The following is a 107,867-nucleotide window of genomic DNA, read 5'->3' as shown; positions in this document are numbered from 1 at the left end:
TTTCAACCTCAGCCCTCTCTTTAAAAATAGCCTATATTTCAAGGGGGAAAAATGAGGTGATTTCAATACTAATCCGTGCTTGTCCTTGCTGGTCTGCTTTGGAAATACTGAGCCTGAGCCCCCCAACCGCTGGGCGTGCTCCCAGGTCGCTGCTCGTTTGCTCCCGCCTGCGTACAAGAGGAAGAATGCCCCTTGAATGCAGATGGATTCATTAGGTCTGAGTAACACCCTTCTCTTCCATCATGCTGACACAAACACATACACACTGTAACTGCTCTGGCTTTGCAAAAGGGAACAGTGAGTTCTGCAGCTCTGGACACACTCCACACACACGCATATACGTACACACACTGTTGTCTCCAGTGTAAACAACACCATGCGGTTTCACTAAGGAAGATTAACTCAAATGCTGCCGGATCGTGTTCGGCCATTTTAGCCTAAACACAGGGACCATCCACATGTGTTTAGCATTTCGCTGGATCTCTTGAATGTAAGCAGAAGACAGAGACTGTCTCTTTGATGAGGTTTTTTCATGTTTAATGGAGGGGCTTACATTGACAGCCTTTCTTTGTGTCAGCAGTCTGAAGTCAGAATGCTTTCCTGGCTTAAGACAAAACAAAACTGTGCCCTCATACTGTTGTAATTGCAGTCCAAAAACCCAGCTTTTCCCCCTTCGAAACCTCAAAGTCTGGAATGAGCGCTGAACAATGGGGCTGCTACAAATGTCAGCAAACAAAGTAAGCATATCGTAGCACCGACAGACATCTTTCTTCTTGTTGGTTGTGTCACCGTTATAGTTTGGTTGTTTTCTGGTCAGATCAGAGCGTGAAGGAAGCCTAACACTGAGGGAAATGTCAAACTGGCCCTCCTACCAGGCTGATTTGGGAGCTGTTTGTGTGTGTAGTGTGACAACCAGTCACAGGCTGCTGATCCACAAAGCCTCACCCCGTCCCTGCTATGTTTGCTCTGTTCCTCACACACAAGCACATACCACCACACTCACCCACCCTCCCCTCTTTTTTCACACACATGAACACCCGTCCTACACATCTTGTACATACATACAAGCCATCCATCCCCTGTCACGCACGCACGCACTCACACACATGCACCCACACACGCTTGCCTGCCTTGCCCGCCTGCTCTGACTCGGCTGGCTGCACTGCTGTCTCTCTGTAGTGACAGATGAGTGTGTGAGAAGCATTTCCTCCAGGCTCGCGGCTCACTTTCCAGACGGCTGCAAAACGATACAAGGAGCCACACACTAATGGGGTTGGAGAGCTGCAGCGTAGCCCTGTGTGTGTATATGTGCGTGCTTGTAGATGTAACACCCCACTCATTATGCTGCTCTGATGGGTCACTGTACAGCCTCTTTATAAGAAGACCCTTATGGCGACATGTCTTATTATATCAACTGCTGAGATGGATGTTAATACCAGGCTGCACTGTGCATGCTGCGTGCTCTCTAGCCTGTAGAGCGATGAGACGTGGTTGGTATTCGAAGTGCGTCTCATTACATGGGCTAATTCTATTTAACCTGGTGAAGTCTTCTAGATGGTACGGTCAGAATGCCCCAGGGAGACCACTATGTACCTCTGCTTTATTACCCACCTGAGGAGGCTTGCTCTCCCACACATGCACACTTCACTGTTTGCTATGTGTAATTTACTGGGCAGCCTGTGGGCCAGGCCTTCATCTGCAGGAAGGCGCGAATAGAGCCTTGGCGCCAGTAATTGGACTTTAGAACTGATTGGGGAACTTGATTGACCCCCGGTAATGGATTTGAGTGAATAATTATTTGTAGTTATGGTTGGAAGATGATATCAGGGAGAGAGAGACCAATCCCACCAGTGTGACTCACCCCTGCCGCCAGAGCAGAGCGCTGCCAGCACTCAATTAATGAAATCCAGCTGCTCAGACTCCCCACGTGTAGTGGCTGATCAAAAAAACACACAGGGGTCTGGTCAGAAAAGGGGTTATCTTCATCCAACCTTTCCCTTTCGCACAACTGGCAGCCTGTGGCCCATCACAATAGTGATTATAAAATCTTCTCCACTCCAGGTACAAGACATTAAGGCTGATAATGTCTCCATTATTTTTTAACTGCCTGTGGCAGTGCTCAGCACAGCCCACAGCAGCCATGTTAATGAGACCTCTCAAGATGGCAGGCAGCGCCTCCTCAGGACACAAAATGCAATCACTCTTAATCCAGCACTTTAATTGCTGGCCAAGCCTGCCTAAGTGAATTCAGCTGTTCCATCTCTGCAGGCAAGTGACTGCACCTCGAGAATGCTCCAAAATCATACTCGCAAAGATAAACTGGGCTTCAAAACAAATGGGAAGTGATGCGAGGTCTGTCTTGTTAACATTGAGGCTTATTTTTCTGGTTTGAGGGTGTAAGACAGAGACTGAGAGCTCAGAAAGCACAAGTCAGATTGTCTCTTCTCTTCCCTCACTGCCTTGACGCATAATTTTTAGCTCACTTCAGAGGCTCGAGGAGGTAATATGTTGGGAGAACCGCAGCAACCTTCCTTACGTTTCCTCTCTTTTATCTCCCTCTCTTTGCTCCTTGATTGATCCACTTGCTCCCACATCGTTATTCTCACCGCTCTCCTCACTACAGTAAATTTCGCTTTCGTTCTCCCTTCTCCCTCTCACTCTCCTGCCTTCATCTTTCTGCCAGTCCTCCTGTCATAAGTCCCTGTCCCCCTCCTCTCTCCCTCTGTGTGACCCCTCATTGCCCTCTTGCCAGTCTCTATTATTTCTGGCTGCCCAGTGGCCTGGTCAGGCTGGTGCTCGAGGGCTCCAGGCAGCCCGTGTTATGACAGGTAACACTGGGCCGCACACTCTCTCTGGTAACATGCAGAGGTCAGCCTGTCATACCTGTCCACAGCTCCACTGTGCACACACACACGCACATGTGCTCACACACACACACAAATGCCACGATTCACTGTGTATGGATAACTGCCAGACAGCCCTGGCCGTAACCTTAGATTCAGCAAAAGTGAGCGATGAGGCGCAGTGGAGTAGAAATACACCTTTCCCCATTCTGTTCCTTTGTGCTTGCAAAACAATGTCTTTTTTTCTAAAGGTCTTTACATGATGTGTTGCTTTTACAGCCTTGGAAACCAGTAGGAATGCTGTAGTTGTTCCTGTTTAGCACAGAGGAGGAGAATTTAACTGGATAGTGGCTGTTAACTACCGCTAGACTCCTCTCTCTCATGGCATGGCATGGCCTGCTCCTCGTGTTAATGACCACTCACAGTTGCTGCCCTGTGGGGGCTGCAGCACAGAGTCAGCCAACATCAGACCCTCATAGCACCAGAAAATATGTTCTGCACGTTATTTGTCTTCTGCGTTCATTGTTTTTGGTTTGTATGAAGAGACGGCAAGTTACAATTTGTTTCATTATAACAATTTTTGATGGAATGGGATTGCTTCAGCGGAGGATCCCTGAATGCATTTCCTACTCATGATGTCTCATTCCTGTCCAGCTGCCCTCTATCAACTAGTGAATAGCCAAGTTTTGTAAGGTTCAGGCCAGTAATGAGAACAGTCATCCTCTACCCGGCCGAACAAGCTCTATCCACCCTGGACAAGATGGTAGCGCCCCGGTAGTCGATCAGCGGTTGTTGTTACCGTGGCATGTTCCTGGCTCCCCGTCTGATCCAGGGCAGCGCCCCACACTACCAGGCCTGTGAGGGCCAAGGGGCCGGCATGGGTTTGTCACGCCAGGTTGACATTTCAGGGAGCTTTGCCAGGACACCACAGCACATTTCGTCCTCCTGGACAAGTGGTGTGGGAGCGAACGTGTCAACTCGGGCAGATGGGCAGACATCAGTGCCAACCGCACTGGACCATACCGGACCGCTGGCCTGGCAACTGTTGGCCAGCCAGCCAGACATAGTACTTCCTGGCACATAGTGGAGGGGCAGGTGTCTCCCTCTAGCAGTGAGCTGTGGGATCATGTGTGCCTGCATACAGTTTATAACCATATAAGTTATTGCAGCACAAAATAAGTTTGCAGAACAAAATTTTACTGACTTTCATAGTGTAGAAGTTTAGGGCTGCCAGCACTAAAATAACATCAATAAAACAAACAAGACAGTGCAAAGAAAGCATGGGAAGGTAAAAAACAAACCCAAACTGAAACCAGACCACTTTACCTTTATTTTCAAGCAAGCTGAGTTTGATATTATGGAAGTCTAGGGCTGCCAATACTACAATGAAACATTGCGGCGGCAAAATATCTCTACACACCTGAATTGTGACAGGTGAGTCAGAAGGCAGCACAACTCTTACAATTTACATACATAATACATATGTGTACATATGTATAAATAAAGCACTACAACAATATGCATTTAACAACCCCAGACTGTTCTTTTTTCCTTTGCTTACTGTTGATTTGGTCCACATGGCCTTCATCAGCCATAGTTCCTTATATATAATAGATCCTGGGTAAATTATCCAAACAGAGGACCACAAAAATGTATGTGCTGTTTTGTCTATGTCTGTACAACACCACACTGTCAAAAGGGACAAAAGCAAAAGTGGCAACATTCATCATAAATCAGAATCTTACAATTTCAACATAAATAAATACTGTAGAGCACTACAACAACATCAATACAACCACCCTAGTCTTAAATAAATAAACCAGCAGTAAGCAAGACAATGTGCTGGACATTTTCACTTTTATTCAAGCAACTCAACTCAAACAAGCTAAAATTTACTTATACAAGACAGACATGGCAACCGTGGCCAGAAACCAGAGCAGCTGAATGATGTTCTGTTGGCAGACTTTACAAAATGGGTCTGAGAGAATCCTGACATTAAAGAAATTACCCTGAAAATAGCTATTTCCATTTCATTTTAATTAGAAACGAGCAAAAATCAGGACATGATTAAAGTTCAGGTTTTAAAGTCAAGTTTGTAACTTCATTTTGAAGTTTAGCCTGCACGTTTTCTGCAGATTTTAAAAGGAAAAGTCCAGTTCACATTTAATTTCATTATAATTTTGACAGTGTTAAGCTTTGGAGTAAACTGAAATCTTCTGGAGTTTTCATTTGAATTTTCACTTTGACAGAAATTGTGCATTAAATAATAAAGAAAATGTATTTTATTTTGTCACACATCATGCACACACATGGAACTTTAACTTAGATTAGATTATTACATTTTAATATTGGTCGCTCTGGACTTCCGTAATAGTGTGTGTCTTATGTTTTACTATATGTCCACTGTAATCATCCGTAAGGCTAATGTATGACTGGGAGGAATATATCTGTCAGTTCAGGTTAAGGTTAAGCTTTTGTCAGATCAAGTATGGTCCAGGAAGATTTGTGAGTATACGTACATATATGTTTGGATGTGTGCATACATCTGATACAATTTCATTATCTGTGTTAGCATACACCTGTGCCTCTGTAGGAGTAAGCCTGTGTTTTGCTGCAAATCTCAGGCCTGCTTGGAGGGAGAGCCATTAATCTTAGCTAAATCAAATAAATCAAGTGCACTTAAGAAAAGAGCTGTCAGTGTAATTGTTGTGATAGCCATTCCCCAGCTACTCCAGGGGGAGCTCTATTGAAAATTGTGCCAGGGAATGCACACACACCGCCATCCAAAAAATGCAAGGGCTCTGAGAAAAGATAAAGCAGAGGCTGCCCTGTGAATGAAGACATCAGAAGCTACTCAGTAACTTGATGAACACTGCTGAGAGTGATGAGATTGAAGTTTGCAGCCATGTTCCTGCCGCAGAGTCCATCATAGTGGGATGCTCGGACAAGGCCGCTGCAGTGTAGTAGGCCTGTCTTTGTGTTTCATCTTCCCCAATGTTAAATGTGACCAAAATGCCCCTAACGCTCTGCTCTGCTGTTTGGCACTGCTGTTAAACGATTTTGCTCAAGAGTAAGCCACTGCGGTGATAAAACAACAAACCTAATCTTCAGCTCCATCCTGTGCATCTGCACAGAAAGAGCACAATTTGGTATTTACATTTAAAAGAATGCTAAACCCTTTCAAGGAAACCATATTGGTGGTTGTGGGGATGAGACAGGGGAGATAACAGGGATGGAAAGAGCAGCATGTGAAAAGGCTGCCCTGCCCTCGGCTTCCCTCTCAACCAGTGAGGGTTAAATGACTATCTGGGCACCTTGGCAACCATTTCTGTGCTTCTTCTTCTTCTTCCTCTAATTTGGTTGCAAACTGGCTGATCAGGCTGCATTTGTCAGTCTAACATGCATTTGCTTTTCTGTCAAAAATAACCAATCTACTATTAAGGAGTCTTGATATATGTTTGTACATGTTTGACCTCACTGGAACAATTAGTTTTTGTTTCAGGCTTTAGATTTTTTTCCACCAATCCTTTTATTGTTTACTTTATTACAAATATCCTCTTTCTATTTCTTCTACATGTTTCTCAAGGTTCCAGCAGATGGTGCCAAACCGTGTGTGTGTGTGTGTGTGTGTGTGTGTGTGTGTGTGTGTGTGTCTTTGTGTCTTTGTGCGAGAGCGTTCTTAAGAGATGAAGAGAGCCACTGTCACTCACCTTCACATCAGGTATCACAATAACCAGTGGAGAGGAGCAGGACAAAAGGGCTTTAGATAAAAGACTATACTGTATTTATTCAAGGTTTCAGGAGAATACATTGTAATCACACGGCACAGCAGTCGTTTATGCAGATGAAGGGTCAGGGTAGCAGGAGACATGTTTATTCCTATTTTTAATAAAGTTAAAAATATTTAACTGCAACTTCAATAATTTTGAAAGAAAATAGTCTGCACAAAACATATTTTGTTGAGGACACATAAATTCCTGCCTTCATCCCAAACAAATCATCGCCACGCTGAAGAGCAACAAAGTATAAGTAACATAAAAGGTTAGAAAATGTGAAAAAAAGATGAAAAGACATGGATGGATGCGATTTCTGTTAATTTGTTTGACCCACTCTCTTCTCAAATGAGAATGGATGGAGGGATTCCTGATGTCCTGATTGGAAGATGGATGAGTGTGCAGCTATGGCTTTAATTGATTGAAGACAGGAATTCAGTTAGGCATAATTGAATCATGGAAATCATTAAAAGCTCAAGTGCAAGAGATAATTAGGAGAGCTAACCAGGTTGTAATCAACCCTCAGTACAAATCATCTTTAGGATACAGACTAAAAGGAGCTTGTTATCCTGCAATATTTAAGGTTTCATGACAGCCAGTGTAAAACATCAAACCGTTCTTTTCACATAAAGGCACATTTAAGCGCTTTGAAGCTGCTTTTTTGGGTGACTCGGATCGTATTTATTAGTAAATGGCTGCTCTGTTTTAATATTTCCGTTTACTTTTGGCTAATTGGTCTCCAGGCCAGTTTTCCCTGCTACAGATTCCCAGGGTCAACCAGGGGTCAGCGTTATACTTCATTAATCTATCCAGGGAAATGAGGAGCGTGATTAGTTTGGTCTTGACCTTGGGCTATTCTGTTAAGCTCTCTCTAACTAAATCTCCCCACTTCAGATCTCAGCAGACTTGAATCATTGAAATCATTGCATCTCACAGGCAAAAACCGTAAAACCAAACAAACAAGTGAATATGTAGATATTTCAAAATCTTGTTGTATTTCAGTCAGAGAGATTTTACCTGTAGGCAATATCTTTACGTTCAGTGTCACAGGAGAATGTGAATGAAGTGCAGCACCAACTGTTACCCATAGAAACCAAGTAACCTATGGCTGGTGTCTGCCATAGAATGCCATGGTAACAGCAGAGCCTAACAACAGGGGAGTTGGCTGGCTTGTGTCCTATCTATTTCAAAGACACGATCATACTTAAGTAGAGCTGCTCTCCCTCTGCCCATTACCACCCTCCTCCTCCCCTTCCTCTCTTCTATAATGTGTTTGTCATCCAGTTGGAGTGGCCAAGCAGTAGCTTTATATTTGAGACATCACCCAGCAGGGGGGTATGATTTGCCCCCCCCTACTGATTCAGACTGCCCTAAGTCTAGATATGCCAGGCCCAGGGGCTTGTGGGTAATCCCCCCCCCCAAAAAAAACCCCGCAGTGCTTCCTGAATCAGATTGCTGCTGACCCCCGCCGAGTGATGTCTCACCCCAGAGAATGGGGAACGGGCGCAGCGGGGGGTCGGGCAGGCAGTGATGCTATGCCCCTGGGCTGGGCACCAAACATGCATGTAAATACATGTCCCACCATGCGTGTCCAACCCAACTTAAGAGTGGCGAGTGAGTGACACACCACACGAGCCTGCAGATAATCTCTCTCTCCTGTTCTCCCAGGTGTACCTCAGGTGTGGATTGTCTTTTTTTACACAGATTTGAACCTGACATCTTTGTTTTTAGCTTGCAATTTGCATAAAACTGCATGTAGTTCCAGCAGCCTGTGCAGACTTGTACAACTTCTACACACTATTAAGGACTGAATAAACATGAAATTTCATATTCACCAATTCATTTCGGTGCCTAATTTTTTCAAACATGAATAGATTTACAAATCACAAGCAGCCTCAGTGGAGCCTTATTCTGCACAGTTTTAGCCCTGGCTTCAACCCATGCCAAATCGATTCCAGAGGTCATTTTCTTCCTTCATTTTCTCTTTCCCGTGTGCCAGTGGTCCTGCTCTGCAGCCCGTACTGAAGGACGTGTATGGCAGGACTTTCTGTTTATTTTCTCTGTTGGAGCAAAAGAAAAAAAAGAGATCTGTCTCCACTTAGCAAAGCCTCAGCTCCTACACAGGGTAAAAACCTCGATGGTGGATGAGGGGCGGTGAGGAGGGGGAGTCTTGGAAGTATTGATGCTGAGTGAAGAATGCATGGAGTTTACTGTAAAAGAAGGAGAAATGAAAGGGTAGAATGGAATGAGGAGGTAAACAGGAGAGGATAAAGCATTGAGTGAGGGGCAAACGGAGAGATTCTGTGTGATAGAAAGATGTATATGGAGTTTTAAAGGGGGGAGGTAGATGTAGTGAGCAAAATAGAGAGAAAAAGAGAGACAGAGAGAGGCCAGGCAGCTGGGAGCTCCCACAGACACGCACTTCTGTCTAAGCAGCTTTCCTCTCAGGGCAGGGTCACGGCGGGTCACGGCGGGATTACACTTTTGGCAAACAAGAGGGAGCTCCTCTCTCACAAAGCCGTGCACGACTCCCCCATGACTCTCAGCAGCTGTAATAAAGCCAAGGCAGCCTGAACCTTCAAACAAAAAGCTAACACGCTATCGATCGACAGCGGCCAACTTTCGCGAGGTGATGTCGAAAGGTCGACATTGTGCAGACAGCTCGGGCCGGGGTGAAGGGCTATTATTGGGATGAGGGAAAACTCCAGCGTTTAGTCTCATCACAGAAATTCCTCACTTAGTTGACAATTTCACCAAACTGTCAGCGCAGGAATGGAGTTATTGTTATTCGCTAAATGAAGAAGAACAGCCCCCGTGTACAGTGTGATATTCCAATCACAAAATCCAAATGAGGTTTACTATCCTTTCAATCAATAGCCATCCCCTGCAGTGCCTGCATGTCTCCACTTCCTAATCAACACTTCCACTCATAGGGAGGTCAGATGAGCAGGCGCACAGTGCCCCGAGCACTGCTTTGAACTTAATTAAGCAGCTTTAAACACAGACGAAAAGATTCATTATTACACAGGCAAGATGAGCAGCTAGATGAGAACATGGCCCTTCAACAGAAGAGATTAGGCTTTGGATGGCTGTTGAACCCACATGGGTCAACATTGAGGGCGTGGTGATGGGGATCCCGCAAGGACTGCCAAATCCTTTAGATTTGATAAAGGTTCCTCTAAAGCTCTTTCTTTTTTTACAGCTAAAACCTCACTTTAACTTATATAAAACCCTGTGGAGGAGCCAATATGCACATAGAGATGTAAACAGTGATATTATCAGTTAAAGCAATGCAGAATCTGCAACGAATGAAAGAGAGTTAAAGATGGAGGTGTTCATGTGCCTGGAAGGCTGCAGTGTGCCACCAGGGTGCTGTGAGGCAGGGCCTGTTAAAGGAGAGCTCCAGACCAAGGTGTTCTATAGCTTGGGGGCTAACGGTGATAAATGAGTCCCTTAATGTCGGCAAACACTTTATCTCTGCTTCATCTGTTTTCATTAGGCAGGGCCAACCTTTGGCTGGGCGAGAACGTGCTGTAACTTTCATTACTACAACACAGAAAGGAGAGGGAGAGAGACCTCCCATCGGTCTAATAAAAACACCAGCTAGACACCATGACAGATCCTATTCCTTATTATTATGATGGCACGCCACTGTTATAAATTACACAATGCGATGTCCCTCAAAGATGATCCGTGCGTTTCCTTAACTCATATCCCTGTCTCTCCACTGAATGATATCTGCTCTTTTCTGCTGCTCTTATTGGTGTGAAACATGCTTTTGATCTCTTCTCAGCTTTTATTTCTCTGTCTTTACTTGCTATTCTTGCTGAGAGGAATATTGAATGGGCACCAAAGCTTTTGCAGAATTTGAGTTTATTTTATGTTTGCACTCCTTGTAAAATGGTTTGAATGTGAGCCAAATGCTGACAACTGTAAATATGAGGATCCCAGTTAGGGCTGGGCAATATTTAATACCATTGTTTGACTTTCAGTAGAAAGTCAGTTTCAGTATTATTATTTGATCATTTTTAGTAATTATTTCACACTGTTGTCCAAATTAATTTCAAGAAAATTGTAGAATACACTAAATTTGTTATTGAAGTTTTTATTTTACATAATTAAGTTACAGATTTTGTTTGCAACAGATTTAATGCAACGGTTCATTGCAGTGAACATCAATTATTATTATATAATATTTTGGTATGTGATTTAGCAAACATTTGCCATAATTAATATAGTCAATTTCTATCAATCAATGTCAACCATATCCAAACCCTAATCCTAGTTAAGGTTTTGCACTATTGTGTGAAATGCCCTATGAGACTACTTCCAAATCAGAGTAGGCCTATGTCAACAACACCATGCAATTAAACATTCTTTATGCTGTGCAAAAGAAGACATTTTTTAAAACAAGTTTGAATATGTGAGGAAATTATGTCCCCACTAAAAATTAGTTTAGTCCAAGTGATGTTGCATCATTTTATTTTTAAATTTCTTTGTTTAGTGATAAACACTGTTTTAGGAGTTTTTATTTTTAATATATATGGACTGTGTTCTGTTTATTGGACTTTAAAGACTTGAATAAAGCTTTTCAAATATTCTGCGGAGAACAACTGTGGTTGTTATATGTATTAATAGGCCTACCATATATTTTTAACCACTGGCACCAGTGCATCCATGCTAGCAGCTGCGACACCAGTAAGATACTATAGCTACCTGCTCACAGTCAGCCGAATTGTCTGTGTATCTCATTTTTCAACTCAACATGCACATAAACTTTACAGTATAGATAAACAGAAATCAGTCTAATTTTTTGAGGTTTCAGTGGGTTGTGGGTGTTAATTAAGGAATCTGAGACCCCTGTATCGTGCGCACTGTATCAGATCTGTTATATGTAGTACAAATACTTAAAATGATACATAAATCAAATTGTTGCTCTGTGTTTATGTATTATATACTGTATATGAGACAATGAGCATTTTGTTCACTAAGGTATTCACTGAAGAAACAGCAAGCTTGGAAGATGAAGAAAACAGTTATATGTTAACAAAAAAAAGTGCAAAAGTGATACTGTTTGAGGTGGTGAATAAATGTGATATGCACCATCAAAAGAATGAACAGAGAAAAGACAAACAACTGATGTAAGCTTTACTTTCAAATCCTGTTACATTTAGATCTGGCAAGTTGAACATAAAATAATGCCAAATAAAGAAAAACAAATACAAAACCAAAAAAGTACAAATGATCTATTTACCAGTTATCGTCACAACCCTGTACAGCCTTAACAATGGAGTAATAAAAAAAAGCTTTGTACAGCACATACCAATCTTTACCGAGTGCCAAAATATAAGATAGTTGAGCCTTTTCTAATCATAAAATACAGCCAAACGTAAAGCTAACTGATTGTAGACAGTGCAGTGTGACGCTAACTAAATGCAACCAAGGGAGTTAGTTTTAAACACAATTAAGTGCTAAAGAACTAGAGAGAGGGCAATGTTATGCATACTCTGAAGTGCTGAAAAGGTAGTCAAGCTTTACAAAAAGGTCACTGTGCTGCATACAATTGGGCAAAAATAAAATAAGTGCTTAAGAATACTGGTTTTCAAAAGGAGCCCTGTTGCCTTTTTAAACATTACACTCAAACTAGGGGGGACATGAAGTGCAGCCATTCATGATTACGCTGTAATAAAAGGCAGACATTTTAAAAAGGAGTCGAGTGGACAAACTTTTTTTAATCTCTCTTTTTTCTTTTGGACCCTGACAATTAGTTTGACTCATTCTCAGAAGTCTCAGGTGGGTTCCTTCCACCAAGTGGCACTAGAGTATAAAAGATAACATAGATAGAACAAGGAGAGAGTGTGTGTGTGTGTGTGTGTGTGTGTGTTTATGTGTTGGAGGGATGCTCCTTTCACTCCAGAGACAGCATGCCAGACATGGACAGGGCAAAAAGGAACAAACAGCAGTGTAAAGGGGGACAATCGAAGCATCGCTCCAGAGCAGGATGTGACGGATTCAATCCTAACATCACATCCTGCTGCGAGTTACATTTTGGTCTTGACAATTCATGTTCACTGTCCAATCAACGTTTTTCTGACATGATTTAAGTATAAAAATAAAAAGCAAAGTAACAATGATTCATTATAAGAAAATGCATGAGCGAAATAGTCAAAACGAAAACATAAGCAAAATGAAAAACAATCCCTTTACGAATAAGGGATTTTGGCTACAAACACAAGCGTTAACAATAATGGGTAAAGCTCTTCAAAATAAAATGCTTGTACTATGCTGCCCTATCTTGCAAACATACTTCTTTTTGAGCATTTTACAGATAAATACATATTTTCTTAATCAAAAAGTGCAGCACTGTGCAAAATTGGCTCATCACAATTTAGCCTGGGACCTTGAGTTCCCAGGGAGAGCTTGACCTCTACTGTCTAATTCATGCAATTTGTATTCATTTACTTTCTCTGATTTCACAGAGGCAGACCCTTTTGCACTGCTAGAAATACCTACATGTGAAACTAAGGGGTGTTGATTGAGTCATTTCCAGCAACTACTGTCCACTTCACATTATTATAACTTGGTGGATCTGAGTTTGCAATTAAAAAAAGGGAAAATGAAAGGTTTAAGTGCTTTTGGCTTGAAGTGTAACTACATTAAGTGCAATTAAAACTCAAAAGGTTGACGGGGGCAAAAAGCAGTACCACGTCTGCCGACCTAACGGAAGCCAGTGCCATTGAACACAATGCTGTACAAGTGAATGGCTTTGCTTCATCATTGCACCTACGGGAACTTTTTCTCACAATGGGTTCTCTATGAATGTTAGTAGAAAATGTTTTATTATGATGTAAAAGGCTCAGTAAAAAAAGTAAAAATTAAAAAATTAAAGACAAACCAAAAGAAAAAGACACAGAAGGCCACCAAACACACTAACTTTCCCGTCTTTTCCAGCACAGAAGACGTCCCTGTTCACACTTCTGTATCGCTTCATTTTCATGTACATAAACAAAAATACATTCATTCAAGTCATTTTGGAACAGTTTTTTTCTTTTTTGTACACAAAAATTACAAAAAGCTCCAAAAAGCACCATTGAATCGGCCTGTGGTAACCCTGACTGTGGGTAGCTCGCTAACCCAGAGCTGGTCACCTCCACAAAACAGTTATCTCATATATCTCATCTAAGTATAGGTGCGTGATACATAGTTCTGCACACGAAGCTGCACTGATATCCACCTGGTCTCAGAAATAATGAATGAATGTTTCCACTTTGCCATGAGTCTCATTATTTCACTGCTTATTCACCTGTGAGTGCAAATTCATTGACGACAACATCTTACATTTATTTTTTAAATCAAGTTATTAAAGTATCAAGTAATAAATGTATAATGTTTCTTGTCATGATAAGTCAGATTGAATATTTTCCTTATTTACATTATCACAGCTTATCTTCTGTTTTGTGAGCTTACAAAAAAACTATTAAAATTAGCTAGTAACCCATTTAAATGACATTTACTCTGAGACAGGTGGTTATCAAGCAGCAGCTATGCATAATATGGTTTCACCATTATACAAAAAACCAACAGAAATCAAAAAGATGGGAAGGGCAAGGGCTACAAAACTATGTACAAGACTGATAAATAAGTAAGTGCGTGGTTTGAGGCGTTGCTTTGGAAACGTGCCTTTTTCAATGAAAAGCATTCCGTTTCATTGGTTCTGTCCACGTTGCACTGCTAACACTCGAATTTAGCTTCCTAATGACGTCAAAGCTAGTTGAAACACAGAAACAGGCATGCTATTTCGATGCATAATAGCAATAGACAAAAATGCACTAAAATTTAGCACTTGCAAGTTTTGTTTCGTCTTTTTCAACTTTTTATCTCGTCAAATGACTAAAGAAAAAAAATCTATAAAACTGAGATACGTTAGTTTCCTCAGATAATGCAACTGGGTCCAGGTCATTCAGACATTTAAAAACAGAAAAAAAGGTAATAGAGAGTAGTAGTTGAAGTAGTAATAATTCAATTGATAGAACTGATAAGAAAAGCAGCTTTTTGATATAAATGCATTTTTAGCATGTACAGCCTTTTTCTCTTATAAATGTTTTTTTTTTCTTTTCTTCAATATTTTTGTCTGGTCCAGCTTATTCTGCTGGTCTGATTGGAAAAGACATTGCTCCCACTGCAGTGGTCAAGTGTCATTCACACCACCGTCCGAGGAGTGAGGGAAAGAGCGAGGGCGAGTAAGAGGAGAGGAGGTGGGCGAGGTCAAACAGTCTTGGCCCTCTCCATCAGTCCCAGGTAGGCCAGGAAGGAGTGTTTGTGAGAGGTGGGTGAAGGGAGAGAGCGGGAGGGGGGCGCTGAATTGGAGGAGAAGAGGAGAGAAGATGTGGATGGCCGCCATCTGGAGTGGAGGTGCGAGTGGAATGTGAAGCGGCTGTTGTGGGTGAACAGGGTGGTGAGGGGGATCAGGTGCGCCCGGTCGCAGTTCCTGTACTGCTCAAACATGTGGCGGGAGGAGGGGAAGAAGAGCGAGGCGCCACCGCTGCTCGGGCCGCTGGGGTTTCTGGTGGTATTGCTGCCGTTAGTGCTGACCAAGCAGTGCAGAGGGCCAGTGGCGTCCGGCTGGTGGGACCTGCCCAGTGTGAGTGACAGGGCGACAGACTGGAGCGCCTGGGATGCTGTCAGACTCATGAGAGGGCTGTTACTCCCACTCCCTCCACTGCTCCCTCCTCCTCTGCTGAACAGGAAATTCTCCTGGCTCTTCCGCAAGGACGAGCCCCCGGGGGATGTTCCCTGGAGTGGCAGCTCCTCCTCTCCTGCCTCCTCATCTTCCTCCTCTTCTTCTCCTCCGAAGCCTCCGCCCAGTCCCCCCGCTCCTCCACTCTGGTGTTTCTTGAGGTGGCGGCTAAAGACAAAGGGGTGTGTGGTGGTGAAAGGGCACTCTTGGCAGCCGAAGGTCTGGCGCGGCGCATGCTTCAGCTTCTTGTGCAGGTTGAGGTTGTCCTTGCGCTTGCAGCTATAAGTGCAGCGGTCGCAGTGGAAGGGCCGCTCGCCCGTGTGCACACGCACATGCTCGATCAGCTTATTGGCCGTCTTGGACAAGTAGCCACACTGCTCACACTTGTAGTGGTTCCCCAGGCGGTGCCCGCGCATGTGGGCCTCCAATGAAGCCTGGTCGGTCCACAGTCCCTGGCAGATGCGGCAGCGGTACTCCATCTTACAGTGCGTCTTAAGGTGGCACTCCATGGCCGCTGGACGATTGGTGGAGTAGATGCAGAAAGGGCACCTGGATAATGCAACAAAAGGGTAAAAGTAGGGTGGGAGGGAGGGAGGACACAACACACAAAAGCAAAAGACAGTTGAAGGGGAAGTGTACATTGAAAACCACAAACACCTTGAAATTTAATAAAACAAAATGATGAAGAGGAGAAGGACAGGTAAAGGAAAAGTATGTAATCATGTACAGTTCTATGTGCTCATGGTGGTATGTGTGGCAGTTTAATGGTGGGAGAATTGAGGTGATCAGGTATATGTGTGTGTGTGTGGAGGAGGGGGTGGGGGTGACAGGCTGGAGAAAAGATTGGAGCAGTAGGACATGAAGGGAAATGAAGGAATGGAGTGGCACTTACATTTAAATAGCACCTTTCATCTGCTCTGGGCCCCAAAGCGCTTCACAAACCCTGCAGAACAGAATCACCTCAGAAAAACCTCGAAATGGTCAAGGCCCTCGCTCCCTTTCTACATACTCCTACATATATAGAAACACTTCACATTGCTCAAGTGTATACACGTGTACACACTGGTCTAGAAAAAAAATCTTATTTGGACCTCGGGGGTCAGAAAATGTAGGCAATAGGAGTTTATCTAAAACTTATTTGCCCTTAAGGTCCATTAACTCATTCGACACCTGTTTGGCTAAATCCTGCCTGCTTTTGATAAATATAAATGTGGTTTACATAAATTAAGAGACTGTGTAAACCTTAAAGAACTGAAAATATAACCCACATGTGCAGATATAAACAGTACAGCAAATAAGTTGAGTTAAAGCAGATTTTCTGATAAATTTAACTGTAAAAACTATCAAAAGAGCTCAGTTCTTCCATCTCTCTCTCCCTTGAATAGAAAGAATCTAAAATATATACAACCTGTTTCTTTACTTTTTGAAAGCTAGCATAATGAATCAATCTGGCTTCAAAAACATTAACACCAGACAGAAGAAACATTTAAAACTGTTAAATACTCCTTCACATGTATCCTAACTCCACTGATGGCTGCACAGAAAAAAAGATGTAGAATACAGATCTTCGTTTATGACAAGATGAGGTGATAATTAAAATGATACTAAATGCTTTTACACATGCAAACTGGAGTTATGAGAACAACTCAAAAACAAAAAATGGCTTGTGTTACTTGAAATGAATCTACAAAATGTTTAATTTACTGCACTTTTTCGTAAATATTTGGACAAATATGGTCATGTGTTGAAGCTTTTTTTTATCCCATATGCTGCCAACTGCCACAATAGAACTGAATTTGTACATTATTATGATTAGCCTAGTCTCAAACATCATCAGTGTGTGGTGTGGATGTTGAGATCAACAGATGGGCTTTATGTTAGCTTGACAGGCCTGAAATGGGACATAAATGTGTCACAGTACAACAAAGGCTCCTGTGGGACTGGAGTATGAAGATGGAGAGGGAAGCATGTGAGGAGACTAGAGCTACATAAACAGTCAAAATTAGAAAAACAGGGCTGCCTTATCAAAGATAAGATAACTATGTCCAATATGCATGTGCATGAGTGCTTGTTCATATATTTGTATATGTGTGAGTTAGGTTTGTATTTTAAAGCTTTTCATTAGGTTCATTCTGTCCACAAAATGCACACTGTGTATCAGATGTGTGAGCGTGTGTGCTTGAAAGTATGCATTAGTTTTTTTATATATACATTTGGATTGACTTGTGTCAGTGTCCAGTCTATGATGTTACAGATGTAAGTGATTTGACATTTATGGGGTGTGTTCACTTGCTTCTAAATGATTATTTAGAATGATGATTATCTAGGGGTGTGCCAACAAATTTTATATAATACACAGTACAGTATACCGAGTGGCAGTATAAAAAGTAGCTTTCTGGAATGCAGGTTTCAGATATTTTTCTTTGGCATGGCTGTTAGCTGTGGGCAGTGGAACAACAGACCCTGAGGCGAAGCCCATTTCCATCTCCTTTCCACTCTCCCTTCTGTTCATAGCAGCCACTGCAGACCCAGAGACCACTGTCTAATAAGTTAAACTTGCCAAGAGAGGCTGTCGAGCAAAACTACAGCTTGTATCATTTCATTTGCTGGCTGCAGATAATGAACATTAAACTGAGGTTAACTGATGAAGGACACATGGCTGGAATAATCTTCAAATAGACCACAAATCTGTGTTTCTGTCTTAGTAATGAAAGTTTACAGGTGTCATCTGTATGGCAATTAGCTCTTATTAAAAAGAACCATGATAATATCAGCCAGCTTTATGTAGTTGAATTATGCATCTTTCTATATCTATATATCTTTCTATATAAGTTATTTTACACGCATCATTTTATGTCTGTAAAATAAGTTAAATGGCGCATGTAAAATAATAACTGAGATGCTTTTATCGAAATTTTAAATATGCCGTAACTTGCACACCCCTAGCACCTATGAATGTGAATATACTGTGTGTTTTTGTGTGTAGTGAATTGAAAGGGTGAGGGAGGGGAAGGACGGGCGGAGTTAGGAACCTCTGTCTGTACTTGCTTTCCTTACTTGAGCCCTCCGGAGGGGACGGTGTGGCACTTCTTGTGCTCCAGCAGCTGCTCGGGCGTCTTGAGGAACTTGTGGCAGACGTCGCACTCAAACATTCGCGTGATGAGGTGGATCTGGAGGTGCCGTTCATACATGCTACGCGTCTTGCACACAAAATTGCAAAAGACACACTCGAAGCCTGTAGAGAAAGAAAGAGGAGAGGGTGAGTTAAGACTGAGTCTGTTTTAATGATTTTAAATGTAATTATTTTGTTGCAGAGTCTGGTTGTGCTCTTCAGACCCAGCATGACTGAAATCTGAGTGACCCTATAAACAGAAACAAAGGGAGTTCAGATTCTTGGAAAAGTCAGGTTTAACCATGCCCACTCACATAAATATATAGTATATAAGCAAGATTCCCAGCAGTTAAAGGAGTACTCCAGTAATTTTATTTAGTATTGCACTTCCATAAAGTTAGGGGACTCACAAGAGAGATTTTTGAAAAAGAGTGGTCAAAATTGATGCAGTGGGGGCTATCCCAACTTTGAGGTCGAGCTCCAAAAACAATGGATCCTACACTTCCAATAGTGCAACCTGATGGCATATTTTGTTAGACCCTCCCTACCTGGTAAATGCCCACATCTTTTTATGAAAACTTTGTTATAAATTTGTACATCTAGATAACCCTTAGACTTTCGAAAGCTCCTCCAGCGCCTCAGAAGACATTATACATCTGTTTTCACAGGCGCTGGGGCCATATGTGAACGCACAATTCTCTGCCAAACAGTTTTGGTCATTATTCACATTAAAGATTTCTGCCTCTAACTGAGTTGAAGTGGGCAGGGACAGTTGGAAAAAGGTGATGTTGCATACTTGTGTGCAACATTTGGTGGGTTATTTGGCCACTGTCAATCAAATCTGATCAAACCACACCCACACAGTCCTGGTGAAGCTGATTAGCTTAGTTTTTGAATGTTTTCATTCACTTTTCATTAATAATGCCAGATGTTTTTTAAAATGTTATTGTTGTTCAGTCATGAAAATATACTGTTGTAGAGAAATACTTTGAAGTATTTAAAGACAAGTTTTCAGGGGCTTTAAAATGATGAAGCGTATCTGGTTGCAATAGTTCCTACAATTCCTTACCTTTGTCTGACTTGTCCTCAGTTCCTGATCCCGAGTGGCTTCCAGAGCTGGACTGGCTGCCTGCGGAGGAGGGCGGGGCGAGCAGGCCCCTGAGTTCTTCGTTACCATGGGTGAGGTCTCCGCCCTCTGAGCTGTTGAGTGAATCGCTGAGGGCCGAGAGGGACGAGGACGTGCTCTTGGTCTCGCTGAGGGGACTCCTTGAGTTCAGACCTAGACACAAGAGGACAGTGGGCAGAAAGTAAGAAATCTTTATCATTATGATCGAAAGCAATGTTGGGGAAAAATTGGACCAGCTCCAACTAAAGAAAACCCTGGGGCAAAGATATTAACTGAAAACCTGCAGAAATTGTGCGGCATGCTTCGTGTTTGAAATCAGTTTCAAGAAGTCCATTGTTATGTACATACACACAAACAGAATACAAGCAGGCAGCCTTGATAGTTCTGTGCCCTGACTGAGGCCCTGCTGCCAGTCAAATCAAGATGCAGTGTGCTTTTATTGATCCCCTTCTCTAAGTCTGCAATTCACTGGGAAGAGAAAGGGAATTAGAAGGGGAGCGGGCGAAAGGGAGGGAGGGAGGGGTAAAGAGTGTGGGTCATGGCCGAAGGAGCTAAGATGGCGGGAGCATCTCAGGGCACAGCTCAACAAAGGGCATTCACTCAGGAGGGAGCGAAAGGAGGGAGAAAGGGCTGCACGGATCCTGAAATGGTTGACCTATCTTTTTAATACAGGCGCACACATGAGACAGTCTAAAACATTCAGGAATGAAGTACACAAGGAATTATACAGCAATGGAAGATGTGATTAATTGCATTAAATCAAATCTAAATATACCAGGGTCGTTCACAGCACAGTCTTAGCAGCAGTTTGAATACAGTATTGAATCAGCTTGAGGAAGCATTTATCTCCTCTGCTGCAGTATTTAACATACACTTGCTCTCTCTTACAATATCCAAAAGGCTAATGCCACAGAATGTAAGCAAAAAAAAAAAAACATAAAAAATTAAAAAATGCTGTTCTGAGCCAGTGGGCCTCAACCTTGAAAGACACCTTAACTGAAAAATATTCTATTTTCTCTTTTACCGAATAGCTTCATCTGCGATTGCCCAGCAACATTCATGATACAGGAACAGAAATAAAGAAGCAAAGTCTGCCTATCAGCCAAAGTATCCAGCATAGATATCAAAGAATACTGTCACATAATTCACCACCTTCCTCCCCCCTACAGAGAAGGGCACCCAACCAATCCTTTCCCTGTGTAGAGTCCAGTCTTCACAGGGGGTCAGCTTGAACTATGACACCTGCTGAGCTCAGCCATCTCCTGCCTGGGCGTGTCCACACAGTTGACCAGATAACAAGACTGTCAGGAATCACTAAGTGGGGCTCTACCTACCTTATCCTCTGAAGTATAGAAACTTAAACAAACAGGGCTGGAAACTGACAAATTATTAAAATCTCCACATACAGAAGGTAGAATATGTGAGGTGACTATAAGCAACACTTCTGTACATTTGTGTGTTTGGCAGTGGTGTCCATCTTGTGTGAGACTGAGATAAATGCCAGGCCAGGCTGAGAGACTTAAAAGATGGTCACAGTGGCATCGTAAACCCAGCTCGTCTCCAAAGGACCCAAGGCCTATTGATTTTTTCCCCTCAGGCACGATAAGGGCCAACCTTCTCAGATAAACAAGGCCACTGTGGCCTCCGAAAGACCCCTCAGCTGTCTGGGCTGGACAATCCCACCCACCCACACATACACAAGAAACACACGCACACATTGAGGAACAGTAGAAGAGCAAAACGTCAGCAATAAACTGGACAAACCTGTTTTAGACAAAAACACTCATATCGACCACCAGGGTTTCACACCAGCAGCTTTAAAAGTCCAAAGAAGGTCGACTGGAGGTGGCTTGTTTGTGAAACCTAATTCTACTGCTTGTCTTTCCCTTTGCCCTCTGAACTGATACAGAACTATGTGTTTATGAAGTGCAAATTACTATTACATTAGGATGTTTTGACTTGAAACGGTACGTATTTAGACAGTGATGCATGTTTGTTGTGTTGGTTCTGTGCTCAAGCACACTGGATCTGAGATGAAAGTAGAGCTGAAACCATTCATCAATTATTCGATTTTATATATATATAAACCAGCAATTTACATGTGTCAGTTTGGTCATTTTTCATTTTTATAGACCAAACGGTTAATTGTACAAATTGATAATGATAATAATTAGCTGCAGTCCTACATGAAACATTGACTGTAAGGGTACAACTGTTTGAGCTTTAATTTGAGGGTGTTTACATACACATACAGATACAGACTAAGTGAATAGTATAGGAATTGTAACCTTATCGTTGTATAAAAAGGCTGCAGTTCTTAAAACCCTTAAAGCTGAAAGTCAGCTCTTTAACCTCAGCCATTGTTTAAATTTAAACCCCATGTTTTGGAGTACAGAGCCAAAACAATAGAAAATGTGTCACTGTCCAAGTACCGCACTGTATTTCTATTCTGAGCTGTGAACAAGAGCCACAATGTGTAAGCTACCACCCACTCTAACATGTGAGAGTAATTTTGAAAATAACTCCATAAATCATTTTTCTAGGAGTTGAATCATGTACTTTGCTACTATCCAGTACATGTTTGAGACCTGGCATGAACAGCAGAAACAACATTACTCTAGAGTTGAAACGATTAGTCGATTTAATTGTGGAAAATAGTAATAGTTATCACTACTAATAGTAATAGTAATAAATTGTATGTTTGTATGACTGTTAATTGGGGAAAAAAAAGAAATTTGAAGGTGTCACTCATGGGTTTTTTCACTTTTTTCTGACATTTTAGAGACAAAACAACTGATTAACTGAAAAAATAATATACATATAATGTTAGTTCCAACTCTACATTACACCAACACATACTAGAGAGGCTATCCTATTAATGCTGTCACTCAGAATCAGTGAACCGCCATGCCTCATCAGGGACTCTGTACCTGCATGTCCAGTACTAATGTGGTTTTTCATGTCGTTCTCCTCCATGCAGACGTAGTCACAGACGCTGCAGCAGAGCGAGAACATCCACTGCTCCTTGTCCACATGGAGTGACATGTGGCTTACAAACTGGGCGTTCAGCTCCGTCTGGAAATCACACACATGGCAGCTGGACAGAAAACAGAGAGGAAAAGGAAGGAAGATGGCGAGAATGGGGGGGGGGGGCAGTCAGCTTTAGTGTTATATTATGTCCGCATAAATTGGTAAGTGGTACAGCGTGGATAAATAAGATAGTGTGATAAAGATTATTGAAAATTAAATATTTCCACACTGCAGACATGGTGCTATTTAACTATTTTCATATCATTAGCAACATAAAAGTATTGAAGCAATAGTATGACATTTTGGGAAATACACTCATTCGCTTTCTTGCTGAGAATTAGATGAAAAGACTGAGAACACTCCTGTATGTATGGTAAATATGCTACAAGTAGGAGACAGTTAGCTTAGCTTAGCATTAAGACTGTAAGTAGGGGGAAACAGCTAGGCTGGCTCTGTTCCAAGTTCAAATATTCATATACCAACACCTCTATGGCTGCAGCTATCGATTATTTCAGTAATTGAGTTTGCTACTGATTATTCCATCGATTAATCGAGTAATTTGATAAGAAATACTTTTGCTTTATTAAAGAGCAATAGTAAATATACAAAAAGAGAAAATAAGACATGAACAACTAATTGGTTTCCTTTTTAGAAAAATCAACATTTTTATTGCTTAAAAGGTCCAGTGTGTAACATGTACGAGGAGCTATTGGTAGAAATTGAATATAATATTTTCATAGTGTATAATCATCTGAAAATAAGAAATCGTTGTGTTTTCATTACCTTAGAATAAGCTGTTTTTATCTAGATAGGGAGCGGGTCTCCCTTCCACAGAGGTCGCCATGTTGCACCGCCATGTTTCTAAAGTAGCCCAGGACAAACCAAACTCTGCTATTGTGGTAGGCTAGTTTGGTTTTACAATAGACACACTGTACAGAGTTTTCTTTTAGTTTCAGCTTGAAATGATCCAAAACTTTGCACATTTTCTTTTGTTTTCTCTGGCTTGTCTCTTTTCTTTGCCCCTTACTGTTTTCTCTCTCTTCCTCCATTTTGCAATCTGGGCCATAAAATCACACACAGTGTAAGCACATTGTGCGATAGTAATAATCATCCATGCAAAACACAGTTCACTCTATATAGTTATATGGATTAAATGATTGGATTAAAAAAATCATCAATGCAAGTGATTTTTAGAAACCATGTTAAGTTAAGTTTCTTGAGGAATCATCTCAGTCCTAAACATGTCTAAAACTCACTGAGGAGTCTTGTCACTGTGAGGTTGCCACGCAACCTCCAGAAAGTCACTACACTGAACAACAAATAGTTCAGCACATAACCGCCCTGTAAAACCACAAAGAAACATTTTTACACTTTGGTTTTTGCACAGATTAAACAAACAAATTTTCACATGTTAATTAATGAGCTTCAGTGATGCTGGTAGGTGGATTTTTTTTTTTTTTTTTTACCTTTGAACAGAGCCAGGCTAGCTGTTTCCTCCTGCTCTCTTGGATGTAGCTTCATACTGTATTTAACTAACAGGTATGAGTGTGGTATTGATTTTTTTCTAACTCTCGTTAAAGGGAATAAGCATAAATTCCAGACAAATGACTCACAAAAATAGAAAAAATTGAAAAACAAATGAATGAAATAGAGCAGTTGGGGGAGTAACGAAATCAAGAAATATATCACGATATACTGGGCATCAAGCAGCAGATACAGATCAATCAAAAAAATGCCTTTTTCCAACCTCTGATATTGGCTTGAGACATCCTGAAAAGATTTGGGGGTTGTGTTTTGGTCTGTTATCACTACCTGTAGTAGTAGGGGCAGTTCTTGCGCTCAGCAGAGTCAGCTGTAACAGCGCTGACGATCTGCTCAGTGTCTGTGTTGACCAGCTTGACAGAGTGGATGGTCAGGTGCTGATTGAGGTTAGCCCTGCACTTGGCTGCGTAAGGACACAGGTGACACTTGTACTTCCTCTCTTCTGCAACAAAATACACACACAAGACCTCGGGTTACTGTAAATATTACCTCAAATGATATTTCATTAAGTTGCGCTCAGCCTCTAAGCCTTTAAAGCAAGCTTAAACCTAATTACTTAATGCCTAACCCTGCCTCACCTTTGCCTGACCCCAACTGTAAATCTGATCCTGGGAAGAGGAAGAAAAAAAAACACAACTTGTGATGTCTGACAAAATCAACCTTTCAGGGAAGCAGCTGGATATTCCTGTAGATGTTACAAGATGGTTAAAATATGAGGCACGTACAGACATAATTTTACCTTATTTGCGAGCACTATAAAATCAAATGCAAAAACACAATCTTTCCTTTTATCCCAGAACAAATCAACATAACAACACGTCTTCTCCCTCTAGCTCCCCAAACAAACAAACACACAAACACAAACACACACACCCACACACACACCCACACCAAATGCCCCAAGGACATGAAGCCAGGCAACCTTTATGTCGCCGGGGAAACCAAAAAGACCATCACACTGACATATGCCCCTGCTTCTGCTCTCTGTGGTGTGGCCAAGCTGTTCACAGCCAACACTCTCAGATGGTGTGTGTGCGTGTCGTGTAGTGTGTGCACGCAAAATGTGAGAGCATGTCCAATTGTGTGGGGGCATTTTGTACACGAGTCTCCATTTGTGCGCCCAGTGATTTAGTCTGCAATCCCAAGAAGGTTGCATTAATTTCTAATCCAGCATTAATTTGCTCTAAATAAAATCACATAAGTAGGATATTCATTAATATTTTTCCCTAATAAGGACAAAGAGAGGGATTGCAGAAGACAGTGATGGGATAGAATGGATCAATTGGGAGCAAAGAAGGGCCAAGTTTGAAAACACAGTGTAATCAGGACACAAGGGAGTGTATAGCTTCATCCTGAGGAAGTCTCCAGTGTCTGAGTGTGAGAGAGAAAGTGAAAGAAGGAACCAATCGTGGCGGCATCAGAATTACTGTGTGTGTGTGTGTGTGTGTGTGTGTGTGTGTGTGTGTGTATACTCTTTGAGGCATCCCTCTAGCTGGGTAATTAGACGGGCAGTTTTCCCAGTGAGACTAATCATGGTAGTAATCTCTTTAAAGGAAGGGTAATCTAATCTAGTAAGCCTTATTTACTTACTGTGGGCAGCACAAGCACGCATGCACAAACATAGCAGCTAACATCTATACGTTAACAACGAGGTGCAAATGTACGAGCCAGTGTGCGGCGGCGCTAACAATGTCATTGTGTATGTGTGTTTATTTACCTGTGTGTAGAGACAGGTGTCTAGAAAGAGTCTGCTGTCTACCGAACACCTTGCCACAGACGGGACAGGGGAAGAGCTGCTCATTTAGTCTCCACTGTGCAATCCCATTTCCCGGCTCCCCATCATCCTTTTCTGAGTCTGGAACACACACACGCAGAAAAGCATACTCATCATTCACAGCTGACACAATCAGCCACAGAAGCATCTGCAAGTGGACCAAAGGCTGTGAAACCATGCTGCTATAAATCAAACAAAGTAACTTAAGTTCAGTATGTATTGATGTTGAAAGCATAACTACCAAACCATAACACACTGCTGTGACATGTGCTTATGTACTGGTTGTGGTATTCTTTTAATTATTGGGAAATTTTAATTTTATCCATTTTTTTATTTACTTTGGGGTATTTTGCTTTTATTCCATAGTAGACAGTTGAGAGGTGACAGGAAATGGGGGGGATGAATGCAACAAAGGTCAGGAATGAAATGAGGAGAGTAACAGTACAGTATATGTATGTGTCTTAACCACTAGGATGCCTCAGTTACATCTGTCTTTAATGAGATTTAACAACAGTAAAACAGCTGGAAGTATACAATACAGGACATTGTCTTGTTTCTTCCATTCATATTTTTGGAAATACGCTAATTCACTTTCCTACTGAGAATTAGTTAAGACTGATACCATTCTCATGTCTGTCCATGAAATATGAAGCTACAGCCAGCAGGCAGTTAGCTTAGCTTAGCATAAAAGCTTGAAACAAAAGGGAAACAGCAGGCTAGCCGAGACACCATAAAGTGACTGCGTCTGGCATGTGGCCAATAAAACCACATCTTGTTGTTTTTACACTCTGGTTGTTGTGCGTGTTATGTAGTGAGCTTTGAAGGTGCATGTAGGTGTATTTTTGAACTTTGGAGAGAGCCAGGCTAGCTGTTTCCCCCTGCTTCTAAGCTAAGCTAACCGGCTATTCCTTTAAAATCTCAAATAAGAAATTAATATATACATAAAATAAGATATTTTCTATCCAGCTGTAATAATCTCATACAGTATTCTGTTTATGTGAAGGTGCCATGTGCCCTTCCACCACCCATCAGGTCCTAATCCCTCCTATGGAGGTTGTGTGGTTTTCCATGCTAATCAGCCTGCATATTACATACTCTGCTTCTGGCCTCCACCCTACTGCACAGACAGGCAGGAGAAGCTGGAGGGTGACTGGCGACGGGACAAATGACAGACGAGAATTAAAGAGATGACACAAAATATAGATGGAATCAGAGAGTGAAAGAGACAATACACTCACATAACAGGAAGTGGAGGAAAATTCTATATATGGTTAATGAATGGTTCTTCCTTTAAGATTCAGTGTCATGCGCAAAAGTATAACATTACATTCACTCATTTGGCTGCTTTAAATCATGGCAACATATTAATATCACAAACACTAGAAGGTAATAGCAGCAGGCTAATCTGTCACAAATCTATTCCTTATTTTTCCAATAACATTTCCTGATGTGTAGTCAAGAAAAGTCTCATTCCCCTGAGTGTCAGTGAAACAACAGAATAACTGATACACTGTGGGCTAATTTGCTAACCCACAAGACTGAAACCTGTCTGCTACCATTTGACGGATGCTGCTTGTTTAGTCTGCGGGTGGGATGCAGTGCAAATGCATTCTTAATGTCAACAGCAAGCACCAGTCCTTTTTTCTAAAGCCTGCAGAACACACACATCAGTGTAGCTCTCCTTACTGTATGTCGCCCCCAGCACCCCTCAATCAAAGAAACAAAAAGAGAGTGACTTTCAGATGCTTTGATAGAATCTGAAGAATTGAAGTTCCTGCTTTGAAGTAAACCTCGTGTGAACAGAGTAATTCAAAAGGATGAAACATGTACTTTCGCAGATGGAGGTAGGATTTTTTTACTTATTGTCTATATTGTTCAGAGAACAAACTACACAGCCTGACCTTGGCCAAAGCTTTTGTATTTGTAAGGCATTAGAAAGAGGAAAAGGATTCTTTAAAATTACCCTGAGTTTTATTTTCAGCATTCATCAAGGATGGAAAATCTCTGCTGCTCAGTTTCTCCCTCTCACTAAAAGTTTAGATTCTTTGCAGACTTAACAAAAGAGAAAAAAATGAGAAAAGGAATCTTTAAGTCACATAATGTACAGTTTATATTCAACAGCAAATTGTGGTAGCTTCTTGAAGTCACATTTTACCATTAAAATGGCACTTTTTCTTTTTTAAAGTTGTTGGGAGTAAGGATACCAAAATGAGGAAAAGCAAAGAATGTCTTCTGGCATTTGGGGGTAGGTTGTATGCTAACCAAATGCTGAAGAACAGAAGCATTGGCTTTGGAAGGTGGCGTGAAAGGAGATTTTACTGTTGTTGCACTGACTCACAAACCCTGGAGCATTTTTTCTGTATCACATATTTAATACCCTGTTTGCCCTCTACATGCAAACTGGTGAATTTACATTGTGTGACTTTGTTTAGTTGCTTTTATTTGTGTCAAACCATCCCTTTTTGGAACTGTCAAAGCAAAACACAGTACATTTGGTTTTGATTCTTGCACACAAAAATGTATTTAAATTCTTAGTGTACTAACATATGCAAAGTATCTGTTATATATGCAAATGGTAAATGGACTGTACTTATATAGCGGCTTTCTAGTCTGACTACTCAAAGCGCTTCAACTACATATCGAATTCAAACACATTCATACACCATACACCGGCAGAACTGCTCATCAAAGTAACTAATCATTCACATAAGTTGATTTTTAAGCAAAAATGCTAAATATTGTCAGGACGCAGCTTCTCCAATGTGAGAATTTACTGCTTTTCTCAGTTTTATATAATTGTATTCACACACCGAAGGCACAGCCCTCATTAGCAATTTGGGGTTCAGTGTCTTGCCCAAGGACACTTCGACATGTGGGCTGGGGGAAGCCGGGATCAAACCGCTGACATGTTGGTCCACTGTTGATGGACGACCCGCTCTACCACTAAGCCACAGTCGCACTACATGCAGACAGTTGAATTTTTAAGTTTTAAGTTGATTTTTAAGCAAAAATGCTAAATTTTGTCAGGACGCAGCTTCTCCAATGTGAGAATTTACTGCTTTTCTCAGTTTTATATAATTGTAAACAGAATATCTTTATCTCCTTTCTACTGTGGGTCAGTGACTCACCACTGTAATAAAGGTGAGTGAGGGCAAGTGTGTGATGCTAAATGCATGTAAAGCAAGATTTGGCAGAAAAGTAAGCACACAATCAGCAAACACTGTATGTTTATGGTTCCTCACGCGGCGTAAAGCCACACAGGTGGTGAATGTGTCACAACACAAGACATGTCAAGAAACTTGACATGGCTGCGACCTCGGCCAACCTGCAGGTCATGCACTTCCTGATCTCCTGCATTAGCAGGAATCTGCCTCTTACTATGACAGCCCTGTTATCCGACAACGACCGGCTATTCACACTTCTTTTCTCCAAACTTGTCTGTGTACGGCTTATTCTGAGAATCCTAGACCTTCTTACGGTGCTTGTAGCTAAAGCTTAGCACATAAAAGTATTAACTTGTCCTGACTCACAAGTGAGACTAGGGGATGGCCTGGTCAGGGAAGGGGCTCGAGGCCACGACCCAGCAAACACACTGATGATTAAGCCAATTAGGGTGGGGCGTGGGCCTTGAAGTGGTTAATGGTTTAATTAGTGCTATTAGAGCTGGAGAGAGAGACACAAACAAGAAATGGAGGATTGTGCTAAACCCCAGACTGAAGGGAGAAGACTGCAAACTTCAGAGGTCACACAGGTATCACACAAACTCCTACTCACTTTATCTTTCTTTCTTGCTTCAAGAGAAAAACTCATAATTTTTGTAGTTGTTGGGCTCATGCACCATTAGCAGTCATTACAATAAGCATTTTTTTGTGTCTCAAAATACTGTTGAAGACGATCACCAGTTATGTCGCTCGCAGAAAAATAGTTGTAGACAGAACGTCACTGTTCATGAGAGTATGAAACTGTAGCCCTTCCTTTTTTAATCAAAACTTGACTATAGTCATAAAAATATTAATATCTTTCCCCCTAGAAGTACAGGTACATTGTAAAATACTTATTACAGTATTTTAGCACGTTTACTTATTACTTATATTATTACACCGTACATACTTATCAACCTCTAAATCCACTTTGGTACTTTGGACTCAGCTTTTATACTTATATCCACTTTGCACTTAATTTATTTTACCTGTATTATAGTGTATTATATTTTGATTTGCTTAGTACTTCTATTCCTTCTATTCTAAAGTGTGCATTGACGTGATAGTGAGCAGCTGTAACGAAAGAGTTTCCCCTCGGGGATCAATAAAGTATTTCTAATTCTGATTCTGACATTATTAAAATATCTGCAGTAATGATGTCAGCTTTTCCTTTTAAATACGCAGCAAGTTTCAAGACAATCATGACACAGCAGCCAATTGTAACTGTACAAATAATACCACAATAAGCTAAAACTATGAGTCTCCTAATGCTGGGTCCAAAAATTGTGATGCCTTGTGTAGGAAAGGTGAACTAACAGGAAAGGACAGTAAAGTTTGATTAAAGGTTTGCCTTACTACAGCTGCAACTAGAACTGCTTAGCAATAATGGGAGCGGGGCGAAATAAAACAGGGAGAAAAAGAAAATGAAGACAAAGGAGAGAAAAGAGTAAAACAGAACAGTAAAAAAGCGAGCAGCAGAGGCTGGATCTGAAGCTTAAACACACAAGGGAAAGGGGAGGTGGGCTGGGCGAATTAACTTTCAGGACACTCTTGACACCCAGACGCCAATCAGATTTTCATTAACTGGCAGAGGGACAGGCAAAGCTGGCACAAGCTAATTAACCTCTGGATCTCTCACTGCCAAAGGAACATGGAGGGAAGTTCTGGGATGCCAGGGAAGAGGGGAGGAGAGGGAGACGGGGTTGCCCTGGGCAGAGGCCTTCAGGTTGGGGAAATGCGTGAGGGTGCAGAAAGGCCGGGTGGAGCTCTAAATATGAAACGGGGAGAGGGGGTTTACCAAGATAGGAGGGTGAGATCATGTAAAGTTAAAGTATGGTTAATTGTGATGTGTCCTTGTGGCCGAATACTCAGCTTTAAAGGTGTCTTCTTGTGTAGTTAGATGTTGAGTGGCTTGCCAGGCTACAAAGCTTATTTCTCCAAGCCACACAGAGTAATATGAAGTCTTGGATACATGTCTTTGAAAATACACAGAGTAATACTGACTGTTAGCAGTTCCTTGTCTTGGATACATGTCTTTTTGAAAATCCATCCATTTTCTACCGCTTGGTCTTTACTATGAATGAGGCAGCAAGGACAGACTGACTGGGCAATTTAGAGTTAGTTCCTGCATGTTTTGGCCAGCTGAGAACAGAGAACCCACGGTAACACGGGAGGACATGCAGACTTTGTGTGATGTTGGTCTGGTCCGGGATTTCCCACGAACCCACGATCTCCTTTATTGGGAGGCAGGAGCTTTTAGCCGCTCTGCCACCACGTGCACCCCTGTCTTTATTTCTTTGGAGATAATCTTTGTGCAAAATGGTAAAACAACAAATATGGACGAACATAAAGAAACTGGGGCTGCAACTAACACCTTTATTTGATTATTGATTTTATTTATTTTTTTAAGTAAAAATTGCCATTCACAACTTCTTAAGAGTCCAGTATGAAGTCTTCAATTTGCTTCTTTTGTCTGACCAACAGATCGGAACCCAAAGATCGATTATCACAAGAGTTGGCAATTAATTTTTGGATTAATCGACTAAACACTGCAGCTGTAAAAGACACAATATGAGCAAAGATAATGCCCTCCATCTGCTGCCTGCAACATACTGCTAGTGATATGTCTATGTTCCTCTACAACTACTACTAGTCATGTTCCTTTGTGTGTGTGTGTGTGTGTGTGTGTGTGTTTGTTTTACATGTGTCTTACCATGAAATGCTACCCTGGTAGAGGAGCTTGCCTCTGCTGGGGAAGAGCTCTTGGAGCGCGAGTTAAAGGGTGATTGTCTGAAGCACTCGTCCAGGAATGGACTGAAACGTGATAAATAATACTAACAGTTACATGGCTACTAAATTAAATACATTTTCAAACTATATTTAAAAATGCAGTTTATTACCTATCATGAATTTCAGAATAACTAATAAATATTATGTAAAATTGATTAGAACACTTAGAAGACAAAACATGTCTTTTTCACGTATTATTGACTCACCTGTTTATTCCCACCATGTTAGTGTCTTTGTGGTTGTTGGATTTGCTGACTTTTTCTGAAAAAAAACAAACAAACAAAAAAACCCCACATCAATCCAGTCAATACGATACCATTTATATATTTACATATATATCTATTTTGTTTTCTATTTATTCATTGTACTATCTATTCAAATTTGACCCCATAGACGATTTTTTAAAACAGGCACGGGTTACAATCTACTTCCCCATATATGACTACCTGTTATCATGTGACTGAAGTTCCATAGTAAGGTCACATGATAACAACTGAGCCATCTCCATGACAATTAAGCAAACTCTATCAATGATGAAGAACATGGTTGGTGGCTCCAGAAAAAGTTAGAAGGGGACCTTGAGTTAATGGTGGGGTATGCGATTCTGTAAAAATCCAATACCATGACAAATACCACAATATAGAGCGAACAATGACACAGTAAGTAATGTAACATTAGCTAGGTTGTGGGTTTGCAAACTGCAAACAGTTGCTGCACAGCCAGAAAGAATGAGATGTTTCCCAGAGCCAGCAAACCAGCTCCAGACAGCGATACTCACAACTCTCCTGCTACTACAGCAAACATCACAACAAGAGTATATCTTGGCAAACTAGAAAGTAAGCTGAATGTCCGTGGGCAAGTCATTTAACATTACCTGAAAAACAAATCATGGTTGGAATGGCTGGAATAGTGTTGTGTGGCTCGGTCCGAGCCACTTTGTTTGTTTCCCGTTTACAGAAACAGGGCTGTGTACAAACACCAGTTTCTGAGTTTTTTTCAGCACACACAAAGAACGGACAGCTAGCGGACCGTGAGGAGATATTCGCTGAATTTGACAAAAAGACGCATATTGGATTAGAATCGCATACCCCACCTTTAAGAAAGTAGTGTTTCGAAGGTCAAGAATGAATTTTCATGCTCAATTTATGTTTATATTGTAAGTCCTGAGGCCACTGTAGAGAGCGGATATTTAGATGTAATGTCAGTTAATAAATAGTTCCTAAAACGTCCCTGCACACTGGCCATTATAGAACAGAGAAACAAACACTATATGATCCTGATTCCTTGAAGTTTAACTCAACTAGTAAAGCACAGGTTCGCCATGCCAGCAGGGATGTACTGGCCATCTGGACTAGTGGGAGTCTCTCTGGTGGGTCTGCGGACCTGTGGGCCGAAAGTTAGCCCAACAACACTAATATGAAAAGATTTTTTTTTAAACAAAAAAAATAGTGCATGCCTGGTCCAGATCTGCATTAGACTACCCAGATGGCACATGTGTGTGTTTGTGTACGGTTGCACTCTTGTATGTAAATGGAGAAACAAAATATTACAAACACCTTTCAACATTATGGAGTCCAATACACCACCACTGACTATGGCCTCAAAAACTGCCCAAGAGTTGAATCAACACCACTAACATACTGTCAAGAAAAAGTGAAGATTATAAGTTTGAATGGTTTAGGATTTCTTCCTCTTTTATTTGATTACATTGTACAGATGTACCCTAATAGACCAGTACTCAGTGTACAATACTATTTAAAGTCTTTGGGCACACAGGAAAAGTCTGTTGAAATCTATTTATCAGGGCAAAAATATTAAAATATTTCAAGATACTACTTTAGGAGGAATAAATACAAAATGTGTGTCCGACTGGTGATTATCAAACTAGCTTCAAACTGGTGTCTGACCTGCAATGCTGAGTTTTTGTTTCCTCACACATCAGCACCTGAATGTAACTGACTGGGCTGTTTGTCTCTTCTTTTCCCAACTTGTAAAAACAGACATAGCAACATGCTGCTCAGATTAATTACAGCAAAGTGACCATACAATGTGTTTCATCAATCAGTTACCTGCTGAGCTGAATCAGACAGCTCCTGATGATTAACAAGCCTAATATTATATTTCACAAAAATGTAATAATTTATCCTGAAATTAGTGGAAGCACACTTTATTACAGGCGAGGCGTTTCCACTATAAAATGTTGCGGGAAATTCTGCAAATAAACATTAATATAGAGAGTCAAAAGTGTCAATAATTGCTTGTGCTTTCCAAAAAGCCTTGATGCCTTTGAGGTTCTTGCAACTTTACAGTCTTGGTAATGTTCACACCTGTCCTTCTAGCACCTAAGATCGCACCTGTTTTAGGGGCATGATCACACATTAAGCCAGTTCTCTATTATCTGTTCACATGCACACATTTCTATTGCATGCACCTGTAGTGACACATATGCAAGTAGAAAATAGAGGGCATCCAAGTCCACCTCTGTATATCAGAGGTCCCGAGTGCTGTTTCCGAGTGAGTCACTTTAGGTCCAACATGGTTGAAGCTCATCATAAACTGTTAAACTGAACAAGTATTCATAGTAGCCATTTCCAGTTCCTCACAGAGTGGTTGAGTCGTAAATACAAATGATTTTAAGAGGTTTCTAAAAGGTAAGTAAAGCCAGAATTGGAAAATCAGCTAATACCACTACTTGGCCAACAGATACGAGCACAGGTGATGAGTTTTCAGTATTCAGCGGTAAAGAGCACTATACAAAATGCCTGAGAATGGAGCCATGTGTGTGAGTTTCAAGGCGATGTACTAAAGTGAATTTCAAAGCTGCAACCATCTCAGTGTTCAGAGCGACCTTGCTACTGATGTGTCTCTGAGGTCCTACTGCTCTGGGTAATTCATATTGATTGCTCATTGTGTGACAGCAGCCCACTCTGTTCCAGTCCTCCTCACATTCAAACCCAGTTCTAAAGGGGCAGCTGTCGTTGTTGCCAGGCTAGCGATGCCCTGGCCTCCCTGGGTGGGCATACTGTGTACCCCTGCTGCCCTCTCTACCCTCCTTATCCGCTGCCCCCCGCTACAACCCCCACCCCTAACACCCCACTCTGTCACACTGCTCGCCAAGGACAGAGGTCTCTTTCCACGTTGCCATGGAGATGCCGCACGGGAGAAATGTAAAGGGAGGGAGGGAGGGAGGGGAAGTGCAGGGGGAGAGCGTGTGCAGCCAAGTGTGCTTGAGCCGGCATGTCTGAAAACGAGTCAAGGGAGGGAGATAGGGAGAATGAGAGAAAGGAGGAGAGGGAGGCGGGAAGAGGGGGCATTTGTGCAGACACCACTCCCCATGGGTCCTTGTGTGAGTGTGTAAAGGTGTGCATGTAAGACTGTGCGGGAAAGAAAGCCTGTCAATGTGTGAATTTGTGAATATGTGTGAGAGCAAGAAGAGAAAAAAAGATTTTACACGAGTTTATTTCTCTATATGGCATTTAAGCGAGAGCAATCTGAGGTTGGATAGAGCTGGGGTCACAGCCCAGGACTACAAGCCTGACCCCCCACACACACACACACATCTGCACCTTTTCTCTGGGGGGCGATGGTTCCACCTCAAAGCTCTGTCTTAATCTAGCAATACAAACAGCTTTCTGCTGCTTCAATGTCATTTTCATGGCCATACAGGTAAAAAGCAGGATGTCATTACATGCCATATATTCTTGACTTTACTACAGAGCCACCGGAGGATGGAAATGGAAACATGTGGGTTTTATGGTCGAGTATCAAGAACTGTCCAAGGTTTACACCACGGTGCTGCAGGGAGAAAGAGGACATGTTGCTGTGCATGTGTGTGCGCGTGTGTTGAAGATCTACTGTTGCTCAGAGAAGAGTGTGTGCCTGACAGCGTACATGTCACGAAGGAACGTACCTGACAATTTGAACAGTAATTCGGAGGCCATTTTGACCGATATGTCCTGGGAGAAGAGGTCTTTCTGGGGGCGGGCCAACGTCTCGGGCAGGTTACTCATCGGCTCACTCTTCTCACCCGACCCTAAAGTGCTGAATGCCAGCAGGTGAGAGGCAGGTGGGGTGAGTTCTGTAGGGGGTGGGTCCACCTCCATAGGCTCTGCCTTTACTTTCACCTTCTGATAATGGGCATCTTTGTTGTTCTCTGCAACAGATAATTGAACAAGAGGACAATTACTGGTTAGACTCTGATTAAAGAGATTCAACTGTTATACATAACAAGGGTAAAGATTTTGTTTTATTCACAGAATGGAGGTTACTGTGACCGTTTTTAAGGATATACACTCACTAACCAGAAAAATGGAAACCTGTAGAATATAATGCAATGCAATAGCCCTGCAATAGGTACCTTTCTAAAAATGTTTAGTTATTATCAGTGGTGGAAAATAACTAAGTACAGTTTATCAAGTACTGTTTCATATTTATTTATATATTTATTAATATTGTAGTTTTTATTCTGCTACATTTATTTGACAGGTGTAGTTACTAGTTACAGCATTGTTGAAGATTAAACCAGTGGTTCCCAGCCTTTGTGGCTTGTGGTCCTTCACAAAAAAGCAGCCCCTTGTCACGTTTCAGATGTCTATGAGTCATTACTGTAGCAGCTACCACAGATTTATTTCCGCTGTAAACTTCTCTCTAAACTTCTCAGAAGTATTCGGGGCCCAAAGAGGTAAAACTCAAAAAAGCAAAGATTAGATAAAAGTTCCCCTAAAAATTCATACAAACTTGTGTAGCAGAACTTTGTTTTTTCTTCTTTCCGATCCCATTAATCATCTCACAATCCCTCAAATTTTGATTTTGATACTTGCGGATACATGCTGATAATACTTATGTACTTTTACTGAAGTAGAATTTTGAATGCAGGACTTTTACTTAAAATGGAGTATTTTAATACTTGGCACTATTGGCACTTTTATGTAAGTAAAGGCTTTGAGTTCTTCCACCACTGGTTATTGTTGACTACTACTACTACAGTTTGTGTACTTTATGTTTGTTCTTTATTGGACCAAACTGTACTAAAAAGGTGTTTCTATTGCTCTATCCACTTTATTTACATATATGGAGGAGCAAAAAATTAGGAGCAATTAAAAAACATGGAATAAGTTTGTATTTATTACAGGGCTGTTGTATTACAATGTACAGGGATGTATTGGTATATTAACTAGGACATCAAACTGTGTATTAAGACCTCAAAAAGGTACTTAAAACTAAAAGTACTCAAAAAAATAGCTGGCAAAAAATATATGATCCCAAAACAGTGTATGCAGTCAAAATGTTAAACTTTTGTAATTTATTTGTTACTAAAATCAGTTTATCTAGACATAATAGAGTGCAGTGAAATGTGTAAGCATCCATACTCTTTTCACATAACTTTTAAAGACTGCAGAATAGTTTGAACACAGATAATTACACTCAGTGTCCCAAATTAACTTTTGATCTCAAAACTCTACAAAGTATTTGCTATTAAATGTACTTAAGGACCAAACATAAAAGTAATGGGTCAAACACAGGCCTTTTCACAGGAGACTGGGGTTCATTTCCAGTGTGAAACCAATAGTCAACATTAATTGTTTTAAGGAAGTTGTTATTTTAACCCAAACCATGATGTTTCCTAAACTTAACCACATAGTTTTGTTGCCTAAACCTACCAAACTGCGACCGACACCTGAAATGTTTCTCTGCAAGCTTTATTTTGAAAGTCTAACCGGATGTTGCATATTTACTATTGCTTACTTGACCGCGGAGTGAGAACGTGTTGAAAACGTGACACTGCCATGGTGGACCGGCGCAAGTGATAGTTTAGCGAGTATCTGATGTCCTGTATGGTAAACCGTCCTGCGCTCGAGATGGTCAGTTTCGCAGCACTGTTTAGACGCACCACAGAGTGCTTGTGTGTGTTTGTGTCAAATTCTGACACAACAGCAGAGGACAGAAGCAGCGCGCCCGTAAATGACACCAATGACACGCGGTAGAGACTCTCAGCATAGTTTGTTATTACTTGACTATTTTGGTACAAACATTTACCCGCCAATCTGGTGGATAACCTTCCAAGATTTACTCGCTAAATGGAAAATCTACCCGCATTTGGCACTTGGCGGGTGTTAATTTCGGACCCTGATTACACTGTACCTGCACATCTAATAAAAGCTTCATTTGATAGGTTTTTCTTTCAGATTGCCTGGCAGATGTGCTTATTCTGTACAAGTCAAGTCCATCTCATTCCTACAGCAAAACAAAACAATACAAAACAAAAACAAAATAAAACACTTTTTGACTATCACCCGGATGTACTTAGTACGAAGTAAACTAAGCGTCCAGCATACATGTTTAAAGATGTTGTATGAATAGAATTGAACCTAAAATAGGGAATCCAAATAACAGCCGAAACTTGAGCATTGCAGCTAAAGCCGATCTGAGCTGGTTAGCATCTTGCTGTGTAATTATTAAGCTAAGAGGGCACTGGGAGGTCACACTCTCCCTTGGGGGAGGGCTCCAGCAGCTCATGTAGGTTCACTGTAGCAAACAGGCAAGAAACGAAAACATTTTAAGTGTTAAATGAGAAGCAATAAATCTATATGATAACTACAGGTGTTGGATATAAGAGTCTCTGATTGAAGGTAGTTTCAGCACGTAAACAGTGGTCTGAAAGGGTGAAAACAGCTGTTGACTTCTCATACAAGTTCAAAAGGTGAGGCAAAGAAGGCAGGCTAAAAATAGTCGAGAAGGCATCTGTTAGGAATGTCCCGAGCCGATCTGCAGAATCAAACACTGACTCTCTTCTCTCTACGGATGTTAAACAAAAGACTATAGGCTGCCATAAAAAATATTGGAAACTATTAAAAGGAAACCGATGCAGGCTATATTTTCTTAATGCTGAGCTATTTCGTTGTCAGAAATTGGTTGTCTAATGGCCTCTATGGCTAAATTTACTAGATTAAATGTAGGCCTACTTCAGGCTGCATTAAGTACACTGTGCAGCTATATGATAAATGAATAAAAATAATAAATAAATCTGATTTGTACATCCCTTAGCATCTGTATATCCAATGTATCTGATCTTTTGACTGTAGTGATGGCAGGAGGCAGTGTCTCAGTGTGGTGACAAGCAGGAGCAAGAGCACTGGGGTTGATACAGTGCTGCTGACATGGCGACTCAGCACGATTATGGGATATATGAATTTGGCAGGGCATCGGGAGCAGTGGGAGGGGCAGGGGGAGGTTAGAAGAGCTGGAGAAAGAGTAGGGAGGGAGGGACATACAAGACAGTAACCCTGTGCAAACCCTGCCCCCCCTCCCCTCACATTCTCCACTCCTCTGCTGAACGAGGCCAGTATGAGACGCCAAGACTGGATCTACTGTACAATTTGCACACGTGTGAACATGCGAGAGAATCTACTGAATCAGTGTGTGTGAGTGTATACTACTGTGTTTATGTGGACGAATTAAAGTGTAAACTCCCCCTTGCCTCCTCCTCGAGGTCCAGGTGTCTGGTTTAATGGTAGTAACCAGCATGTGGGGGACACTGACAACCATCAGCCCCACTAATCCCTTAATCAGGTGGCCAGAGTTGGCCAAGAGTAACCTAGGAGAGGCTGATGGAGGGGCAGAGCAGATGAGGAGAGAGATGGGAGGGCGGAGTTGTATGGGGCACTGCTCTGTAAGGGTCAACCAAGGGACACGCGAGCTTCCATCATTGGATCACCACCCTAACGACACAAGCTGAGTGGACTGTTGAATGCTGCAAAAACACACACAGTTGCACACAAAAACACATCCACGTACGTACTAAAGGACACTACATGTGCTTGAGCTCCCAGTGCTGGGACAAACATGCTTACAACCCAAAGAGCCATTACAGAGAGGTCACATGACACGGAGAGAAAATGTGTGATTGTAAACATCATGTTGAAAGCATCACATCACAGCAGGCAAGATCAGAAATCTACCTGTCACAAAATGAAAACACACAAATGTGGCCTTACTCCCACACTGATAATAGCTATGGCTTTTTGGTCGGGGTCATGACCTAATGTTCTGAAGCCATAAAAAGCAGCCCTCAGTCTGCCTGAATCCAGCTTGTGTGAGTCTGTAAGTGAGAGTGAGTGTGTGCGTGTGTGCCCTGTGTGTCTGTGTGTGTGTATGTGTCATCCCCTCTGGTGCAGAAGCCTCTTCTGTGATACACCAGCTGCCATTAGGCCACAGAATCAGGTCTGGAAGAGTGTGCGTGTGTGAGTGTGTACAAAAGTGCCTGTGCCCTTTCTCAATAAATATCAAAGCTTTTCTTTAGGGTCACTGTTGCTTCAATTCCTCCTAATATTACCTCATAGTGTGCCAGTAAAACTTACGAATATTTTCATGAGCTATGGGAAATAAATGGGGTTAAGCTGCAGGCTATTAAGTTATGTGTGTGTTTACCACTCAAAAATGACAACTGGTATTTGGTGGTTTATATTGTGATCTTTTAAAAAAATGACAGCAATGGTATACATAGGAGCCATTTTTGCGGTAATAGAATGAAAAGTATTAAAAACCAGTGAAACTGTATAATTTCATTACAAATAATCTAATTTATTCCATTTTCACATTCACAATTTGGCCTAAATTTAGAAGAATATTAATCTTGCAACAAAATGCACAAAGTACTCCGCAGAGTTTGGCTGACTGTCTGAACAGACATGTTGTCTGAACATTAGATAGGAACACCATGGTCCAGTGTAACTAGCAGTACTATTACACATTTAAAGAAGGGAGCAAAGGTATACAAAAATAGAATAAAAAAGATGAATTTGTCACATATGGAGTATATTGTTCTATTGAACCCAATTCTTAAAACTTTTAGTGCCAAATTCCTATGAGCATTCTTTGTTTTCCTGAACGTTTAACAGTGAATTGCTTAAACGTTTTGTTAATTTAAGAGCAGGTGTAACAATTAAGTACACTTGCACACAGTTTTAGTTGGGTTTTAGTTTCAGTGCTTAAGATTCATGTCTCTGCTTAAACAAATGCAGGATACTATTTGTGAAGCACTGCATGTGCTTTAGAAACTAATGACAAACTGTCAGATTGGTCAGTCTGTCTGGATTAGGTGGGTTAAATCTTTTTTCCAAATATGACCCTTGCAAATTAAAGCTAATTTCAGCCCCATTTGGTTTGTAATGTCAACCAGTTTTACAAGGTTTGTGAATGTGATCTGTATGCCAAGTTACTATAAATGCACTATACTGTACATACCCTTATTCCCTCTGACGCAGCACTACTCAAGTTTTGAGTCAGAATGAAAGTGACTGGGGTTTGTGTGATGTTCTGTTTTTAGTGATCAACTTTGACCTCAGGTGTCTACTTGAATCTGCGTGGATGTGACAGCCTGTTTCGCTGAGAATATATACAGTAGGAAGGTACAGACCCAGGGTAGATTTGTAACTACACTTTGACAAAAAAAAAGTCACATACCATTAGTGACTTAATGCATGCAAAGTCAATTTATTGTACCACTGTGATGCATCAACAGCATAGAAACAAAAACCTGGACAGACAGACAGTGAGGGAGACAGACAGACAGACAGTGAGGGAGACAGACAGACAGAAAGGGTAAAGACAGGGGAAAAATTGTCAAACAGTGCCAGGAAAAGAACACTCGAGGGTAAGAGAGGAAAGAAGAAAGCAGGATGAGAGAGAAGAGCTGGGGGAGGACCGAAGGATGAGGAACGGCTAGAGCCTACATGACAACCTCTCCACCTCTCCCCCCTCCCATTATCGTAGTCTACCCTTCTCCCTGCTCTGTTATTCCACATCTCTCTATCCCTGCCCCCATCCCTCTCTCTCTCAATCTCTCTATTCTCCTGCTCTCTAGCCGACCTGCTCAGACAGGGGTGAAGAGTTCAGGCGCTTCAAAGGCTGCAGTGTGGAGACTGCATGTCATGTGGGAGCCACAGCAGCCTTGCCTGCAGACTTCACAGACAGCTGCTGCTACAATTGATCCTCGACCAGCTAGCTCTCAGTAGTTGAGCCTTCCAACGGTTGTAAACTGCAGCTACATCTGACTCTAGAGCAGCGTGCTTGATAAACAGCCCATCAGGAACCAGATATAGCCCTTATAAAGTGGTCCTAAACAAAAACATTTGGCACAAGCCAGAGCCGATTCAAGGCTAATAAAGCTTTATCATATAAGGTCAAGACAAAAGACGACAAGTGATTGCCTCAGTAATTCTGTCAATCGCTACTGCATACAAAATGATCTACCCAGGAAACAAACACATATAGCAAGGGGCAAAAGGAATCAACTCTGCATTTCTGTAAATAGAACGATAGGCAGTGATAAGAAGCCAGTGAGACAGAAAGAAAGATGTGAAGGTAGGGAGGGTGGGAGTAAGAGAGGTCAGCGAGCGGCCACACTGAGGGGGCATGATGAGGACACTGTCAGAGCAGTGTAGAGCTTAACAAACTAATACTGTACAGTAATGCCAGCATTGTGAATTAGAATGGTGAACTGCTTACACAGTCTGCTGTGAAAAGCCATATTGAGTAAATAGTGAATCCTTTTATGTGAGGATAAAGATAAATAGTGAGTATTACATTCACTTACTAACTAAAAGGGGAAAGGCTATAATAAATAATATTTTCAATGCTCCCTTTGCTTAGTTTTTGGTTCATTCCACGTTTTCTCCTGGAAGCCAAAGAAATTGAGGCCTCCCATATTATTTATTACTATTTCTGTCATTTTACTTTGATTTAAGATTAAATAATTTTCTTTGTCACAGTTGCTCACCAGCGCAACCAGTACTGTGATATGTTTTCCTAACCTTCGTGCTTTACTGTCCATGGTGCAAAATGAGTAGGAGTAGTACGATGACATGTACGCTTCATACAATCAAGGTAGTGTAAGGCAAGGTGTTGGTGTTTTGGTGAAAACTGACTGTTTGAATATTTGAATATATTTGAATAGCTGTAAAAAGGACCACATTTGTTTTCAGTGCACCATCACTTGTTGATACTTTGGTCATTCTATCATCAACTGCAATGGACGTGTGTTGGGTGCACGTATGCAGTAATTACATAATAATGCCGAATAATGCAAATAAACACATTCTACAACCAGTAGACACAAAGAAAAAACATACATTTAATGCAATTTAAGCAAGAATGTCAATAAGCCTGTCTGCATCTGTCATCCTAAACTGCTTTGAGACTTTAGGAAAGCCTTCCACTTCGGTTGACTAAATCCCTACAGCTACCTGACAGTAGCAGCAGATGTACAGTGTGCGTTTTATCTCCAACAAGTGCCGCGCCAAAGAGCAGAGCCATTACGCACCATGATCCACTGTGGTTACCTCGAGAAAATACACAACCAGCCAGGGTGCTGCAAAAAACCCACACAAACCTCTGTGCATGTGCACTCATCAGACTGGTCTCTTACTTCTGCCACTTTATCCGTTGCATTTTAATTCATGCATTTTAATAGCAAAATGAAGTGGTATAGCAGAATTAAAACAGGGAATGTTTTAGTGAAATTTAAAAGTAGTAAGTCAGGAGTTGTCTTTTTAGGAGAAAAAAAAACACATAACTCTTGATGGAGAGTCATGTAACGGTCAGATTGACAGTGACAATAGCCACACTGTAGTAAGACAACATGTGGTATATCACTCAGTTGTAGCTCCGACAGTAGAGGCAATCATGTGAAGTCTTTTGAGGGGAAGCCAGGTGGAGTTGGCATACTTTGATGATTAACAGCGTTAATTATTACTCAATCAATAAATCAGCTTTGGCCACTGCTGCAAGAACTGCCAATGCTTCTGGAAATCAGCACCCACTCTCAGGCTTCTTGCTGCATTCAGCTAATTGCTCTGATGCACAGAATTTCTTATAAAACCATGGGTTTTAGAGCTGGTGGACCAAACTAGGGATAAACACCAGTTAATATTAAACCTACATTTGAATGGTAACCAGAAAAGGATCAGATAGAATTTCTAAGTTGCTTTGTTCCTGGTGGATGTGTAAGTCAACAAACACAAGTCGACAAAAAGAACCTCATAAGCTAAAAATCTGTTGCTGTCAGTTTGGTTAGATGTCTTTCTGCAGCTCAATGGTCAAAATTGCTTAATGCAACTTTTATTAGCAAGGTAACAAGCACTGTAGAGGGGAGAGGGCCTGTAAAATGTCCTCAGAGATGGAAGGCTTGTTCCTAAGGAATGAGGAATGAGTTAAGCAAGTACAGTAAGTGTGATTTCACACCTATAGTGAGGGTGGCTAGATGGTGAGTGGGTGGCACGGCTGTTACCCACATGATGCCAGTCTGCCAGGGCACCACCTAGGGCCCTGTACCCCCCCTTCCCCCTCCCCCTCCCTTCCTGTGACGCCATGTTCCCCTTGCCCTGCAACACCAGTGCCCATCTGCTAGGACACGTTAGCCGCTGGCGCCAGGGACTATTTAGCCCAGCGTAATTAGCCCCCAGACACCAGCAGCCTGGTTTTAAACAGATGTGGGGGCGGTAGCGCTAGCAAGGCGACTCAACACGACCAACCAATGTTTGATAAGGAAGGGGGGGAGAAGAGGAAGTGACCTAGTTAAAGGGATGATGCAACTCATGTTACAGCACAATGGGCAGTAATGATGACAACCCCACTTGCTATGACTGTCCAATGCCATGGTCGAGGAAGGATGAGCAGCAGAAATCTAATTAGGCTGTGTCCATTTGCTGTACGACAAGCAACAATGAGAAAATAAGCACTTCTGAACAAATAAATAGTGATGTTTTGAACAAAGAAAATGCTTAGACTAAACTCCCCAGTGTGGTTTCCCTATTTAAGTATCCTCACTGGGTTATTGTGTTCTGGGGCTGACCTTTAACAGGGGACAGAGAGAGGTTACAGTTTAGATGCCCTTGAACCGCATGACCGTAATCACACGTGACTGTAACGGCATTGACCTTTACCCAGCTCGCTCCTTTCCTCCTCACCATCTTTTTCTCCTTCCCTTCCCCCCAGGGTCATTTGAGGGTCCAGACTCTTGTCAAGGCTGTCACTCTAGACAGCCCTCTCCATCTACCGCCCCCACTGTTGCCATGGCAATGGACGGCACTGCGCTCCGAGGACTGTGTGAGGGGGCAGCGGGAGCCAGCGGACGAATGAACGCTGCAGCATCTTTCCCTAACCTAGGTCAACCTTGCAGAGCTAGTGTAAGTGATGGGAGGGGAAACGCTGGCCATGCTGCTGAGGACCAAATAAACTGGCAGGATAACATCAGTGCGGGGATTGGAAATGGAGATGGGAGAGAAAGAGGCATAACAGTGATGAAACATAGAACATAGGTGGGGGCAGTACAGTGGAGGAATTACATACTGCCCACATCATTCTTTAAGGTTCTCTCACTGATTTATTTCTTATTTCTCTGATTTAAATTGAGTTTTGCTGTCGTTTTAAAGTAGTAATCATGTCATCTTTGTCTTCCTCAAACACTCACACAAAAGCACATGCACACACATGGGGAAACGTGACCTGGGGGCAGACAGTGGAGCAGCACACGTGTAGTACCACAGAGCTCCCAGCCAGCATGAGTCACTCTGAACACCAGTCAACCCAGAGAGAACAATGGCAACCGGTGTGTGAGGTGTCTATCAAGCACACACACATTGGCGCAGGATGAAGAGCCGCGGATGGAGCAACGCCCCACTGCGCCACCATCAGTCTGCCATTTGCTTTGTGGTTTTTAACAGTGTGGATGTATATATTGTAAATTTTATGGCTGCACAATTCCAGCGCACTAATCATTCCAATGTTGAAACCAGTCTATTTTTTTCTAAAGGAATGGTAGTTCATAAGGCCTGCTAGGTATTAGATTAGCTAAAATTTAAAAAAATATTTGTTAATTCAGATTAATAAACTCAGTATGCATGTATTGCAATGAATTGCTAAAATCAAGAAAATACATTTTTTCTACATATAATACAGCTAGGGAAGCCAGCTCTGTTGGTACATACTGATACACTCCAGCAGCCCACAGTGGACAAACACCTGTCCATAACACACTTGAACTAGACCCGGCATTCAGTAGTGATTTTGGATGTAGGCTAAAATAAGCAGCAGCTTTAAACTTTATTTAGAAGTGACACAAAGTGTATAGTAACTGAAAAACAATAGTACAGCAGCACACGCAGTGTGCTACAAAATAAACAACTAGGTTTGTGTCCCTGCCTGAGGACTTGTCACCAACATTCTTGCTGAGCTCAAACTAGAAGCTGCAAAGGCTAAATCATGCTGTACTGGATGATGTCAGAGTGGTCCTTACAGGTTGAAACATGGTGTGGGTCAAATATCTTACTGTTTAACTTTCTGTTATGGAACAAGGTGCAAGTCAGGGTTGACTTTTAAGTTCAATATAGCAAGCAGATCTTCCAATTGATGGCATTGTTTTGAAGGACATCAGAAAAGAAAACTGTTGCACAAAACTGATACTCAATGTACTGCTTCTTGTTCACAAAAACTTGGAATAAACCATAGATGCAAGAAGGGGCACTGTAGAAAGAAAATGAAGGGTCAAGATAAGTTACCTGAACATCATCACCGAGGATACAAAGGCTCCGCAGCCACCATCTAGAGCAGAGGCCTCAGAGAAACAAAGACTATTTCCCCAAATATGCTTTTTCCCCCACAAGTACACTTTGCTCACCTTTGAGGAGCCCCCAATTTTAGCTTGGTTAGGTGTGCAATTGTAGAAAACAACAGAACCCTTTTATGACAGTCAGTGTCATAACCTTTGGCCTACAACTAACCTCCTGAGCTGCTATTGGCTGATCTGAAACTTAAACAGCAAACCAGCACCACAAATAACACAGTGTATGGCCTGTTCTGTCCTAGAAATTCTTCTGTATAGAGTTTTTTGTTTTGTTGTTGCATGGACTGTTTTACACAAACTTAAGAAATACAGTATATGCATCCAATTCCAAGACCACAGATTTAATGTTTAGCTTAGATTCAGAATAATTACAGAATTGTGTGGACTCTTGCATAGGTTAATTTGAGAACTAAAAGGCTCATTTGCATTTCCCCCTTAGCACAAACATGCACAGATCCATACATACAGTACGTACACACCCTACCTGATAGCTTAATCAGCAGCTCAGAGGCCACCTTAACGTTGATATCCTGGCTCAGTAAGCTGTTCTTAGCCATTGGGCTTCCTTCCCTTGGTTTCAATGGCCCTGGGCGCTCTGTGGCTGCTGCTGCCCCCACTGGCCCGTCCTGGCAGAAAGTCGCAGGGAAGCTTGGCTGGACCTGGCTCTGGGAGGATGGTCTAGGGCTCAAGGCTTCCTCCGCTTTGGGCTCTTCCTTCAGGTGGAATGGAGACTTGAGTGTCTCCCTCTGGTTGGCCGCTGCAGCCAGAAAGAAAAGAGACCGAAGGAACAAGAAGAAATTTACAAAGAGAATTTGAGGAGAACAGCAAAAACACTAGACCAAAATACTGGTTGTGACCAAACAAGTGAGGTTTATTGGGTATTTTAAAAGGTGTATGTTTAACTCAGCAATAACAAGAGGCCATATGGAGACTCTGTTTTCTTTCTATCACAGGATGTGAGTGTAGGGAAATAGATCTCAAAAACAAGGGTCACATACTGCATTCTGTATATCACATAATATGATGATGATCATCAGTCTTAAATGTGATAAATGTATATATATATATATATCTATCTATATATATATCTATATATATATATATATATATATATATATATATATATATATATATATATATATATATATATATATATATATATATATATATATATCTATATATATATATATATATCTCACACACACACACACACACACACACCAAAGTATAATACATGAAAATGATAATTAAATGGAACAACAAAGTGGCCCACAGTGGATTTTCACAGTCCTGTCACTGCAACAGATACCACAGTTGGCGTGCTGTGGGCCAAAACAGAGGGTGCACCCTCATGACTGTCCTTCTCTCTTAGTCTTTAGGGCATCCACAACAAATTCCAAATTCATTTGCCTCCTCTTTTCTCCTTCACACTGTCCCCCTCCCCATCCCATTAATGTCTGTACACTTTATGCTTAGCTTTATTCTACTTTAAGTCTGGTTTCGTCATCCCTTCTCACCCTGGATGTCGCCTCAATCCTCTTCAGATGTAAGGACATGAAATAATTCTTGTACATCTGTAGAGCACGATAGCAATCAGCTGAAGTCTTATCTGCCATCTCTAAAGTATGTAGCCTAGGTTGGGGAGTGAACTGTCACATGGATCCCTCTGCTCTAAAGTCATCTTCAAGAGAAACTGGGCCACATCTAATCCGCCTAAGATGAATAATTAATAATTAGACATGGAGCAACTTCCGATAGCCGCCAAGAAAAGAACAGCGGGGCAAGCTCCTCTCTTTGTGTCTCTCAGCACGTTCCACTACACTCTGTACGAAAATGAAGGTTTACATAGGCTATAGCTTATAACATTGTTGAAATTTAAAATGGCTAAAAAACACTGAGAGAAGCTGTAGAAATATGTTTTAAATACATTCTATTTGTCTGTGCAAGGTTACTTGATATCTTCGTTTCAGTCAGTGTAACTATGGGAACTGTGGGGAAGGTTAAAGAATACTATTGTCCACTATTGTAACCTGATTTACTACGGATGCATCATGTCATTTTTTAGAACCAATTACAGTACTAAGTACTTCATTAAGTGGATTGGCTGTTGACAGTACAGATCTGAATATGTGAAACTTAAAACAGTTACATGAATGCATGTGCAAAATATATATTTTTATATTATGCCATATTCTGTTTTATGCAGTAATAACCTTTTTTGTAGTTTTTACAAACTTATTATGGTTAATTAGATGATAATGATCACTGCTGTAGAAGAAAGTGAGAAACAGAGTTTATTTGAGCAAGCATGAAGGAAGTGTGTGTAGAACCTCACATTCTCTGTAGATGTTGTCATGTTTATGATTGCCAAAAGTAAAAACAAATTAGACAAAATGGATTCAACAGTATCTGCAACTGTAGTTTTGTAATGTAGACTGTGAGTCAAGAAGCAGAGCTTTGCTGCTATAGCAAAGTTTAAAAGCCAGGCCATCACATATGCGAACTAGAAGAGTGATCTCAGTAGAGTACAGATCTCCCTTCGCCAGGCCTGGTATTAGTGATGTGCGAGTCATGAGTGAATAGGTCGAAATGAACAACTCTGTGACTCAGGAGTCACAAGTCCTCATCTGACTCGCCCTTCCAACTGCTACTAGCTAGTGCAAACTGCAAAGACGAGGTGAGAACACATGTCATTCAGACTATTGTGCAACTCTGATATTAACTGTATTTGTGGAGATGTCTCATGTTTATTACTGTATTAACCTAGCCTTGTGAGAAAAGCAACCACTTTGGCGCTTGTTTCATCTCAGTACTCGCTCTCCCAGCCCGGAACCCGCGCCCCCTGCCTTGAGCTGAAGACTTGTCTGACTGCACGAATAACTCACTCACCCACAAGTTCCATGCCACAGTCAGTAACCGTCCATGAATTTTAATTTGTCCCTTTTTAGTAGTTTACTACTACTCGATTCTGATTGATCAATCATGAAATCCAACAGTAATTTCTGATTAGCAGACTTTGTTGCTATGGATGCTGTTTTGATCATAGATCTATGGGACTGACTTCCCGCACACAATCACGGGAAAAGGAGCGGCTGTAAAACAGTGGATAATTTCTTTTGAGCATCACAACCCCCACGAAATGACTCTATTCACTATCAGAATTTGATCCATTTGGTCCGGTAACATTTGGAAAGTCTAGAAGAGCTGCATGATTAAATTATTTGATCCCATTCGAGTTAGCAGAGGGCTAAACCGGAAGTCTCTGGTACGCATGCTCTATGGGCGATAGGGGCCGGTAGGGGAGCCACCAAGCTATGGGTGACTTGGTGACTTGATTGACTTGAAAACCCGACTCTCTTTAGTGAGTGACTTACACAAACTCGAGTCAGTAAAAAGAGTCGAACCTCTCATCTCTATCTGGTATCACAAAATGGCGTATGAATAACACGCAAACGTCTTAAGTCATTTTGTGTAAATGTCATGGAGCGTAGGGACGAGGTCGGGGTGGATGGATGGGTCAAACAAACACAGGACTTTCACCCAGGAGACCACAGTTCGTTTGTCATGTGAAACCAAAAGTCAACGTTGACTTATATTAACTTATGTACGTAAGTTAACTTCCATAACGTCCTAAACTTAAGTAACATTACTGAAATTACGCACGTACGTTACTTAACTGACGTAACTAACGTACTTACCTACCGGCCGGTTAAGAGGAGTGAGGAATCAGCGGTCAATGGCAGTATAAAACAGAGCAGTCAATAAAATAGGTCTTTCCAAAATTGTGAATCACCGCAACCACGAGAGGTCCTTGAGCATACAGTCATAAATGTGCACAAAAAATATTAGACTGATGGGTCCAGTAGTATGCGAGATTAGCAGCAGACAGATACGCACACTCAACCAAAAACATGATCTCCTCCAGACTTACACCTAGCAGAGATAATGATGCAGCAGAGGTTGCTTTCTACATTTTTATAATTGTCTTTGTTATTTTTCCTCACAGTAGAATACATTTGTAATATGATGTCATTGTAAATGTAATGGTCATGCATTCTGAAATAAGAAAATTTATTTGATGATACTCCAACAGACACCATAGTTGGGGAGCTCCGAAGGAGCAACACAGATAGTTCACCTCTAAAATTACCTGTACATCTAAATTCAAAATTTATATTTTTTTTTACATTTTATTTCAATGGAGTTTGATTGTGGCTGAGTAGGGTACCAACAAACACATCTACACATCTTATCAACACCCTTCCCAACCCTTGACCCAGCAACAGCTTTCAAACAATCTGCACACTACTATCTGTCACACACACACACACACACACACAGAGACAGACACAGGGCATGGATATAAGAGGGGCTATCACTCTTGGGCAGACTGCTGTCCAGTCTCCTCTGGCCCCAGCAGAGATCTGCTCCGCTCCTCAACCTACCGTCTCACCTAACATCTCTAACCGCCACAGGCCTGCCGCCCCCTGCCCGCATCATCAATCTGTGCCGGCTCCAGCCCCTCTGATTAATGATGATCTATGCCGAAGGGATAGAGAGCTCAGGGACGGGGGATACAGGGCACGAAAAGGGGACAGGTGCTGGTGTTTTGACCACCCATGTGGTGCCACAATGCCACAGTGCCACACCATGGCGGGCCGAGGCCTCAGTTCAGTTCAAGAGGGGGTGAAGGAAGAGGTTGAGCGGGGGTGACCTTCAAGTTCAGGGGTAGTGGCGCAGGGTCGCACGCGGCACCAGCTGGAAATGTCACACAGTCAGATGTCAGCGGGCAGGCTAAGTATAACCTGGTCAGCACCTGGAAGGACGTCCTCTAATTAGAAGCGTGTTGGGCCATGTCGGATCAGACAGGGACAGCACACTTGGTCACCGCCTTACAAACACACATTAAAATACACTATCCCATTTACCCACGCAGACACACACTTATCTACAGATGGGTGACAAATTACATGAAAAAACAACGTCGAGAGTCTTAGTATGGAGTCAGGCCACCAAGAGCCTCCAGAACAGCTTCAGTGCTCCTTGCCAAGTCTGTGGAACTCTGTCGGAGGGATGAACACAATTCCTCCACAAGATATTCCCTAATTTATGTACAACCTTTATTTAATCAAGTAATACTAGTAATAATAGTAGTAACTGGTGCATGGAAGCATCTGCATTCGATATGTTTTTCCACTCTTTTATTCAGGTTTTTCCTTTAATTTGTCCCTCATCTGTATATCTTAGGAGAAATCCTTACTTTGTGTTGTCACATACAACAGTACGCATGCTGTTTAATGCAGCATTCAAATCATACGAAAATGCTGGGCTGCACATAAGCCACTGACAAATACAGACTCAACACAAACTTAGATTCTCAAATTCTTCTCCTCCTTGACCTCACGAGAACAAAAACAACCCCAGGACGTGCACTCACACACAAAGTCACACCACTCCAGTGACCTTTTGGATTGTCGCTATAAATAGAGTGTATTTCCACTAAGAATCTATGTTACAGAGCCCAATGAATTATTTAGTAGCCTAATCCAATGGGCAATTTTTTTTATTCCTCTTAGCTGATGGCTCACTGACAAAGTGGCAGAGCACAGTACCAACAGGAACAATTCAGCCTACAACACAAAGCTTACACTTTGGCCTTTTTGTCTGTCAGAATTTCACAATAGCATCATGAGCATTCAGTCTCTGGCAGATCATCTTGTGAAGTGAACACAGATCTGAGAAAGGAGATGGGCATCTCTGGGTGACTGGGCATCTCTTCTGTGAGCTTCCTGCATGTGTGAGTACGTACCCAGGCCAATGTCAGCTCCCTGTGCATGATACTGTAAAGCTGGTTCTAGCTCCGGGTTATCAGTTTGTCTCCATGTTATCACACCCCTCTGACACTTGCCACCAATGCTACTTCCATCGCCATTCTCTTCCCTATTTCTCTCCTCTTCGCCACGCTTCTCTCTTGCGCCTCATCCGTCTCGCTGCCAGGCGCTTGTCCACTCCGCCTCACCTCTCGCTCCGTGGCCAGGGCTGCCGTCAAATAACTTCATTAGCTTTCCACCTCTGTCACGCCGGCCTGCTCCCCCTCTGACAATTGGCTGCTGTTTTCTCCCGGAGAAAAAAAAAAGAAGCACAGGGCTACGTGGGGCAGGTTGAGAACCCAACAATAGCTGACAGTGTGCTAGACACTGGACAGTGATACTGATGGCTGCAGTGGGGATGTATGGACCAGAGGTCACACACAAAAGGCCTGCCTGTGTCTGCTCATGCAGAGCTGGAAAGCAAGGGACATGCAGATTAAATCTAGATGTTCACAAAGAGAAATTCTAAATATGCTGTGTCAACTAAGAGATGGTGCAACAAAGCCCAAAGATTTCTACATTTGAACATAAAATAGATGCACCTATGGTGTTTTCAAATACACTAACAGGAAAATCAATGTCTATAACTAGGATAATGACATAAAACGGGGATACGTGGTCTTTAAAAATTCTTAAAAAAGTACAGAAGATTTTTCATCTAGAATGTTAGAATTCTGCCTGTGAATCATTTCACTGTAGCAAACCATAGCATGCATGATACTCTCCCAGGAAAAAGATAAATAAGACAACTACAGAAGCATCATGACAGATGCAACACCTCCCACAACCCCCTGCATGCCAATTATTCACACCCAGCCAGGGTCAAGCTCGTTGTGCCTGTGTCACCGCAGCGGGGGGTGGGGGTAGTATTTGGAGGGTGAGTTGTGCCCACTGTCATTATTAACTCTGGGTCCACTGGGCACAGGGTAGAGGCTGTGCATTTCAAAGTGCCTCAGTGGCTTTCATCTCTGAATCAAAATGTGGATCACACTGGATAGCTAACGGTTGTGTCAGCGTGCAAAGATAAAAATCAAAGGGTATCAGTATAACACTCAATGGAAAGCAGGGCAGCCCAAAAAATGATATGCTTATTATGTCAGAGGTCAGGAAGAGTTCACTGGCTTTTTATGCCTGGGGAACTCAATGCAACTCCCTCTTTGCCTCTTTCTCCCTCTCTCTCACTTGCTGTCACTTTATCTGTCTCTTTTTTTTGTATCTTTCCTTCCCCAGCTTTTTATACGTTCTCCCCCACCCCCCTCTCCTAGGCCTTGTGGGATTGAGGCACTGAGACAGCAGTGTGAAACAGGAGGGATGAGTTGCTCGTGTACACATTCAATCTGGGTTGGCAGGGAGGTCAAAAGAAATGGAGTCTAGAGGTCCCAGGAGGAACTTCCTCACCTCTCTCTCCCTGGCTGCTCTGTGGCATGGGTAAGTCTCAAGATCTGAGCCCAGTTCTTCTCAGTTTTATAACCCTCTATCTTTAACTCCGCTTCCCAACAAAGGGAGAACTTTGCGATCAAAGGAGCAGTATTCATTAAAACCCATCATCATGCATTCAAGTTCAACATCCTCTTGTCCTGTCTTTTTATATCCTTCCTCATTCTCCTTGAATGATGCCCTGACTAAGATGTCCGCCACTTGACACTGGACTGACATTGCGAGGAGCCATCTTGGCTCCTCTGGGAGTTGCCTGGGCTTGATTGTGCAGTCTGAAAGTGAAGTGCAACTGGCACCCAGGGGGCATCCATGTGGAGCCGGGGCGTGCGAGATCGACGGGGAGTTAACTAAGCCGGCCCAGTCCCTGTGCATCCTGGTGGGGTCACAGGATGGCGCTAAGGGCGCTAATCATTTCAAATTATGAATTCCTTTTTAATTATGAATTATGCATACATTTTTAATTAATCTAATGTTCCCAGGGTTTTTTCCTCCCATCCTTGCTCAAGATCTCAATCTAATTATACAGCATTAAGTGGAAGAGTGGCAGCCGTAGCCTCGACCCCAACGCTGAACCTCGGTCAACCTTTTTCCATCAATCTTGCCATCCTCTCCAAGCTCATCCTTTGATATTTTGCAACTTGGTGAAATGCATCTAAACACGGCCTGGACCTAGTATACCTTAGAGCAGCATGTTTGTCAAGTTTGTTTAGTTTGTTAAAATAATGCTGTATCATTATGTTATGAAGGTTCCATGTCACATTGCAACTTTACCAATGGCAGAAAATACTGAATTACATGATACATTTGAAGTCTTAAAACTGTTGTATGAATAGGAAATATTACTGCCACCACTACTACTACTCAAATGTCTTGAGGTGCAACCAGCTACACAGCACATCAACTGTAACAGAGGGCAGGAATTGGGAAACTTCACCAAAGTACATTAGCTCTATGTAAAACAATCCTTAATCCAGGGCTCCACTTCTTCCACTTGTCATTTTCAGTTGATCTCATCAACACCTTTAGAATAAAATATGTCACCATTTTGTCAGTCATAATAATACTGACACACAGACATAGAGAATTGTTAGCAGGAGAAAGATGCCTAGAGGTTACAGATCTTCAACTCCCCTGACAACTGACAAGACGTGGGTGAGAAAAATAAATCCCTTAACAAATAATGTCGAGGTGCCCTTGAGCAAATCATTTAGTCCTCAACTGCTTTAGTGGAGCTAATCAGTGGCCAACAGCAGAGGACTCAGGATGTTCTACTGGGAAAGTGTTATGTCAACTTTGTGCAAAAGAAGCACAAAAAAAAGAATCTATCATACAGTATTTATCCTTGGATGGATAAATAATCTCAAAAATGGTAGAAGAATGTAATATCATTTGAGTATTGTACTGATGTTTTTAAGCAAATATGTAGTTCAAAAACAGACAATTTATCTTCAAGATTAGATATGAACATACTGTAAATGCTCTGATTTAGGTCATGACTTTAGTGCTGCACTGTGGTACTTCAGCTGATTTTTATGTGCATGTTCTACTCTGCTGCTACCAATCATGATGGTACACACAATGATACACTGTTTCTGCATGAGGTGCACTTTAACTAATGAATATCAAAAAAAAAAAAAAAAAAAAAAAAAAATCATCCCTGTTGACAATTTAGCAAAGCAATGTTTAGAGGCAGGAAGCCACTGAATCCTTACTTTTTAAAAAACAAAAAACGCTCAATATCAGATTCCAAGCATTCCATGAAGGAGTAAGTAGACTGAGAATGTTTTGTTATTATGCTAATAATGTCTCCTCTTTTGCTTACTCCAACATACCTTCATCGTACACAAGACACAAGAAGGGTGCCAATAAATCAGTTGTGCTGGTCTTAGCAGTATCTGTCATTTGTACATGGATTGAGCCTTGATCACTGAGGTGAGTCATCTTTTGAATGTAGATTTGCAAACTCAGATCTCATAGGTGACATCCTTCCTGTGTTTATGCATCAGCTGAGCAGGTTTTTGTGGGATGTTATCGGAATATTTCAAGCCTTTGTACCTGTGACTGTCTAATATGGTTTTCAATAGCGATATACAGTATACATACAATGTGTGTACTGGCAAGACTGTTGTGTTAAAACTTGAATCAGAAACATCTTTTGTTATATAGGTGCCACTAGTTAGAGAGTGCCAAATGCACATGATTTAAATTTCACACATAAAAAGGCAACTTTACTGTGTCTGTTCAAAGTTTCAATACTTGTTAAACAGCAGTTTATTAAGAAACTCATCTATTTATTGTATATAAAATCTTGTTGTTCTAAAGGTTACTAGTAGGCACAATAAAAATAACCAAAATCTATTCAGTCAAATATACAGTATTTTGTCTTCCTCAAATAAGTGTCGTATGGGCAAGTTTTGAATTCTTTGGGTCCTAACCAGTTTAAAAGGCACACGGTGCTTGTGAAAAGGCTAAAAGTCCACGGCCTACTTTCCTACCATACTCATGGGAAAAAGACAGAACCCAAGGTTGTGAATACCCAAGTGTACAAGTGAAGGCATGTCTGACATCCTCAATATGCACAATAATAGTTAAAGTCTGAAAAAAAAAAAAAACAGCTCAAACATACGTGTCTAAATCTACCTTCAAGACACAGGCAGCGTGATTTGGCACATATTGTGTAAACTATTTCTATTCAATTCACTGTATAAAGGATAACAAGAGTGGGATTACATTTTTCCCCCTATGTTAATGCCCATAAAACGTCTAAACACATTAATGTATTTGCCACTGCCAAAAGTTAAAACTGTCTATTCACTAAAGGTTTGAACTAACTCCCAGACGTTTTAGGCTCCTATTGTTTTAAAATTCATCAAAAACAGCTCACAGAGACATACTGCGGCCTTGACCTGAAACGATAAACATAAAACTGTTTACACTTCTTACGAATGTTATTTCTGGTGACAGTGAAGAATCAAAACAAAACTTAAGGCAAAGGGGAGATACGTCTAGCTGGAGATCAGAATGGATGTCTTCACGTTAAAGTCTGGAAGAAGTGAAATACTTTTGATAAAAGTGCAACTGCAATGACTGGAATTATAAAGTCAAGCTGAGAAAACAGGACAATAAATAAAACAATTATGGATTACAGGAGTCAAGCTGGTAGTGTGTCTGTGCAAGCTGTTTTTCTAAGTATTTCTCAAAACCATATTACTTAATGCAATCTGTCTTGCATTTGGACAGTAGAAACTGCAGTTTAGTACATACTGTACATTGGTGGGTTTATCCTTTTTATAGGCAATAATGGCAATAAAGAAAACTAACTTTACACTGGTGTTGCGCTTTTAATTTCTATAGACTTTACAGGCGACTGCCATTATACACAGGCTCCCAAGTAAGCAAAAATATACATATATGGATTGACTTAATTAGAGCTAAAACGATTATTCAGTTGATTGATCAGTCGATCGACAGAAAAAAAATGGTGAACTATTTTAATAATCAAATAATTGTTTAAGCAATTTCTAAAGCAAAAATGGAAAAAAAAAAAACTGATTGTAAAATGTGAATATTTACTGGTCAATCAACTTATCAATCTGAATATGTTTGAGTTTTCAACAGCTGGTCGAACAAAACGAGACATTTTCAGACAGTCATCATGGGCTCTGTGAACTTGGGATGGGCATTTCTTTGCGGTTTGCTGACATGGATTAATTGATAATGAAAATACTGTTAGTTGCAGCCCTAGACTGAATTGCATTTTTCATTGTATAAGAAAAATGACGCTAACCTGAAAGCTTCATAAGTAGGTCAGTGGCCGTCTTGGTACTGATGTCAGGGCTGAAGAGGGATGCTGTGGTTGAACCACTAGGACTGGATCTGACCCCGACTCCTACCCCAACTCCAGGTAGATCCAGGGAGGTGGCACTGCTGCTGGGACGGTCCCTGCACATGCTAAAGGGGGAGAGCACAGACAGATCTCTCTCCTGTGGCTCCTCCTTGATGTGAACGTGATTGGAGGAAGCTTCGACCAGAGGGGACGTCTGCTGCTGAGTGTCTGAGTGCAGCGGGGACACCTCCGTCCCTCTCAGGTCTGCGGAGCCACTGTCACCCATCAGGGAGCCCTCGCCCTCCGTGTCGGTGGTGAGCTCCTCTTTCACCTTGACGTCTGTGCGGGGGAAGTGCTGGTGGCAGCGCATGTGAAGCTTCAGGCTGAAGTGACGGGAGGAGGTGAAGGGGCAAAGTTCACACTGAAACGTCTCACCCCGGTCCTGGTGCTGATGTACCTGGAAAAGGAGGACAGGTTTAAGTGTCAAATCACTTCAGGACATCAAAAGGAAAGACTGGACTGTTTGCTTCATTTAGGTTAAATGTATCAGTGAGGTGCTACAACAAACATGCAGTAGTGTTTAATTATTATGCCATGTAGAGGATATATTACAAGTTTAACTAAAGCATGCATATCCTCTAATGTTAACAATTATATTCCAAGAGCCATAATAGCCACTAATTAAAGATGATGTGAATGAGGGTGACGAGGAGAACAGGGTCACAAGATGAAGAAAATCCATATCATCTCACCTTCATGTGGGACTTAAGATTGTCTTTGCGAGCACAGCGGAAGGGACACAAGGGACACTGGTGGCTTTTCAAGCCTGTGTGGATGACCATGTGTCTCTTCCAGTAGCTCTTGCGTTTGATGACCAGTCCACACACAGGACACTGGAATGGTTTGCCACCATCCTCAGGAGAGCCTTGAAGGCACCAAAGAACATTGTTACCATTTACAAAGAACATTCAAGGAGTTTTAAACACCAGTCATCAGTCTTTTAGTGCATGGAAATATGTACTATGTTGATAAAATGTTACTTTGTTACTGTAAAGAAATAAAAACCATGCCTTACCAAATACAAATTACAGTATTCACAGATCTAGAAGAGACAACTACTCCACACCTAATGGTGAAAACTATCAAGGGAAATGTCAGCTGGAAGCAATGGAAGTAAAAACTCAAGCATGTTTTAGTATCTCGATTATTGTTGTTGGCTTCATATCCGGCATCCATTACTGTTTAATTGGTCTTATTAGAAAGAGGCATGATTGCATTACAAATTCTACAAGGGCCTGTCAGGATGGCTTCATAAGTATTCCAGTGCCGTTCCTTGAAAACATCTGGTAATCAGTGTTTGGTGAAATTACTGTGCTCAGCCATTCATTGACCTGAGGTGTAAAACCTCGAGACTGCCTATTTGCAACAATAAACCGCCATCTGCGGCCCAACCTCTCCAAGCACAGCAGAGATCACAATGCAAAAATGACTTCTGCTTATTCTGAGTTGAGCTGAGTGAAGCGGAAATAAAACAGGAGAGAGGGAATGTGTGTGAGTTCAGTACCTTCATCTTAGTAACATGTCTGTTTCCTATGTAAGCATAACCATGTTTTAGAGAAAAGGAGTAAGCTTTCATTATATATTCAAGGTGCAGAACATACCCGCGCAATACAGTTTTATAGTGGAAGTGGCAAGGGACGACAATAAAACAAGACATGGCAGTCAATAATCAAGGTCACATTTTTCAGTCTGGCAACCAAACAACTACCTGCATTTTTACAGCGCTGCTCGACCTTGACGGCTCACGGGTTAGAGCAGACCCCCTTTTTAGCATGCAGATCACAGAATATTACATCGACTGCCTCATCTGTCTGAAGTCAATTTGATCCAGCCATTTTAGATTTGGCGGGGTTGCGACACAATCCCTCAAAAGTGCCCATCCATCTCCCTGAAAACATTCTGTTCTCCCTAAAGGCTACTTAGTAAGAGCCTGCACTTTGAAGCTTTCTCTCTCCCTGTGCAAGAGTGAGATCTCTGTGTGCACCCTTGTTTGGGTTACATGTCTACATCTGAGTACACACTTACAGAATATACTGCATGGCCATTTGTGAGTAACAGAGAGAGAGCATAAGAGGGAGAAAGAAAGAGAGAGTGCATGTGCATGCATCTGTATCCAGTCAGTGGAAAGTATGATGTGTTTGGCCTTAAGTCTGCTGTGCTGATCAGAGCAAAGGGCTCTGGTTAGTGGGGGCTGAAGCCAGGAGGAGGCTGCCGAGATGGATATGGACTCCAGGGCTCCCCACTGTGCCGAGCACACACTGACGGCCCCCTTTTGGCAGCACGCACATCCGAGCACAAACGAGCTGGTCTGGTAAGGCAGTGAGGTCTCAGTCGGAACCCCCCGTCGAGCCCACAGACCATTTCCCAGACTAGAAGGCCAGCCAGGGCTGTTTTCTCTCGGCTATGCGCTCTGCTCGGCTGACAGTTAAGCTGAGGCTACGCTATTCGCTACTTCAGCACCAGTGAGGTGAGAACAAAACCATTACAAAACTAGAGAAAACATGTCAAGGAAGTTCAGAATTGTGCATTTTCTGATGACACTGGTGACAAGTAAACTTGCTACTCTCCCACACAATAACAGCAAAGACATTTTATCTTCTTGGAGTCACGCTTCCATTGCAATATTAGTTTTAATTTATCAGTACTAACAGTTCTGATTTGCATTTCATGACTCAAGTGCTATTATTTGTTTAGTAAATGCTGAATGGAAAGAAGTGTAATGATATTTGATGATGATATTTCTCTTGAACTTCAGGTAAATTGTACAACTGTTTTTCAAAAGAAAGGGACATGGTGAAGGAAGATGAACACTTTCCATAAATGAAGTGCAGCTGAAGTGATCCTTAACCAATGTAATCTCACTCTTCTATACAGAGATAAGGATATTTTATTTCATTGTAGCAACCTTGCTTGAGTTTAAGTAGCCTGACTCTGTTTAACCCAAGGCAACAACCGAGTGTGTTTATTGTTTTGTAACTGTCACACCACTCAAAAAACATCTTTTAACTGGCAAAATATCCAAAAATGTACCCTACCTAAGCTGACCTTTACTCATATTATCTGTATTGGTGTGACCATTATTTCGATTAATGTAGTATTACTAATACTATGCGTATAGTGATTGCTATGCATATATTACTACCACTAGATTACCTGCTTGGCTGTTGGGTTTGACTCTGCCCTTTGGAGTAGAGGGCAACAGCAACTCTAGGCTCTGGGTGGGTGTAGAGGGCGTGGGAGCCTTCTGGTTCTTGTCCAGCAGGGGCTTCACATCCTCTTGGAGGACCCCAGCAGTCGCCAAGGAGCAACCATCCTTCTTCTCTGCCAGCAGGTTTCCCGCTGCCCTGGCTGCCACCTCTTTGAGCAAGGCAGCAGAAGAGGTCATTGAGACAAGTGAGAGAAAGGAACTGGCTGAGGCTTGGTGGTCAGTAGCAGCACTGGCCGTTGACGAGGCTTGGCTCCGCTCACTGACTTTCTTGGAAAGTGCAGCGAGGGTGGAGCTAGCTGACTGTGGGCTGAAAGGAGAGTTGAAGGCATCAAAGCGCACCACATCATCTCCTCGACCACCCCCTCCGAGGGCGGGCACTGCAGATGAGGCAGAGGTGGAGGAGGAGGAGGAAGAAGTTGTTGAGGAGGAGGCCACGGCATTCTTGTCTTGAAGTACAGCATTCGCTGCTGCTTTTAACTTCTGGATTGCAGAGTCCGGGGACAGGCTGGAGCCGCAGGGCGTGGAGCAGCTGGCCGGTGGCCACTTATCTGCAACACCTGCCCATACAAAGCCACTGCCGTTGCTAGAGGTGACAGAGTTAAAGGGGTCAAGGGGCTCTTGCTTAATGTTGGTGACTGAGGGTGCCAAGGAGGCTGGTGAGGCTGAGCCGCTGTTGTTGTTATTGGCCAGTTTTCGGGCAAGAGCACTTAACTGCTGGGCATGGTGGGAAGATGGGGAGAGGGTCAAAGGTGGGGCTAGACCTATTGGAGGAGACTCCCCCCCAGCACCTCCCCTGGATGACCGACCCAGGAGCTCCCCAGTGTCAAGTTTAAGCGACCCAGCCTCTAGGAGGCGCCGTAGGTTGCTGCTAAGGGGTTTGCCCAGGGCACGAGATGCTGCCTCACCATACAGTGATGATACCACAGAAGAGAGTGTGTCCTGGGCCGAGAATGCACCTCCATCCAGTCCAAGAAGTTCCAAAGAGGCACAATGGACGGGTGTGGGGCAACCCAATGAGCTCTCACCTCCACAGGTATCGTGGTCCCCAGACCCAGCGCTAACTCCAGGCCGTTCATCAGGAGAGGAGCCCCTGGGCAGGAGGAGCTCATCCTGGGTGTCTCCATAGGACGACGACTCTGAGCGTGTGTCAGAAGCATTCCCAAACCAGCCTTCCTCCTCCACAGGACCGTCATCAGGCCCTCCTTCCTCGTTGCTGTCCACATCTGGAAGAGGAGAGAGAACAATTTGAACGAACCAAAACAAATGCTGTGCAAGTATTAAGACAAAGATATCACCATGTTGCTCTAGTGAACAGTTAGACTAAGCATTATCTTTCAGCTAAACAACTGACTATCCTAGTAAGAGTTGTGAAAATAAAACACTTAATACTAAGAGTTAAGTAGAGGGCATGGGCACAGCCTCTGGCTGATTGTAGACAGCTTTTAACATTGGAAATAACTATTTACTATTCACTTTTATTATTTCCCATCCTTTTTTGTCCGATTGTCTGTTGCAGAGCAATTAGTGATCTGTACCATGTGGAAGCCTAACAGACTACAATTTTGAACATTCATAAACACAATTACCTGCCCAAACCCTAGTTAAATGGCCATTTAAAGCTGCAAAAATACATTTCAGTGCTCAGCAAGGAGACCACTAAAATGACTTCCAACACAAATTCAACCTCTTTCTTATATAATGGCAGCTTTCCACAAGGAGCATCCAAGATGTTTGAGTAATTTTGATTTTTCTGTCCTTTTTTTAACCATATTTTTCCCACCCTTGGTCTGGAAGAGTCTAGTAAAGGGGTTACCATGACAACGGGTCCTTCTGGGAGGCTAGACAGCAAAGATTAGGGTAATGGAGGTTACAGAACTAGATTAATATTCATGAGCCTGCAGATACCACCGGGGAGCCAATAAGGATAGGGTTAAGGTCACCAAGGGTCATTAATATACACTTCATGTATCAATATTCATAAGCAAAACATTACAGCTTGCCAGACAAGGGCGAACAAAGAAAAGTGCATATTCCTGATACATATTAACAAACCTCCATAAGAATATGTCAAAAGCACCAAGCCTGGGAAAAACAAAATGTCAAAACTGACTTTTTTCCCCCTCCTCTTTGGGTTACTGTACACAACCTCACAAAATATCTGCTAAAAAGGAATTGGCTGAGATTTCTGAGAAAAATGGGCACAGTTGCAAAAACATGAGGCAATGAAAGAATTATTTAAAAACGTCTCACACACTAATACATATATCCACACATCCACACACACCAAAGCTGTCTTCACCCTCGCGACCCTGACAGAGGCCTGGTGGGTCTGCTCTGTGTTTACAGGCAAAGGCAAAACAGTTGCCAGGCAACCCAGCCCAGCAACCTGTTGGGATCATTAGAGTTGGCTGACATCTGGCCAGCATGGCTCGCCATGGTCCAAAAAGGTGACCACAATCACAACCCACTATGACCGCTACTCTCCTGTTGCAACAGATATCAAACGGGGCTTGCACACTTCCCAACATCTTCTCATCTCTGTCTCACACATACACATTTCCATCTTACATTTTTCAGTGACACATAACCAAAAGCTCACAGTAAATGTCAGATGCCAAAAAACCAACGCAATGGATTATGTTATAATATTGGACTTAGGGCTTTGTAAACTGTCTATAAACTCACGTCTAATAGACTTCACCTAAACAAACAATGCAAGATGTAGGAGACTGAAGAGCATAAACAACATGCATGACCCTTCTTAAGACTGTTATAAAAGGTGAATGAAAATGCCATAATGCACAGATTGTGAACCCAATTTCCCATGCTCCTTGAAACCATTTTGCCACCTGAGTAGGGTTAACAGGAAAGAAAGAGAGGGAGAGGGAGAAAGAGCCAGTGAGTCATGCAGGACAGGGCTTGACCCATTTCCATGTGACATGCGAAAAGCAGCAAGAGCCACTAATGGCTATAATGTGGTTAGAGGGAAATCGCTAGATTGCTGACCCAAGGTCTCAGCTTTGAGGCTGAACTCTCTTGCTTCCTAGGTTCACTCTTAAACCTCAGGGTTAGGTGCTGCTGAACGCAACACTACACCACTAGGCTTCTGCCAGAGTGCTACAGTGCACTGATACACTCCACTACCATGGCTTTATGTGTCACAGGCAAACCATCCCCGCAGGTGGAATGACATTTCCCAAGGTCATGGTCTCCGGCCCAAGCTCTAAGGGGGCCTCATCTGAACGCTATACTCGCGACTGCTGTTGTATGCCCACCACGCGCACGGAGACAAACATATGCACGTACATACATATGTTTGAACTACAAATACACAGCCAAGAATGTGATTTAATGCTGAAGTCCTCCCCCCACAGCATTTTTTTCTGACACACTTTCAACTGCTTTTCCTCCGGTACAGTGGCTGGCTCGGCGACAGTAACTGCAACCCCCCCCCCCCCAAGTGATGGAGGCATGGAGATACGGGCCGAGGCGGCAAGCGTCTGCCACTGAAAGTGAACCATTTAGCAGTGTAATGGCGGGGATGACTTGCATGTTGAGACAAACAGCTGCGGGGTGCTCAGCAGTCTGGATCTGTTATCACTCACACACGGGTGATTCAGTGGTGCAGTGGCGGGGGATTTTCTCTCTGGGCCACAGAGATGTATAGTGCCACCACATTATAGACAAAGAGAGAGCCATAACAAGTCAAAGTGCAAGCTGAGGCTACATAAAGAGAAGGCCGTGCGTGAGCCTTCGAGACTGGATAGCATAAACTGACTTGAGATTGAACAGAGATGCACACTGAGCAGCTAAAAATATTTTGATGTAGCACCTCTGTGACTTACAGTATTTGGAAACCTGTATGTTGTGTTAACCTGTCACAAAAGAGAGATAGGGAGCTCACAGCTAAAACCAGTTTCCGAAATTAACTTTTTGACTCACCGGCCAAGGGGACTGGTAGATGAAAAAATCCACCGGCCAAGCATATTTTCTACCGGCCAAAATTATAAATTGCCTTTTTGTGTGACATATACATTCGTTTCAGTACATTTCGTTGAGATAATAAGGTATTATGTTGAATGGCCAGAGCAAAATTTGAAGCAAAATTATTTTAATATATTGACGGTTAATCAATTCAAGGCTGAATACAACTCAAGAAGTCTTGATCTCAAAACTCTACTAAAGTATTTGCTATTAAATGTACTTGAGGATCAAACATAAAAGTAGGGTGTGTATTACACACTTCTGGGTTGCAGCAGCAGGTGATAGTTAAGCGGAATATCCGATGTCCTGTACGGTAAACAGTGCCGCAAAACTAGGAGCGCTCGAGGCGGTGTGTGCGTGTGTTTGTCAAACTCCGACACAGACAGCAGAGGACAGACGCAACGCGCCCGTAAATGACACCAATGACACGCGGTAGAGACTCTCAGCATAGTTTGTTATTACATGACTATTTTGGTACAAACATTTACCTGGCAGTGTGGTGGATAGCCTTCCGAGATTTACCTGCATTTGGCGCTTGGCGGGTGTTAATTTCGGACCCTGGTTAAAACTGTTGGACATTACAGGTAGTGTTCTTGTTCATTGTTTCACCACACAGTGCTGTCAACAATCTCCATTTGTGAACTTGGCAGGATTATTTTGGCCATGGCTTTTCTAGGTCAGAGAGAGGTCCATGTATGTGTGTGTGCATGCACATATGAGTTTAGTACAGCGAGTCAGCCAGGTTTTCTTGTCACACAGAATGATCGCTGGTAAAGGGAAGAGCAAGGCGCTGGCGTAAAGGTAGGTCAGGAGGTCACCCACCACATGACTTGTGTGAGGCTGCTGACTAACATATTCCCTCTCTCTTTCTCTCTCTCACACACACACACACACACACGTATATATACACACAAAGCTATTCTGTGACTTGGCCAGGCATGAAAATTGGCCTCACTGACCCCAGGCCTGAACAGGGTAGGGGGGAGAGGAGACGGGAAGTGGAAGGAAAGAAGGGACAGATAGAGGGATGGTTAAGGGAGGAGTTGATTTGGCTGGGCAGGCAAGAAGAGGAGGCCATTAGCCGATTAAGGCTGGACAGGGGTGCATCAATACTGTGCCGATGTCAAAATGAGAGTCATGCCCATGAGCTAATATAGCAATGAGAGTAAGAGAGGAAAGAGAGAGGTAGTGCAGGTCAGGGAATCACTAAAATTGCAAAGATTGCTGACCGCAAAACCATAAAAAGAGAGATAACATAAAAGACTGCCACAACATACCAAGACTAAAGCCATCACATCTTCATTGCCAAAATGATTAGTCTTACATGGTCCCTGCTATGACTGGGAGGAGGAGATGGTGGTGGTGTGTGCGTGTGTTTGACTGTGGGGATGGGTTAAGGAGGTAGAGCAGGAGTGAGGACATAGGAAGGAAGGCAGTGAGTATGGATGTATTGAGGAAGGAGCCACGGCAGTAATTAAGTGTCCGGCTGGGCCCTGGTGGGGGTTGCCACGGCCGCGGGCTATGCTAATGAGCACGCCCGGCGGTCAGGGCTGCCTTATTAGTGCCTGCTGGACAATATGGTGGGAGAGACGCTCTACTGGCGGGCTCACGTCTCTGCAAATGACAAACGGTCCTTCCGAGGAGGAAGGTAATTCCATTAATTGGGACACTCTGGATCAGAATCGCCTTCCTCCACTTTTCCATAATCTCCCACTTGCTTGATCTCTTTCACACCAACATGCTTATTTTCTTCTTATATATGTCTCCCTTTATCCCTTTCCCTCTTTCTCCTGTCTCCATAACTGGGAATACAAATATTAAAAATAAATAAATAAACACACAGATGCTCTAAATAAATCCAGCTGTATGTGTGGGTGCTAGCAGACATATTTCCCTCCATTCACATAAAATTGAACGCCATCAATCTGCCAAAACGCTGTTGTTCTTTTGCAGGAGCAACATGATAATTGCTCCAAAGTTTATCCATCATGTTATTTCCATTATGAAGTTGATGAAACATGACAACCAACAAGGGTATGGGCAAACTGTGTGATCATTGAAGCAAAATGTCATACAGTGAAGCAGGTAACTTTTGATGAACTTGTTGATGGTGTGATAGCCTGTGCCCTGTGTTGGGAAGTAACACCACTCCTTTAAATTAACCTTTTTGAATTAAGTGCAGTCCATTAGACAAACTGTACTCTTAATATCAGTACTTCCATATACATCCATTTGGTATATATGTAGTCAATTATATAGGTCTAGTAGTTGTCAAGGCCTCTACTTTTAGTGACTTGAAAAACTGACACCTATTTTTCTTCTATGCATGAGTAAGCTAAACCTCTAGCAATTAATTATGTTGACGTGACGTCTTAATCCGGGGGGGGGATCCTCCTGTGTATTGATCAAGGTTCATGTTAGACATGAAAAACATTATGAAACCTCAGAATCAACTCCATTTCAACTCCAACTATCTCTGTTATCCTGTCCACCTGGTAGTCTGTGACAAAGACATAAAAAGCCCATCTTTTAGTTGCAATCTGAGGTGAGGCGATACTTTCAGTGAGGATCAGAGTTCAGGCAGCAGGGCTATATATAATGGCGGCTGAGTCGTATTGAAATGTAGTGCAAATTACCATCTGTGTATTTTCGGCCTTGGCCTCCGTGGTTTGTGGGTACTTTGGGCGGCATGCCAGAGGTGAAACAGGAAGGAGAAGTGTTCTTGGAAGAGAATGAGACGACTGAGAGCCCCAGACCTCTGAAATTCCTCATTGCAGATGAAGTGCACTTTACCCCCAGTTTATTTTTCCCTTCCATTTTTAGCATCTTATGTTTAAAAAAAAACAACTTGCTCATGACCTCAAATGTGTCATCAAAGCTATGGACCTAAACTGCTGGAGGGAGAGAAGTGATATGTCTATTGCATCTTTGCAGCATAAGTTGACATATTACAAAGATTGTGATTCGAGGAGATAACAACTGAATCTGATTAGTGACTTTATTGTCCTACCCTGAAATGATTCAACCTGGACTGGAAGTTAGTGTGCAACTCAGATGTTTCTGAACATGCTTTGGACAGACCATGCTGTGTTGTACATGTGTTTGTATTATGGCATTAAGGTAATGTTGGTATCACTAAAATATAATTCACTGTGTGCCTGTTTTGTTGTGACATCTAAACATGGGTGTTACATATATTACTGCATTTTAGAAAAGAGTATAAAGGTTGGGATTAACAAACCTGTTTTCCAAAATCCAAAAGTTGAATTCAGATTTATTTGCTGCCAAGTATCACAGTATATGAATTTAGTACTTGCAGTGAGCTATTTAACAATTTCCCCACATTTCTAAAAGGAGAGTACATTTCCATTGCACATGCAACAACATCCTGATGCAAATGCATGATTACGGTGTAAGACCATTACAGCAAAGCCTGCGTGAGTAACTAATCAACCACAAATAGACATATGTTGCAATTTTAGAACTTTTCTCACTTAACAACACTCTCCGTGGTTGAACACAGAGAGTTTCCCACAAAATTATTAGGATGATCATTCTAGCAATAATCTACAGTTCAGGCTTGAAACTGTATTACCCGGCTAATGACACAAATTGGTGAGTGAAAGCAGGCCAATGTTCCAAAAGCTGTCACAGTCCAAAAAACAGCATCAAAATGTTTGAAACGTCTATTAGACATGATACTGTCAAATCTCATCTATGTCTACCAATCCCCATTGGTGGACAAAGGGCAGTCCCTTTCTAATTACTGCACCATACTATCAGAGATGTGTGTGTATTCAGAATTTGCTTCTTAAAAAGTCTACAATGAAATGCAATTGAAAAAGCAGAGTGATGAAAAGTTCGCCAGAATGGTGCATTCATGTGCCATCGTACAGACTACATAAAGTGACTCCCCAAATCAGAAATTAGTTTGTGAATGTGTTGCTGTTTTAAGGCAAGTGTTGGATGTTAGAGATCCAATTCCACAAATTCTCAAACTGTGGACTGACTTCATTCAGTTCTCTCAAACAACCGATAGATGATGTGTATTAAACGTCACTATTGTGTTGTGTTACCAAGACTGTCAATGGCAGCTATCAGTCAATTAACAAATTATTAATGCATAAAATAATAAGTAGTTATAAGTAATTAATCACATTGATTCAAAAATCATTATTCAATACTTCCACAAATGCAATATTTCCACCAACAGTCCTGCTCATTGGTTTACAACAGCACCCACAATATATATAGTATATCGTTATATTGTACACCCCTACATCAAATCAATGTAGAAAACCGCAGAAATACACCAAGTGGCTCACTTATTGTATTCATGGATGCATTTGCTGCTAGTGCTGGTCGTGGATATTGTGCGTTTGTGGTAAGTGAAGGCACTGTTTGAAACCAACCAGATTAAACTCACTAATATAACTGACAAACGTATGATATGCATGATGAATATCCAAAGCACATTGATGTGTTCATGACATGAGCCACTTTAGCTCTCCAAGCTACTGGATCCCTGACCAGCTCTGAGGTGGCATTGATTCTGACTGGGTGCATAAAACAACAGAAAAGTAGAGTGGGTCTGTGCCACAGCAGAGAGGCAAGGATAAACTGGCTAATTACAAGGTGAAAAATACTTAAACCAGCATACTGGTATTCCCAAGGCACTGGTTTGGACAATCAACTGGCCCTGCGTCAGCATCTTACTAGATGATTTTACTGTCAAACTCTGCTAAAATTTGTATTTTATTATGAATGACTTTTGGTAACGATGAGTCATGCTATTTTATTGAATCTGCTTTACAAGCACTGGTAAATAATCTAAGCAGCCATTAGAAAAGACAATCTCATGTCCGACAAGGTTGTACACACCTCCTCTTATCTTCTATGTGCAACTTATGTAGTGCCTTCACAGGGTTAGTCTCTCATCATGAGCATCCCCCATTAATTGAACAAAATAACAACTGCCTGTGTATTTACTAAATGTTTTCCGGCAAAAAGTTTCCATCCAAGAAATGCAAGAAAATAAACCCGCAACAGATTAGCATGTTGGGGTCCTTCACAGCAAAGTGTCAGTGAGGAGTATTACTCAGCAGCATAAGTCTAAATCCAGCATTTAAAAATGCTGACCAGCCATTCTGCTCAGAAATGGTCATTTGATCACATGGGTTTGGAAGGTGCCAAATTTCTTCAAATATTTTAATTTTACATTGTACCATTTTCTCTAATCTTCATTGCTTTAGCCACTTTACGTGCTTCTTAGCTCAGTGTTTTTAGGCCTTTATGCTTTAACTGCTCTATTGTACCACTGCTTGTAGGCTAAAGACACAATACAATGATGCTTTAAATTTCAATACAGTACAAACATCTATCCAAAATTTGTAATAATTAGCATTGCTATCATGAATCATAATATAACACTCCATTTATTGTGGAAAAAAGCCAGATGCCATGTCTGTCTGTAACCAGCCAAAACACAATCCTTTCATTTTTGAAAAGGCAGTAGGCTATTCAGAAGGATGCTGTTGAGATGGCATGTTCCCTCAAACAAATTAAGAATAACTAACCTAAGAGCTAGTAATTACTGAAAAATAACACTTTTTGACTGATTGATTTACACCATAGATTTAGGAACTTATGTGTAACTGTGGCTGATGCACATGAACATGTTTTTTGTCCATTTTCCAGTAAATATCCAAACAAATTAAGAGAAATCATGAGATGCCTGGTAAATGGGGCTCATTGCCAGTATAGTGTCTAAACACTATACTACAAAGACCAATCTCTTGATTCTGTGAGAAAGAGCTGTTCACAAGAGCTGTTCATATTCATCAAGACTTAAGCCATTCTATCTCATAGGAATAGGCATATGTGGGTGGCATCCTTCTTTGTGAAACTGAATACAGGCAAACACATGCAGCACACTTTAAAACACCACATATGGTAGAAAAAAGCCTGCCTCTGACACATAAGTGCTCACAATAACACACATTATTTTTCTATGAATTTAAAATGTTGTATTGCTTACTTAAAATGTACTTGGTAGCATTCCAATTTGACTGACATAACCAGATCAATTTGCCGTGCTGCAGTGGTTGTTTTACAGGGTATCGCATATACAGTGTTTCCTACAGACTGACATAGTAACAAATCCAGAGGACAGCATGATGGTAACCAGTTTATTACAGCTACTATAGAGACATAACAGTGACATCTTTTCAGTGCTTTTTTACTTTTCACAATTTCCTCTTCTCAAACACTGAGTAATTAGCATATGCCCGCAACTGTTCAACTAACATAACTCCCGTTGCTTTCAGGCTAAATTGTCATGAATGCAGCTCCGATTACCATTTCTAATTACAATCCACTTGATATACAACTCAGATCCCATCAATTTTTCTTCCGGTTGACAAAGTAACCTCATTCAACCTAGACGTGGATGTCGCGGTAGCATTCTCAAGTAGATGGGGTACATTCTTTGGAACAAGTGCGAAAAGAACAGGCCATCACCCTGCTGTGTAGTTTTCTGGCATACTGAAGCTCCTCACAGAGGTGATTTTGTGTCTGTGGAAGAGAAGTGAGAGAGAGTGGGAGGGTGGAAGGTGGGAGTGTGTACAGCATCCATGTATTGTTTGTAAATCACCCTACTGGCAAAAGGGACACTCAGCTCTATAGCAGCCAGTCCACCCAGGGATACAAAGCAAGGTCCGGTGGGAGGTGGGGGTAGAGTGAGAGGTAATTCTATATGTACGTGTTGTATGCAAGGGGACAGTGTGTTAGAGCGATGGAGGCAGTGTCTATTAGAGACACTCAGAATGGATGGCAAGGGAGAATGAGCAGAGGAGTGAGGAAGACGAAAGAGGGAGGGAATCTTGAGAATTGAGGGGGGTGGGGAAGATGCCTTTTTTTAATGGTGGTATTGGTTTGACGGCTGTTTGGCAGAGGCGCCCAAGGCAGTGCCTGCTTGGATTTTAGCCTGTCACTTAGGACAGGGACACTAATCAGCATTGGTCCCGGTCCCTACCCCAGGAAAGGGGGAGCACTTTCAGGCCATTATTAAAAAAAGGAAAAAGAAGGACCAAGAGAGGGAGAAGAATTGCTGTGGCACAGCAGGAAATGCTAACCGCTAACCTCATTTACATGCAGGTCCAGGGAGAATGGGGGGAGAGCTTATTCCGTTTCCAATCTCCATGTTAAATGCTGGCCAGGGCAGCTGATGGGAATGAGAGGCATTGTTCGCCCCATGCTGCTCTTTCCCTCTCTGTTACACCAATACCTGCCTCAGTAATTTCAATCTCCACCTGAAATCTATATGAGCCTGACATACGATGTATGCGGCTGTTTACTTTGTGCAGACTGTGTACTGCAACCAACCTTCATAGGTCTATCTGTTCTGTCATAACCAGGTTGTGACCTGAGGCTGCCGCATTCAAAGCCATCCTTCACCCACTGAGTCTGTTCTGTGGCATAATGATTGCTATGACAACCATCACTTAAAGCCACGGGTAGGTGGAGGAGAGATGTCAGCTTCTCGTCTACTCTTCTGATGATCTCATTTCTGGCTGGCAGGTACAACAAGGTCAAACCACTGAAACTGGCAAAGTGGCTGCTTGCTACATGCAAATGACAGAACCTAGTTTCCAAACAATTACACTGGACTGTCCAAATCGACACGGGGCTAAGCTCTAAGAACCATAAGGTGGGGGATAAAAAAATAAAAAATAAATCAGGGGAGTCAGAGAGAATGAGATGTAGAGGGAGGGATGGCTGTCTTTGGCCAGCTATGAGCACAAAGTCTGGCTGTGCGTGCCAAATGAGGTTTTTAAACGTTTTTTCTGGGAGGATTTGTGCTAATCTAGAAAACCTTCTGGAGGAAGTGCAAATACATCTGCCGCTGACCACTCCCCTGTAGAGTACGAGGGATTAATGACATGGCAATCTGAACCAACATGGCCCCCATTCAAACATTCGTGGGCAGTGGGAACATACGGGCAATCATGAGCCGAGCCATCTGATTTAGTTCTTTTTAGAATAGCTTGCTACATACATCCATTCATTCATTCATTATCTTACTCTGCTAATTTGTCCAGCTTCATTTGTTTCTACTTATGTTTATGGTTCTTACAGGTACCATAAACTACAGGGCTTCTCACTCAGAGTGAAATATCCAGTGATTAGCTAATCTCATTAGCATCACAAGGGCAAAGTCAAGTGACCAAATGCCCTTGGTAAACAATGAAAGGATGCGACCTGAGTCGCATCGTTGCTTTAATGCACTTGGATGCTACGACTACATTGTGCAAATCGGGAAGCCTCCTCTACAACACTGAATTAGTCAAGACACTCACCTGCATTTTCAGCATCATAAACAACCTCACACGGCACTGACAATGGCTTTCTCAGAGATGACATCACATCAATGATTTTAACTTCTCAGGATTTTTGTCCTGCAGCCAAACACTTCCACTCTCCTTTTAGAGGTGATATATTGTTTCCCTAGAGAGCTGTCACTGCCTTATGGTCCTACTATCCTGTGTCTGTAACAGCCCCCCCCCAGTACTTTTAATCTCCCTATAAAACTAATCCTTCATCCCAAAAAGCTGCAGACACACAACTGTTAGCCCAGCTAGTTAAAGACATTAGCCTGTGTCTTGCTCTTGACTGCCTAAATGTGCAATGTGGAAACACTTCCACACCAAGAGGAGAGACGGGCTAGCCTGGCTAGTGCACTAAAGTCTAACTAGAGGCAGGCTTGAGAGAGAATGTCTGTGTGCATATGTGTGTAAGAGGTCTCCTGTCCTCCTCTACCCACACAGGAAGTGAGGTCATCCCATAGCACTGCGCCGTGCAGAGTGCATTTAGTGAGGGCGATGGTTTAAAAAAGCAGCTTTACGGACAGTTCATGTATAATATGCTAAAGCAGTAACTTTGTAGGGACAGAATCCACAGCCAAAAAAAAAAAAAAAAAAAAAAAAACACAAATCTGATGCCACCATGTCAAAAACCTCCCAATTTCACATACTAGTTAAAGATGTTCCACATGCTCCAAAATTCCTTTACAGCCCACAGGCAATGGGCTGTCTTCTAAGACAATTGTGGAAGTTCTTCATCGCTGTACATTGTAATTTTAGTGTCTTTCTAGGAGTGAAACGTGAGACTGAGTCCAACAATAAATCACATCCCTGTTTAGAGCGGGTGTCTGGCACGACTGGCCGGCTTCAGCTCCCCAGACCACCACCTCCTCCACTGCTGCCGCCTCCTCCTCCTCCTCTCCTCCTCTCATGCTCTCCATCCCTCATGCCTGTTAAAGGCTTGTCCTGCAGGGCCTGGATGCACTTGTGTGGTACAACAACAGAGAAACCGCCCAAAGCTCTTAACAGCTCTTCCTCTCCACTTCCTCCCTCCCTCCATCTCCACTGCTACCACCACCAGCTCCTCTCTCCCTCTCCACTCTGCTCTGTCTTTCCCAGCTGCACCGGCGAGCTGTTCCGTATGAACTGCTGCCAGCTGAAAGCCTGCTACTCCTGTGAGATTGCTATTACTCAGTGCAAGCAGGGCTCTGCGTAGCCAAAGGGCTGCTCTCCGAGCTGTAGATCTCCATGTTGTGACTTGTCAACACGGGAAAAATCGTTACCAAGGCTGAGGCACTTCCATTCCACACAGAAGGGGGTCTGATTGAGACCAGGCAGACAGGCAGGTACTGTACTGGAGGTATTAGGACAACTACTGTTACCTGATTTTGTGCTGCAGAGGATTATCTGCTTAGAGAAAGCACTTCTTAAGAAAAAATATATTTCCACGGTGAATTTCAACTTAAGTTATTCATACTGAATTAAGTTATTTGTAATCAGATGGTAAATAAGATGAATCAGAGGTTTTCATCTGAGATTCAACATTTTAAAAGTTGACCATTTCAGTGTTTGTTTGTTTTTTTTTAATGGTACAATTTAAACTAAACTGTGGTGTAGAGTACTAGAATTTACTTTTTAAAGATGCCAGCAGACAACAAAAAACAAAAAACAAAAAACAAAGTATCTTAATGTTGTTGTTTTTTTTTTACCATCACTGGTAAATGCAGGACTGTGTGTTTGCCTTTTGCACTGAGAATATCTGAAGTTGAGTATAAACACATTTATTTCTTTATTATTCATTAAAATAACCATAACTGTTTATTGATTACAGCTGTTATCCTACATAAAAAAAACTGTACAAAATTGACAATGTTTTAAATCGGGCAAAAGCTGATAAAAGAACAAGTAAACTACACTTCTTTGATAACTGGTGCTACAAACCCATTTTAGTTGGTATTCAAAAAGGATTCAGATTCAATAGCCAACCCTAGGTAAATGAAACCTTCTGAATGTCATACTCGCGCTGGACATATACATTATTATGGCACATAATATTAAAAATGGTCAAATCTTAAATAAAGATCATTATTTTCTGCAAAGATATTTTGTCACTTTTTGTTGCTTTGCCATTAAATAAGTGAGCAACTTAAAAACTTTGGGTGAGCTACTTTAGACTTCTCTACCATCCACAACACTTTATCGGCTCTTCTGCTGAATGCTAAATTATTAAACACTCAGTTCTCCTTCCAGTGGCCTCAAACATTTTCTAATAAAGAAAATTTGTGGTTTATAAAACAAGAGCGACAATTTAGGGGTGACAGTATGCAAAATCTCACAGTGTACCAGGGTTTTCAGGTGAAGGTTACACGTTTTCGGTGCAGAAATAAAAAACAAATACAATGAGCCTTTTTCTTACCGTTAAAATTAAGTCACACAAACATTTGCATTATGGTTAATACGTAAAAGGCAATATGTCAGTATTGCTCCAACTTAATTACAATATTGTATACTTGTAAAGGAACATTATAGTAGGATCTTTGATCATATGCCTGAATACCATTTTGTTTGCGAGTATGAGTATTCACACAGATAAACACTCCTATGGCATTTGTTATGGCCCTGCCCGAATGTGTAGCGGGAGGCAGCCTGAACACCACGGAGAGAAGGACTTGGACCCCAGTTGTTTTTTTGGTTTGTTTTTTTAAAGCTTCGATAACAGACACACCTGGGTCATGCCACCACAAATGAGTTAGCATGTTTGACATAGCTATTTGCAGGGACATATCTTACCCAAACTTGGGTTGAACAATGTAGACACACAGGTTTTGTCTGATCCACTTCTTGTCGCCAGGGGTTACTATAATTTACTAGGAATCCACAATGCTGCTAAAAAGGAGATTTAAATAAAATGGGAGGGTCTTCGAGCTCTGGATTCTCCTTTACTTTTGCCATACTGTTTATATTTGATAGATGGGTTGGGCTACCTTAAGTAGCATAGCTTATCTAACAGCCAACAACTTGTGAATTGTGGAAATAATCAGTCATTATTTTTGAGCTGAGAGTTAGTAGAGGCTATGACAATTATGAGACACAAAGTTTGCCCGGGAGGGGAATTTCCTACTATATTCCCTGTGCTAGTGTAAGGACTAATGAAGTGACCTTGTAACTAGAAGGTCTCTGATTTGAATTCCTGGATGGGTAGAGTGAAATAAGTGGAGACACCTACTGTCAATGTGATGATGAACAAGGTACTTGACCCCCAGTTTCACAGTATAGTTCTCTATTGGTATGGCTGTACTCGGCAGGTTCCAAATGATAACTTAACCAAAAGTTTAACGAAAGTAGATGTGATACTCTGTCAAACTTGCCACTACACAGGGATCTACGCCGATATTCTGTCAATTTTCAATTTCAGGCATTAGCCATGTTCTATAGTGACACTACAATGAGCTATGTGAAATAAATGGGCACACAAATTCAAATCAACCAGCGAACCCCGGCCGCTGCAGTAAGGACTCAGTACATGGGGCGCACGCTCTACCAGGTGAGCCACCAGGGCGCCCCAAAGAAGTTATTTTGAAAAAATCCTATTTCATAGGTTATTCTTGAGTAACATACAGACCAGAAACATTTATTTTTAAGTTGCATTAACCCTGAAAATGATCAATGACATGATGATAAACCACCCTGCTGCATATGTTCCTTGCCAATTGTCTAAAGTAGTAAATAAGGTTAGCGTTTGTGTATGAGATCCATACCCAGAGGCTTAGCAACTTCTTTGAAACCAGGCCAATTAAACCTTACACAACTAACTGTTTATTCACATCAGTCTCAGTGTTTTCATTTGCTATCAAGTGAAAACAAAAGGCAGAGTCCAGTTTGGCCACTGAATATGAATGTTCACTGAAAGCAGGTTTCTATGCTCTCTCTCTGACAGTGTATGGTGAGTGAGGCATCCACCACCTTTCCCCTGCCCTTTAATTCATTTCTAAGTTAAAGCCTGTGTATCATTATTCGCTTGAGCTCCACTCGCCCGACACCGCCAGAGCACCCAAGCCCCATCAACTTGAGGGGGGAACGCGGCGGTGGTGTTGAGGTGGGGGATTCTTGGCAGAAATTCCCCACAAATTTAATGCCAAGAGTGAAATGGAAACCTCCTCTCATTTTCCTTTCCCCTTAAACCAATGTTTTCAAGCCCCAGCCCCACCAAGGTCATTATAATCATAGCAAGTGGAAGGGAGCCAGTGACCCGCCATTACAGTAAGGTAGAGAGCCACCCAGTCAGTCAGCTATTGGCTGACAAAGAGGAGCAAAAATCTGTCTAGAAATGTTAAAAATCTCTCTACTTCAAATGTAGATAACCAGGGGAAAGGGGAGCAGAATACAAGCGTTCCTACCAATACACATAAGGTTGTGCTCTTTATGATATGGACTCTCATGCAGTCTATATTTTTAACATACTTACCCACTTTGAGGACAAGGATGACGACTGGTTGAGAAATGTTAAAAAAGGGACATGTTTAATCTAATATCACCGCCTATAATATGTACAATTTAGCATAGAATATGCCAACAATACTGAATATGCCTGTTCATTTTTTAAATCACAAAGTCACATACACAAAATATTAGACCTTATAAGCATTTTCACTAACCCTAACTTTTAAGAGTGAGTAATAAGGCAGCAAAATTACACAAACAATAACACACTGCAAGGTCATAAAGAATGGCAGTTTTCATTGTGGCACCAAAGGTCATGTTTACTTGTCAGAGTGAAGGCGCCATACTGTACTGTGACCTCCATAGCCAGCTTATGTACCCACAAACACACACACACACACACACACACACACACACACAGACACACAAGGGTTGCGTTTTCATTTTCACATGTGCGTGTCGTGCACACACACTTTAAGAATAGTCTCCTCTCACAAGCTGTGCCACAGACAATAGGACAGTGCACACTGGACTACACAACCCATATATCTGGGTCTGTGCTAAGATAAAGCACCTCCAGCATTAAAGCCAGTGTATTAGCTTGCCCTTTTTCCACCACAGATGAAGAGATTTGAAGCTCGATATTGTGCTTGTTGGCTGGCACACCACCAGGGTGTTGTTGGCTGAATAATGAAAACACACAGACTGACAGCGAATGGCATGAGGTGACACTTCCATTCTAGAGTGGGAAGATCCAAAACAAAGCGCAAAAAGCTTCTGACAAATTCATACTTTTCGGTGACACTTTGTTGACTGAGGAGGGAAACAACTCCTAAATCAGAAAAAGGCTTTCATTTAAACCCAGGAACACAGGCACAAGAGTGCTCCAGTACAGTGCCTACACAGGAGTACATGATTTCAGATACGTTGGTGAAGAGTATTTTTGTTGCAGACCAATTACAAAGCAGCTTAATTGAAAGGTTAACATGGGCCAACTTTGGTCTTCTTGGCCAAAAGACGGAAAATATTGGACTTCATGTTTGACTGATCCAGACTATATAATGATGACACTGTGTGAAATACAGTTTTTGCACCTAAACCGTGTGCCTTTTTAAAAACATGATGTCTAAACTCTAAACAACCTCATGCATTTTAACTGTTTTAACTGATCTTACAATTATTATGTCCACAATTTTTCTAATATGTTAAAACTGGTTTAGCCTATTAATTCTTTTACATTTGAAACTAACAAAGCCTGTCCTTACATATTTTAATCATTATAAAGAATGGCTTGTTTAAAAAAAAAAATCCTAAATTCAACTCCAGGGTACATTTGGATGTTGAAATGGACAATCAATTGCTATTTATTACCCTACTCAAGGTACTACAGCAGATGCTAAAACATGCTTTTATGTCTGCTACCCAAAAAACATAAAATCTATTCCAATTCTGCTACATTTTGAGACTACTGACTCATTTCACAAAAATATTCAAAAACTATTAATATACATGTGTCCCTGTTAACAGGGTGATATGTCATAAAATCCTACACAATGAGTCACTCCAATTAACCAAAACTGGACACGTTTTCTTATTTGGAAGAAAAATGTACAACTTATAAAAGTATCAATGGGCCATATACTGTACTCCATACTGTATTCTTAATCTAGTCAGCGTACAAACAGCATGGAAACATTTATACAGATGTAATTTCAAATGAAGTAGATGAATGTCACTAACAAAGATGGGAAATTCAGGCAAAGGAAAGGTGTTTCAGGTGTTAAAATAACAAACTACTGCATGTACTTCATGATTACACTGTACACTAAATACACAGACTTTGGTTAACGATGAGGAAAACACATTCACTGGACAACCTCCCTAAAGGAAGCCATCGGTAGGCAGAGTGTTAGTAAAAAAAAAAAAAAAAAAAGAAAGAAAAAGGCTGCAATGGTTTATGTTCGGTTATACTGTATATCATGACCCTGTTCTGTGCAGTCCAACCATGTGGCTTATATACTCCTTATGCAGCATATCAGGGAGGACTCACTGTCCAAATATCTCGCAGTCACTCAGTCACATATACACAGAGATACACTCAGTCACTTACCATTGTCACCCAGTCTCCACCTCTATGCCTCCCAGCCAACCGCTGCAATTTCCCAAGTTCAACCCTAGGTCAAACACCTGAGCAGTAGATCAGTGAATATTACCACTAAAAAAATAAAAACACAAAATGTGTGTATATTGTGTGAAGCTGCATGAATTACCCTGTGATGTATATTTTTTTTATTTAATGTGTCAGAAATATTAAACTGGGAGAAGTGCAGGAGCTCATTCTGTCCTCGAACCCTTTAGAAATTAAAAGATAACTTCATGTAAGTAAACTGAGTAAAAGAGACAACTTTAAGTAACCTTTTTTTCATCGTGGCTGCTTATGCTGAACAGCTGGCATGGTCTGACATTTAAGAAATAAAGAAGGTAGTGTCATAAGATAAATGTATCAAGCCGTCGTTGATTTAAAGATGAGTCAGTCAATTATTCACTACATTTGCATACCAATATGACTAATTGAGCTGTTTGCTTACGCATGTATTAAGCAGAAATGATCAAGACCAAAAAAATGTCACTCTCGGATAATTCCTTTAGTAACCGTTGTCATTGCCCACTACCATCTAAGCAATCCTCTAGTGGCCGGAGTGTGTTATCACAGCTTTTCATTATCTGGACTGATTAAGACACAATACGGACATTCAAGATACGGAGGGTCAAACGTACAAAAGTAAACCAACCTCCCACCAAAAATCAAATACACGGGAATTACAATAGGTTTCTGCTGCGACACAGCGTTATTTTAAGCAACGTAGTAGAGCATAACTGTCGTTTCCCTTTTCTAACCGCGTTATTGATCGTAGTCTGTCTGCAATGAATGGCTGCAAAGGGAAGGGGGAAAAACCCTGAACTTCAGGTGACCGACCATGACTCTGACATAGCCTGCATGCAGACTGGGAGGGGTAGAAAAAAAAATACATGGGCTTGGAAAAAAAAATAAAAAAATTCTCTCCACACTTTTTAAAGTCGACGATAAACAAGCGCGAACAAATTCGGTTCCGCGATTTGGAAGGAAAACTGTTAGGCGAAAGTTAGACGTTTATTTCCGAGGAAATGAAGTTTACCGAGCGTTGCTAGATAGCGCTATTGCTAACTAGGAACAGTAGGGTATGGGTAGCCAGACTCTGGCTTGTCTGATCCGACTGACCCTTCATTTTATTGCGGCCAGACTCCCAGATCCTCCCCTTTCTACCCGAAAAGCGACCAAGCAGAGGCGAACACATTACCGAAAACGCTCGGCCGTTATTCCTCACACACAACCGACACATATGCCAACTGACCGCAACCTTTAGCGGAATCGGACCTTTATCGATTATACTCTTAATAAAGCCACGTATCATTTATCCACTCACTGCCTAGCTAACGTTACCCATCGCCAACAACATGGCTGCCTCGCTCGGACCTAAAAAGGGAGAAATAACCTACGCCGAGTCTTTTGTCTGTTTCACCTCTTTAACCCTAAACTACTGCGCAAAACACACGGAGAGCCGTTAAAATTGAACAAATCGAGTGAACGACTTACGTGAAGGCAGGCGCTTGGGTTGCTCCTGCTTCCTCCTTGGCATTTTCCCCCGTTTTTAATCACATTCTCGTCCTTGTTTAGGGATAAGAAGAAAAAAGGTTTTTCCCATTGAGACTGGAGGCGCCAGTGATGGCAGGGACTTGGTCGTGCACCTGGCTTTGCTCGGTTTAAAGTGTATTGTTGGGGAATGGGAACACAGGCGGAGGAGGTGCCGCTGTTGTTGTTGCCGTGTCTTGACTATGGCTGCTCTCGGTGCAAGTGTGTCTCCGAGCCCCTAACTAACACTAATGCAGGGATCAAAGGGCAGCAACAGCAGAGCAGACACACACACACACACACACACGCACATACGCGCGCACGCATGCACACACACACACACACACATTCACACGCTCTCACACACTCGCGCACACACTCAAACACGCTCTTGCGCGCACGCACACATTCGTGGAGCTCGCCCCCGAGAGCAGCGTGCGGACAAGGTGCCCCCAAGCTTTCAGGGTGTATTGCTGAAAAGAAAATGTATTTGAAAAAGCAAAGAGGGTATAATTCAGCAGAGAGACCATATTGATGGAGTCGAATTACGTTAACGGAATCTATTTAATTTCCTCCACACATAATATAATAGTGAGTGACGATAATAATTTATGCGAGTGATGCAAACATGAATGTACATGTCAGTTTAGACGCTATGAAATAGGCCTACATAAAGCAGAAGCATGTTAATTAATTTAGCTTGCTTTAGCAAAACAGATAATTTACCACTATAACCAAATCTTTATTGTAGCCTAATTAAAAATAAGTATCCCAATTGAAGCATGGTAAAATTTAAATGCTGAAAATGAATATTAGTAGGCAAATATTGACTGGAGGACTTCATTTACACATTGATTTTGCAAACATATACATTAAGTCTATGCTGCTGTATAATTGTAATACTAATAATACTTTTTAGTGTATTAGTATTAATAGTAGTAGGCTACATCCAGGGTATTTATATACTCAAAGACATTTCAAACCTATGGCTTATTATAGCCACTCTTTCTCCTGAAAAGTTTCTACTGGGCTACCATTTCACCATGATTTATAAACTATATAAAAGTTGCATGAAGAAAGTAAAAGCTGCAACTTGAACTATAGATTAGTTAATAACAATAAACATCAACATTATCAAACATCCTATATTTTAATTTGGTTTATTTCTGTCATCAACTCCTCCTACTCCCATTTCTCTCACACACAGGCTTCATACATGTCAGAACACTAATTTAAAAACTGCCTGCTGAGTTATACCTAGAATTTGTCTATTAAAAGAACAGTAGAAAAGGGTACATCGTGTGGGAACCAGTATTAAATCAGGTGGGGGCAATAACTGGTGTCAGTGTCAGAAAAATGTCCAACAATTATCCAACCCAATGTAGTCATCTCCTCATCAAAGTTGAGAGACTAAAACTGGCCAGAGCTGAATCCTCCTCCCTCTCAGCTGGGTGTTGGGGCTTTTTCACAGCGCAGGCTGTCCCCCACTCCCTGCTGTTGGACTCCTCCAGGCTGCGTTCTGTTGGCCTGCCGCGTTCTTTCACACCTCGGCCGTGTGTGAGGAGAGCTGTGTCTTCATCCCTCCATCCTTCCATCCTCCAGTCCTCCTCCTGCCATGCCTTCCACCCACCCCCAGCGGAGGCGCAGGAGGCTCGTTACCGTGGCAATTAGTAAAAAGCCCAAATTAGCCCTCTTGGCTGTCCACAGGTGACAAAGACACTTTGCATTTCTGCTAATTAGGAAACAGAACAACATGATTAAATGGGGCCTATCAGGAGGAGAAGTGGACAAACATGTTCCACAAATAGAAAAGAGTTGTATATTATTGCATCTCCTGCATGAAATGATTAAGCCATCCTATTGGGTTTTTCATTTGTGGACAGGATAATGTTGGGTTGTGATACTGAATATTATAATAGTTTAGAAAATAACATTTTAACAGACTTGTGTGACTGTGTTTCTGTGTGTGTGTGTGTGTGTGTGTGTGTGTGTGTGTAGACAGCTGTTTCTTACCTCCACCTGCAGGTGGACAGTCTATGGACAGGTGCTCTGACCAAAGAGTCGATGAGCTTCTACAAGGAAAAGGTTCAATTTTTTTTATTTTCTGCGTTCTGTCTACATTTTTGTGGAGTGCACAAAATATGCATATGGCAAGACCTTTCTCGAACTACCTCAGGGAAAAAGTACTCCATTTAAGCACTCAGATAACTACTATAGTTCTGCTGGTAAAACATTCAACTTTGACAAAGAGTTAAAAATTAAAGCGTTTGTACTGCATGTATATGTTTGTGATTATATGCCAGTGCACAGATAAGCTAGAAATAAATTGTAAAAGATGGAAAAGGTGACTTTGAAAGCATCCGTAGACATTTTCTGGTTCAGATCAGTTACAATGTCTAAAAAAATGCAGTGCAGTGCAAACTATTTTTTAATGATTCCACTAAATCATTGTAATGTAGCAGCTTTGGTCTGTATGTCTTGATGAAATCACAGATAAATGTCTTTGTTCTGTAGGTTTCTAGATTTCTGAGAGAAATGTTTATGCTTACACATTTTTTATGAACGATCCTAGGGAAGCTGAAATTCTCCTTTAAGCTTTTTCATGCTGGATGGCTTAGTCAGTGTTAAATCTTGCTCTGTGTATCCACCCTTTGCTTATTACACCACATTAGGGGTAATTAATGATAGCAAACTCCATGTAATATCAAACTCAATTTACCAGAATGACTTATTCCAGACATAAATCAGTTTAGAAATGTAAAACTTCTGCATCCGGTGACATCATGTCCACTAAATATTTTCATTAACAGAAAATAAGTTATACTAGACTACTAGTGTTTGTCTTGGTGGTGTTTTTGTTCCCAGTTGAGTTTGGTCACCACGGGGAGGTTGCAGCCTGTTCTCTGACCCTGACAATGCCAGGCAGCTGAGGTAATGCTGGCAACAGGACAGTCTGCTGATAGTAGCCATGGCAACACTGACATGACCTCACTCAGGGTTGAACCTAAAGGTCATTCCTCATTGCTCCAGGGATGAGTGCTCCAGCTATATTATCAGTGACAGCTCTCAAATGTCCCAGCTGGAATGCACACTATACACATACAGTAATGCAAAAAGGCTTTCACTGAATAGCCCTTAAGTAATGCCGCACTAGGTGCTGTGCATTTGTGTCTGCTTTTCTAACTAAGTGAAGATGTAGAATATACTCGAGGTCAATTAAAATGGTTTTGTTTCACATCCCAATAACTGGTGCAGGTTCCCTGCTTTAAAAACAGCTCTTATTGTCAGTCGACATTATTACTACTTATTAAAATGGTTCCCTATAGTGGCACAACCGTTAGTAGGGGCTAAATGAGTTTCAGGTGCTTCAGTGGAGGTTGGAGCAGACTGGCAAGAAATGAGCTAACTTGCTTATGTGCCTTGGGGGCAAGCTGAACATCCTCCAGTTTCTTCTCCTTTTCTCTGCCTCTTTTTTTCCCCTCTCCTCTATCCTCTCAGGCCCTGTCCTGTGCAGGCAAGCCTCGTTGGACTAACGTTAGGCTCGGCCAGTCAGATGTTGCCCTGGGGTAAACAGAAACATCTGTCCCCTGCCCAGCCGTGACTGTCGCTGAGTGATAAATCCTGGGGTGGCTTGTGCCAGCGCTGTCCGGCGTGCCACCTGTCCCCCTCCTACACAATATCCCCAGCCCAACCCCTACACATACACACATGCACTTCACCCTATTTGCACTCGTCCGCCTTCATCCTGACAGTGTGACAGAAGCAGGTGGTTCACTCCCTTTTTGCCCTCTGGCCTTCTATGCTCTCGTCCTCGGTTGGCACATTTATGCAGGGAGCGAGAAGGGTTGTCGCCTTTAGCAAATACCAATGGAGAGATCCATGTACCAGGTTATTCAGCGGTGGTCCTAGGGAGCTCAAAAGCCTATAGCAGTCGTTTCCTCTAATCAGACATAAAGTCTGCAGATAAGAACTCACTTTCACAAAGGTCAACAAAATGCTCACTGAAAAAAAAACATCAGAAAGTGCTGGAGATTTGAGAGGAAGTGACTTAAATGACAATAATTTTGACTTATTTAAGGATTTTTATGCTACAACCCATCTGATCTTCTTGTAAATTCAACTGTCAGAGAAAAGCAATGCTACATACTGTATTTGCTGATACTTTCGCTCTTTCTATCATGGCTTACACTCCTGCTACCACTTCCTCTCTCTGCTCTACTACTTTTACTAATGTGACTGAGGCAGGTGGCCAACTTCCTGCCCTTTGACCTTCAACAGTTTCCCCGCAGTAAGGATAGTGCAAACACACATGCACACTCACTTCCACACACACACACACACACATACACACATACACATACACACAGAGGAGGAGCCTAGGTTGCCCTGGGTGAACTGGGGCAGAGGTCTTGCAAAAGGCCCTGGAGGGAAGCGAAGGTCCTTCGACTTAAGGACAAGAGTTATTTTAGCAGTGACAAACCTGACAGGCTGAATGATCCCCACAGTACCAACACCTCAGTGAATATGCACATCAGAAAGAAAGACAGAGAGACGTGCAGTATAAAATGCAGCCCCGTCTAACAAAAAAGTGACTAAAAACTGAAAGGAATCAGTGAGCTGATTAGTGACACACATCCTCTAAAAACAATGTGCTCTTTTGTAATTTCAAGCAGTTTGCATCCTGAATCGCAGTACATTTCGCACAGAAAGTCACAAAGCACCAGGATAGTAACACTGTCTGCCACCTGCCTCTAAATCACTTTTTTATTCCAGAGGCTGGGTGAGCAAAAATAATTACAAAAAGTGTTACGAACAGCTATTCATTTGTCCACCCTTCTGCCCTTGGCTGCTTGACTATCTTTTTTCTTTACAATATGTCTGAATTTATCTAGCAAAAGGCCAGTGATAAATTCTTTTTACCATTTAAAATAATATCAAATTAAAGAGCACTTCAACACTCAAACACGTGTTCTTTTGAGCTGTACTTTAGGCCTGTGCACGTCTGTGTGCATGATTTGCATGTTTGTTTTATGCCTCTATGTGTGTGTAAGAGGACCCATGCTGATTAATGTCACTTCATATTGTAATGGAGCGTGCTGAACATGTTCTGATATCTGTAATGTGTTACCAGTCTCAGCTTGATTTTATTGCCATGGTCTAATAGGATATTGCCACGATCACAATTTGGATTAACTTCCATATCACTGCTGTTAGACCAAGTGAGGTTTGTATGTGTGTGTGCACACAAATGATAGAGAAGTGGGGATGTCTATCAGGGTAGGCTGCTCTGGTCGATTAATTTCACATTCTGCAACTCCTTCATAATGTGTCTCTTCTATTTGTCATCACACTAGTTTTCATTATCAACAGTTACAGCTGCTGTTTTTCCTCTCATTGATGCTGTGCTGAGGAAGGAAACATTTTTGACCCTGTGTAAAATAAGGGACTGCTGTCTGAATTTGCTATGGGGGATGCAGTACCGGCAAGTGCTTTCTATCATGATTGGCATGCCTCTGACGCACACACACACAAATACACACACAGGTATAACGAACCCTAGTAAAGAGGTCTGGCATGCTTTTGTATGAACATTTTTTTGTCAGCAGGGAGCAGGGAACTCTATGCAGAGGAGGCTGCCCTTGCTCTGTGAGTCCTTTGTCTCCCTACATCCCCAAGCTCCACCTCTCTCTCAGCCAGCCCTCCAATGGGAGAGCCTTCAGGTGTTGACCTTATCGGGTGGAGGTCAAAGCCAGGTCAGGGATCTGTTGCTAGGCTACCATCAGATAAGTGGCTAGGGTAGGCAGCAGTGGGTAGCTCTGTCATTCAGGGCTTGTCATGTAATCTTGTTCATTTGCAGACAATTGTCTGGACGTCAGAAAGGCTATCTGGCCCATACTGTTGTAATGAAACACATTAAAATATTAAAACTGGCCATGCTGAGCATTGGCAGCACCACTTGGCACATGCCTTTTTTTTACAGTCATGCCAACTGTCATACAGTAACATGAGCCCCTTAAATACGCTTGTGTGGTTGGCTGTGTTAAAATTTCAGACTTGTAGAGGAGGATAGGGTGGTATTCATTTGGGTTTTTTATTTTGTCTTGCACCATTTGATAGTTTGTTTTACAAAATAAAGATCTTAATTTGCCTAGATTACCACAATGTGATTCAGTTATATGTTAATGTGAACAGTTATACATGGTATTATACATGGTAATTAATGCAATGTAACTAGATGATAATATTATCTGCATCTGTGTCTGTAAGCATTTTTGTAAGTCATAACTGACTTATGAATAACACAAACTAAATTCCATTTTAAAACTGCACCACTACTCTTTAAGCAAATGCGATAACATTTAAGTTAAAATTAATAAAACCTTATGATAAAACTTAATTTCAGCAAAATTATTTATATAATTAGTGATTAAAACTTGATACCTTGATTGGAGAAGAACACTCATATCCATCTGTATATATGGACATATTCTTCCTGCAAATACTGTACAGAAATAAATGGATGAATTCATTCATGACTCGTGACTCATTTAGGGGTACAGGTGGGAAGGGATCTTGTTGTTTGCTAACCTACAACCTTTAAATATAGTACAAAGAGTGCTACAGCAGTCTAGAGAGGGAGGGAGGGAGGGAGGGAAAGAAAAAGAGAAAAAGAGAGAGATAGTTGTTGCATCTTCACACAAACATGGTCTGTTCTCCCACTCTGCCATTCCACCACCTGGACTGAGCTATGTGGGAGACTGCGCCACACAGTGATGAACGACACCAAACAGGACAATTTCTGTTCACACTGTGGGTCATATGGAGTAAGACGGGTTGACACAGCTTCTGTGTCATATCACAGGTTCCTCTTTGGTGACACCTGCATTTTGTCAATGTCACCCACTCAGCCGTTCAGGTTAACCGCCAGGTCTGGGAGGAAGTGGCCTTCGGAGGCCGTGTGAGGAGCAAGACCTCAGACAGTCAGACATAAAGAGACCTAGATAAGGCACGTGGCAATTTATCCATGCCAGTCCTTGTACTGTAGCTCCAACATGGGACCTCGTCTGTTAGATTGGCACATTGTGAAAAGAGGTTCTCAGTGTCTGGGTGCTTGCCAGCTGACATTCCACGGAGACAAATTGAGAGAGAGGCTCCGGCAGATTTATCGGGCCATTGGCTCGCCTCAGGAATTCTCTTGTAACATGGCACTCCTGTGAAAGGGATAAAGAAATTAGTGTAAAACAGCCCCCCACGCCCCCTCTCCCACAGCACCCGTTTAGATATCTAGTGCTACTTGTAACCCCCCCCCTCCCCAGCACACATACACACTTCCTTATTTTATATAAATGTGGATGAATACAAGATGGATGGGTCTGAGCTTCAGTCCTCTTATTTCTATGAATATTCACGAGGGTGAGCAAGAGAACGTTGCTGTATTCTGGCTGTTGAGTCACAAGTCCTCAGTGGCAGGAAGCACTGCTGGTCAAATGACAGAGAGCGAGAAAGAGAGAGAGACATGGAGGAGAGAGAGAGAAAGATATGCGTGTGTGTGTGTGTGTGGGATTTGAAAGGAACTGCTCCTGGCTGTCTTGGATATTTATTCCTTTCTAAAGCAATGAGGTGTTTGGAGAAAGAAGCCAGTTATGTTTTTAATGCTACAGTGAGAACAGGTGGCATTCTTTTGCACTTGCCCTAACAGACTATGGTCTGTGAATGTGAGAACATGTCTTCTTCACCTCTGACCCGTTGTTGATCAATAGAGAGATTTTATTGACTTTTTCCAAACTGTCTGGAGAGCAAGATCATGCAAATACACTATTGAACCTGTTTTTTAAATATTCATACAAACATACATTATATACACCATAAAATAATAGGAATTAATTATTAATTACCGGTATAAGCATCCCTGCTGGAAATTCACTTCCTGGTTTTGCATACAATAGAGCCCTAATGCCATCCCCCATATCATCTGTCAGGATCTAGAGGTTATCTGCCAAGTTGATGAACAGAGAGATTGGCTATGAAACACAAGGTGTGACAGTATTGCAATATGTTATAGTATGCAGGCAGAGCTCATCAGGAAAGAGAGGACGCGCAGCTTTGTTCCAAATGTCACGATGCATATTTATGGGCGCGCTGGAGTGGCTCCTTGTATAAGCACCATTCACCATCTATCAAGCAAAACCACTACAGTGTCTCTTTGACAACTTGGTAGGATAGTGTTGTGTGACAAAGTGATCAAACTGGGCGATCTGCTCATGGCTTGAGCCAAATTTTCTTGTGAAATTGACTGTCATTTTGACAGTCAAGACAATAAAGCATGCTGAGGTTAACAAAATATAATTATTAGTTACTGTGCACATAATTATTTTTATGACAGGATGCTTCTAGGCAAACTTATCCACACAAGCTTGTCATATTGTTGAAAATAGTTTATTTTAAGGATTGTACAATACTCTTCTTTCTTCCCTAATGTGACAAAAAGGAACACTGGATGTGGAGCTTTAAAATTCATTCCCTCCTTGCCTCAGATTGAGATATTAAAGGGAAGTGAGAGATGATAAGGTGACATGGAAGGGTGTCAGACAGAAAGACTACAAGCAGAGCCCTCAGCATAAGCTCCACTGAGCTCCCTTTCCACTAAGGAGGATCTCAGGAGAGTTGTGTGTTGGCTGGCTGCGCCTGGGCCATATAGCACAGGATGGGCAGTCTGACTGTCTGTCTGCGGTGCCACTCCTTGGGGAAAGAACATGGCTCCAGGGCTGTAGCTGATTTGAGATGGTCCCAGGACTAACCCCTGGGGGACACCAACCAGGCAGAATTGGTTCTCTGAACCTCTCTTTTTTGATTTTTGCAAGCAGTGGTGCTTGGTGGCTCTGGAGAGACGGAACAAGAGGAGGGCTTTCATCTTGACTGTGAGCAGTTCAGTGGATTTCCACTAAATTACAGGGAGTGATTACATCCCACCTCGTCTGCCTCACGCCACCCCCTTCTCTCAGCATGGGGCCCCCAGGCAGCCAACTGCTGTCAACTGTCAGTGCTCACAGCTGACTCATTAAGCGGAAGTTGAGCGAAGTTGTGTCATTGGCACAGAAATAATAAGGAGCAAAACCTAAAGCACAAGGACACTAGTTGCACCTTGTGGATAATTTACCACTACTTATAAATTTTCATTCTTTATTGTACAGTTACAGGCTATGACAAAGGGATTCAAAACTATTATAGGGGATGTATAGTGGATGGATGTGAAGGGCTGACCACCTACTGTGGTGAGCGCTTTTGCTTTGGTACAGTTAAATGAACAGAGGGAAAGCTTGGAAGGAGTCACAAGAGCTTTGAACAAGTCAGCAATTTAAAACAACCCTGGGTGCTACAAAGGCAACAGATCCAACCATCAAGCCATGCAGCTAAGGTTTCCAGGCCCCTTTTTGATGGAAGAAAGGTTTCCCATCACTTCCAAGCTATTACCTCCATACAGTTAGGGATTACATAGAAGCAAGAACAGGGACACTCTGTCTACCAATCTGTTTTTTTATTTGAAAACTCCCCCAAGCTTTTCCATTATCTTCTCCATATCAAGCTTGACCTGAAGAGAAAACCTGGCTTCAGAAGGGTCAATGTAGTCTAGACTTTCTCCTCATCCTGCACAGCCGACCCCCACCTCCACCCCCATCCTGCATATTGCTTTAGGATATAAGAGGGACGCCCCCCCCGTCCTTCTTCCCACTCACCTCAAGCCTCTGCCTCCTTTGGTCCAGTCCCCTATTTCCCACCTACAATAGCATCTCCCCTCACCATAATCTTTCTATTTCACTAGCCCGCCCCTCGGGGTTAAGGGGTCTGGAGATGGAGACAGGATTTGTCTCTCAATTGACAGCACTGCTGTTGTGCTTTCCGGCTGACCACTCTGGGTGGTCAGAGCATTTTTGAAGAAAAGTCACTCACTGTTTGTCCAGACATCTATGTTTTAGATGTATTTTGAATGAAGTCTGGCCTCATAGAGCTGAGGAGTAGAAGAGCCAGACTGAATAAAATGAGTTGCAAATAACTGATTGATGATGCTTATTATATATTATATAATTTATGAGCAATGAAATATCATACGTAGGACAACTACTGATTATAATGATGCTGCTAATAAACCTAATGTTAACACTGATATCACCACTACTATTAATACAACTACTGCTGCTGCTTCTATTACTTCGTAAAACTACTACTACTACTACTACTACAAATAAAAATATGTTGTTGGGTATTATGGGAACCATTTTATAATATAGTATATTTTAAACATTAAAAAGTGCTGTAATCCACCTGCATTAATTGATTTTTTTTGGCCACTTGGGGGCAGCTTTAACAAGCTGTAAACACAACACTAACATATTATCACCTTTTACTTAAGTTGATATGGTATAACTTGTTAGCAAACAATTTCTTATTTACACATCCAGCAGTTACGGAGCAACATTATCATTCATTTGGAGTCATGTTTGGCCACCTGACGAATGTCCAATATTCACTCTCTTTTAGCTCTGTTTTGTGTTGTCTCTACCAACTCCTGAGGGAAATATCTGTTTCTTTAGCTGTTAAATACGCCACTATGTTTACCACTAGTGATGAACTTCTGGAAACAATGTTCATGAGAGCAGTAAGACTGAACCAGTAAGGCTGTGGGCCGTAAACCCAAAACAATTAGCTGAAAGACACTGAAATGTTCTGTAAAGCTAAAGGAGAACTGTAGAGTCGGATAATAATTCTCTGTGGGTTTGTCACTACAAGCGACCCCTTTCACATTTAACATAGTCATTTGATCCAATTTAAAAAATGAGTATATCAGGTTTGAATTAAAAACAATGAAAGTAAAACATGGACATAAAAATGATGTGCATTACAAACTATAAATAAAATGTACTGTTGATAACTAATACAAAATTATAATACATTAAGACAGAAAAATACCTACAGTAAAGCAATTGGACACAAAACAAAAAAATCAACTACATAAAAACACCTGCAAAAATATGATACCTAAGTAAGTTTGAGTGTAACAAATATTTTAATAACAGTGAGGTTGTAAACAGGTCTTCAGAGGAAATTAATTGGTATACAAGTTAATCAGACTATTGATACCAAAATAAGTTCATACAGTTCTTTGTTAAATAATATATTATAAATACTGACTATCCTCCATCAGATTGGTTAGAGCTAAAAGCAAAAACAAAATCTACTAATGCTTAGGCATTTAACTGCTATTACACAGGATGTAAAAAAAAAGGCTTGGCATTTTAGAGATGTACTCCTACGCACTTTAATTCTAAATAATGTATAGGCTGCAGAATGTGTGGCCACAATTGACATGTAATCCTTGGGATGTGATGTTGACGATCATTTTAGACCACAGTGTCAATGTTTACAATTAACCCCTATTTCAGCTGAATTATTATCTACCGTTGGTGAATTTTCTGCAGGTTACAAGCAAAGCACACTTATCTCAGGGCCTCTGGATACTACGATTTGTCTGTGATCGCTCAGTTCACGTTCTCACTGCCTGTCTGGTTACCAAGCTGCATGTTAAAACATGCAGCTAAGTTTTATTTTAACCACACACTTAATGACCTGGAAAAAAAAAATCACATTATTATTACATTATTGGTTTTATTGTATTAGGCAATCAAATTATGGGTAGTTACATTTGGCGCATTCAGGGACAGAGCTGCATAATGAGTGTGCCACATATCAAATAGCAAAAAGCCACTTTCTATTACAACTAAGGCGACGTATTATGATAACAAAGGACAAGTAAATGTAAGTGCACAGAGGTCATTTTTGAAGGCAACAAATAAACTGTGGGGTTTTTTTTCTTTCCAAAAAATTCCTTCAAAGCAAGCAACAACGAAGGGAACAGGGGACAAGGGGGAAAAAAATCTTCATTGAATATTCATTAACCGGTGCCTAGGTGTATACATGGCTCTTAACCACTCTTGTTTATGACTTAAGGACTTGTAGTACTGACCTTAGTTTAACACAGCAGCAGATACCAAATTAACCTCTAGCCTCCACAGGTCTAGCCATGCCCTGCTAACAAGCAACCTGTCTAGACACACAAGAAGTACTTTATGATTCCACCTCTCACAATCTCTCTCTCTCTCGCTGTCTCTCTCTCTCCCTCTCTCTCTCTCTTTCTCTCAACCTCTCTGTCTCTGTTAACACGTACTGGCACATCCTCCCTCCCTCTATCCTCTTCTATCTTTCACCTCACCATTTCATCCCTATTTCCCCCCTACACCATTTTTCATGTACCTCCCAGGCTGTGCAGTGTTTGGGTCATGCACCCAGCAACCAGAGTTTTATCAGATGGCAGACTTTCTCTTGTCCTTCACAACATAGCAGAATAAAATAATGAAAAGATCTGAAACCTCTAGGATGTTTAATTTCAGTTACACTGGGGAAAAAATATAAGAACCATAGTAAATCTATAATGCATTTAAAAAATGAAACTATATACATTTCAAATCAGATGTCCCTTTAAGAATATACAGTAGTACAGTACAGTAAACTAGATTTTGAATATCAAATGCACAGTATAAGTACTTACAACATTGTTATAGCAATATTACGATGATTTATGTTAAAATAATTTGAATAAGCAAACAATCATACAAATGTGAAATAATAGATGTCTGCCAATAGTTGGGGAAATTAAAATATAATGCTCAAATCTGTCAAAAAGACAAATATTGAGGCATTTTCAATAGTTTTATTGTGGATAAATAATGTATACTGATATCAACAATGTCTTTCTTTCCTTTTCCCTGACTAAAAAGAACAAAATACAGTACTTCAGTCTTTAGTTTAGTTTAATTGTTTTGTCTAAAAATGTCAGAAAATAGTGAAAGGTGATGTATTAAAACATATTGCTTGTTTTATTAAACAGTTTATTAAATAGTCCAAAACCTAAACGATTCAGTTTACTATCAACTTTACTACATCAGATCCTCACATTTGAGAAGCTGCAAATATTTTGAATTTTTGCTTGAAAAATGACGATTTATCAGTGATGACAATAGTTGCCCAATGTAAATTTTCTGTTAATAGATAAATCAATTAATTGACTAATTGCTGCAGCTCTTCTGTACTTACAATCTGCACAAAGATCCAGACTTTCCTCTCCTTCCTTGCTGGCAGATCAGATCTCAACTCAGTACTGTACATCTGGTGACCAACTGTCCAGGAGCAGCCAATTTTCATCAAAATTGTTAAAGTTTGCACAGGTCCATGGAGGCTGTACTGGAAAAACTATGTATAGTGCAGGAACACAGGAACAAAATTCTCCCTCATTTTCTGTGGCATATAAAGTTTTACAACTAAATTGTCATATTGAGATGTCAAGGTTGATATTTCTATTTAAAAGAGTGAGTGAAGTAAAATGTAAAAGAACTGTGTCACAGCATGATGTCATAGATTACTATTTTTATAGGATTTCACAGGAAAAAACAAAACGTGTCATTATGATGAACATTTGAACTTTTCATTTTTATTATGTCCTTTTATCAAGATAATGCTGTGTTAATTATCACAATAGCAATTTAGACCATAGTGTACATTTTTTATAGCCTATTTGTATTGCCGTGACTACTCATTACTACTTATTTGTCAGGTAGTGAATTTGTATGTTTTTAAAAATGATTTTAAACAGCCTGTAACTAAAATATCTTGCTGTTTTCCTGATCTCACAAGATTATTAGTTATAATTGAATATAAAATATGAAACACACAGTTCCAAATGACCAAATACCAGGAGGAAAAGTCTGTTGGTAGATGGTAGATTTTCCTGAAGATATGTCCATTTGGAGCTGGGATTATAGTGCTGTTACATGCACAACCTCAGGACCAGACTACTAGTACTAATAATATTTTAGAATACTTACGAATCAATTAATTGAATATGATCTTATTATGCTCATATCTAATTTTAGGTAGAAACATAGGCCCCAAATTTGATATCTGCTTGTGCAGTGCACAACAACTACAGGGTAATCTGCAAATAATAATCTAATCTGTTGACTAAAAATGTGTCTTAAACACAGAGAAATATGTCATACTCTTCAAAAAGAACATATATACACTGTCTTCGTCTCTGTAACCAGCTTGGCTACTGTACTACCGCGCAGTTAAGGTTTTTGTCCTCACTCAGACACCGTATAGTACACGCCTCTGATTGGTCAATCCGCTGCCCGTGCCTAATACAATCGTCGTTTGTCGCACGTCCATCGGGTAAGTAAAATGCTACATGTAGCTACTGTTAACAATAAAAAAATAAATGAATAACAGCAAAACGTCTCCATATGCAGTGTGGTCGGCTTCGATTCCAATAAATGTACTTACAAGGATAACGACCCTCTTACACCCTTAAGTGTGAGCATACGTTAGTCATAGAAGTTGGCTGTTAGCTACACTAATTAGCTAGCAGCTAACGCTACTTACCCACACATTATTAGGCTAGTTATTAGTACTTAAGTTACTACGTTAGTGTTTAGTCGAATCAGAAACATTACTACGTGCTGCTACACACAATGTGTATTGTAAAGAAAACCGTATTGTTAAATTAAACGAATGAACGCAATCGAGCACGAGTTAGTTAGCTGGAGTTATGCTAGTTAGCTGGTATGACGCTAATGTAGCTAGTTTAAGTACACTGAGACCATAACACCTACAGTTCTGTTTATCTTTAACCCTTTCAGATCACAGTCAAGATGAGTCTGAGAAAGCAGACCCCGAGTGACTTTCTGAAGCAGATAATTGGGAGACCTGTGGTCGTCAAACTGAATTCCGGTGTCGACTACAGAGGTAATGCAGCTGGCACGTCAACCTATACACTCATTTCCCTAATGTCGTTTGAAAAATGATGAAATTAAATTTAGCCAAAATACTGCACATGTATGGTCTGCCTACAGGTGTCCTGGCATGCCTGGATGGTTACATGAACATTGCCATAGAGCAGACAGAAGAGTATGTCAATGGTCAGCTTAAAAACAAGTACGGAGATGCTTTTCTGAGAGGAAACAATGGTAAGAGTCTCAAATTTAAAATTATATCTCCAATTTATAGACATTTTGACACTTGAGGCAGTGAATGGTTCTTGTCATGATCGTTACATATGTACAAAAAGTTGTCTTATACAAGCCTATATGAGGGACTGTGGTTACAGCAGTGTTCTGAGTAAGTTTAGGATTAATGTTAGTCAGGGCACATGCTCTCTCTGAGGAAAGTTTGTAGACACAGACATCAAATTTAGTGTATACATACATGTACGGTTTTGTTGACTATAAGAGAACACAAGGGAAGCCAAGTTACAAGCAATATTGTGTAGGCTTGCAGAGACAGACAATGATATCTTTAAATTGGCAGTGCAATGGCTGAATACTGGTCTTTTACTTTGTCTACCAACAAGGTTATACCAAATTAAGAGCACCTATTATTTGAACACTTTTATTCTATTGTTATGAACAGCCCAAAAGGATTGATTATGGTGACTTAACCCTTTTAACTAAGTCATGGTTTCACATAAAGTTTCTAACATAGGCCTTTTTCACAGCAGACCTTTTGACTTGTCAGAGTAGAAAAATCACAGGTGTTACTAATAACATTAAAGACGGCTCTGTACTATTCCAGTGTCCCAGTGTGAAATTGAAATAACTTTAGAGATTCCTTTTTTTTTTTTTTTTTTAAATCACTGCACTGAAGTGCTGCTTTAAATATGAGTATTTTACTGGCAGTGATATGTATGCATGTATATATCAGCTCAGTCTAAGGATCTTGTGGACAGAGATATCATGGGAAATGAAATGCTTCAAATGGTGCCAGTTAACAAAACAGTTTAAAAATACTTTATTGATCCCCGAGGGGAAACTTTTTTTTTTTTTTGTTACAGCAGCTTTTTTTTTGTTACAGCAGCTCACTATCACGTCAGTGCACACAGGAATAAAAGTACTAAGTGAAAAAAAAAAAAGACAACACAACACTCCTATGACGCAGAAAGACCTGATGGGTAAATCAGCTATAAGAAATACAGTAACATTGTATTCTGATGTTTTTTTTTAGTTTTAAAATGTTTCTGTTAACTGACCCCATTCACATATTTCAAAAAGTCTGAACTATCCCTGTAAATCTATGAAACAGGCTTTGCAGTGGAATATTGATTACGTGGGAAGCTTAAAGCAACCCACATTGGGAGCTCTCCTTTTCCTTTTTAAAAAAAAAAAAAAACTTTTGTCAGCTGTTAGTCTTTGATGAATAAAGGATTGTAGTAAGTGTGTTTTGTAAGTATTCACCATAACAGTCAGAAATTTTGCTTGAAGAATCAGTTTTTTTGAACTTCAGTCCACATCTTCATCCCTCTGTCTAGATTTTCCTTACAACACCCATGCATTGTATGTACTGTGTCATTTCCTCTTGAATGTGTTCTCAGTGAGATCAAAGATAGAGCAGGTTTTTAAAAGTAGATTTACGTAAAAGTAACAATTGGTTTGATTGCTTTTCTGCTGCAGCCATACACCTCTACCCTGAATGACCTGTGGAAAACAATTCTACAATTAATCTCTAGGATGGGAAATGTGATTGTTTTTTGCAATGAGATCTGATTCAGTGGGTCAGTGTTTCTCCCAGATAATTTATTTGTGGGCTACCATGGGAAGTGAAGGGTGGGGTGACTATTATTATATATTGCATGTATGTCCCAAATATGACAAGACACAAGGAGAAAGTGGAAAAGAGCAGTAAAAAGTCAAAAGATAAAAACTGATTAGTCATTGATGCATGATCACATCAAAACAAGAAATTATATGTCAAGAAATTTCAGATTGGTCTCAGAGATGTCATTGTGTTGCTCAGTAAAACTACAGACTTAAATGTTTCTTCTTTATCTTCCTTTCTCTTCACAGTCCTGTACATCAGCACCCAGAAGAGGAAAGTGTAGTGAAGATCATTCTGTTTTCATTTTTATTTTCCAGTGTTTGATGTCACTCCCCTATGTTTTTGGTTCTGTAAAGCCTGAAGTCCTGAAGAATGTTTGTTTTTGTAAAAGTGGAATATGTTAATAAATCCTGAGTTTTGATTTATATCTGTTTTGGTGAGTATTATTTACACATTTTGGTGTTAACATCACAAGGGAAACAATAGAAACTGTTTTTTTTTCTGTTCTCAATTGTTCTATGTAAAAATGTAAATGTAGGGTTTGAACTAACAGTATTATTTCAACAGATCTAATTTTGAAAAAGATTGTCATTCTTGTGAGGAGTTGTAGTTCATATTGTAATGTGATTTAATTCTTGAATATATCAGGCCTCTGCACTGCCAGTGGGATTGTAGCAGTGGAATAAAGATCAGCGTTTTCTGGCTAAATCATTCACTCAAAGTTTATCCCTGGAGCAAGCAAATCTACCACTGTTTTACCACAAGGCTTCAAAAGGATTAGACCATAATTTTGTAATTTGTCAGTACTAATGTGCTAATTTTGTAATTGATCTTGATACGACTTGCCTGCAGAAACCCATTACTGAAAGGCCTGTGTACAAATGTACTCATCAGTTTGCATTTACTTTATATTACAAGTAATTTGATGAACGGCTGTTTGTATAATTCAAAATAAAACTGTTTCACAAAAAAGAAACAGAAAACACAACTTTTTAAAATCCTCATTTAGCTTTTATCTTTATCTTGCTTGTTTTCAAATTGAGTATGAGTAATGTTACTGAAAGTATTCCTAACTGATGGAGTAACCATGCATACAAAAGTAACTTGTTGCTTGTTTTAATGCAGTATTATGGAACAATTCAATATGTGCCGGTGCAAGAACATTCTTCCCTTACTGGCCATTTAAAGATCCATTACTGAGACAAAAAGAGTGACTGCAGGACTAATCTGTAAATGGTGCCACCTGCAGGCTACGCCAGGCTGCATTAACATGTAAACAGATCTGTCAGATCAACTCCCACTGCCCTCTGCAGCAGACTTCCATGTTTTAGCGCTTTTAAATGTCTCTGAACACACAACTTACCTTTTGTCATCTGTGACTGCACACGCTCTTTGTTCATAAGCCGGGTTTGGATTGGCTCTGCCGTTTCCGTTGACATTGTCCTGTGAAAATGAATGCAGCAGCATATGCAAGGAATTGGAAGTTTATTCCATTTCAATGTGGCCTGTGGTAATTTGGCAAATGAGTTCAAAAGTGGCATCACCTCATTACACTAAGATAAGAACGCTATAAATATATGATTCATTAGGCTCTTAATGAGAATGCTCCAGTGTGCAGGCAGTGAGGGGAATTCTTTTCCTTCCAAGGGTGGATTTTTGAGAGCCTTGTTTTCCAACCTGTACATGCGCACTCTGGCCCCTGGAAGGAGACAAAAGGCTGCCAAGGTCAGGCCCGACTTGAGAATGAAGGACGCGTTATTGATCAAACTCTGCCGAGCTGCAGCTGTGGAGAGGGAATGTTGGGGGGGATTGAACTGCAATACACACACACACAGGCAGACATAGGTACTGAGTGATGTGTACACAGATAGGCATTGTACACAGTGCAACACACAAAGAATCATTATGGCACCTAGTGAGGGTTAGTACAGGCAAATATTTACCTACTGGAATCATAACTGAGCCGCTGGCTGTGTGGCCTCGAAGGGAACCCAATTAATATCATTCACACAAATGACTTAGTGGCAGACATCATGCTATTGAACCATGCGCTTTAAAAAAAAACCACTGAACTGATGCAGTCACTTTTTCATTTTCATGTCTCTGTCCATGCCAACATCTGAGTATTGATTTTAGCCTCACAACCCCTTTCCAAACCCACATTTTCTCTTTTGGATCGTTGCAATAATGTGCACGATGAATGTGAAAAATTATTTATGTCATGTAGTTTGTTTCAAGATGCCTTTACCCCTTGTCTGGCGTAGTTTGTTTAGGGCACTGGTCCCCCCTCACCCGATCGAAGCAGACTGGCTCAGGAGCTGGCGGAGGATGCTGCAGTGGCTCAGTGTTGACGCATGGAGGTGAGTGATGGAGGGGAGAGGACAAAGGAGGATAGAATAGGTGACAGCCTTGTTATGTAGGAGAAAAAGCAATGGGGAGACTCAAGTCTTACAGCACCACCAGCTGCCAGAGCTACAACACTACAGTAGAGTCACAGGAGGGAGAGGGAGGGAGGGAAAGTGGAGTATGACTTTGACCCTGACTGATCACTGCAGCATGACTGTCTAGCCTTTTCACAAGGGATCAAAGGATGACAAGGACAACCTGAAAATCAGTGGGGTTTTTTAATGTTTGGCTGTACCATGTTTTCATTTGGACAAGGACAAATGTATGTCTTCTTCTATGCAAATCTATTCAGTGTGGATCTTTTCATATGAATGGTTTTGCCAGGGTTGATGGAGAGTCTACTGCACATCGGGAACACTTAAGTATTTTTTCATCTTGTTGCACATATTCAGCAGTATCAAGGTGAACCATGACACGGTAAATGTGAATGTGAATGTATCTTGTGTGTGCATAGGTGAATTAATGTGGTGAATGTATGGAGGTAGACAAAATATCAGAAACACCTTAAATGCAACACAAAACCACCACAAATTACAGCCTCATAACTTACCATTTGTTTTAATCAACACCTCTCTGACTCGGGGAAGAAAAAGCACAATAAGTTAAACAAAAATCATGTTTCTTGTCTTTCATTATACCATTATATCATTGCATCCACTGCCTGTATGTGTAGATGTAAGCAACAATTTGCTTTTGCATGTGTAAAGAGACCTCCCTACTCACAGTGTATTGGGATCTGTGCTGTCCTGTGTGAACTTGACCTGCTTTAACCTCTGCCTGACAGCCTGTCATGTGTTTGGGATGTAAATGATGGCGATGACCTCCCACACTGTGTATCTGCTCTCACATTCCACTGGCTGGGTCAGAGGTCCTGTTAGGTTAGAGCAGAATAAACAAACACCTTAGAAACAGCGTAACAATAGCAGACTAATGTTGAAAACAGCTGCCACTGATTAATAAACTGGACACTCCTTGTTTGTCTATTAATCCAGTAATCAGGCTCTCAAAACACATCAGGATTAAGTGTGTGTTACTGTGCATTACTGGTGTTTTGATCTAGAAGGTTCCCTACTCCACTTCCTTGTCTTTCAGTAAGTTCAACTTTGATGGTTGTTTTGATCCTAATTGAGGGTGAGGGCTTGTGCCGCTCTGCAACCCCTAGGCTCTTTATATAGCCCCCAGGAAAGTCAACCTTGGCCAGAAGTGTGACCCTTGACCTTCTTATCTGGAAGAAGCTATTCCCAGCATGGACAGAGGCTTCTGTGATTTATCTTGGCTCAAAATGGCAGCATGATGCAGATGGTAAGGTTAGGGGAGCATAACTAGGTACCCTTCAGGAGGCCAGAGAGCAATACTGTTGCACTCACAGAGCATTCATGGGTTGCACAGGCTCTGAACGCTAAGAACAGCAACAGAGTTATAGACAACAACCGGGAAAAAGTCTTGCATGGTACAGTAACAGCGTCCACGTGAGTCCTTGAACCTTGACCCCAAAAGGCTCTCCAGCTGTCCCACAACAGCAGGGTCTATTTTGGAAAAACACTGACCCACTTACACCCCAATAAGCTGGATCGATGTGAATACAAAGCACATCGTTACTATTCTCCTTAACAGGGCAAATATTGTTTTGTTGATTGTATATTCTGTGTTTAATGGTGTGTCTTAATGAACTTTTTCATACCTGTTACAACAAAAAGAGGTGAGGCTTCAGGGTTGGGGTAAATTGTGGCATACTCGATTAATTTCTATATTCCAAAATGTAAAACAAACAACCAAAAAGCTATTTCTGAATGGGTATTGAGGATTACTTCCTTTGTATATTTGATTTTGTGAAAGAGGCCATTTTACACAACTGTAACCTTGAGACTGGGACTGAAGTCAGAATTAAGTCACAAAAATGAATACTTGAGACTTGACTTGGACTTGTCTGCTCTGGTGTTTGACTTACCAAAAGTCTCCATCTGCTGTTGATCATGTGATCAAGCCAATCTAGAACAGCTACTAAATGGTTGTTGAGGTGAGATTGTTTTGTCAACTGCTGGTCCCAAGGTTAAAAATGAACTTTGAAACTTTTTAGCGAACATGGATGAGAAGTGCTCAGAAAAAAACGGAGATTTAAGCATCGACAACTGTAGATATTTGACATGACAACTGAGCGAACTCCTCCTGCTGATGAAGATTATGTGATGAGCTCCAGAAGAGCTACTAAATTGACCTTGAGATTATCACTACTAGTGTGCCACTTGTTTGGGGAATATTTAATGTCCAAATGTTCAAAAACGTTCTTAACCTGAAAGACAAATGTACATGGGACAAAATAATCACATTAAAAAAATCCATGTTACCATGGAATAATTCTGCTTTCATTTTCTTCTTTGATGTATAAATGTAGTTTTGGCTTTATTCCAGGTTATTCCCAAACATATCATCTACCATCAAAATCTACAGTTACAAAATAATTGGTAGCATAAAATTTAAGGTGGCAGAAGCTTATTGAATGGCTGTTGTGGGACCATATCTCACAAAATAGTGTATTTAAGAATGAGGTCATCAGTGCTTGTGAGCAATAATTAGTGAATATGAAGTAAACAGCCCGTGTCAAAGAGCCATTTTCAATTGCCTTTTTGCTTCAGAATGGCTATTGCTTGTCCTGTTTGTCAGCCAAGTCTCACTACTATGCACATGAGATTTGCATGAAATACAAACTAACCCTGCACTCAGGCAATTAGCCTCCATTACACTGGCGTTCCAATTGCCAATTTGTCTGCCATGCAAGGTAATCCGGAGCGTTGCTGGCAAGCACCCAAAATGGTAATAATGGTATTGCAAGAGTCTTTTGTTGTTGTTTCCTCTCAGACTAACGGCCACAGGCGGCTGGTGTCTCACTGGATGAAATGTTGAGGAAGTGGAAATGTTTGCACAGCAGTCAGGAGTTAAGACATTAACTTTGCCCTCAAATAGTCCAAAGACTTTTAGGCTGCAGTTGTTTAGGATTTGGTCTTACTCTGTTTTACTGAATTATTCAGGGTTAGTGTTATGTCTTGTTTTGTTTTTGTTTTTTTTGGTCTTGTTCTGACTGAAAAATATCCAGTGGAGACTTTACTTCTTATTTCAAAGGTTGGTAAATAGGAGGGCCACACAAAAAAGCTGCTATAATCAATAATTTTATATTAACAATGGATCAAATGACAATGTTTATGTGAAAGGTGCTGCTCGGTGTGATGAACCCACAGATAATTATCACACAATTCCTTCAGCTCTATAAAAAGTTTCAGCTCATTGTTTTGGTTCACTCTCACCGCTCTCATCTGTGTTGTTTCCAGCCGCAACAGGCAGCTGTTTAAGGTATGCTACCTGCTCAGCACCAAACAGCAGAATTAACGACTAGCTGGTGAACATAGTGGAGCATTTAGGAGCAACAAAGGCAGATATCAGGAGTTTGTTAAGAGCAAAACATAACTAAGGCGTGAGTGAATATGTATAAAAGGTGATAATATGTCAGTGTTGTGTTTACAGCCTGTGCCTCCCCTGAAGTGACCAATCAATCAGCTAATGCAGGTTTAAAGAATAATTTTGGTTTATTACAACTTGATGTTATTTTTGTAGTTTTGGCCATCATTTCTACTGATTAGGATAACACTGTATTTCCCCAAGTTAATTGCTGAAATCTGGGAATGTAACAACATTGCTAAAGAGAAGTTATTCAGACTTATTTGGAAAAGAAAACAAAAGGTGAAAGGTTATTACCTTAACTGTCTGTTGTAAACATCCATTACGGTGTACAGACCAACTTAGTTCAACTTTGACCTATTGTACTGGCCGAAGTTATGCTGACAGTGTTCTTGTGCAATGAGGAATTAATTTTGCGCTTCATTTCGGATTGAAATGAACTGTTAAAATCTGCTGTCAACCTGTCTGATCATCTGACCGCTTGTGTTTGTTGCCCTGTCAGTCTTTGTTGTAGTGATATCACAGTGTTACTTTGGTGAGTGCAATGTGATAGAATTATAAAAATAAGACCCAAGCGGAATTATCCTTTAATGGTACTTATTTGACAGCCTTTAATGTAAACATATTATGCCAGCCTTTCATAATTAACCACTTGATTCTTCCCATGTAGTAGCATTTGGTCTCTGTTGCTTTGAACGTTGTCGGGATGTTTGACTGTGTGCCACACTGGAATGCCTTTGTATGTGTGTTTGTTTCACTTTATGTGTCCACAGTTATGGAAAGAAGCTCTGTGGTTTGACTCACTGCACTCAGAGTGCCTGTGATATTGCTCAAGGGTAAAGCCAGACAGAAGAGTTATGACTTCAGCCCATCTCCGGCCATCAGGGAGGTCATAAGGAGGCTACAGTCACACAGAATCAACCACCCACCCACACACACACACACACACACACACACACACACACACACTTACCTAACACTCCGGAACACATACTAAGCTACCTAATCTATCACAACCACACACATGCACGAACGCACATACTTGGATACTGGACTAGGGCCAGTATCCAAGTATGTGCGTTCAATCAGGGCAGTGTCATAAACACAATTACAGCCTTTCAGTCTTGGGCCTGGGCTAGGTCTCTCTTCTGTCTGTTTGTGTGTGTGTGTGTGTGTGTGTGTGTGTGTGTGTGTGTGTGAGTGAGTGAGGTGAGAGAGAGAGAGAGAGTGAGAGAGAGAATGTATGTGTGTCAAAACATATTATGAGGCAGACAGAGGGAGAGCACCTTTCACATCAAGATATGATTTCCCGTACAGCAAGGCGCAGGAACAAGAGGCCATTAAATTCAATGTGACACTCCCCTGGTTAGCCACTGATGCTTTTTATGTGGGCGTGTCACTTTGAGAGTTTTTAACGACCATCATGGAAAGTGGAGAGGGGATGCTCTCAAGCTCACACACACAGACACACACACACACCTCCGGCAGAAGGTGCCGGTAGAATTGGAGGAGCAGCTTTTATAGGGATGACACATATAAAGGTAAGACCTGGGAGAGGAGACATCTGATGGACTTTTATGAAGTTCCAAAAGTGAAGGGGCACTGCTTTTAACTGCATCCAAATTGTATCTTTTTTTTGCTTATTGTGACCATTGATGTAATACCTTCTTTGTATGACCTTCAGTTAAATATGTAAGGTGATGTTTTGGATATTTGCATGTTTTCTGGGCCGTCACAAGTCCCTTGGCTGGTGTACTGTATTGCTCCAAGATGTGTTTTCTACAGTTTCAAGACATATCTAAGCCCCTTGTGCCCTCTTGTGGCAGACCTCGGTGGTGATTTCACTCACAGCCAGCCACTCAGCCCTCTTGTTCCTTATTTTAATTGACCTGGATTTGTTCCTTTGCTTTGCTGTAATGAAAAAGCGAGAGGTGCCTCGAGACTGAAAATCCTGTCAGCTTCGCCCTGCAGCAATTCCCACACTCCAAAACTGGGTCCCCTTTACAAGATCTACTGTTTGAAGCTGAGCAGAAATAAAAAATTTAAAAGACCTGGGTGCTTCAATGCCTTGCAATGAATAATTAAGAAATATGCATTTCCAGATAATGGAGATGGAAATTTTAACACATTTGGATGTAAATTCATTGAAGAAACACTTTGGCATATATTTGTGTGGGGCTTGTACATGAGTTTGTCTTGTATCCTTATTTCTCTGTGTAAAGAGATGGTAAAATATTCATCCAGTGTATCACACTGAGTTTTCCTTAATGTTAAACATAGAGAATGAGCAGGATCACTTTAAAAAAAACCCAGAAACCTGTACAAATGGGACATGTGCTTATTTGGGTCCTGCACTAACAGAGAATATGAACAGCGATACCATCACCAGTCGGATACATATACATATTAATGCTGTCTGTGTCTGCTTCTCAATGTGCTGCTGAGAGGCTCATATTATCAATACAAGGCAATCAATATTCTACATCATGAACAAGGTCATTCAATCAAAACATGTTGGATTAAACATTAAAAACACATTAAATTTGTTTCAGGAAGAGGTAAAAATCAAACTTTGTAATTAATAGATTATACAGTGTTTTATTAGATACAGAGTCCTTCTATGAATATATAAAATACTATATAAATATAAAAAATACAGCATATATGTGTGATTAAACACAACCAGCCCTGCAGTAAAAAGATAATGGAGCCTCTCTTTTTTAAATTACTGAAATCCTGCTGTCCGATTAAAATAGAGTCCCAGTTTCTCTTCAGTTACCTTGTAAAAATTTTTAGATCTAAAATGCATAAATCATAACAATTTAGTAATACCTGTCACCACCTCCATCTGACAATGTTATATCAGACCACATAAAAAGCATATTTGAGGATGAATTCTTGCTGGCTGCTCCATGGGCTTTTCCCCCCTGTTGTCATTACAGAGACTAGCTTACAACTCCCTGTATAGTTATGAATCATAGACCATGGGCCTGTTTGATTTTACACTTGATGACTCATCAGAGGTTTAACTCTTCACATTAAAGCCTGGTGACAATTTTATGGCCTCCATACTGGAAGAAGAGTGGATAAGTTGCGCTGCGCTACAACAGAAAACTCTCTGTCTTCATAACTCATCTCCTGTGATGGCAGAACTGGATTGAATCATCTTTGCTCGGGGCTCATAGCAGAAAGCCTGGCAAGGCTGGGACTGAGGTGTGTGTGTGTGTGTGCGTGTACGTGTTATTTGTTGTGTGTTTGCGTGTGTGTTTGAATGAATGTTCGTCCTAATTAAGCATCAGCAGCTTCTTGGACCAGGGGGAGGCAAGACTTCACAGCCATTAAATCAGGACAATGCTTTTTGTGTCACTGGTGCTGGCTTAAGTTGCCCCGCTTCCCCTCCTTCTTCTTGCATCTCTTCTCTCTCCTTACCCTCCCACCTCCTCACTCTCCGTCAGTCTCACATCTGCCATGCAACCTAACGGCTCCAAAAATAAATGATGGCTTCCCAAGTGCATGGTCAAGGCCAGGCAAGTTGGCAGGGCTAGGGCTCCTTTGAGAACTACAGCAGAGACTTCTCACTGGCATGCCCTCTACTGGTGGATTTTGTTAACTACAACTACACTTCAGGGGCCACATAAATGCACAGGGGGTAGACAAAATAAAATAAATACTGTTTAATATATAATGCAGTCTAATAAAACACCAAACACTACTGCTTCATTGTTCTATCAAAGCTTCTCTGACAGCAAAATTATTTTACTCACTTCATGGCCCCAAACTGTATATCAAAAAAGTTTTTTTTAGCAACCTTATTTAATTTGGGTAATTTTTTTTGCATGTGTGTATGCAAGTTGGTATATGTAAGTATGTAATAACATATATGTTTATATATGACTTTATGTGTAATTTTT

General features: G+C 41.4%; 2 protein-coding genes and 2 long non-coding RNA genes across 10 annotated transcripts; 1 reads left to right on the top strand and 3 right to left on the bottom strand.

Moving 5' to 3' along the window:
* Nucleotides 1–11,750: 11,750 nt before the first annotated feature.
* znf827 (zinc finger protein 827) lies at nt 11,751–81,786 on the bottom strand. 5 transcript variants are annotated; one of them, XM_044190713.1, is made up of 16 exons: nt 81,367–81,785; nt 60,894–62,171; nt 58,433–58,605; nt 57,642–58,137; nt 47,032–47,304; nt 35,838–36,080; nt 32,134–32,188; nt 31,851–31,951; nt 25,881–26,018; nt 24,742–24,771; nt 24,434–24,605; nt 22,522–22,688; nt 19,535–19,744; nt 18,411–18,588; nt 16,246–16,296; nt 15,760–15,902 (listed from the first exon to the last, which is right to left on the bottom strand). In XM_044190713.1, the coding sequence occupies exons 1-15, from the start codon at nt 81,407–81,409 to the stop codon at nt 16,248–16,250; spliced, it is 3,606 nt and encodes a 1,201-aa protein (XP_044046648.1). In that variant the 5' UTR covers nt 81,410–81,785; the 3' UTR covers nt 15,760–15,902; nt 16,246–16,247. The 5 variants fall into 5 exon arrangements, 4 of the variants coding, with proteins under 4 accessions (XP_044046646.1, XP_044046647.1, XP_044046648.1 ...); XR_006377491.1 differs by having other exon boundaries at nt 15,822–15,902; nt 18,402–18,588; nt 81,367–81,786; XM_044190711.1 differs by lacking the exon at nt 16,246–16,296 and having other exon boundaries at nt 11,751–15,902; nt 81,367–81,783.
* On the bottom strand, nt 71,107–81,348 carry LOC122873681. Its single transcript, XR_006377492.1, has 2 exons — nt 79,843–81,348; nt 71,107–71,505 (listed from the first exon to the last, which is right to left on the bottom strand). It is a non-coding gene; the product is annotated as an uncharacterized LOC122873681 (long non-coding RNA).
* Nucleotides 81,787–87,469: 5,683 nt separating the features above from the next.
* LOC122873678 lies at nt 87,470–100,524 on the bottom strand. Of its 2 annotated transcripts, XR_006377490.1 has the most exons (4): nt 100,349–100,524; nt 99,464–99,914; nt 89,298–89,395; nt 87,470–88,613 (listed from the first exon to the last, which is right to left on the bottom strand). It is a non-coding gene; the product is annotated as an uncharacterized LOC122873678 (long non-coding RNA). The 2 variants fall into 2 exon arrangements; XR_006377489.1 differs by lacking the exon at nt 89,298–89,395.
* Nucleotides 95,543–98,525, top strand: lsm6 (LSM6 homolog, U6 small nuclear RNA and mRNA degradation associated). Of its 2 annotated transcripts, none has more exons than XM_044190708.1 (4): nt 95,543–95,682; nt 96,150–96,255; nt 96,363–96,476; nt 98,349–98,525. In XM_044190708.1, the coding sequence occupies exons 2-4, from the start codon at nt 96,162–96,164 to the stop codon at nt 98,381–98,383; spliced, it is 243 nt and encodes an 80-aa protein (XP_044046643.1). In that variant the 5' UTR covers nt 95,543–95,682; nt 96,150–96,161; the 3' UTR covers nt 98,384–98,525. The 2 variants fall into 2 exon arrangements, with proteins under 2 accessions (XP_044046643.1, XP_044046645.1); XM_044190710.1 differs by lacking the exon at nt 95,543–95,682 and adding an exon at nt 95,792–95,823.
* Nucleotides 100,525–107,867: the final 7,343 nt, after the last annotated feature.

Source organism: Siniperca chuatsi, linkage group LG3 (assembly GCF_020085105.1).
Source record: "Siniperca chuatsi isolate FFG_IHB_CAS linkage group LG3, ASM2008510v1, whole genome shotgun sequence".
NCBI lineage: Eukaryota > Metazoa > Chordata > Actinopteri > Centrarchiformes > Sinipercidae > Siniperca > Siniperca chuatsi.
Note: the sequence above shows the minus strand (reverse complement) of the source record. Positions and strands in the feature narration are given on the sequence as shown.

Excerpts from the sequence above, each read along its gene's own strand:
- lsm6 (XM_044190708.1), top strand. The coding sequence starts at position 96,162 with ATGAGTCTGAGAAAGCAGACCCCGAGTGACTTTCTGAAGCAGATAATT. Across the intron at positions 96,256-96,362 it reads TTCCGGTGTCGACTACAGAG|GTGTCCTGGCATGCCTGGAT; the intron begins GTAATGCAGCTG and ends GTCTGCCTACAG. Across the intron at positions 96,477-98,348 it reads TTTTCTGAGAGGAAACAATG|TCCTGTACATCAGCACCCAG; the intron begins GTAAGAGTCTCA and ends TTCTCTTCACAG.
- znf827 (XM_044190711.1), bottom strand. The coding sequence starts at position 81,409 with ATGCCAAGGAGGAAGCAGGAGCAACCCAAGCGCCTGCCTTCAC. Across the intron at positions 58,606-60,893 it reads CAAACCCAACAGCCAAGCAG|GCTCTCCTGAGGATGGTGGC; the intron begins GTAATCTAGTGG and ends GGTGCCTTCAAG. Across the intron at positions 58,138-58,432 it reads ATCTTAAGTCCCACATGAAG|GTACATCAGCACCAGGACCG; the intron begins GTGAGATGATAT and ends CTCCTTTTCCAG.